Genomic DNA, 144,179 nt, shown 5'->3' with positions numbered 1-144,179 from the left:
ATCGACATTAGGCAGTGAGACGTTGAAATTGCTATTCCTACCTGAAGATGGGAATAGCGTCCTACCTCGATGTTCAACGTCAAAGTAGGGTGTGTGTAGATGATCTGCGTCCTGCTACATCGAAATAGTGAGGTCCTCCATGGTGGCCTTCAGCTGAGGGGTTGAGAGGCACTCTGTCCAGCCCCTGTGGGGCTCTATGGTCACTGCTTGCAGCAGCCCTTAGCCCAAGGCTTCTGGCTGCTGTTCCTGCTGCTGCTGCTGCTGCTACAGCTGGGGGTCCATGCTGCATGCAGGGGGTCTGCAACTGGTTGTCGGCTCTGTGGATCTCGTGCTGTGCAGGCCGAGTGTGTCTGGGAGGAGCCCTTTAAGGGAGAGGCTTGGGGCTTTGCTGGCCCCTTATTTCGACGGGGAGCACTTGTGTGTGTGGACGCTGCACATTTCCTTCTAGGGCGGCTCCTTTCGACGTTCCCCATCGCTGCTTCGACATTGCACGTCAACAGCACCAGCCCTGGAGGACATGCAGACCATACGCATCAAAGTAGCCTATTTCAGTGTTCTTATGTCGAAATAGGCTACTTTGATGTGGTGCGCTAGTGTAAATGTAGCCACAATGCTGGGAAATGGGTTCTACTGAGACATCTCAAATGAGAGGCTGCCACCTTCTGACTCATGAACACCACATCCTCAACTCAAAGTGACATGTACTGAGAGGAACAATGAGTAGTCTACCATTAAGGCCCCCACCCTCTTCCTGCTGATGAAATCTCTTTTTTAGCACATTCAGACAGAAGGCTGTCTGATGGCAGCCAAGTAGCAGCTCAAGTGCTTTTCTGCTTCTTACACATATCAGTTTTGCAGTCGATCCAGCCGCAGCAGAGAACTGACACCTGGATGAATAAGGAGTAGACCTCAGTTTTTACTAACTTAAACATGGGAGGGATGCAAGCCATCATTACACAGACCCTCATATACCAAGAATTTAAGTGGTTCCAGTGTGGGGGTTTAAGGTTGTTTACTATGTAATCCATAGCTCGCCCTATAGCCTACCCTCAGGACCCAGCTTGCTCTGAGTCCCACCACCACTTCCATTCACCAGACACAAAAAGGGGTTAGGATATCAGCCCATGAGGCTTACAGGGTCTGACCCTGGTCCATGAGCAATAGGTCAATCATGAGAACCCTTTGTCTTTTACTTCAGGGAGCTATTCATTTTACCCTTCTCACTGCACAGGAGACTAGCCACAGAAGATGCCAGAAACAAGAATGATCACACTCCCCTCCCACCCTGTCACACCATGCCTTTCAGACATATGCCATCCCCAGTTATCTGTTCAGATGTCAACGAACCTCAGTTTAAGGTTAGATCAGACAGACTACCCATTTGTAGAAAAGTCATCAGTTACCATTTGGATTTTTTAAAAAAATGGTTGAACTAATGCCATATACCTTTTTCAACAGGAGGGGGACAAATATACAGAGGACTGGAAGATTATATATGTTTCTTCCACTCCCAGGGACCTGAATTTGTCCCTTGGCTGAAACAATCAACAAAATAAAGATATTCAAATACAGTGCACGATAACTAGAGTAACAGGAAGCCTTGTAAAGGCAGCCTGAGAAGAGGTTAAAGTGGAGATGTGGTGTGTTGTCACCTTCCAGTGAGGCGCAAGACTGTCCCCACCCAGCGTCCCTGTGGTGGCGGCTTCAGCAGCAAGGTGGTGTCTCTGTGGGGGAGCTCGCCAGGGGTCGAACTGGCCTGTGTCCACACAGGTACTGCATCCCTGGCGTAGTGAACCCCAGGGCCTGCCAAGAGCAGCCTAATACCAGACCTGACACATTTTCCAGACAAGTATCCTAATTTACCGGCAGGCCTGCGCTTTGCGCGGGGCCTACAGACAAAGCATCACCGCTTCAGCCAGTAGCTAAGGGACCCTTACTGGGTGAGCAGGGCTGATCCCCCTGCTGTGTGCCTGCCTGGCAGGGCAGGTGCAGCACCCAGAGGACTGATCTTAGGCCAGGCCTTGCTGGCCTCTGGCTGAACTTTAGTCTAAAGAAGACATTTACTAAGACTGCTTATAATCTGGAACTGTTATTACTTTAATTAATCTGTTTTTCATAGATAGTTTCTTTTAATGTTAGTTAAATAGTTAAGTTGTTAGTAATAAGTAGGATTATTAGTAATAGATAAGATTGTTAAATTATTTTAGTAGTTAATTATAGATAATAATTGTTAGTTATTAATATCTAGTTAGAGAGAAGTTGTTAGCAACTTATTGGAGAATACATACCAAGGTGAGGGCGTGGCCTCCCTCTTTCCTTGTTCTCCTACTTGGCTCGATAGACAGGTAAACCCTCCATTGGCCTTTTGTAAAATTATTTGGATCAGAGTAGCAACCCGGTATGGGTATGAGGAGTAGTGCCCTCTCCTTCCTTTTAATTCAAAATACGCGTATATATACTTTCCTTTACTTTCCTTTAAACTGACCTCTGCACCCAACTTACCTGAGACCACGTCACACCCTAGTGTTAATATGATCATCTTTCTCTTAATTCAAGTGCGTACTGTTACTAGAATAAGAGCTTGCAGTAACATCCTCATTCCGTCCTTGTGTGTTAATAGTTTGTGTTTCATAAAATTCTGTTGTCTGCCTTGTTATTCTCCCCAACCCTAGTCTTCCCAAGGGGGTGCCGGCGTGGGTCCATATCTCCTGAAGGTGCACCCTGACAAAGGCCGCGGGGTGGGTTCCAGAATCTAAAAGGTGGTGAGGGGTTGCTTTTTAGCGTCTTCTCACTACCTGTTGGGGGCCCAGCATTGCTGTCAGTTTCTCGGCATTGCTGGAGAGTCCCTGAGCAGTTAGGAAAGAGGGAAGCACCTCTAGCCAGCAGACTGCGTTAGGGAAGCAGCTAGGGCAGCAATGCAGGGGGGAAGCACTTCAATCAAGTAATGGGAGCCTGCTGATCTGACTGCGGGTGTGCTGGCAAGGGTTTAAAAACCATCCCAGTGCAGCAAGCAGGGGAGGACAGAGTGAGATCGAAGAGCAGTTAAGAAGGAGATAAGGAGAATACTGGACAGATAGGCTGCATCTATATGGAGCCATGCTGCTTGCAGTGTGAGGCAAAGGAGGCCTCTCAAAAATGCAAATATCTCCTCATTTGCATATTTTGTGGCTAATTTGCATGCTCCCACAGGATCACCCTGCTGGCAGAGGCTGCTGTAGTCTGGCAGAGGCTGCTGGCAGAGGCTGCTGTAGTCTGAAAACACACCACTTAAACATGGTTCTGTTGGTGAAAACCCCCTTTGTCAGCAGCCCCTTATCCCTGGAAAAAAATCAGGGAAAAGGAGCTGCCAACAAAGGGGATTTTTGCTGCCAAAACCAGGTCTACATGGTGCGTTTTCTGATGACAACAGCCTCTGCAGGCAGGGCAGTCCCACAGGAGTATACAAATTAGCCATGCAACTTTGCAAATAAGCATCCATTTGTATTTTTGAGAGCCACTGTTTGCATCATGCTGCTGGCAGCATGGCTCCATGCAGATGTAGCTATAAGGGGTGCAGGGCGTCCTGATCACGACAGCCCGGGTGGGGAGAATGCCTTGGCTCCCATCCCCCAGCAAGGCTGACATCCCTGGCTGTGACTAGGAGAGGGAAAGAGGCTGGCTAGCCCGCCAGAACAAGAGATGTAGGGGCAACCTAAGCCACTCAGCCAAAGGGCAAGGCACAAGACCTGAGAAGGACAAGAGGGCACCTTGTTACTTTAGTTAATTGAGAAACTGTAGTACAATATGTCTTCAGGTCAAGACAGCATTTACCCAATCAAAATACATTATAAAATTGACAAACATAAGCAATCCATCCTGAAATAAAGAGAGACAGAGTCAAACCAGGCATAAGCACGCATAACACAACTGAAGCTAGTGGAATTTCACTAATTCACACTAGATTCTGATTTCGTACGTCCTTAAGGAAAGCCCTCTGGAAAATTACTAACACATTATTTGCCTTTACTAATGAAGGAAAAGTAAATTTTGGAAGTTAACAACCCTTTGGAGGGTTCAGTGATTTCATTACTGCAAAAAGCATGTGTCAGTATCTAGTTTACAGTCTTGGCAGGCAATATGGATGTGCGCATACTGATCAGACAAAAATACCTCCTGCCCAACCGTCTCTGGCTATTGGCTCCTACATATTCACCGTCCAGTTTCTTTCACCTCACTGTTTCATGCTTTTTTGTCGGAAGGTTCTTTTTACCCTTTAAGGCCTGCAGGGTATAGGGCAGGTAAGACTAAGTGGCCATCAGTGAGGGGCTGTGGTTTCTTTCCTAGAGCTGCACATCATAATTGGAGAGAAATAGCAGCATAGAATGGCCATCCAATGGTAGATGGTACCACAATCCAGTGACCAATAAAAAAAATGACAACTTTCAAATCTTTTGTTTCAGTGGGCTGTGATTGCCTGGAAGGAAAGCTGCATGGCAGGTGCTTCTTACTTTCATCTGTTAGCATCTCTTAGTAGTTAACTCCAGGGGCTGGATTCTGACCAAAGATTTGCCCGCATAGGCAATGGAAGTACAGCGTGTGGGAGGTGCTGCAGCATCCCCAGCTTTATGCTCAACATAGCCCCATACAAGACTCCGAGCCACAGCCACTGACCTCACTGATGTCAGCCATAGGGGCTTCACTGCCAGACCCAGAGCACCACCTCCTGGCTTCTGGGTTCTGCAGCTGCCTCAGCTCTGGCCCCAAGCTGAAGTGGTTAGGGGTGTGGAAGGGGTAAAGAGGACTGCAACTCAGTACCCTCACCCTAAACATTGTTACAGCACCACTTCTGTTATGGAAGAGCTAATTCTTTCTAAATGTACATTACAAGTTCAACTTTTCTAATCAAGTTACTTCAAATTTCCAGAGAACCAGAAGTTTACGCTGTGGCAGCTGGAATACTCTAAGTACACTTAATATTGGCATGTTCTTTCCTGTGCTATAGGACACATAGGGGGTGAAATTTTAACCACATGGAAGTGACAGGAGGTTAATTACTGACTTCAATGAAGCCAGGATTTCATTATCCATGGGGTGAGATTCTACAGCCCAGGAGGAACCATCTTTACTCCTTCCCCATCCTGAGAGAGATGCTGAAGCTGCCTGTGGTCCAACTTAGGCCTGGGGTCCTGTGTGCTTTGTGGCAGACTCCTGCGACAGTGGCTTTATCCAGAATCTCTGCATGCTACAGCCCCTTACCCCCCAAGCCCCTCCAATTACCCATACTAACCCCTATTACCAATCTTGCAATGGTTCGTAGAAAGACAGCCTTACAATTGTCTTCTACAGCATTTGAACCACTGGAATCCTCCCTTTACCAAACCCAGGAAATGAAATGCCCTCCAGTATGGCCTTTCTACCCAGTATAAAGACGGCTAAAATGAGTGTGAATGTCACCCATAAATCCTCCAGGTGATATCTATATCTATCAGCTAATCATACAATACATGACGCAAACTATATGTATTAGGTGTTATATAGTATGAACTAAAATTCATGCTCATATTAAGTGGTCAAATACATTTAAGAACATAGGCTTTTAAGCACTGAAATGAATTGCCTAGGGAGGTTGTGGAATCTCTATGACTGGTGATGTCTGAGAGTAGCTTAGATAACTGTCTGTCAGGGATGATCTCAATGGCACTAGGAGGTGCTGTGAGTTCATGGGACTGGACTCATTGATTTCTCGAGATCCCTTGCATTTGTGGTATTCTGTGATTCTGGTATTTTATAATTTTTTTATAACATCCTTAGTTACATTTAATAATATTTTAAAACATACCGTTTTATATAGTTCATATAAAAACCTTGGTTTTCTTACAAATGTAAAGTACAAAGGAAGACAACGTACAAAGACTGTTACTGAAACAGGCATATGCAGCATAGTTCACTAGTAATCCTATTAAGTAATTCTATTTGCTGAAGTCCTACAAAGCAAGGCAAGGACATAGTCTTTTTCAATACACATATCAAGCAGTTAAATAATAATTTCAATGCTGAGGTTTGGAATTGTTCTGTGACTAGCAAACAAAGTTCATTGTTTGATTCATTTTTATTGTGACATGATATATTAAGACATGCTCCATCAAACATTTTTAAAAAAATAATTGCAGAGATTATTCTGTGTTCAAAAAGACTGCCAGCATTGGAACATTCATGTGTCATAGAAAAGTAAATATAAAGAAAATTGCAGCTACTGCAAAATACCTCAAAAATATTCAGGTACTTCTGGATGTAGAAGTGGCTAATGACTGAGTGGTAAGATGCATGCTTTCCTTTCCCAGGGCTTGAGCCTGTTCCCATTGATGCAAATAGTATAGGAGCATGCCATTGGTCACCGCATCTTAGAAGATGTAGTTTCTCCAAGTTCTAGCTATGAGCAGTGAAGACCTATGTTGAATCATGAAGTCCAATGCTCTGAGTGAGTACAGTTTTGCTCTGACAGGGAGCATGCACTCAGATGGAAAATCCAACTTTATACAATTCAAGGTAAAGGTCGAATATAGCTTTCAACTGAGCATTATGCTACAATGTGTCAAATTGAGCCTGGAATGTGTCTGAGATATAACTCCTCTGAAGAGTGCTATCTTCAGAAGCCACTGCTTTGCCCTATAAGAGAATATGGCATGTGGGTCCCTATCCCTTACACTGGTTCAGCTTCTCCAGTGTTATTAGTAGGTTGTTCAGCTCGTGGTTTCTGAGTATCTTGGCTAGGGACAGAGATCTGCAGTTTATAACTGAGCACCAGGGCTATGACTGTGTCTGGGCCCCTGCAGATGGTTTTAATATGAGCAGATTCCTTAATTTCTCCCCACTCCCCACACTTACACAATTGATATTCAATCCTACTGCAAGTTATAAGTTGTAAAATCTTCTAGTAAGTCATAGACAGTATGGGATTTACTGTTTCCAAAGAATAATAAGATACATGCAAAAATAGTACCACCAATTGTAATCAATCACGTTGTAAAAGTTGGTAAGATCAGATATTTTATATTAAGCATATTCATTTTGCTATCCATGGAATTTTCTTGTTTGTAAAGAATGAAGCAAAGAGTTCTCAAAAAAACTCAAAAACTTAGCAGATTTAGCATCAAATGTATTCAATATATTTGTTTCACATAGTCACCTTACCTTCAATAGCTTTTCATTATTCTAGATTATGAATTTTTGTTCATGTGCATTTAAAGAACCATTTTCTTTTGTATAAAAGATGATACTTAGTTATAATAGAAACTTCAGCTTCAAAAAGCATATGCTGTAGCTGGGAGAGACAGGACTTTCTGAATGCTCCTGAATATCTTGCTGTTAAGTTAAAACAAAACAAAACAAAAACAAAACCACCCCTCAAAGAGAAAGGTGGAAGAGAGCTCAGGTACAGGTTGAGAAAAAAGGTTCCTTTGAATTTCAGTGAGCTCTTTCAGTGGGTTACTCTTGGATATTAATGATTAAGTATTCATGTTAGGGCTTGAACATCCATAAAAGGGATTTTGGAATCACAGGGACTAGGGGCTGAGCAGATAAAAATCTTCCCTTCCAAAAAGATACCCATTTTTCAAAATATTTCCATGTTTGTTTGTTTTTGAGCAATTGTAAAGCTCACACTAGTGATGTGATGAGGAGGGTCAATATGATTTCCATTTGTTGTTTCACCCCAGGTACAGCATGACACCCACTAAATGTTTAGAGAACCTGCAAATGGCATTTAAGAAAATGTACATGTTTACCATGTGCATGTGCAAATATACCATAAACAAAAGGTTTCCATTTTACATGCTTTTAAGTTTAACTTTAGTAAGTAAAATCTAAATGGGTTAATCAGAGATTGCTTTGAAATTTGGAGAGCCTCACGTGGAGTAGCAGTGTTAGTAATACAAATTTGGGATCTCCTAGCTGATGGGATTTCCTGGTTATGGGACTCCAAAATGTTTTCCCTAAGGGTAGCTTGTACTCTTAACCTTAGAGGTGCAGTGACTGGATGAACCAGATCTCAAACTTGAGGGCTGTGAAATCACCCTTTAATTACCATAACTAAGAAGAAGCTAATTATAAGGAATTTTTATTGAGACACGGAAGGTTGCTGCAGTTCAGTTTGAGAGTCATGAATAACAATTTTATTTTGGGATGAGGATGAAATAAAAATCTTTGTAAAAAGTAACCTTTTAATGCATCCTGACATGGGAAGACAGAGATATTAGGTGGTAGAGGAGTGGAGAAGGAGAAGAGGTGAATTAAGTGGAGAGAGGTGAGGGAGGCCTCAGATGAGGGAGGCCCAGTGTCTCCAGCTTTGTCAATACATCCTAACCTCCTATATTCCCAGTTCTACCCTCTTTCATCAATGCCTCAACATGGCCATTACTATAACTAATAGAGTGCAGCTGACAGATCTGTGGTGCTGGCTGGCTCCTTATGCAACTTGTGAAACATGATGGCCATGTCTACACTTAGGAAAAAATTCAAAATGGCCATGCTAATGAGATGCTGAACTGAATATGAATAAGAATAAGGGGATTTTGACATTTGTGGGGTCCTTTCAAAAAGGACCCCCGTGTAGACAACCATTTCAGCACCTCAGTAGTATTCTCCAATTTGGCCATTAGTATGGTTATTTCCAAGATTTTCCTAAGTGTAGGAGTAGCTGATATGTACCACTCCCTAAAAGACCACTAATTCCTCCCAACAACTTATCTTTTGTCTGTTAAAAAGCCCTAGAAAATGAAAGGCAAAAAGTTGTATTAACAAAGTTATGATTGCTTGGTGAGTGGTACCCCTTGCAGAATGCTAGTTGAAGACAGCTCAAGCTTCTGAAAACTAGAATTAAGATCGCCCATGCACCCTTAACTCTGACCTCTTTCAGTAATCCACCATTAAGATACATATGTGCATGCACATACACATACCTGTATTCTGCCAGCTCCACAGATACTGACATGTATAAGCTTTTTCAGCTCCTCTTAGAACTTACTCACTTACACTTAGCTCATTCACCAGAAAGAATGTACACAACATGTTTGTAATTAAAATCCATTTCACAGCCTTTACATCTCCCTTCTATTTCATCACCTCAAGCTGTGCTTTCATTTAATAATCATTAAAGCACAAGAATTCTTTCAGGTTTCACCTTACTGCAGACAGTATTTTTTGTAATACTATGTCATGCTCCCACATTACAGAAACAATTCTCCTGAGTAATAAAAGCACACATGCACCTCTTCCCTTTCTTACACAAAAGAGGTTTGAAGACATAGATATCCCTATTTCCTAATCACATTGCTGTCACATACATCAGAGTAATCTATCGGTCTTATACTTCTATGGAGCAGAACTAACTACTGCTTCCACCACTCAGCACCACCACTGACTGGAGTGCATGCAGACTGTAAATGCTTAGCTTTCTTTCCTGTCTCAGTTCATTGGTAACAATACCCATTGCAAGAAAACCTCTGTGCTTTCCTAATTACACAACACAGAATTCTGCAAATAGTGTGGAATGGCTCTGGACTGTATACATGGGCTGTGTCTACACTACAAAAACAATCCTACTTTGTTTGAAGTTAAACAAAGTTTGAAGTTAAACTTTGAAGTAGGGCAATACTCCGTTCCCGGGAATGGAGTAAGGACTCCGAAGTTGGGCTCCCTACTTCAAAGATAACTTTGAAGTAAGAGAAAAATGTGTGTAGACTCTGTGCTGGCTACTTCGATGTAGTGCTTAACATCAAAGTTAACTTCAAATATAGTTCCTAGAGTGGATGCACCCACATAGCTTAGACACATTAGAGTGCATAGGACAGATCTCCCCATTCATATCCTACCATTTTCATAGCTGTTACCCAGCTCAAAATAATCTCTCTCATTTCATGAATACATATTTACCAAGCAGGCCCAACTACTTTCCCCGTTATTTAGTGTAGGTCCAACTAACATCCAACACACTACACCTTTAGTGTATGCAAATAATTCCGAGAGACATCTACCACCTCCGTAGGAAGAGAGAGAAGTTGTGAGGGCAACTTTCCCTCCTTAGCCCCTCTTTTGTCCTCTGATGGTGATATAGGGAATGCTGTGGGTGAGAGTGAATGCGCAGTCAAAGCATGTGAAGATCTTGCTCTGTGGGGCTGACACAGTAAGGGTAGGTGGATTAAAGGGTGTAGTGCACCATTGCGGGGAGAAGGGCAAAGTAAAGGTTACATGGGCAAACTTAACTGCCTTTTCTGGTTTTCAAAACACAGAGTTTTGCTCAACTCAGTGGGGCTGACTTACATATGGGGATGACTTACTACCAAGCATTCTTAACCCTGTGTTAAGCTAGTTTTTGCCATTTAATTTACTGATATGCTTGATATTAGTTGGTGTGTTTCCAAATATCCAAATACTTAACAGAGCTTTATTCCCAAATAGCAAGAGGCTGAACAAAATAACAATTAAGTGGAATTATACTCATAGGAGCCATAAATAAAGACTGTCAACACAAAAATCTTAAAAATGAACATATCTAGAATGTAAATAGCTTTATATTTGTTTTTAAAGACCCAAGAGTCTGCTAGAAGAACAGAGCCACGATAGTGAGCATCACAAGCATAATACTCCCATAGCAAAGATAGAAGGAGAAACACCTCTATAATGAAGTATAAATTACAGAAATACATCAAAATATACACTTTGAAACCTTGGCATTCAATAGAATTTGCAGAAATTGGCCCAGAGTCTTGACTTTTCCCCACTTCAGGCAGAATAATTAATCTTATAATATAGAAATCCCACCATGCCAACAAAGATTATTTAGCACATTTTTGGACTATTTTTATTGCCATAATATTTTAAGATTAGCTGTCAAATTGAACACAGTGTTTTAGCGGGAGGCATATCATTTCACTATAAGTCATCCTTAAAGCCAAATAGGTCATGGCTAACAATAATTAAACATGGATCCATCATCCTAGTCACTGCATGATGTGGAAAGCTGTTTGGGAATCTGATTTACCTAGCAGTGTCAAATTTTGATGAGGATTGTAATTGTTTAATTTCTGCTGCACATTTTCTTCAAACTTTCAGTATTAATTGCAAAAGTGAACACATAACAACATATTGTTTTTTTTCTGCTGATAAACCAAATAAAGTGATTTCAATAAAGAGACAGAGTGTTCTCCCGCTCTGCATCCAGCAAAAATGATCTGTTCTGTATTGACAGAAAAAATTAATGGGTTGAGATAGACAGATATTCATGCCTTAGGACATGTTTGAAATAAGGCTAAATCAAAGCTTTTGTTCACAGGGAAATTTTAAAATATACAGCACAATTCCCAAAGAGACTATGTGGGACCTATTCTTTGTGACTTGCCTTCAGCACACAAGCAACTGTCATCTAGGCAGCAAGAGATTAAATTGGGGCAATGGAAGAGGTGAAAGTAAACTGGGGTGTTGCAGTGCACCATGGATAGGCAGGTTAAAGGAGCCTGCTCGCAGTACACTTTCCCACTCATCAGCTACGTCTACATGTGCACGCTACATCGAAATAGGCTATTTCGATGAATAACGTCTACACATCCTCCAAGGCTGGCAACGTCGACGTTCAACTTCGACGTTGGGCAGCACCACATCGAAATAGGAGCTGCGAGGGAACGTCTACACACCAGAGTAGCACACATCGAAATAAGGGTGCCAGGAACAGCTGCAGACAGGGTCACAGGGCGGACTCAACAGCAAGCCGCTCCCTTAAAGGGCCCCTCCCAGACACAGTTGCACTAAACAACGCAAGATCCACAGAGCCAACAACTGGTTGCAGACCCTGTGCATGCAGCATGGATCCCCAGCTGCCGCAGCAGCAGCCAGAAGCCCTGGGCTAAGGGCTTCTGCACACGGTGACCATAGAGCCCCGCAGGGGCTGGAGAGAGAACGTCTCTCAACCCCTCAGCTGATGGCCGCCATGGCGGACCCCGCTATTTCGATGTTGCGGGACGCGGATCGGCTACACGTGCCCTAGTTCGACGTTCAACTTTGAAGTAGGGCACTATTCCCATCTCCTTGTGGGGTTAGCAACTTCGACGTCTCGCCACCTAACGTCAATTTCAACTTCGAAATAGCACCCAACACGTGTAGCCGTGATGGGCGCTATTTCGAAGTTGGCGCCGCTACTGCGAAGTAGCGTGCACGTGTAGACGCGGCCATCCAGGACAGCCCCATCTCTTCCCCTCTTCCCCTGCCCCACGTGCCATTTAGGTAGGGGGTGAAGCTCCTTAACCTCTGAGATTCGTAGAAATGCTTGTTACTCTTCCTGAGCAAGAGGAGAAGTGAGAACAAAGCACAGAGCATGTGAGTGTTGAAACATATATACATATTTCATAAAACTGGAATGGACCTTGAGAGGCCATCAAGCCCAGTCCCCTGTACTCAAAGCAGGACTTATCACTGCCTCTCAGTTTTTATTTATTTATTTTTTTTTAAATCTAACCTGCCACAGACCCCTGAAAGGCATCCTCAGGAATTGAGCTCACAATGCTGGATTTAAAAAGCCAATGCTTTAATCACTGAGCTACACTGCCCCCCTCCAACCCAGCTGGTAAAGGGGAGGGAGAAGGAGGGGCAGAGGAATGAGTGACTCATGCTGTGTGCTTCCCTTTCACTCCCTGAGAGTGACAAAAGGGAACAGCAAGCAGCCTCTTAGTACAAATAGTGCCTCCCCCATCCCCCCTAAATAGTGACCTTATCCCAGCACTCTGCCCTGAGCCCGGTATTATCCCCTATACACACCCAGTCCCCTGCCTTGAGCTCCCATACGTCCCAACCCCCTTTCCTGGTCCCCCCACTTAAATTTCTTACAGGTACTGTCGTATCACAATCCCCCGCACCGAGGTCCCTGCCCTAAGCCCTCCTGCCCCTGCTCCACACACACCAGAGGGGTGTGATACAATAGTACCTGTACAAAATTTAAGTTACGTTCACATCTGGCAATAGAGAAGAAAATAGGCAAAATAGAAAGAAAACAGCTGGACCTTTTGTTGTGAACGAGTTTTCCCTCCTCCATTTGGCAAACTTGGGGACTGTTAGAGAAGGACAATCCTAGTCAGGTTCAGGGCAATTTACCGCTGTGTATAGAAGGGAGCGCCTCGCTCCAGGGAGCTAAGGATACTTCAGTAGACGTTTCTATTAGAAACTGTTTCAGTCTTATTACAATGCTGTTCTGATTCCCAGGAGAGAGTTTCTGGGCCTGTATATAACGTCCAACTCACCCCTTAGTTTAGAGTGCCTCAGGTGTCCAGTGTGGCAGCACTTCTATCATTTCTGTGTTTCTGCCAGTGACTGCAAAGACCGTCTTTGTTCAGTTTGGCAGGCACCACCCTCTCCATTGCAGTGATGTCAGTCAGCCATCACTACTCCAATTCCCCAATCCACCATCCTCCTGAAACCCCAGATTCATTCCCATTCTCAGGGCTGCCCAGTGAGGGTTGTCTGATCTTTGTCTCTCATACATTGTAAGCTCTTGGGGCAGGGACTGAATCTTTGTCTCAAGCTGAGCATTCTGTCAGCGCATAACAAATTACTTGTAGAAAGAAGAAAGGGTGCAGCGGCAACCATTCCCTTTTCAAACAGAATCATTACCATAGCACAGTGATCCTTCAGCTTCTAGCAGCTGTGAATGGAACAGAGAGATGTTAGTGTTCACATCCACCGATCTCATTATACAAACTACTCAGAGGAGCAGGGGAATACATTTGGAGAGCTTTCATGTTGTTAAAGAATCAGGGGAAATTCATTCTTTGATATTGCCTTGTTCAGACTAGCTGCCTCACTTTTGTGCCTGCCCCGGGAAAGGCAAGTCCATAAAAACACTATAGGACTGTTGAAAAGAGATCAAGAAAATGGGGGTGAGCCTTTAATTAAAAGAGATAAAAATACATTTGGAAAATGTTTCTCAGTGATTTTAATTTAAAACCAGACCACCTATCCAAACTCATCATTGAAAGTCTGGTTTCCTTTTCATACATACAGGTCAATACGGTGTTCTCCCCTCTGCTACTGCTAATGGATTGTGAAGCACTCAGAATGCAGCAATCACTAATATATCCCTACAGTGATGTCTCTCTCCCCACAGTGGGAAGTACCATGCCTGTTTCACAAACAGGAAACAGAATTTCTGAAATTAATCAACAGAGCTAGGTATTGACCTCAGACTGCACTTGGATGGAAAGTGCTGTTTGTGTCTAACTGGAAACATGGCTAACCTTCAGCAACGTAACACATGACTCAGTTTTACCCGGTTTCCAATAGTAATTGTAATTAACAGTGATTCAGTACTTCTCTGAATAAAGCGACACACTTCAAACCGCACATCTAGTAGCCCTTCCAAAAAAATCAAAAGAGTTTGGACGCTCGGGATATACCTATATTCATAGGAATAAAGGGATTTTGAAGTTGCCGGGGTCCTTTCGAAAAGGAGCCCCATCTGGATGAGCCACGCGGTGGCAAGCTGCAGCAGTTTCGAAGTGCCGCAGCTGCTGGCATGCTAATGAGGTGCTGAATATGTATTTCAGCGCTTCATTAGAAACTTCAAAATGGCCATTTGCATGGCCATTTCAAAGTTTTGGGCTAGTGTAGACACGGCCATTTATAGGCAAATATCAAGATAATCTGAGATTTATGTGGTTCTTTGTGCAGTTTCGGGTACCCGTTGGGAAGTTTAATGAAAGATTATACCTGGAGGCTACATCTACACTAGAAGCATCTGTCTACAGAAGTTACTGTTGGAAGAGATGTTCTGACAAAACTTCTGTCGACAGGTCGCATCTACACACAAAAGCAGATCGATCTTTTGATCCACTCTGTTGACAGAAGGCCCCCCAAGAGTCTATACAGCTTTTGTTGACAGTTTGTCATCAAAAGGAATTTTGTGTGAGGATGCTTCCTGAATTTTCTCAACAAAACCCCAGTTTTTTCAACAAAACTCTCTAGTATAGATGTAGCCAGAGTGTTAGTTCTTTAAGGAAAGGGTGATAATAAGAATTTTGATGTTTTTGTGTGTACATAAAGTGTACTTAAAAAAATCAACTAAATCAAAATGATAGCTATGAGCCACAATTGGTAGCACAAACACACTTGTTTGAAAATATTGCAATAAATATATAATGGGCAGTGTTATAGTCTTAATAAATGCAGAATGGACCTAAAGATTTATTTCAGAGAACAAAAGCACTTAAGCAGGAGTTTATATTACTGTTATGCTTCATTGATGGTAACAGAGGGACTTGCATAACCTGCATAACTACAATGATTAATTAAAGGCCTTGTTCAGGATGAGTGAACATCATTATTGTTCTTAAATAGGAAAGGCAGATAACCATTACTGATTATTCCTCAATTCCCAGTCTCACTTGTTAAAGACTAAAGAATACTAAAGTAGATTGTGTCATTTCCATGCAGCTATAAAAGGAGTCAAAATAATGCAATTAACATGCAAGGCACATAAATTAGAGGGTGAGAACTGAATTAGTTTAATCATTAAAGTTACAAAAATTATGACCTGCTGGCGGTAAAGACAACACTGGGCTCGTGTCAATAAGCAGATGAATTTTTGTTGGAATTTTAGACTGCTAACCCACATTTGAACAAAAGCTTATAATTGCAGAGAAATTTCTAATAATTCAGATATGCAACAAGCTTTTAAAGAATCTAAACGTCTTTGAATCATGGATAACTTATGTCAGTAAGAATATTGAGAAAGCCCATTCTAAAATATGATGATTTGATACAAAACATGCCTCCTCAGTAAATGACTTCCAGAAATGAGAAGGGTCTTGCACACTTAGGCTATGTGTACATGGCATAGCTTATTTTGAGTTTAGGCTGTCACATAGACGTAGGTGGCTTCGTCAAGTGCTGAGATAATAGCTATGGGCATATATTCATCCTCCTCAGCAATGGGCAAAATTGGAACTTTCTGTGAAGATGTGAACAAGAAGATGGTGGAGGGATCTATGGACTCCACAATATTTGTGTCAAAATGAAGTTTTCCATTCGCGCTGTCAGAAAGAAGGACTCTGACTATGTTGTGGGACCCAAGGATTGAGCTGCCCAAACCCCTTAATTTAATGGCAAGTCATATATCAGATTAACTTTCTTTCTCACTCTTACTACTGCTAAAAGTAAGGCTTCAGAGCCATGTTTCCATTAGTCAACCTTTTCAGAACCTCTCTCTTTCAAAGTTCTTAGCCATATGCCTAATTTTAAACAGGTTTATCAGTGGGGCACTTGGACTTGCTGAATAAGAATGTGAGCTTGTTATTTATACTTGATGCAGCTTTAGTTCAGGTTTGGTGCCAATCCAGGTGTGTCAGATAAATACATTGTCTTGTGAACAGCTTAAGGCATGCATGGTCTGGAAAGATGGAATCACAGTAGAGTGACTCTGTTGTGGGAATTGCCTGCAACATCAAAATCCTTGCTAACGTGTTTGTAAGCAAAATATCATCAATGGTGTTAACAGGGCTTTTTGGCCAAACTTTTATTTATTTTTTTTAAAGGTAGCAAATAAGGTAACCCATCTGGCTCACAACCAACTTTGCCTAGTAAAATATTCTATTTTCTACCCCTCAAACAGAAGAAGAAAACAGAGGATTCATCAGCTGAGTTGAACAATGTAACGTAAGAGTCCAAATACAAAAGACAATCAGAAATATATGAAAACAATGAGAAACAAGAAAAATAAGACAGAGATATAAATAAGCAAATGAATATAGAAGTATTCTTTTCTACCCTATAGGAATATTAGAGTGAAGAAAAGATGAAACACTGGAAAAAAGGCAGTTTGACTTTGCAGAGTAAGTCATTAAGGTTATGTCTACTCCACCAAGTTATCTCAAAATAACAGTAGTTACTTCGGAATAACTTTGTCAGTATCTAAATGACGCACATGCTATTTTGAAAGAAATTCAGAATAGAAGGTGTATTATTTCCAATTCATTTCCTGAGGAATAATGCCTAGTTTGAAAGAGGCCATAAGAGGCTCCAATGGCACTATTTCAAAATAGCTAAGTTGCTATTTTCAAATGTATTTTGTAATTGTGTTTGGTTTTGGTTACCTCGGTCAACACTAGCACCCCACTTTCATGTGTGGCTCGTCTACCTGGGGTCCTTTGCAACAGGACCCTGCAGACATTGAAATTCCCTTATTCCTATAACCCCATGTAGACAAGCTGCATGTGATCGAAAGCAGCACTTTTGAAGTGCTGTGGCCGCCATTACGCTAATAAAGCAGTGAATATTCATTGCAGCACTTCATTAGCATATATCAATGTGTCTTATTGGCGTCCCCCTTTCAAAAGGGGGGTGCTAGTGTAAATGTAGCCAATAAGATATTTCATTATAGGGCTGTTGTGTATAAATAGCTAAATCAGTCTCTATGTCCGTGTCTACACTTGCATTCCTCTTTCAAAAGAGGCATGCAAATGAGGGAAATTGAAAAGACAAATGAGGTGCAGATTTACATTCCAGGTACATTATTTGCATATGGAAATCTGCACTTCATTTGCATTTTCAATTTCCCTCATTTGCATGCCTCTCTCAAAAGAGGAATGTAAGTGTAGACACACCCTTTCTATAACAGATTTCAGTGAACTCAGCACTAACTAGCTCTCTTAGGCACCTAAGCATGTTCTGGGAGCTACAGACTTCAAAGAGTCTTGCCCCAAATGTGATTACAAATTGACATTTTGGAACCACTATTTTAGGAAGAGTTGTTTTCTTCAATGAGAAACTTGGGATAGCCCGCCACTGGAAAATGAATTCTGTATTCTGTAAAGATTATAGACTTGGTTAGAGACAGATAACGGAAGAAAAATAGAAATCCACAAAGTCAATAAATTGTTTACTTAAAATTACTTAGAAAAATTATATTTTTTCCTGTTTAACAGAAGAGTATTTGTGACTAGCTTTGGTCAGAAACTCAAAACCAGTTTTTTTGGTTTAATGCATAAGAAGTGAATTATAGACCACATAAACTGAAATTTTCCTGTTGGCTAGAAAATCCTGGCTGTGATAACTTGTCTCCATCCTTTGTTGAGTTAGTCTGAAAACAGCCTAACTGAGAATGGATAGGGAAAGCTGTTTGTAGGTGGGAAGCCAGCAGAGGATGTGTCTGTGAATATATGTATGGTACCCTGCAACACTACAGATCCACCAAATAGAACATGAGGTCTGGAAGAGTGGTTCAACTTTTTTTTTTTAATAGTCTTGGCAGGACGTGCCTTAAAGTAATCTGTTTTCATAACTTTTCTTCTAATGTAGATTTATCCTCATTTAGGTTCCTCAGATGCTCCTCCAAGACCTATTTTGAAGGGATATGTTTCTAGTGCTTTGCACAGGTTTACAATATCCTATTACTCTTTTATGTGGGGATGTGGGGAAGGATGTTCACAGGTATGTATAATGAGTGTTTCAAATTCACTGAAAACCTCCCCCCCACACCTCTGCAGACTTCAAGAGACATTGAATCAGGCCCTGTATTTCTGATGTCCATTTTTTACAAGTGACTTTTATATAGCCTGTGTATTCAGAAAACACTCTGTTGCAATAAATGAAAACGTAATTTGGAAGAGTTATTCTTTGTCATAGTGTATAGAAACGACCATCAAAGTTTTAGGAAACCACATATTGTTTCTTCCAGGATTTGTTCTGTACCCATTTATTTTTATTTTTTCACCTAATAAAATGTACTGGTTGCAACATTACCTTTCGTGTTATATCTTTATTATATTGTCCAATAAATGAAACCTACAACAGCACTGAACACTAATGTTTATGTGTGTTTACAGATTTCAGGAAATATTAAGAAAACAAAACCAGACAACTGAATATCTATTTTTATTCAAGCAAATCTTGAATCTGCACAATTTTATTTCAAGAAAATCCAGTTTTGTCAATAACAGTTTTGCATGAGTGAAGACAGAATGAGGACTTCAGGTTTTGGCTCTGCATCGAGGCAAGAGGTAGCCTGGCATGTCAGCTCATTACATTCTACACTGAAAAGGCTTTTTTTTTCCCTGCAGCACAAATAGGATTTTATTAGATAAATTACAAATGTAATCGGAGACCCATGTCCCAATATGAATGGTGAAAATCTGGTTACTCTTGCCAATTTCAGGTTGTTTACAACATTTTCTGTGTATGCCAAAGTGTGGCAGAAACTTCATTGGCATTGATTCTATGCCATGGCTTTATAAATGAGCTCACCATTTTCATAAGAAAGAATATTTCCTTTATTTGTACATATAGTAACTGGGGGCCTGATCCAAAAACCAATGACTTCAATAGGGGGTCTGTCCATTTGAAGTGATGAGTTTTGGATCAAGCCTGAGAAGCAAAATACCCTACATTTTATAGATGAACACAAACTGATATACAAGCCATTACATTATTTATCTTTCCAGCAGGTTTTAGAGCAGATTGCCTATCTGATTCTAGGATGCCATCTAGCATGCACTAATATAATTTTTATGATAACACCAGTATATCTACTGAGATTTTTTTCTCACCTATCTTCAAACCTTTTTACATTTTTGTATCAGATGATTACAACCTGCAGAAATTTTGTGGACATTTATTTTCTGATAATCAGTGCCATAACCAAGTATACATGGAATGGAATAAAGGAGATCAAATAGAAGTCCAGTTAATTTTTCTAATTCAGCTTTTTAAGGCACTGGTCACACACGTATATAAGCAAGGAGTACTCTGGGTTACTGAGTTAAAAGAAGAAAAAACTACAGGTAAAAGACAGCAAAGGGTATGATTCTATATGCCTTTATGCCAGTTTTACAATAGCTCAATCATAGCATAAGTTCAATTATTCCTGTTTACATCAGTATAAGTCAGAGGAAATCAGACTAATTATCATGAAGTATAGCTCAATGAAACATTTTCAGAACTATATCATAGCCAATTTTGATAACTTCATATACACAAAAAAGATTGTCATCCTATATAATTGCACATTTTGGCTAAAGAAACTGGTTAATATGGCAGCAGTACCATCTAGAGGTCTTATGAAGAATAGGTGCCTCCCAAAGAACTGAAGTGCTGCAGAAAAGAATTTAATTTAAATCCCCAGGGGCAGAAATTCATAAGATCAACAGTAATTTATCTTTGTTTAGCTCCTGTGAAAAAATTACCCTCACAAGATTTGGATGTACTGCTGTTACTACTGCCAAAACTTTAATATTTGGTCCCATATGAATTTTAATGCACTATTAGGTATGTTATATATGCAATATAATGCACTTATAAATAAAAACCTGTGTTTTCTTACAGAGGCAATAAATGTGTACACTTAGAGAGAGGGGTTACTTTTGAAAATGCATCCCTCAGTCAATTCTTCATTGTACTCCATTTCAAATAGTACGATTAACCTTCCAAATCCCCCTCGAGGAGGGGAAGGCTATCTAAATGAATTAATAAGCATGATGAAGTCACATGCACTGTTTACAATAATCTTAGGAGAGATTTGGAATATTATTTTTGGAGTAAAGAGATTCTTTATCACTTATGTATTTGGAAAAATACTATACTTAACTGAATATAATGATTTTTGTACTCAAGTTTTGGATGACAACTTAATTTTAAATTTTGTACCCAGTACTTTAGGTAACATTTAAATTATACCCTGGTCTCTTTGGTCCATGGTGAGAAATAGTTCACTGTCTCTTTCCACACCAACAAGGTTGTGTACACACTCCTAGACCCATCACTCTACACCCCACCCAAAACACTTTGGGATGAGTGGCACTAATGAAAACCTAAACCATCAACATTATAATCTATTGTATTGCCCCTATTGTCTATAAAGCCATGGGTTATTGTATTGCCCCTATTGTCTATAAAGCCATGGCTTATCAGTAAATAACACCAGTTACTCTTGCCAATTTCACTGTATGCAGCAGAAATGCTTAGAGTTCCCCAGAAGTTCTGTATATACAGGGGGACCTAGTCTCTGTGCCATATGTTTGTGACGTAATTTTTACCTGTGAAACTAACTGCAGTGTTACACTAAAGTGATTAAGGCCAAGTGGGGAACACAAACAGCAGCATGTAAGCTTAATATAGAAAATAATTTGTTTTTCACGTGGCCAGGTCTATGCTAGGGGACAGTGTCAAACTAAGGTATGCATCTCCACCTATGGTCAATAGCATAGCTGAAGGCAATGTTACCATAGCATCACCATGGGGAGATCAATGGGAGACACTGTCCTGTTGACTCCCCTTATGTTTCTCATTCTGGTGAAGCTCTGGAGCCTACAAGAGCATGATCAGTGATCAATTTAGCCTGTATTTACTAAACCCCACTATATAGACCTCCATGGGTTTGATCCCTATAGGGCTGATCTTTTGGTACTTGTAGACAAGGCCTGCTGTCCTCCTTGGCTATGTCTACACTAGAAGCATCTGTCCACAGAAGTTACTGTTGGAAGAGATGTTCTGACAAATCTTCTGTTGACAGATTGCAACTACACATAAAAGTGGATTAATCTTTTGGTCCACTCTGTGGACAAAAGGGCCCTGGTGCATCCACACGGCTTTTTTGTCGACAGTTTGTCGACAAAATACATTTTGTTTGGAGATGCTCCATGAGTTTTGTTGACAAAACCCCAGTGTTGTCTACAAAACTCTAGTGTTGATGTAGCCTGTGCATATGGGGGCAGGAAGTGGAGAGGGAAGACATGTCAGAAGTAGGTGGAACAAGATAGAGCAGGTGTATTTCAATTAGATTGGTCATTTTTTTCTGTGAGCCTTCATTTGCCATGTAAGGACACTGAGTCTGATTCGCTATTGCTGCTCAGTTCCCTGAGCAATGAAAGAGTGGATATTGGGAAAGGAACAAATAAACCACATGAGACAGATGCTCTGTTCTATGGATGTTTCGAAAACATACAGACCACACTGATGGTTGCACTATAAGAGTTTGAACAGCATTAGGTTTCTTGCTATGCATGGGCCAGGAGAAGCTTCTACAGAGATATACACCAGGGTAAGTTTTATGATGCCAGTGATTTCAAGAGAACTGTAGACTACTACAGAATACACTGCGAAGGAATCATGATGGACTGAGGTAGTTAATATTTCAGTTTAGAAAAAGAAATAGCTAAAATAAAATCAGGGCCCTATTTTGCTTTGTTTTGTTTTCAGAAGTAAAGGAAAAAAAAGCCAAAGATCTCCAAGCCAAAACATTCCGGCATACCACTTTGCAACATGACACCTAAAACAGGCACTCTAATTTTACAGCCTGCTGTTGTGCTTTGTGGATTGTTTCTCATATTTTGGAGTCAGCTGAGGTTCATGGAACAACACTCCTATGCCTACTCAGCCCACTTTGGCCCATACATGCCTATCTGTAGTAGAAATATTTGACACACAATACATCATAATGGTTACTTTGGAGGCTTAGTCAAACTGCAGAGCTGGCACTGATATAGTGCGCTGGAAGGCTATGCAGTTATTTGCAGTAATTATATATCTAGGTGTTTTGTTTTTCTCCCCAGTGTTTTCCGTTGCAGCATTTCATCTTTTACGTGATTTTACTGGTTATACTTAGCTAAGTAGCTAAGTGAATTTCTATTATTATTTTTATGCTCCCTGTGAGAAAAATCTCATTTCACTGAAGTCTTTAAAAAAAAATACACCATTGTCCCTTGACTTCTCAGGGCTTTTCAAGTTTCAGTCACACCAGAGTTTAAATGCTGATGCTAGAAATAGTTTGACCTGCCAGTCACCTTATTTGCTTTTCGATAATGCAAGTCACCTTTTGACTTCCACTTAGAATGCATCTTTGGAAAGCTCAGTGGTGGGGAGGTGCCTTAAACTTTTGTCCTTCACCCCTCAACTTCATCTTTCAGCATCAAATGTGTTTAATGTACTGGGAAAAATATGCTGGAGCACAGTGATTTTGTTTTTGTTTACAAGATTACAGTGACAGCAGGCCTCTAAGCTGTACAGATGCTGTATCTTCACTTGTGCTAGGTGCTCAGTGCGGCAGCTTAATCAACTAATGCTATTCTGGTTACAAATGGAGATCTCAGAGCTATCTGAAATTGCAGTTTTTGTTCACGTGGGACTGAGAAATTTTTCAGCTGTTGGAGCTCACATCCTTTGAGTTCCATTGTCTTTTTTTTATGCTGAACCATCTCTCAAATCACATGACCAGGAAGCAGGAGTGGATTTCCAGCCTGGACAAGAAGTCCAAAAATGTGACTATATCCCCACAGCTTTGTCTGTCTCCAAAAGAGATGTAGGCCCTGCAAGTATTATTAATACAGGAAATGTTTTTGCCAATTCGGTGGCAAGCAGATATAGAAATGACAATATTAAAACTTTTATTCAGCATTCCTATACCCAAGCCTCCCACTGAAAACCAGAATTTTGTGAAGCACAAGTCAGGCTTACCATTGTGCTTGTTCATTACCTTGCAGTGCTTTGGATCAAACCAACCCATTATTGGCTACTGATTGGGTGTTGATGCCCATTCTCTATCTTAGGGTTTTTTTGTTTTTTTTTTAAACACCCCCGGTGGGACTGTTGCAGTTTTACGCTCTTTGTAGTTGTTCAGACATTACTAGGTGGCGGGCTTTATACTGCAAGGGGTGAAGTTGCCCACACAGTTCCTTTGGTGGGACTGGCAACTTGCCTTTCCTGTTTCTTTGGACATGGAGCCAAAGAGTCTCCTTCATTCCTATTAACTCTCCCTCTACAGTACTCTGAAACTAGCACCTAGACTGAGCTTCTGTACATATAGCAGGTCGCATTTTCCAGTGAGCAATGAAAGCTGATTCATCAAGTGAATTTTTATACATTGTCAGCCCCTAAATATTTCTTCTGCTATTTTGTGCTTGGAGAACAAAATAATCCCCTAGTTCCTTAGTATATTAGCCAGCTACATACAACTACATTCATAAGCTAGTTCCTTAGTATATTAGCCAGCTACATTTTAAACCTGAGTGCAGGGGTCAGCAATCCTGGGCATTTGTGCCAAGATTTTCATTGGCAGACAAGGCAGGAGCTCAGCCCTGCCCTTATTCCCCCTCATGTAGCCAGGCCCTTGCTCAAAGCCATGCTGCCTGTGGAGTAACACAAGACAAGCTAATGCTACAAACCATCACCCACACAGAAAATCTCTGCATTTACATTCAGTTATTAATGAAGCTGCTGTAAGCAGGACAATTAGGCCACATCTGCACTAGCAAGTTCTTTCAGAAAGTCAGTCCCTTTTTCAAAAGAACAGGCAGAACATCCACGCACAAAATGTGCTCTTTTGATCAGATCAGGATCAGGAAGAGCACCTTCTTTTGAAAGCTTCTTTCAGAAAAAGAAGCATGTGTAGACACTTCATGGGCCCTTTTTTCAAAAGAGCTGTCCTAACGGTGGCAGATTTTTGATCCCTAGCACCTTTTTTTCATGTGGATGCTCTCTACTGAAAGAGCAGATTGACTTTTCAATTCACTTTTTTGTGAGTGGACGTGCTCTTTCAAAGGACTTTTTTCAGATGAGATCTTCCAGAAGAACTTCTTCCAAAAGACCGTTGTAGTGTAGACGTAGCCTCAGTGACTTTAAAAAGGGTCACTGGTACTCAGACCACACCTAGAGGTCAAAAGGTCAAATTTCAGCACGTCACCTTGGAAAGGTAGCTGACCCCTGCTTTAGAGAATGATGTCTCATACTGAACAGATGAAAGTAACAGCAAGAGAACACATTCCCATTTGCAACCAGAGTACATGTTTTTTGATATCTGTGTCAAGATTCAACAAATAAGTCATAAATGTACAGTAAAGATGCTTTAAAATATAAAACATAACACACTATCATTGTCAAGGTTCTTTCTGTTGGCACTCACAGTCTGTTTGGTGCTTTCCCAATTGAAGGGAAAGCATGGCCCCTGCTTATAGGCATTCAGTCTAAAGAGTGATAAAAAGAGCACAAGCATGAGAATAGTAAGAATGTAGGAAGTCAAAATGACAATTTTGTTAGCCTTCTAACATGAAGTTGTGGCCAATGTTACAGTTTTATTATTAGTGGAAAATATAAATTGTTCCCAGCTATTTCAACCGGTTAGTAAATGTCAGTGTCCTTTAGATATCATCATCGAAATGTGGAGTCTGCAGTCAGGAATTTAGTGCAAAAACACAGAAAGAGAGAGAGAAAGGGATGGTTTTACTTATCAACTTGGGAAGGGGGTCCCACAATCGCACACAGAGGTGTGAGTGAAAGGAGGTCAGGAACTGTCTCATAAAAGCAAAGATTGTTGCACTATGTTATCCACACAAAGTGTGGTGTGACATTTAGATATAGTTAAACATTTAAGCTTTGTCTATCCTACAGCTCCATTTAGAAAGGATGGCTTTCAAAGCTTAACATCAAAAGACGGTCTTTTGGAACAGAGCGCCCACACGTGCAAATGGGGAGTGAATGTTCAACTCACCTTTTGAATGGCCCCCATCAAACTTTCAAAACAGACTGTCTGTATGTCTCAGGGCACTCTTTCAAAAGAACAGGTAGAGGAAGTTCCATGGGCAGGGTCACATGGTGGATGAGATCTTCCGGGGTCGCCACCTGCCATCCCTTTAAAGGCCCCACCCCCACCCCAAGCCTTAGCCTGCACACGTCAAGGGCTAGCTACCTGTCCCCAGGCATGCAGGGAGAGTGAGTAAAAGAGGCATCCTGGGCCTCCATGGACCCCAAGCAGCTGCCCCACTCCCTCATCAAGGCTGTGGACAGTACACTGGCTGCAGTCCTTGCATCTGTGCACCGGTGGCTCCAGGTGGCCACCCTGCTAGTTATCCTCCTGGGGGGCTGTCTTCAGGGTGCAATGTCCCCACCCAGTCCTCCAGGTCATCCACCATTTGTGGGGCTTCCCTGGTGGGACTGGTGGGACTGGCAACTGGTAGAACTGGCTGATGCTGGAGGACTGGGGCGATTACTAGTTGTTTCAGAACTTCAAAATGACCAAGGGGAAATTGCTGGAGCTGTGCCACTGGCTCATCCTAGTCCGCCAGTATTGCCACACACATGAGGCCAGCACTTCCACTCCAGAAAAGGGTGGCCATTGCCCTCTGGCAACTGGCCACCCCGGAGAGTCACCAATCCATTGGCTTCCAGTTTGGGGTGGGCAGGGCCACCGTCGGGGTCATCCTCAATGAGGTGAGGCATGCCCATGTCACACCCACACCACATGCAGGGGCCAGGAGATACCCTGGCAAGGGGCACCATTGAGGACTGGGGGGCAGCACCTGCTTGGACAGGGTGGGAAAAAGAATGGGCAGGCATGCAGGGGGCAAGGGGTGGAGATGGGGATGAGAGGGCATGTCACACACCACCCCACATTCACTAGTGTGCCCCCCCACGCCCTGCAGGTCGTCCAGGCCATCAGTAAGGTGCTCTTGAGGCAGCTGATCAGTGTCTGGGACCTGAATGATGCCATCTGGGGCTTCGAGGATTTGGGCTTCCTGAACTGCTTCAAGGCCCTGGACAGCACACACATCACCATCTGGGCCTGGAGCACAGCTGCAGGGCCTATGTAAACTGCAAGAGCTACCACTCCATGGTCCTGCAGGTGCTGATAGTATAAAAGTGTAACTACATAGTTCCAATTCACACCCTTGCACACACAGAAACACATTTTTCTGTGTGGACAAAACCACTGGTAGAACACATAGTTGGAAGAATGAGGACGGGTAGACTAGAGGGCTACAGTTACACTGTGGTTTCTATTTAGGGATACATTTGTATCCCACAACAGAAGCCCCAAGGCTAAACAAAAGATATTTTGTTCACACTATCCATTGCCATGGGAGAGGTAGCAGGAGTCTGAAATAGGTACTTATTTTAAACTTTGGTTCCACTTGGACGGACTTAGCTTGAAATAAGTTACCTTGAAATAACTTAGTCAATTTGCACTATGCAAATTGACTAAGTTATTTCGAGATACAGACACAGTGCAGCCCTAGCTGAAGAGAAGGATAGGCCTGAACTAGACTCCAGACTGGACAGGGAGTTGTTGGAAGAATTCCAAAAGGGGTTCTCATAGGGATTCTGACTAGACTAGACTTCTCCTTTCAGAGGTGGCATGTTAATGAGGCAGTTTGGAATATGCTAATGAGGCACTGACGTGAATATGCAATACCTTATTAGCATAATGACAGCTATGAGAAATTCGAATTTGCTGGTTTTTGGAACACACGCTGCCCATGCAGATGGTGGCCTTGCGAAAGGACCCTCCTGACTTTGAAAGCCCCTTCTTCCTAAAACCAAATAGGCTGCAGCTACACTACAGTGATCTTTCAAAAGATGATCTCCCAGAAGATCTTCTTTCGAAAGAGCGCACACACACACACACACACACACACACACGCACAAAACAGAAAGAAAGATCGATTCTCTCTATTGATAGAGAGTGTCAACACAGCCCTCACTTTTCTCAAAGAAAAGGCCAGGGATTGAAAAGTCTGGTGCCATGAGGACTGCTATTTTGAAAAAAAAAAAGGCCCCACAGAGCATCTACACATACTTTCGTGTTTGAAAGAAACTTTTGAAAGGAGGTGCTCTTCCTGATCCGGTAGCAGAAGAGGGTTTCCAGAAGAAGAGCTCCATTCTTTCAATTTCAGATTGAAAGAGTACATTGAGTGTGGATGCACTGGGTGTTCTTTCAAATAAGGGCCTGATTTTCCAAAAAAACATGCTAGTGTAGATGTGTCCTTATTGAGGAAGCCAGTAAAGAGATGACTGTGAGGCCAGTAAGCAGATGACAGGTTCAAAGTTTCAGCTGTAGAGCACTATCACAGCCCTTATTCTGCAAAGTGTAAGTGAAACATTCTCCTTTGCTCCCAGTGTGATCCTTTTAATGGGGAAGAGGGCAAAGGCTACTAAATTGTTTTCATCATCTGTGAGCAAATAGAGGGATAGTGTCAGTAGCTGGGCACACAGAGGGTAGGTGAAGTAGTCACAGAAGGGGGCTTAAGTAGTTTACTGACTTTCCAGATCAAAGAAGGAACTATGACTCCATTACAATTTGTTTTCTGGTCTGTGACTGAGGTGGTGAGCTAGACACCATCCCTTAAACTGGAAAGACAATAGGGTTATCAACAGCCTTAGGGATTCTGATGAGGGTTGCCATAAAAAAAAAATCCAAGGCCACAAAATTAAGTAGTCAAGACTACAGCCTGTAACCAACCTAGAATAAACTTGTATAAATGAAACCAAGCTTCTGAACAACAAAAAGCACTCCTGAGGTATAGTGCAGTATAAATTGCATCATTAAGGTGCAGAAAGTATGCTATGCATAGTGACCCTGGAATAGCAAGTGCTCTGCAAAGATCCCTGGAGTGTTAAGTGGTGGATAAAGAACAGAAAAACAGTAGTCATTGAGAACAAAGACGACTGACAGAGATGGATAGCTGTTTCTAACTTGCCAATAGTAAACATTTTCACTTGGAGAAAAGTTCTTGTGAGGATGCTTAAAGGTGAATTGTAATTGCTGCTCAAAGTAGCAGATGTTGAAAATCAACTCTTTTTGAGACAAATTATGCATCAAAATTTAAACCTACATTTTCAAATATGACAGTCTGTAAATTCAAAATTATATGAACAATTAGATCAAAGTAAGAGTATGCTGCAGAGTCAATAATAATTATTTTCTCTGTGTAAAAAGGGTTGATTCCTGTTCATGTCCAGTTTCTTTAACTGTATTTTTTCAAGGAAAAAAGTGTGACTGATGCAATCTAGTGGGTTCTAAGAAACTTATCTTCAACTAAGTCACAGTGCAGATGTCTGATGGGGGAAGGGCAACCTTATCACATTCTGGGCACACAGACAAGTAGTTGTGCTTATACAGGGTTAGATTGCAACATGGTCACAGTTAATGTTGCTGCCCACAGGCAGACTCAAGTCTGAGACCTCTGGAGCTTAATGCAGGAGCTTCTACAGTTGGCTGTCAGCTAAGTCTGCAGAAGAGAGTCATTCTTTGTCTGTTTGTGGTCTAGGTGCCACTATATGGCACAGTGAACCACACCCATAGGTCAAAACAAAAAGCAGTCAAATAGCACTTTAAAGACTAGCAAAAAAATTTATTAGGTGAGCTTTCATGGGACAGACCCACTTCTTCAGACCATAGCCAGACCAGAACAGACTCAATATTTAAGGCACAGAGAACCAAAAACAGAAATCAAGGAGGACAAATCAGAAAAAAAATTATCAAAGAGATCAAATAAGAGAGTGCAGGGGTTGCAAGGGGAAGGTCAAGAATTAGATTAAGCCAAGTATGCAGACGAGCCCCTACAGTGACTCAGAAAATTCCCATCCCAGTTCAAACCACGTGTTAATGTGCCGAATTTGAATATAAAAGACAGCTCAGCTGCTTCTCTTGGAATATGGGGTGAGAATTTTTTTTCAGTAACACGCATACTCTTAAGTCATTAACAGAATGCCCCATTCCGTTAAAATGTTGACTAACTGGTTTGTGAGTCTGGACTGTTTTGATGTCTGTTTTGTGCCCATTAACCCTTTGTCTAAGGGAGTTAGAAGTCTGTCCAATATACAAAGCATCTGGGCATTGTTGGCACATGATAGTATATATAACGTTAGTAGAGGAGCATGAGAAAATGCCAGTGATTCTGTGAGTAACCTGGTCAGGTAAAGTGATGGTATTTCCAGAGAAGATATGTGGACAAAGCTGGCAGCGGGCTTTGTTGCAAGGAAAGTTTCCAGGACTGGTATTCCTGGGGTATAGACTGTGGCTGTTGGTGAGGATCCTCATGAGGTTGGGAGGTTGTCTGTAGGAGAGAACAGGCATGTCACCCAGGGCCTTCTCGAGTGTAGCATCCTGATTAAGGATAGGTTGTAGGTCTTTAATAATTCGTTGCAGTGATCTGATTGGGGGCTGTAGGTGATGACCAGTGGTGTTCTGTTCTTGGCTTTTTTTGGCCGATCTTGGAGTAGCTGGTCTCTGGGTATTCGTCTGGCTCTGTCGATTTGGTTTTTTACTTCTCCTGGGCTGTGTCTACACGTGCCCCAAACTTCGAAATGGCCATGCAAATGGCCATTTCGAAGTTTACTAATGAAGCGCTGAAATGTATATTCAGCGCTTCATTAGCATGCGGGCGGCAGCAGCAGCGGCGCTTCGAAATTGATGCTTCTTGCCGCCGCGCGGCGCGTCCCAACGGGGCTCCTTTTCGAAAGGACCCCACCTACTTCGAAGTCCCCTTATTCCCATCAGCTCATGGGAATTCCCATCAGCTCATGGGAATTCCCATCAGCTCATGGGAATAAGGGGACTTCGAAGTAGGCGGGGTCCTTTCGAAAAGGAGCCCCGTCGGGACGCACTGTGCGGCGGCAAGAAGCGTCAATTTCGAAGCGCCGCTGCCGCCCGCATGCTAATGAAGCGCTGAATATACATTTCCGCGCTTCATTAGTAAACTTCGAAATGGCCATTTGCATGGCCATTTCGAAGTTTGGGGCACGTGTAGACACGGCCCTGGTGGGTAATTCAGGTCTATGAATATTTGGTAAAGATCTTGTAGTTTTTGGTCTCTGACAGTTGGATCAGAGCAAATGTGATTGTATCTAAGAGGTTGACTGTAAACAACGGATCTAGTTATGTGTGCAGGATGGAAGCTAGAAGGGTGTAGGTAAGCATAGTGATCTGTAGGTTTTCAGTACAGTGTGGAACTGATCAGGCAATCCTTGATTAGAACTGTAGTGCCCAGGAAATGTATCTCTTGCATGGAGTAATCAAGGCATAAGTTGATGGTGGGGTGTAGATTGTTAAAATCTCTGTTACAACACACCGATAGGTGTGTGGATTACATAAAGACTGTCTAGACTTTGGATCTGGTGTGCAGGAGTGAGTGAATTTTGCATGCATTTACTACTTCCTTAGAGTTGAGAGGAAAAAAAATGGATACAAAGGGGCAGGGTATGAGTGGAATCTTTGTTTTACCTCTTCCCCCAAAATTAATGGCTAGAGGAACTGAGCATGTGGTGCTAATGATTTGCTGCTGGTATCAAACATCACAAAATTAATATCCTCCTGAATCAAAGAGAAAGCAAAAGAGGAATTGTCATTTGGCAAACTCCTCCTAGGGTGGTCCCATTTACTTACTACCCGCTGCCCAAGTCCACACCTAAAACCACAGTCTAGCTCATTCTATACAGATGCAAATATGTAAGGTATTTTTATTTGTGAAGTCACCCATATTGGATTAAGCATTATATTTTGTACAATCATGAGTAAATACAATTACTAGGAAAATACAGGGTTTTTTTTTTATTCTTGTGGCACTGCCATAACTGGACTAGACTTGAAGCTTAGTAAGCATTATAACATTTCTAGCAATAAGAACAAAGTCTGCCCTGGATAATTAATATTTATTTGCTGAGTTGTGTGTGGTTACTGTTTTCCATCCCCTCTGGGAAAAGGATCCAAATGAAATATAGATTCTCACCCTTGCATGTCTAACGTGTTTTATGAGGGCATAGCCACAATTGATTTATGGACTTCTTACACACACCATTCAAAAATGCAGGGATCATTGGCATTCTTGTAGGTTACCCCTCACAGAGTTTAAATTTTGTCATCATTTCTATCATAAAGCCTTCTTGGAAAGATAATTGCCATCATTACAATCGGTAGATCCAATGCTGACTCTCTCATGTGACATGATAACCTACAAGATATAGGTGCCTTTCCATTGACTTCTATAGACTTAGGTCAGGTGTGATAGTGCCAAACTCTCTTATTCTCAGAAACTGACTGTGCTATATTACCAAGTAGATGGTAGAACAGTCTACATGCTCATATAGCAGTATACTTAGAACATGTTTTTGTATGGATATGGGTTGATTCTTTTTGTTTTGTTCTGCACTAATCTACATACCTCCTTTAATGTAAATCGCAATCTAGCCATTAGCAACTCCAATACAGCCCAAGTAGTACAAAAAGCAGCTGAGTATTATGGAGACTTTAGGTCTCTCATGTTCTACATTACTAGAATAAAAAGGAATTGTACAAGCAACATCTAATGTGCACACCCATAAATATTCTATGGAGAGATTTTAAAAGGTCTGAGTAATCTAGTAATTTCATGTTTGTTTAATCAAAATATTGCAGAGATATTTTTGTAAAGCCTGATAAATTACACTGAAATCCAAAGTGACAACAGATATAAATGATACTCACCTAAATATTCAAATATTTTCATAAGAGGAAGTATATATGGGAAATATGTAGACTTGTTTACTTTTTAGAGTCATGAAAATGGCAGTTTAATGCAAATAAGATGTGCAAAGTTCCCAAATGCAAAAATAAAACATTTTATTATTTGGAATATACATTTTTAATCAGGGGAAGGAAATGCTCACACTATACTCTTGTCAGTTAATTTTGTGAGGCTATGGAAGATAGAAAAATGCATTATTCCCTGGAAATGCAACCTCCATGTGTATGAATTAATTTACAATGAATGCCAGTGATTTAGAAGTCTTAATACATAGCCCCTCCTGGTAATACACAGACTTGGCAATATTTGCAGAAGAATTAGCTTGAAGCTGCACCCTGACCTCCAGAATCATAGAATCATAGAACACTAGGACTGGAAGGGACCTCAAGAGGCCATCAAGTCCAGCCCCCTGCCCCAATGGCAGGACCAAGTACTATCTAAACCATCCCTGATAGACATCTATGTAACCTGTTCTTAAATATCTCCAGCGATGGAGATTCCACAACCTCCCTTGGCAATTTATTCCACTGTTTGACCGCCCTGACAGTTAGGAACTTTTTCCTAATGTCCAACCTAAACCTCCCTTGTTGCAGTTTAAGCCCGTCGCCTCTTGTTCTATCCTCAGAGGCCAATAAGGACAAGCTTTCTCCTTCCTCCTTATGACTCCCTTTTAGATACCTGAAGACTGCTACCATGTCTCCCCTCAGTCTTCTCTTTTCCAAACTAAGCAAGCCCAATTCTTTCAGCCTTTCTTAATAGGTCACATTCTCTAGACCTTTAATCACTTTTGTCGCTCTTCTCTGGACCCTCTTTAGTTTCTCCACATCTTTTTTGAACTGCGGTGACCAGAACTGGACACAATACTCCAGCTGAGGCCTAACCAGCGCAGAGTAGAGCGGAAGAATGACTTCTCATGCCTTGTTCACAACACACCTGTTAATGCATCCCAGAATCATGTTTGCTTTTTTTGCAACAGCATCACACTGTTGACTCATATTTAGCTTGTGGTCCACTGTAATCCCTAGATCCCTTTCTGCTGTAGTCGTTCCTAGACAGTCTCTCCCCATTCTGTATGTGTGAAACTGATTGTTCCTTCCTAAGTGGAGCACTTTGCATTTGTCGTTATTAAACTTCATCCTGTTTACCTCAGACCATTTCTTCAATTTATCCAGATCATTTTGAATTATGACCCTATCCTCCAAAGTAGTCGCAACCCCTCCCAACTTGGTATCGTCTGCAAACTTACAAAGTACGCTTATTATGCCAATATCTAAATCATTGATGAAGACATTGAACAGAACCAGTCCTAACACAGACCCCTGTGGAACCCCACTTTTTATACTTTTCCATCACGATTGAGAACCATTAAGAACAACTCTCTGGGTACGGTTATTCAGCCAGTTATGCACCCACCTTATAGTAGCCTCATCTAAATTGTATTTGCCTGGTTTTTTGATAAGAATATCATGAGAGACCATACCAAATGCTTTACTAAAGTCTAGGTAGACCACATCTACCGCTTCTCCCCTATCCACAAGACTCGTTATCCTATCAAAGAAAGCTATCAGATTAGTTTGACAAGATTTATTCTTTACAAATCCATGCTGGCTGTTTCCTATTATCTTACCACCTTCCAAGTGCTTGCAGATGATTTCTTTAATTACCTGATCCATTATCTTTCCTGGCACTGAAGTTAAGCTGACTGGCCTGTAGTTTCCTGGGTTATTCTTATTTCCCTTTTTATAGATGGGCACTATATCTGCCCTTTTCCAGTCTTCTGGAATCTCTCCTGTCTCCCATGATTTTCCAAAGATGATAGCTAAAGGCTCAGATACCTCCTCTATCAGCTCCTTGAGTACTCTAGGGTGCATTTCATCAGTCCCTGGTGACTTGCAGACATCTAATTTTCCTAAGTGATTTTTAACTTGTTCTTTTTTTTATTTCAACTTCTAACCCCACCCCTTTCCCACTAGCATTCACTATGTTGGGCATTCTTTCATCAGACTTCTCAGTGAAGACCGAAACAAAGAAGTCATTGAGCATCTCTGCCATTTCCAAGTTTCCTGTTACTGTTTCTCCCTCCTCACTGAGCAATGGCCCTACGCTGTCCCTGGTCTTCCTCTTGTTTCTAATATATTTATAAAAAGCCTTCTTATTTCTCTTTATGCCTGTAGCTAGTTTGAGCTCATTTTGTGCCTTAGCCTTTCTAATCTTTCTCCTGCATTCTTGTGTTGTTTGCCTATATTCATTCTTTGTAATTTTTCCTTGTTTCCATTTTTTATACAATTCCTTTTTTATTTTGAGATCATGCAAGATCTCCTGGTTAAGCCAAGGCGGTCTTTTTCCATATTTTCTATCTTTCCTACACAGCGGGATAGCTTGCTTTTGGGACCTTAATAATGTCCCTTTGAAAAACTGCCAACTCTCCTCAGCTGTTTTTCCCCTCAGCTTTGCTTCCCGTGGGACCTTACCTACCAGCTCTCTGAGTTTACCAAAATCTGCCCTCCTGAAATCCACTATCTCTATTTTACTGTTTTCTGTTCTACCTTTCCTTAGGATTGTGAACTCTATGATTTTGTGATCACTTTCACCCAAGCTGCCTTCCACCTTCAAGTTCTCTACCAATTCCTCCCTATTTGTTAAAATCAAATCTAAAACAGCTTCCCCCGGTAGCTTTTTCAACCTTTTGGAATAAAAAATTGTCTCCAGTACAATCCAAGAACTTACTGGATAGTCTGTGCCCCGCTGTATTAGTTTCCAAACATATATCTGGATAGTTGAAGTCCCCCATCACCACCAAATCTGGGGCCCTGCTTGACTTTGTTAGTTGTTTAAAAAAAGTCTCATCCACCTCTTCCACCTGGCTAGGCGGCCTGTCGTAGATGCCTATCGGGACATCACCCTTGTTTTTTACCCCTCTTAGTCTAACCCAGAGACTCTCAACACGTCCATCTCCTACATCAGTCTCCACCTCAGTAGAAGTGTATACATTTTTAATATATAAGGCAACACCTCCCCCCTTTCTTCCCTGTCTATCCTTCTTAAGCAGGCTGTACCCTTCAATACCAACATTTCAATCATGTGTATTATCTCACCAAGTTTCTGTGATGCCAACGATGTCATAGTTATGTTTATTTACTAGCACTTCCAGTTCTTCCTGCTTATTACCCATACTTCTTGCATTTGTATACAGGCATCTAAGATATTGATTTGATCTTGCCTCCCTGTTTCGCCCTGACTCTCTTTTTATTCTGACATTGTTGCCCATGCCACCTCCCATTTCTGACCCATCACCCAGGTTTCCATGTTCTCCACTTACCTGTGGACTTGGCTCCCCTGCCCCCATCAAACCTAGTTTAAAGCGCTCCTCAGTAGGTTAGCCAGTCTGTGTCCAAATACGGTCTTTCCCCTCCTCGAAAGGTGGACACCATCCCTATCCATTAGTCCTTCCTGGAATAGAATCCCGTGGTCAAGGAAGCGAACGCCTTCCTGACGACACCATCTTTGAAGCCAGGCATTCACCTCTAGGATGCACCTGTCTGTGCCTGGGCCCCTACCACTGAATGTTCCTGATAATCTTACCACACCTAGGACAAATGTATCAAGGCCCCCACTAAAAACTGTATTTAAAATCACTACATTTCTCACCATGACTAGATCTATACTAGGTTAGAAAGTTGATTTCTGATACTTAATTCTAGCTATGCCACTAGCATAGGTAGAATCAGCATATCAGAATTGACTTTCTTACCTAGTGTAGTCCAGGGCTCTTTAGGCTTATGTTGATGTTGACAGACAGACCCAGAGAGGTCAATTTTGCTGTGTCTTAACACACATGGCAAAATCAAACTCTGGAAAGTTGATTTTCCCGCTTAAGTATAGATTAGCCCTATGCCAGTTCATGAAGTTTAGCTAACTTCTAAATTCAAGACCTGACATCCATATTATTTTTAAACACTAAACAATTATCTTCTAGAAGTCTCAGTAGATATGAGAAATGCACTAGGCTCCTTAGATTCACATTTGCCAGAGGCTACCTCCAAGGTCTAGCAAAGTGACACTCAGTTCTTTAGTCTGTTTCTCCTCTATACATGCTCATTCCTATTACTGTCAACAGAGGTTATCAGGCACACTGACATGAGAAAAGACCAACAGGCAGCTTTCAGTGTTATATTTATTATAAATGGAGCTGCATGAATAAATCTTAAGACATTTTTGAGAATCCCAGGGGAACAAAAATCGACACTCCAGGACAAGATTCTTAACTTAGTTTCCTAAATAGAGGTCACACCAATGGATAAGTAAAGGAGAATGTGTCTCTAAATGAATGCATAATAGGTAACTGTGTATGTGTGTATCTGCAAGCAGAATTTAGGCATTTGTGTTTAAAAATTTGATCCTTTAAAATTATGTTTGAATGTAATCAAAATACATAATTTAAGTAATGTATTTGTCTATGGTTAAAGAACAAATTAGTGTTTTCATGGTTTACCTTTGTAGATGTTTTACGTAAGTATGGCTGAACCGGTTGAGATAAAATAAACAGTTCAAATCCTAGATCTGAACACTAATCCATTTCAAAAATTCAGGCGATGCACCAGTGCTGAGAAATGCTGCTGAGGCATTTCTGTGGGAAAAATCAGGTTATAGACTATTTTCTAATATTGCATGTGCTCATGACATTTCCAGCTCAGTTTTTAGAACTTAGGTGGGAAGGAAGGAGACGGCCACATGCAGACAGACTTCTCTGATTTCCAGTACTTCCTTTTTCTATAAAGGGTAGAAGTAAGCAGCAAAATCAATTATTCTTAACTAAAACCACATTTCAGAATCTTTTGAATATGGATGAGCCCCAATCAAAGCTTAAAAGCTAAAGTCTGTACCCAGATACTGGTTTGGAGTCAATTCACTTATCAAACCTTCCTACGCTGAAATGAATTGGAACACTGAATCCATTCTGTTCCAAACGCTGAGGCCTACAAGTTGGGGAGTGCTTGGAGTGTTTAATCCCAGATCTTGGACCCCTTCCTTTTTTTCTTAGAAAAGGAAAATTGACTATAATGCTGCTTTATTCAGGATGTAAGTCATGTACACAGTGTAGGAAGTAACATCCTTTATGCAAAATATAGTCTAGTTAGGGGACAGGTACTGCTGTCCCTGATTCTTAGTTACCATAGTAACCAAAAGATGCTAAGAGTATGAGAAAGCTGAATTATGAATAGGAGTACATAAATTTATCAAGTGCATTAAGGAAATAAGTCTGTGAAGAAGCTCTGTATCCACATGGTATGCTACTGAACACTTACTCATCAACCCTCAAGGGCGCAGCCTTTAAGGAACCAATTTTGTTAAGCATCCAACAATCATTACACTCCCACATACAATTTCGTTGGATGTGTTCTTCTTCACTGTATCTCTAGAACAGTGACTCCCTACAGGTCTCCTTTTCTTCCAATGGGAATAGTTATAAAGTAAGGTACTACTCCAAATGAGAAAGGGTGGCAGCATTTATTGTTTAAGTGTTTAAGAATAGGGGCGTTGTTTTCTGACTATCAAACAAGAAGTTGCCTCCTATGTGCCCAGACCTGTCACTGATCTACATACCCCATTATGTATTCTACTCCCTGCATCTCTGACTTTGCAGGATATAATGCAATTACAGTAAAAGCTCGGGTATCGAGCACCCAGATATCCAGCACATTCCGTTAACTGGCATTTTGTGGATCAGCTGCCACGGGGCCTGCTGTCTGGCTGGAGGGGGGAGAGTGGGGGCAAGGGCTATGCCCAGCTTGAATATCTGGCACATTATTATCCAGCATCCCTGGTTCTCTGGGAATGCTGGATAATAAAAAGTTTTTTATTGTACACATATTTGGACACTACTGATATCCTTTATTTCAGAAATGATACCCCTTGTTAGGAGTTAAAAATGAAGCTAAATTGTGACTTAGAATGGGGCAGGGTTGCCTTCTAAAGTCAGTGGTAGTGCTCTGGCACTGCTTCCCACTGGAGCTCCCCAAAAGCAGTATAGCTCTCAATTAGGCTGGGTTTGCTAAAAAACAAAACACAGGTACCCCCAATTAAAGAATAGCCACTTGCCCTGCCCCTGAAGCAGACCAGAAACTGAGACACAGTCACAATTCAAGCCCTATTCTCCTCTTTGCTCCATGTCAGGGAGGAGAGTAACCAGCTACTGCCCTTTGCCAGGTGCAGATTAATGTAGTTCCCCACTCACTGGCCAGGGAGGGGAGGGTATAATCTGATTACTTGCAAAGGGAAACAGTAGCCTCATAGGTGCCATTTTCCTCCAGCCACCCTGGGAATTACAAGATAGGTAACCCACACAAAGGAAGTGATGATCTGACATGCATGCTTGTGAAGCCAGATAGGCAATCTACAATCCTGCCCCAACATGCCAAATACTGGGGAGGGGGTGAGGGAGGGTGTTCTGTTTTATAACTAAAGCTCTAACTTACACCAACTTTCAGTTAGATCCAAAGACTGATTTATGAATACACAAACATTCATTTAGAATCCTACTACAAAATTCCCTTTGCATTTATATTTAGTGATGCAGAGTAAAGTGAAGAAGCTAGCGGATTGATCATTAATTAGGAATTAAATGAGCTTGAAGGGTAAGAATAAAAATCCATATTTTCTTGTGATCCTTAGCACATCTTGACCAAGGAGCTTCTGCCCATCAAATCTAACCAGAACTTGTGGCAGGGGCATCTGGTGGTCCTAATTTATCAATGTTCACCTTACAGCACTCAGAGGAATCGGTTCCAGAACCCATCTTCATCCTTCCCCCACAATAATTAACTCTGTCTGCCCTTGTGTCTTGCTATACTCTAACCTGCTACTGCTCATCTAAGCGCTTGCTTTATGCCAAATGGTATAAGTTAGTGAACCGAGATAAAAATGGTCCTGAACACAGTAAGTCACTCTCTTCTGAGAAACCATCTGACAGGAGGCTTCTAAGACATTTTTAGAAACTATGGTAACTAGTGAAGAAAGAGGACCACTCCATTTAGTATCCTGTTGAGAAAAGGCAGTGCAGAGAGGGCAAAATTTCGTGTTCCACAGTTTACAACCCCAAGGATAAATATGTTCAGCTTATAGCAGTGTAACTACTGCATACTGAACTATTGTTAGGGAAGCAGGCTAGCTAGTGTATAGTTTCAACATAGGTGGCTCAACAGATGCTGGGAGGAATCTTCCCCACAGAAAGGTGTGGAATAAATTTATTTCTCCCCTGCCTCCAGAATAAAGGATGAATTATGATTCAGTTCTAATATAATGTTGCCCCAACCTGTCTTAGACTTATATTGGAAGCACAATATGCAAGTGTTTTAAAAACAATTGAGAAATAGCAGTATTGGGCAGACTCGGAAAAGTTCTAGTTGGCATTCTTCAGAGGTAGAGATAGTGAAGATGGGCATTCTGTGGCCATCAGAGAAATAAGGATTAGAAAATGTTCCAGACTCCTAAAAGTAGAAGCTAGAAGTTGCCAATTGGTATTAGGTCTTCAACACAGAATATGCAGAAGATAAATATGAGGATCCAGCTGGGCCAAGAGACTTGAGTCTTTATATTACACACCCATGGATGGTGGCTTATCCCAACCTTAAGAAAAGCAAGTTAACTCATAAAAATTGTCCTAATGTCAGAGGAAGGCAAAAGTTCCTTGCTGGGATTCAATACTTTAATTTTTCCGTACTTAGATTCTGCAAGTGAGAAGACAACTCACACAACTTAAAATGAAAGATAACCTATGTAGAAAGTCTCAGAGTTGAGGGGGAGGGAGAGTAGAGATGGAGTGTATCCCTGTAAAAAATGGCAGTAAGTGTTTGAGTCATGAATAACTAGGGGAAAATATATCTTAAACACTTATGGATCAGTTCCCTAACAGACTGACTCAGTGGTAGGTATCTCAGCACCTTAACTGGCATCCTAGGGGTCCCAACCCATCACAATGAGACACCAGTGCAAGACTGGTTGGCTGTTTCTACACAGGCAAGATCTTCCGGAAGAACTGTGGAGCTTCTACACATGTAAGACGCTCTTTCGGATTTCTTCCGGAAGAAGGTGCCCCCTCTTTTGGATTCTATATTCCGTTCCAGAATCAGGAAGAGGACCTTCTTCCGGAAGATTCTTCTGGAAGAAGTCATGTGTAGAAGTTATCGGACTGCTTCTTCCAGAAGAAGCAGTCCTTCATGGCGGCAGCCTGCTGGAGAGCAGGGCCAATCTAGACACCCCCAGCGAGCCTCTGTGGTCCCCAGGTCCTTGCAGCCTTTAAAGCTGCAAGGACCGAGAAACCCCATGGCAGGAAGCAGAGAGTGTGAGACAGGCAGCATGTGCAAAGCTGCCTGCCACACTTCCCCTGAGGCTCCACAGCACCCAGCAAGCCCTGACCGGCAGGGATGGCTAGCCACCCGGTACCCCATACTGCCCAGGGAAGCCCCAGAAACCCAGACGAGGGAAGCCAGGACCCCGAACGGGCTCCAAAATTAAGGGCCCCCTCCTAGACTGAACCAGAACTTCAGGACCTCCTGGGGCTCTGGTGCGATGAGGATGTCCTCTGGGACACCAGTGGGCACTGGAGGAACGCCCCAGCCTTTGCTTGTCTGGCCCAGGGCTTGGCTGCCCAAGGCCACCCCTCCTGGACACCAGAACAAGGGCGGTGCAAAGTGAAGGAGTTATGGCAGGGGTACATGCGGGCCCAGGACAGTTTCCACAGATCTGGCCATGCCTCTGCCAGCTGCCCCTTCTACCGGGAGCTGCAGGACCTCCTGGCTGCATATGACGCCTCTCCACCCTGCATTACTGTGGAGACAGCTGCAACTGAGCTCCCTGCCGCACTGGAGAAGGGGCACAAGGGATCTGCCACTGTGGATGTCCCATCTGATAGGGAGTCCACAGATGGGTCCCTAGTCATTGTGGTGCCCTCGACTGCCAGCAGCCAGGTCCCTTCCAGTTGGGCATCACCCGACATATATGAGGCCACCTTGGGTAAGTGTGCACAGTGGAAAAGCACAGTGGGGGGAGAGGGAAACCTGGAACTCAGACCCGGGCCCTGAAGCCCTAAAGCCCATCCCCGGTCAGGGCCCAGCACACACCCATGCCTGCGAGCAGCACCTGTCTCACTCTCCCATGAAGCGCTCCCTGAGCGTGCTGAGGCCCCCTCCAGGCAGCAGAGCTGCTTTCGGAACCCCCCACAGCTGAGCACCCCTCAGCCCACAAGTCCATTGCTCGGGTGGGCCACTGTGGATAGCACCCCACCTCTGGCATCATGCCCCAGTGGCCACTGTGGTGAATGCACACAAGCCCACATGGCGGCTCCCCTGGCACATGCCCATCGCATGGGTCTGTGGACTGGGTAACCAGCTGGGGAGACTGGGGTCATGCCACCCAGGTCCCAGATATGGTACTGACTTCCCCCTCTACCCCCACCCTCTCTCTCTCTCTCAACAGCAGTACCATCTGAGGGCCAGGGCAGCCGGAAGAGGAGCCCGGGGCCCACCAGCCCCATCCAGGCCGGAGGACCCAGGAGCCCACCAGCTGGGCCCACACCAGCCCCCGCTACACGGTGGCCACCAGTGCGCTGGATCTGCCGCAGCCGCTGCGAGGAAGAGGTCGCAGCCTACACAGCAGCCCTCCGCCAGCAGAACGCCCTTGCCAAAAGACGGTTCGCCCTCAATGAGACTGAGTTCCAGTGGAGGTGGGACACTTGGGGGGAGGTGGTGGGAATGCTCCGCACAGTGTGCAGGGCCCTAGCAGGGCAGCCCCCTCAGCTGCCCCCCCACAGTCCCCCCAGAGGCCCCCACCAAGCCCAGCCGGCTGTCCCCCACATTGTACCCCCTGAGATCCCCCGCCTGCCCCCCCATAGTGCCCCCCCAAGGCCCCCTTGGCTGTCCCTCCTGTAGTGCTCCCTGAGGCCCCTGCTATTGCCCCCCCAAGCCCCTCCCTGCTGCCCCACCAGCTGACCCCCCTGCATTCCCCCCGGCCCCCCTGCTGGCCCCTCAGCTGCTGCCATGCCCCCAGTCCATGACCCAGAGGCCCTGACCGCCCTATTGCCCCCGGGCCTGCCTGATGCTGCACTGAGGGACCTCACAGCATGGATTGTGGCCACGGTGGGCCCTGTGGAGGGTCACCTGAGCCACAACCCCCGGCCCTGGCCCCTTCGCTGAGGCTGGGCAGGATGCCGACCGGCCCTACTGCCAGCGCTTCCAGCCCAATCAGTGCCCCACAGGCGACCACACACCCAGGGTGGGAGAGGCACCCGTGGGCACTGGGGCTTGCAGCCTTCCACCCCATCCCTTGATTAGGGACCCCAATATTCCTGCCCCAGTCTCCATCCAGGTGTAGGTGCCCCTGCCCCCTTACCCCCATGTATATAGTTCACTCCCTATCAGGTTTTAGTTGTTACTTTTATTATTCACTATTTACTATTTACATTTTTCACATTGGGAATAGTTCAGGGTTAAATATATGGTAGCATTCAGCACCCCCTGTGTCCCTGATTACTGTGAGTGAGGGTGGAGGGGTTGAGGGGCGGGGGTTGTTCACATGGGGGTGTGTGAAGGGGGTGCCTGTGGGGAGGGGTGCAGGGATTAGTAGTCCCCTTGAATGAATGCCTCCCAAAGCACCTTCCAGATCCGGAGCCCATCAGGCTCAAGCCACCAGTCGGTGGCTGCAGCGGGCTGCTGGTAGTGGGGGGGGGCCAGCTCCACCATCCAGCCCTGGGACAGGGTCCCCTCATGTGCCTCAATAAGGTTGTGGAATGTGCAACAGGAGGCCACGACCTGCGGGACATTCTCTACCCCCACATCGAGGCATGTGAGGAGACACCTGAACCGAGCCTTCAGACGGCCAAAAGCGCACTCGACAGGATACCAGGCCCATGTGAGTGGAGCATTAAACAGCTCCTGGGAGGGTGTGGGGTGTCCAGTATATGGGCGCATCAACTAGGGCTGGAGTGGGTAGGCCAGGTCGCCCATGAGGCAAAGAGGTATCATGACGTCCCCAGTGGCACGCTTCCACCAGCCCACGAATGTCCCAGCCTCCATCCTGTGGAACAGGGCAGAATTCTGCAGGATCCCCGCATCATGTGCCCTGCCCGGCCAGTCGACATAAATGTGGTTGAACTTGCCACAGGCGTCCACCACAGCGTGGAGAACAATGGAGTTGTACCCCTTGCAATTGATGTATTGGCTGCCACTGTGGTCCAGGGCCCTGATCGGAATATTCATCCCGCTGATTGCCCCAAAGCACTGGGGGAACCCCAGTGGGGCAAAGCCTGCAACAACTGCGTCCAGGTCACTGATGCTCACCAGCTGGTTGATGGCCCTCACGACCTGCAGGGGAATGGGCACACTCGTGGGCATACGCAGAGGGGTCCCTGTCCCCCACCCCTTCCACGCCCTCTTTCCCTTCTGGGCCCCCCTCCCTTCTGAGGGACTCCTCCAGCAGTGGCCATGTGGTATCCCTTCTGGGCTAGGCCTGCCTGCCCACCTCCCACCCAAGCCCTGCTCCCTCCCAATTGGTGCCTGAGGTTCCCTGAGCCTGCCGGCCCCCTCCTTCCCTCCCTCCCACCGGTGGGGCAGGGTCTGGGGCAGGGCTTACCTGGAGGACGACAGCCCTGACAGTGGATGTGCCCACCCCAAACTGCTGCCCGGGGTGGCCAATTTCCAGATGGCGATGGGTATGCACTTCTCTGGGGAGAGGACTGGCCTCATCCAGGTATCCTGGTATCATAGCATGGGGGCAAGGCAGCTGCAGATCTTGAGGAAGGTCTCTTTCTTCATCTGCAGGTTCTGCAGCCAGTGGTTGTTGTCCCACTCCCCCATGATGACCCTGTCTCACCAGTCAGTGCTGGTGGAATGGGTCTAGACATGCTGGACTGGTCGGAGGGGGCCCGGCAGGGGTGGTGGGGGTGTAGGACCCACAGGCCTGGGCCCCTGCCTCCACAGAAGGCTGAGGACGGTGGCCAAGAAGATGGCTAGTGTGCGGGTGAGGGCAAGCCTGCTGTCCTGCGGCTGCTGGGGATCCATGCATGCTGGTCTGCAGGCTGTGGACAAGGATTTGGGTCTGGCTGGCTGGGGACAGAGTTGGCTGGCTTCAGCGGCATTTGCAGGGAGGGGCTGTTTGGGTGGAGCCCTTTAAGGGGCTGTGTGGCCGGTGGACCTGGAAGGGCTCCCTGGCTGCGTGCCTCCTTGTGTGCTGTTCCCTGCCCTGTTCTTCCAGAAGAGTGCCATGGCATGTGTAGATGCACTCTTCCAAAAGAAGGAGTGGTTCTTTTGAAGTCCTATTTGATGTGTAGAAGCACTCTTCCAGAAGATCTTCTTCCGGAAAAAGTGCCACGTGTAGAAATGGCCAAAAAGTGTTTCAAACGCATGATACCCACAGAAGTACTAAGACTCTTAACATCTATTTTCTGCTTCTCAAATATGTGAAGTTTTCTATTGCATTATTTGTTTGTACAAAGCTTATTCATTTTGGATTATAGGCCTCATGACTTGTACTAACTTGCTAAAGCTGATGTTTTACTGGATACAGGCCTGTAGATTACTTGTATTAGTGCTGAAATCAGCATATGCAAAGCACAATGTAGCAGTGAATATAATGTAGCAGTGAATATAACAAAGGCAAAATAAACTCCTGGATTAGAGGGTTAATTTGATCCTAGGGTACATAAATAAAGAATTTTAAGAATAAGTAGAGAGCTTATTTGTCTCTCTACTTATCATTGTCGTGTCTGCGGATGGAATACTGTGTCCAGTTGTCATATGCATAATTCAAGGAGGTTGTTGATAGTTCGGAGAAGAACTGTGAGAATGATTAAAGGCTTATAAAATGTGCCTTATAATGATAAAGTAATTAAACTGAGCTATTTGAGCCTACCAAAGCAAAAGTGAAAGGATAGTGTGATTGCAGTCTGTAAGTACCTACCTGAAGAACAAATATTTGATAATGGATTTTTCAATATAAAAATGTAATGATATAAATAGTGAAAGCTGAAGCTATTCAAATTCAGACTGGAATTAAGGTGTTCTTTTTAAAACAGTGAAAATAATTAACCCTTGTAACAATTTACCAAGGGTCCTTGTGTATTGTCTGTCACTGAGCATTTTTATACCAAGGTTGATGACTGTTTTTTTTTTTCCTAACAGATCTGCTCTAGAAATTATTTGAGGGAAGTTTATGGCCTCTATTATGCAGAGGCCACACTACCTGATCACTGTGGTCACCTTTGGCCTTTTATTCTATGAAAACTGATCATCAAATGTCATCTTAATTCTTTTCCTCCATCCTGTGTACTAGTGGTGGCAACGGTTAACAGTATAGGGGAGTTGACACCATCCATGAACAGCACTACAGATATAAAAGAGCAATACATGAAAGAGCTACGATTATGCATGGCATTGCCACTAATGTCTGCTAAAAGCCAACTGAAACTGCCTGAAAAGATGGCCTTTGAAAATAAATTGTGCTACAATCATGCAGCTGCAGACGCTTTTAGTAAAAACATTGCTGAGCTGATATGTGGGTTGATGATGTTTCCATTGGCTGCGGTTTGCAAACCTCCTATTAATTTCCCAGCTGAGGCTCATGGCCATTCATCTTCAGAAAAGCTATTTTGCAGATTTATGAAAGCATAATGTGAGAATAAGACTAATGTATTCTCTCAAAAAGAAAAGGGCATTCACGTCCGTATTATCCACAGTGTAAATCAGGGGTCAAAAGGACACTTCCATTGTGCTGTGTGAGATTCCAACATCTCTCCTATTCCTATGTTCAAACAACTCAGCACCCAGCACTATGAACTTGTATAAATATGCAGCTTTTACATGTAGCCCAATCCAGGTAGCTATGTGTGGCTAGGACCCAAGACCGTGCCATTGAATTTAGACAGCACCCAGAGGTGTAAACTAGGACAGAAAATGAAGACAGGCAAGAAAACTAGAAAGAATTAGTGGTGAAACTGAATAAATATTGTACCCTCTGTATTATTTTAAAATTTCTTTGGCCTAAGTGCTGAGCTACATTCTGGGGAGTTCCATGAAGGGCCAGCGTTTTTTCTTTCATCCACGACAACAGCACCAGAGAGCTCTTCTGAAGCAGCTGCTAGATCCTAAAAGTGCTCTGTGCCCCCTTGCACCGCCTTTACTGGAAAAAAGTGAAGACAAACAAGCAATGACAGAGTTCTTTTAGTAGCAGTAATTGGCTCCCATGCACCTTCCCCCTACAGCTGATCTGATACTATTTTTAGCCTTGAAGAAGGAAATTTGTAAAATTCACCCCCAAAATGTTAGTAAGGTTCAGAGGTGACAGAAATGCCACTTTAGTCATCACTAAAATGCGGTTAACTCTGAAGTAGAAGTTGCATTGTTTGAAGAGTACATAGCAATACGAGAAAATCGTTTAGGACAGAAGGTTACAAGCAGCACGTAAAACAAACTGCAGTGGGAGGAGGGCAGCATGTTCCAATGAATAGGAGATCACACAAGGTAAGTCATTTATCTTCCCCTGCCTCAGTTTCCTCATCTGTAAAAAACAAGTGTAATGTTTATCCACCTTGGCAAAATGCTTTCAGATCCACGGTAACAAGCACTAAGGATTTTTATTAAAGTATAATACACACAGTGAAGTTACCCATGGTACCAGGGTCAATACTGTTACCTCAAAGACCTGTCAAAGTTTTTATGGCCAAATAGCCAGAATTTCTTCTCAACTCTAGTCCATGCTGCCCAATATTTCCCCAGCATCCTGCAGAGGCATTATTTTAGTTCTGATGAGGACGGAAGAATACAAAGATGCCTTTTTCTAAGAGGTTTCTTACATTACTATTAAATACCCTTTCATCTAATTTTGTTAGCTCTCACAAGCTACGTCTACACGGGTATGCTACATGGAAATAGCTTATTTCGATGTAGTGAAATCGAAATAACCTATTTCGATGAATAGCGTCTACACTTCCTCCAGGGCTGGTGCCGTCGACGTTCAATGTCGATGTTGGGCAGCACTACATCGAAGTAGGCGCTGCAGGGGAGCGTCTACACACCACAGCGGCCCACATCGAAATAAGGGTGCCAGGAACAGCTGCAGACATGGTCACAGGGCGGACTGGCACTTCCGGGGCAACAGCTAGCCACTCCCTTAAAGGGCCCCTCCCAGACACACTCAGCCTGCACAGCACGTGGTCTGCAGAGCCACAGGCACGTACACCCCGTGAAAGCAGTATGGACCCCCAGCAGCAGCAACCAGAGGTCCACACACCCGCCCCTGCAGGAGCAGTGCTTGCCCTGCTCAGTGCCATGCAGGTGGCAGCTGATCATCTTTAATTTTTGGAAGAGGAGCTGCCCCCAGGGGACAAGGAAGCAGCCCCAGACCTTTCTGCCCTCTGATCCCCCCCCCCCGTCGCACACGCTGCTGGCTGTGGAGCTACCCCACGAGCACGGACTGGTGGGAGTGGCTGGTGCTCGGTGAGTGGGATGATGACCGCTGGCTCCAGAATTTCTGCATGAGCCAGCAGACATTCCTGGAGCTCTGCCAGTGGCTCACCCCTGCCTTACGGCACCAGGACACCTCCATGCAACGTGCCCTCACCATCGAGAAACGGGTCGGCATCGCTGTCTGGAAGCTGGCCACTCCAGACAGCTACCGATCCGTGGGGCAGCAGTTCGGCATGGGCAAGGCCACCATCAGGGCTGTCCTCATGGAGGTAAGAGGACCTGGGGGGGGGGACACCAGGGGGGGAACCCTTGGGGGAGCCCGGGGGTGGAGGGCCAGACACACCCTGCACACCCCTCACTGGTGCTCTCTCATGTCCTTCCCCTGCAGGTCGCCCGTGCAATCAATGTCCTGCTCCTCCACAGGCTCGTGCAGCTTGGGGACCCGGCTGCTGTCATTGCGGGGTTTGCCAGCCTGGGCGTCCCAAATTGCTTTAGGGCTGTGGATGGGACCCATATCCCCATCCGTGCCCCAGAGCACAGCAGAGGACGCTTCCTCAATAGGAAGGGATACCACTCCGTGGTCCTCCAGGCCTTGGTGGACAGCTGGGGCCACTTCCTGGACATTTATGTCAGCTGGCCTGGTAGCACCCATGATGCCCGGGTGTTCAGAAATTTGGGCCTGTGCCGCCGGCTGGAAGCGGGGACCTACAGCCCCCAGTGGGAGATCCCTGTGGGGGACACCACCATGCCCCTCTGCATCGTCGCAGACATGGCATACCCCGTCTGGACCTGGCTCATGCACCCTTACACGGGCCATCTCACAGCTAGCCAGGAGTGGTTCAACACACTCTTGAACCATGCGCGCCAGGTGGTTGAGCGCACTTTTGGCCGCCTCAAAGGGTGCTGGAGGTGTCTACTCACCCGTCTGGATGCAGGCCTCCCCAACATCCCCCAGGTTGTGGGCACGTGCAGCGCACTCCGCAACCTGGTGGAGAGCAAGGGACAGGCCTTCTTCCAGGGCTGGGCTGTGGAGGCTGGCAGGGCCGACGTCCAGCCACCCACTGCCCCCAGTCGCCAGGTCGACCCTGAGGAGAGCCAGGTCCGGGAGGCCCTGCGGGCCCATTTTGACCAGGCTGCGGGGTGAACTCTGGCAGGGCCAGCTGCGGGCGAGCCACCCACTGCACCCCCCCATCCTCCACAACACTCCCTGCCCCCACGCCCACACCACAGAGCACCCCCACCCGCCACTTTTCTTTGAAATAAATGGAAATGTTGTTTGAAACCAAACAGTGCAACCTCTTATTAATAACTTAAAAAAAAAGGGGGGGAACTATTTACATGGGGTGGCAGCTAATAAAACAGGGGTCCAACAAAAACTATATACAAACAGGGGATATGTACAAAGGAGGGGGGGGCCATGTCCTTGGCCCCGCACCCTATTGTCCAGCGCCCAGTGTGGGAGGGCGTGACCCTCGCCTCGGCCGGAGCCCTGGGCGAGGCTGGGTGGGGGTTGGGAGAACCAGCAAATACGACCGGGCAGCAGTGTCCCCAGGCACCTGGTCCCCCTCAGCGGCAGGCCCCAGGGTGGCTGACAGTGGAGGGACAGTAGGCAGAGCAGCAGGTGGAGCAGCAGGTGGCACAGCGGGCAGAGCGGCAGGCAGCGTGGCGGGGTGGGCCAGGTGTTGCGCTATGCGCTCAAAGGTGCACATGAAGGCCCCCCAAGCCTCCTGGCGCCAGGCCAGCGCTCACTCTTGGAGCTCCAGCTGCCGCTCCTCCACCCGCAGGTGCTGCTCCAACACCTCCAGCTGATGCCGGAGGGTCGCGAGCAGCTGGGGGTCTGTGGCTGTCCTGGGGTGGCTCCGCCATCGGCCTCGTCCTGGGTCTGGTCGGTGCTCCGCCGAGGGGCTGGCCTGCTGGGATGGTCCCGGTGGTCTCTCTGGGACAACGGACACCTTGCCGCCGCTCCCCGGGCCCTCTGATGGTGCAGCTGCGGAACACGGGGGGAAGAAGAGTGGAGACAGCCATTAGTGTGGGCCCTGACCCATGGCCCTTGTCCCCCCACCCCTTTGCTGCTGGTTCCCCATCTCCGTCCCTGGGAGATGCTGCTGCTGCTGATGGGTGCCCCCCCCGGGGGACCCTAGGTTCCGCTCCCACCATCCCCAGGGATGGGACATGGTGCTGTCCTGCTGGGGGACAGGGGCTGATGCACTCTTCTGAGGGACATGCCACTGCTGTCCTTGGGGCCATGGTCATCTAGGCATGTGGAGGGCCCTGGTCATGTCTCCTGTCCCCGCCCCTTAACCCTGGGGGTGTGCACCAGGGGGGTACATACCTGATAGTCCGCTCCCATGTTCAGGGGACACCCACTGGGCGGACGCCCTGCTGGAGCTCCAGGACGGGAGGGCGATGCACAGCCCCCCGTCGCTGGAGGAGTTCCCTTCCTCCTCCTCTGGCATCCCAGGGGTGGGCTCCTGGAGGGGCCCCTGGGGTGCAGGGCTTGCCTCTGGGGCGGAGTCCGTCTCTGGGGCCTGCTGGGGCTTGTCTGCCGAGGTGTCAAGAGTGGCCGGGGGGGAGGAGGTGTACTGGGGGCCCAGGATGGCCCTGAGCTCCCTGTAAAAGGGGCAAGTGGCAGGGGCAGCCCCAGATCGGCTGGCTGCATCCCGGGCCTCGGCATAACCCTGCCGCAGCTCCTTAACCTTACTCCTGATGTGGTCAGGAGTGTGGGCAGGATGACCCCGAGCAGCCAGGCCCTCGTCCAGCCGAGCGAACACATCCGCGTTCTGCCTCTTGCTCCCCATTACCTGGAGCACTTCCTCCACGCCCCAGAGCCCCAGCAGGTCCCAGATCTTGGCCTCCATCCAGGAGGGGCCCCGCTGCCTCTTCCCCAGCTGGCTACCAGCCTGGGAGCCCTGGCTGCCCTTGGGGGGGGTGCCCTGGGGGCGCTTGGGGGGCTGGCTGGCTGCCATTGATGCAGGGGTGTTGGGCTGCAGCTGCTGCTGGCGTGCAGGCTGGCCGCGTGGCAGTGCTGCCGCCTGCACGCGCTCTCAGCTTCCTGCACAGGAACGCAGGGGGCGGGGAGCTTTAAGGGGCTGCTGCATGTGGCGACCATAGAGCTCAGGGGCTGGAGAGAGCGTCTCTCAACCCCTTAGCTGATGGCCGCCATGGCAGACCCCACTTTTTTGATGTTGTGGGATGCGGATCGTCTACACGTGCCCTACTTCGACGTTCAACGTCGAAGTAGAGCGCTATTCCCATCCCCTGATGGGGATAGCAACTTCGACGTCTCGCCGCCTTACGTCGGTTTCAACTTTGAAATAGCGCTCGCCACGTGTAGACATGGCGGGAGCTATTTCAAAGTTGGCACAGCTACTTCAAAGTAGCCGGCTCATGTAGACGCGGCTACAAATACATAACCACATTAGTTCTGGCTGTGGAACTTACCAGTCTTGACAATGTTTGTCAATGAACACAATACCCTCACCATTTAATTCTGTATAGGATCATAATATTCAGACAAGTTATAAGAGATGTAAAATTTTCACTGAAAATTCTAGAATATGGAAGGAAATATGTGTGAACTATACCCCTAAAAAGACCTGAAATTATTAGATTGCCAAACAGACAAACAAATGGCCATGACTTCCTCAGAACTGCATCTTCTTAAATACAGCAACACCTTAAAAATACTACTTAGGTGCTCAGTTAAAGCAGAACAAAGTTTTAGCCAAACTCATCCCCCTCACCATCTTTGGGAATACCTTTCTCCATGTTTTCAAGACTGTTTAACATCCACGTAAAATGCAAGGCCTCCTAGGTCTACACAGAAGTATCCCAAAATAGGTGCCCCGCATCCCTAATTTTGAAATATTTTTCTAATCAGCATGCACCGTTTCAATACCCCTATACACCTCATTGCAGGAGGAGTAAGGGATGTTTCTAAAGAGTGCTTTATTTCGACATGGGGTACTGTTTAGACAGCACCATATGCTGAAATAGCTTATTTTGAACTTGACTCCAAATAAGCTACACAATTTGTGTAATGCAAATTGAATTGCTTATTCCGAGGTTCGGCTGTCATGTAGGTTCCCAATCTTTTCAGTAACATGGAACAATTCAATGAGAAACAATTCCACAGTAAACCCACTTTTTCAGCTGAATTGATTGCTCTTAAACATCATATTTACTTGCATTTACTATGTTTACAGTCCTACTAGAGAGGTTTGCAACATAGTAGTGCATACAACAAACTGAACAAGGATCAAGTGAATTAATGTTTCAAATTCACCACAGAATACACTGTCTCAGACAGTGAGCACAGACACATTTCACCTCCCAGCTACAACAGTCTCCTGCCCTCCCTCCCGCTTCCAACTTGTTCGGGCTAGGAAACAGCATGTCAGATGTCTCCTTGTGCAAATGGGGCCCTGCGGTGTCAGCATTTCCTGCATGGTGGCTCTGCAGAAAGCCACAGTGAGGGTAAATTGACAAAATTGCATGGTGCATTTAGATAGTTCTCATGGCACACTGGTGTGCCATGGCACATTGGTTGAAAACCACTGGTGCAGGCATAAACTCATAGAGTTACTGAATTCCCATTGCCATTCCTGTAAGTAGACATCCTAGGAATAGCTGGATAGACTAGATTTGTGGTATGTCTAGTCTAGATTAATAGAAAGTTGCAAGAAACCCTGCAGTAGGTGATTATGCAAGCATGAAAAACTTCCTTCTAACTTTCCAGTGTTTAGAGAGAAGCCTTGGACTGGGAACATTCTTTCTTCTTCAGTCAGTGGGAGTTAAATCTGCATGGAGTTATGATAATAGTTAGCCTGTAGGGTTTCAGCCAGAGTAATGTGTTTGCCAGAAGAATATTTCTAGCAGTGAACAATTTTTTTACATTCACATTAGTTCTGTCTGAGCATGTGACAAATAAAGTCTGTAGCTCTCTGATTTGCAGAGTCTGCCAAGGGAGGTTATGGAACTGTAACACCTCATGAGACGATACTGCTTTTCCATTCCATGTTGGAATGACATGTTGAACTTTCACATTTATGAAAATGAAAAGGTAGCATGGTATTTATATAATTTCACTTTTACCATATTGGTGATGAAATATATATATCAAAAGTCTGCCAGTACAGAGCACAGGAAGAGCTCCTGAATCCTACGTGTGAACATGCCCAAAAACTAATGGTTCTAGATCTAGGGATTGGTTTCAGGGCCCTTCCTGAGTAACTAGTCCATAATCTAGAAAAGACTGTGTGTTTATATGGAAACACTCTCCCATATGTCCATTCATCAAGGCTTGAACCTCAGACCTTGAGGTTTAAAGAATATTAAAGCCTTCATGACTTCACCTAAAGCAATTCCTCCATAGGTGATGATGACTGTACATTTGTATTCTCTTAAGGGGAGCAACCACGAGGGGCAGACAAAAGCCGCGGTTTCCTGTAGTGTGGGTTGCACAGAGTTAAGTGTTAAGTGTGCTTTAAAACCAAAGCACTGTATACTATTATATCTTTCCAGTTCTTGTCTTTCTTAAATAAGATAGTCTGTGGTGTAACAGCAAGTAACAGTCAGAGGTAGGATTGCCAGTTTTGACTGAAGCTATTCTGGAAGACTTTTTGATGTAATGAGGTAACATCATTCTCTTAAAAGAATAGCCTACTACAATCTTCAGGATTGCTTACAACAGTCACTGGGAGATTGATGCTGATCATGGAAAACTCCAGGCCAGTCCTGAAAAATTGGCAACCTTAATTCTGGATGACCTGATTTTGAACACAGCCAGGGAATATAAACTCATAGGTAGCAGAAGACAGATGCTTTGCAGAAGAGACAAATTCTGTTTCCTGGAAAATGTTGCTAACTGTATTGTTCCAAATGGAGCCCCTTATCTGCCCTTCCAAACGCTGTAATCATTACAGCAGCCAAGAGGGACCTTGAAGAGATCAGGTAAAGAGTTCACTGGAATAAAATCTAACCTCTTCATAAGTTTGTGAATAAAGAAACGTACTGTGATTCATGCAGTACTGACAGAGGGAGTAAGTCATATAGTTACAATGTTACATTCAAAAGTACAAAGATAATGTTCCTAAATGATTAGCTGCTAGCTGCAGTGTTAACCCTTGGTATGTGGGCATCATGCTATCTGTTATGCAGAATAGCAAATAAAAGGATAAATATGCTGTTCTACAGCTTTATGCACATCAACAGACAGTTCTTAACCACTCAACATTTTCAAAACTATGTAATAGAACAATTATGCACTAAAATGAATGTAGACATTTGTCTTATGTGCAGGAGGGTGAATGATGAATTCAACAGTTAGATATGGGCTACAGAATGACACAGAGAAGGAGACTTGGTGCTATGTGTTGTGTAAGCTCATCAAACCCCTTATTTTTTACACTTTGGAAATGCTTATGTTAATTTGATCATGATACAGATGTTTCTCTCTTTGCCTTTCAGTATGAAGATACTTCATGACAAGCCAGATTTCTAGATACCAAGATGTACACAAAATATCTCAATGAAATTTAATTTCTCTGACTTGTCCATCAGAAGCAATAACAATGAACCTAGGGATGAAGAAACCAACTCTTCAAACACCTAGCCCATTCAAAAGATATCATTTAAGTGTGTGACTCACTTAGATTAGAAAATGTATGCTACACTTGAGCCTGGAAAAAATGTGAGACTAAAAGTGAGTGACTGAGACCAGAGAAAAACCAATGGGAAAGAAGGGCAACATGGAGGGGAGGTAAGCAATGAGGAAAATAATATAATTGGAACTTTAAGGGCTTGTCTCCACTAGCCCCTCCTTCAAAGGGGCATGCAAACAAGCTGGATAGGTGAAGAGCAAAATGTTTTGGGAGTAAGGGAACTTCGAATTTGTGCAGGTACTTTGAAGTGCCTGTGGCTACACTGATTGAAGTTGCTAACTTTCGCACGCTGGCAAAGTTCATGTGGCAAGAATTATGCTAATGAGGTGTTGCATACACAGCACAGCATCTCATTGCTATTCACTAATCTGGCTCATTTATATGCCCCCTTGAAAGGAGGGGGCTAGTGTAGACAAGCCCTAAGAGACTTAATAGTTTCAGAACAAGAAGCAACTACCAAGATCACCTAGTTCTACCTCCTGTACAGCAGAGGACAAAGAACTTCTCCAAAATAATTCCTAGCATATATATATTTTAAGAAAAAGTAGCCAGTCTTGATTTTCAAAGTTGTCAGTGAGGGACTGCCATGATACATGGTAATTTATTCCAATAGTTAATTATTTTCACTGTAAAAATGTACACTTTATTTCCAGTTTAAATTTGTCTTGCTTCAACTTCCAGCCTATGGATTCTACTGCCTGATGGAGGATGTCACTATTAATTCCTCCATGTAGGTAATTATCACCTGTAATCAAGTCACCTTGTAACCTTATCTTTGTTACATTAAGTAAATTGATATATTTTCTAATTCTAGATTGTCTATGAACTTTGCCCCATTCAGTAGTATCCTTCTTGAATAGTGTGCACCAAACTTCACACAGCATTCCAGTAGCGGTTATACTAGTGCTAAACAGAGAGTTAGCCTTTCTATTCTTCGTTAAGATTTCCTTTTTTGCATATCCAAGAATAAGATTAGCCTTTCTCATCGCTTATCTCTGAAATCTCTTCTCTTTTTGCTATATATTCACTTTGAGATGGTGTTGTGGGTGTGGATGTATCACTGGCATTATAACACTGACATAAAATATTGCCAACATTATTTTCCATTCCATTATTTAGAACGACTAATGTTGTTTGCTCTTCTGTGACCACTGCATTTTGGCCACACCATTGCACAGGTTACTCATGCTCAGCTGAGTTGACTCATTGCATCACAGGTCAATGTCACCCATTATGTAGGTATGGCTTACATTTTTTATTCCTAGGTGTCCACGTTAAGCATTTGAATATGGCTAGTTATTTGCTTGTGTCCTGCTTACAAGCAGTTCAGATAGCTCTCTTTCAGTGACCTGTTTCTTTTTTTAAAATCGACACGCCCACTGTGTCATGTCCAGACTTTATTGGTGATGATTTTAGGTTGTCTTCAAGGGTATAGATTAAAAAAAAAATGTTAAATAGCTTAGAACCAATCTCCAAGCCTTGCACAATCCCACCTGAAACACCCATTGAAGAGGATTTCCTGTTTGCGAGTAAATTGCGTCCTCTCAGTTCACTGGGTTTTGATCTAGTGAATGTGGCAGGTAAATTTTGTATTGTTCTAAATGAAAGTTTCATGCTGTACCAAGTCAAGTGCCAGAAGCTTGAGTCTATTTCATGAAAGCTATTAGCTTTATCAGCAAACCTTGTAGTCCAATATAAAAAAAATAAAAACCCACACAGACCATGTGGAGACTTCTGAGGTGCTATATCAATGTGAATCAATTTGATCTCATATGTATACTGGCAAAAAAAATTCGGAAAGCCTACTTGACTAGTATTTCAAAATTGAGACATGACCACATTTTCTCTCTTTAAGTTATATGGCCAGGACAGCACAAAGACAATGCATTTAGGATATCTTTTTTTCAGCCAGGAAAGCCTTTAGGGATAAGAGGTGTGGTTCTGTATATTGTCGTAAAAAGTCCAATCTCCTAAAAGCAAAAGCAAAGTTGCTAGAAAGGATCAGTTAGTTCTGCTGGGGAATGATGGGCACCAAGTTTAATGGGCCATAGCAATGAGGGACAAGTTGGGAAAGATGACAACAAATGGAGATCCACTGAGATAGGAACAGGAAATAGTCACTGTGCACCTAAGAGAGTGCTATGCTAAGAAGCTGATTCTAGATAATTGCTTTAGTCGTAAGCTGAGTTGCATGCCAAGGGGAAAAGCAAGCAGCAGGCTGACAGTCTTCACAGTATTGAAGTCTATTTCTATTTTTTTCTGTAGTGATTTTTACTGAAAGTTATACATTCCACAGAACATTCCAGCGAATATGCTGAGTAACGCAAATTGTTCTTTTAAGATCTGTTGCTGAGAATTCCAACCTGGAGTGGTGGTGGGGGAGAAGGGGGAATACAGAGGCATCATCTCTTATTGAATTCAGGCAGAATGCTTGCTTGATTGAAGTGACTCACCTGCTTAAGTGTCTGCAGAAACCGAGTCTAAATTACTTGGTTAAAGCTGAGACGTTAAGTGCTACTACAAAACACGATTAAATGAAATACAAATAGGTTGTGTCATAGTGTTGCTTATAGCATTTTTGTGGTGGCAACCACTTTTCTATTCTATTTGCTGTATACGCCTGGATTTTTGAGATAGACTAAGATGTTAAAGAAAATAGGTCCAGCCTAATAAATCATGTCACCCAGCTAATGCCAATACATTAAGAGATTTAAAGTCAGACACAAAAGTTTTATCTTCAGTCTGTCTCTTCAAAAATATGCAGTTATTCGGTAAGACAAACATGACTGCGAATAGCTTTTAGCTGGAAGAAACAGTTTGTTTCCTAATATATTCTGCCTTAGGCTCATTTTTCTGTTTTTCTAACAAGCTGTGTGACAAGATTTGCCAAATTTGTGCTCCCTGGGATCTAATTAATGTCATGTGAGAGTGCAAACAAGCACCATCAAGGTGTTCTTAATCAAACCAAAATGAAGAGGACTAATTAGAAAGACTGATGGTCTTCACTGAAATTCGTAGAGGTAGCAATCTGTGTAGCTTAATTTTCCTGGATGGTCAAGATATATAACTTTCAACAACAGGTGTACACTTTAAAAAGAAATCTTTTAGTCCTTGTATAAACTTCATAATTGCATTTCTGTTTTCAACAAGGTACTTACGCTGTGGAGTAATCATTTTTATTCTAGGCATATCATTTAGAAATAATTCAATGCTATTTTAATAATCATGACCCTTTGGAGAAAATAATTACAATATAATGGTTTCTACAGAAGACAATTTACATTTTGATCAAAGGTTATTGAGGTCAAACATGATGTCTCCTATCAGTGATTTTCTGACATGCTCCATCTGTGAAGATTTCTTACTCCCTTTCTCCTTTCCTTTAATTTCTGATAACACATCAGTGTAAGACCCAGGCAATTAGAATTAAGAGCTATACAACTGAGCCTACTTACGTCTGTTGTTGAGGGTATTTTTTTTTTTTTTTTGGTTTGGTTTGGTTAACTCTAAGGCTGGGTCTACACTTGCCCCCAACTTCAAAGGGGGCATGTTAATCAGGGCGATGGGAAATTACTAATGAAGAACTGCTGTGAATACGCAGCACTGCATTACACTAATTCTCCCATGGCAACTCTGAAGCATCAAACTTCAAAGCGCTGGCATGCGTGTAGCTGTGGGCACTTCGAAGTGTCTGCGCTACTGAGAAGTACCCACAGATACACTCATGCCGGCACTTGGAAGTTTGACACTTTGAAGTTGCCGCGGAGGAGAATTAGCCTAATGAAGAGCTGCATATTCACTGCAGCACTTCATTAATAATCTCCCGTTGCCCTGATTAACAGGCACCCTTTGACGCTAAGGGCAAGTGTAGACAAGACCTAAGGGTGGGAAATACATTTTTCTAGATGCCCTGGGATTTTCATGCAAAAATATTATAAAACAGTTCTCTACAAATATCTAAACTAACTGGTCAGATAAGGGGCTTTGTTGTTATTGTTGTCATTCTTACCAGTGAAATGAAGTGAACTGTGAGTTAATAGAAAGTTTACAAGAGAAAACAAAGCAGAGTGAAAACAAAATGTTTTTACAGCTGCATGTCTGATCTGGACCTTGCATTCATGTGGAGCCCCATTTAAAAGTGTAGTATAGCGGAGCTATAAAGCTGATGCCTCGAATAAGCTTGCATACACTTTTTTTAATGATCTGCAGTCACATGCACATGCTAACTACGTTTTCAGGTATTTAGGAGTTTTCCCACTTACTCTGATTATTTTTAGTTTGCTATGCATTCAGTATATGGTCATTTTAAAGCAAGGTAACATTCTGGAAAATGAAGGCAATCCTCATACAGTCTTCCTCTCTCTGTCAGCGGAACCATACTATCTCTGTCAATTGAGTGTTTGGGGTTTGCTAATAAATAAAGTATCATAACTAGGGTTCCCATATTTGAACTTTCATAAACGAGGACACCCCTGAGCAGGAGTGTATCTGTATCAGTATCTACCAACTCAGGTTGCATTAACAGGGATGTCCTCTTTTTTGAAAGGTCAACTATGGGAACCATAATCATGTCAGTGTTACAATATATGCTGTGCTCTACTAACTTCCTAAAAGAATACCTGACATCTTACAATTTGTTTTGCCAGCCTCCAGTACATTTACTGATTCAGAAAAAAACTCAAAAAGAATTTCATCCCAGTAAAAAGGCCAAATAGTTTGTCCATGTCTTACTCAGCAAACCCCACTAAAATTTATTTAAGATGGTAATCTTAACGATGGAGTATTTTTTAAATATGTATTCTGGATATAATTTAAAACATCTGACATCTCAGACATACAGTGTCGGCATGTACCACCAGACAATAGACAGTTGAATTAATTAAAACTCCAAAGGGCTGATGTGCTAAAAGCAAACTGGATAAAGATTAAGCCCTGATCTACATTGGAAGACTAGGTTTCCAAAATGAAAAGCAGGACAGCATGGGACTGGCTGGAGTACTCTTCTACTAACCCCCAACTCCAGCATTGGGGCTGGAGTTGAGCAACATGCCCAGGGGTCAGCAAACAAGATAGCAAGAAGAAACCGCCCCCCCTTTTTTTTTAATTTAGTATAAAATTCTGTAATTCAAGAGCCACAATGAGTACCAATATGAGCTGATCCTTAATAAATAAAGTCAACCCATACTTTTTGTAACCCCTATTTTAAGAACAGTGCACACACAATGATTTGTAACGCAATCTACATTTACTTCAGGGTGTTCACAAACATTTTACATATTCTATTTCCTTGCATTTTTTGCCTGTGTTTGTATCACTGTCTTCCTGACTTTCACTCTTGAACCCACTTTAATTATGTCATTTTACTACATGTTTAATTTCAGTTTTCTGTCTGAAAATGCATGTTGCCCTTCACAACAAGAATGAAACAAGCTTCCTTTTCAAAATCAAGACTATTAGCAACACAATCAAAACACAGATACAGCATCATATCCCACAATGCACTACACATATTAAAGGGGGACTTATTCAACGTTTTGAGATCACATATCTTGTGCTATTTAAATTAGAGTTTTTCATTGTTGGACTTTTTGATATTCACCATTTATTGAAAATAATTAGGAGGATTTTTTTTTTAATTGTGCAACTATAGCATTTGGAGCCACAAAAATTACTTACACAGCTGCCTGATGCTCCAGAGCACAGGTTGAAGACCCTGGCACATGCCCAAGCCCTCCTCCTCTTCCTACATCCCATCTGTGTGGGGCTTGCCTGATCCCAGCCTGTCCCCTGCATGAGGTTGATATGTCTGCTCATTCCAGCCTTGCCTTCTCCCCCCCCAACCCTGTCTCGCCCCAAGTGAGGCTAGCATAGCCGCTACCTCTCCCCCACCATCTTGCATACCCCACGTTGGAACACTGCTGTTTTGTAAAGGTGGGGACGTCAGAGACAGAATGTACACTAAAGTATTCAGACCACTTTCCGAAGACAGATGGGTAAGAATGCTCAGTGCACTATATGCTAGGGAACAAGCCACCACTGACAGGCTGGTGCAGAGGGAATATCTGAAGAAGTTGTGAGCCTTTCCAAACTTCCAGGGGATGAAAGGGATGTCTATATAGGCTGTTAAAATCTTTTGCCTGAAGTGTTTTGTTTTAAACAAACCATAGTTGGCTGTCTGGTCACTAGTACCCCAGATCTAAGCTCCCACAGAAGCAGAAGTCCTGGCAATGATCCTAACTCAGGCCTCCTGAGGTAATAACATTTAGTTCCAGAGGACTTCAGCATGAAACCTTGTCAGACCTTGACCAGAATCATGTGATCCCACCCTGAGAGAAGTGACTTCCCAAGAGGGTGACAGGGAATGCACTCAGAGAACAACAGGGACATTTAGCTCAGTAACTGTCTATCCACGTAATCTTAATATTTATTAGTTTTCCTGAAACAAGAAATCCCTCAGGAGTTATTTTGAATTTTTTACTCCTTGAAACACCAGAAAGTTCTTTTTTTTGCCCTGTTTATAGACAGAATCTCATGACTAAGAGGATTTGCACTTGAATAGTCTCCACCCACTTAGATTACAAATTAATTTCTATGTGTGTCACGTACATTTAATATTATAAGCAATCTCATTATGCTAGTACAAGAGTTTCTGAAAAAGCCTGTAATCTATCCAGCTGATTTGTCCTCATCCTCTGTTTAGAATTTTTGTTTTGTGAAGAGTTTTTTCTATTTGATTGACTATGTCAAAGGAGAACTGATTCACAAACATAGGGACACTCTAAATCTTTCCTAATTAAAGCAAAATATGTTTACACCAAGAATTCTGAACAGAATAGTAGAACTGACTGTGGTTTGACATTATACAAATTAAATGTTTATTTCCTTAACAGTACTGGCCACATAATCAGTAAACTATTTCAAAGTACAGGTTAAACCTCTCTAGTCTGGCTATCTCATCTGGCAACTTCTGTGATACCACATGATTTTAGTTATCCAGATGAACACTTATCATGGGTGCAGCTAAATTTCCTATAGTCCCATAAAGTTTGCTTACAATCACCAGTTCTGGCTCTCAGTGTTCTGTGCTGTCATTTAGCTTTTGTTTACCCCCTACATGTCTTCTAAGAGCCCAGTAAGCAGTGGAAGTATTAGTAATGCTGCTAGACAATATGGGCATCCTGTGGGCCACCAAATTCTCTTATTGATCACCAGTCAAGTCCCAATGGTTGAAAGGTCCAACCTGTAGTACAGGGTCCCTAAAATAAACAAGTTATATTCGTATTTCAGTGGTAATGTATCTTCTTCCGTGACATAAATAAGTTCCTGTTCCACAACACCCAAGCATATTCTTCTCAAGAAATTCAAAGTGTCAGCATCTTTAAAACAAATTAAACCTTTTTTTGCACTTATCACCATCTTTATGCAGAAATACTTACTCAAGAGAAACCATGCACTTTCTTGCTTTATCGTTTATTTTGTTCTTATTTCTCCTGGGTCCCCTCAGTGCTGTTAGTGCCCCCTCCTGGCCATCCTGGAGAGTTGCTCTGCCAGGCATTGAACCCACCTTTATCTTTTGGTCCTTCCTGGTGGCTTCTCTCACTCCAGGAACTGCAGCCTTTTCTTCATGACTCAGTTCTCTGGCCAGGTCATCATACACATTCTCTGATTCCAGGATATCAAATGGGCTTGGTCAATTACCTCCATTTCCTCGATGGCCAGCAGGAAACCTGGGACCTTTACTCCAGGTTCCAGTTTAGAGACACTCCATCCCGCAGTTCTAGGCATTAAGATTCCTGGCCTCACTGCTCCTTCCCGGGATTGTGCCCTAATCTCTCTTTCCCACGTTTCTTTGGATATACAGCACCAGCTCCTGCCTCTCTTTGCCCATGGAATAACTGCTGTCTCCTCCAGCAACCTCTTTGTTGCCAGCCTCCCAGGTTTTGCAGAAGCCTGACCTGTCACTTCATAGCTACTGTCTAATTAGCCTCGATCGAATTAGCTGCTTCCAAACTAAAGCTCCCCTTTTTGCAACCTAATTAGCAGATTGGGCACACTTTGCCCAACTCATCTCTTGCCTGTCTAATATGGAGAGCACATAAAGGAAACAAAACACAATCTGAAGACAAAAAATGTATTAGTATATTGTTCCCTGGTCTGAAAACCTGACCCCCAACATGCAAATATGGATGTGGATAGACATCATGTTGGCAATACCCCACTTTTGATCAGTGGTGGAAAAACTCAGAGTTGGAAAGTAAGTAGGAATACTTAGACTATTCAAGTATGGTTTCCCAATATTTGTACTTAAGTAATTTTTTTTATACTTGGATGTCTACTAAAACCAGTTTTAAAGAAAATATTGTACTTTTTACTCCATTACCATGTCCAGAAGCACTTAGTTACGTATTGCTTTCATCATCCCACAGACACTTGCAGAAGCCAGCATTCTGACTGGCTAAAGCATAAAGCATCCAATTGTCATGAAGTGATGATATTTTTTTTTAAAAATAGCCCAATCAGTAAGCTCAATGACCCTGCTACGGAAGAAGCTTTTTAAAAGCTACATCAACACCTTTTCATTCAAAAACTGTATCTACTCCTGGGTGGGGGCTCCTGGGCCTTGTGGGCTTGATTCGGTGTTTGGGGAAGAAGCAGTGTGGCACTGTGCACTGCTGTCAATTGTCCTCTGGCTGGGGGAACAGGATGCTGGAAATTGTTTGTAAGAGGATTTCCCCACTACTACTATTGGGCAGATTTTGGCTAATAGGAACAGCAGAGGGTGGTACCTGGGAGTGGTGGGACGCATAGAGCTAGGTAAGCGTCTCCCCACTCCCAGCCTGGACAGCCACCACATCCCCATCCCTCTCCTGTGTCCCCTCCCTACTGGAAAGGGATGCTCCAGCAGAGCAGAGCAGCACCAGTACCCAGCATGTCGCAAGCAGAGGCACCGCAGGTATCCACCCATTTAATGTAGTGTTTAACTTGGGCTATGTCTACACTAGACCCCACCTTTCGAAAGGGGGATGCTAACGAGACATTTCAGGATATGCTAATGATGTTCTTCCATGACCGTGCAGTGCCTCATTAGCGTAATTTGCAGCCGCAGCAATTCAAAAATGCCGCTTTCGAATCATGTGCCACCCACATAGACGGAGGCCTTTGGAAAGGAGCCCTCCAGTCTTTGAAAGCCCCTTATTCTTAAAAACCAAAGAGGAAGAAGGGGCTTTTGAAGACTGGGGGGTCCTTTTGAAAGGCCCCCATCTACATGGGCGGCATGCAATTCAAACGTGGCACTTTTGAACTGCTGCAGCCACCATTATGCTAATGAGACACTGCATATTCATGACAGCACCTCATTAGCATAGCCCAAAGTGTCTCATTAGCATCCCCCTTTCGAAAGGTCGGGGCTAGTGTAGACATAGCCTTGGTGTTTAACCAGTTAAATGGGATTTTACATCCCTAGTCTGGCTGGGAGGTGAGGGGCTGGAGCAAGCTGGAAGGAGCTGCAAGAACTGGCCGAGTGTGGGGTGTCTGGAAAAGTGGGAAGGTGCACGAGTGAGCTGGGGGCAGGGTGTCTGGCTGTGGGAGGGTGGAGCAGCAAGGAAGACTACAAGACTGTACTTGGAGTGGGAGAGCTGGTAGGAATGGATGCAGGAGCTGACTCAGTTGAGATCTGCCCCGTCGTAGAAGTGGGGAAACCAACCTATGAGCGGTTTCCAGCACTGCATTCCCCCAGAAAGGGGGAAAATTAGCAGCAGTGCGCACTGCCACACTTCTTATTCCCCGCACGCCAGATCCAGCCCACGAAGCTCAGGGCCCTCCCAACCATGTGCAGATACTGTTTTTGAATGAAAAGGTGTTGGTGTAGCATTTAAAAGGCTTCTTCATTGGCAGGATCATTGTGCTTATTGATGAGCTATTTAAAAAATAAAATCACTGCATGACAATTGGATGCTGCACATATGGGGCTGTGCTTTGGCCAAACAGCATGCTGGCTTCTGCAACAGTAAGTCCTTTAGCACGTTAGGGACTAACAAATTTATTAGGTCATGACCTTTTGTGGGTAAAACCTGCTTCAGATAAGCTGGAGTGGAAATTACAGAATCCAGGGTACAAAGCACAAAAAAGTTACCTGCCATTAGTAGGACCAGTTAAAGAAGCAAATTAAGCTGGATGTGTCTCCTTCCTGGCATGTGACATAGATATGCAAATATCAAAGGCAGGGATATTGCCCTTGTAATGCATTATCTATTGGCACTGTTACCCTATTGATCTAACTGAAATCTACATCTTCACCCCTTCCCCCCCACACCACCTAAATGGAAGCAAACAGACCTACAGCTAACAATACATATTGGTCATTAAGGGTAGACAATTAGACACCCATGGCTGGTCCATATCAGCTGACTCTGTTGGGTCTGTCTATTTGCAGTATAGATATTCTGGATCATGTTGCTGTCCAAAATCCAGGACCCTCCCATTCCATAGGCTCCCAGAGCCCACACCCAGATAGCTACACTGTAATTAGACAGCCCATAGCCTGAGTCCAGGCCTGTTGATGAGGCAGTGAGAAGGGAGGGGTGCAAAGAGGGCAGGTGCCCCAAGGCCCAGCAGTTCAAAAGCACACGGAGCTTCCAGACACCACCACTGCTACTGCAGCAGCAGTGGCACGTAGCGCCCTGGACCCTTTATGTTGCCAAAGGAGCACTGAGTGGTTTATTCCAAGTAGTGCTGTTCAGGGGGCTAGAGCATGCTCTGGGCTGGCTGCTCCATCTCACCCCTTACATCTGAGGCCCCACCCCTTCTGGGAGCACAGGACTGCCCTCACTCATCCACCCAGGCTGTCAGCTCCCCTGATGATGTCAGCTGCCCTGAGCCACCCATGCTGTCTAATCTCAGTGTTGTCTTACCCAATGGAGCTAATAGCCTCTTCTGTGAATGTCATTATTCTGATCCACTTCAGTCAGATAAATTATTCTAACGGTGACTTTATATCAGCTTTGTATTCAGCAGGGAATCTGAGGCTACTTCAGTGTCTGTGCTTCAAAACACACACACACACCCCTCTTGTTTATAACGGTTATTACAGACATTCAATACATGATGTATAATTGTAAGTTCATTTATTTAAAAAAAAACCCTACTTCTGGTTTTAATTGCATTTTTCGGTATTAAGGTTTTTTTTTTTTCTATCTCTGTTTAAGCACCAAGACCTTAATGCTCTCTATCCAGTGGACTTTTTGCCTAGTTATTGGCATAAAGCAGTCATTGTGCAACTTCAGTGTCGATACAAATTCAAAATTTCTTCACTTCTTTAGGATACTATATTTCTTTCTATTTTAGTTCCTTTTCATCAAGTGATTTTTTTCCTTTGGCTGTAGTAATGATGGAACTACAGGTTGAACCTCTCTAACCTAGAATTTTCTCAGCCAGCAAACTATGTAATCTGGCATGATTTTAGTTAATGGGATGACCACTTTTCATGGATGTGGCCAAGTTTCCTATGGACGCCTAAAGTTTGTTTGCAGACACCAGTCCTGGCTGTCAGTGTTCTGTTAGTCTTTAATGCTCTACATTACTGCTTTTTGGTGCTTATAGTGTTCTGTGCTGTTATTTAGCTGTAATTTACTCCTAAAGATCTTCTTAGAGCCCAGTAAATAATGAAAGCGTGGGTAATGTGCTAGGAAATATTGACCTTCCATCATCTGGCATATTCTCTCGTCCGACACTGGTCAGGTCCTGAGGATGCTGAATGATAGAGGTTCAACTTGTAGTGGCAAATAAAATATACCCAAGGTATAAACAAATATTTGGCTGGACAACAGATCTGTAATGGATGAAAAGGAAAAACAAAGAGTTTTGTATTTATGGTGAGCTGAAGCAGAGGTTTAACTTTAGATGAAGAGTGAATCTAACATCCTTTCAGGCCAAATTCCTGTCTAATTCTTTAACATGGGAGATCTGTTTATGTGTTCTGCCTCACTTTTTGACATAAGGCTCCACAACTTACTAATCATTTACATAACTACACTTCAGCTATGTCTACACTTGCCCCTTCTTCAAAGGGGGCATGGCAATCAGGCGAATGGGAGATTATTAATGAAGTGCCGTATTGCACATGCAGCACTTCATTAGGCAAATTCTCCCCCACGGCAACTTCAAAATGTCAGACTTTGAAGTCCCAGCATGTGTGTAGCCGTGCGCACTTCAAAGTGCCCGTGCTACTTCCAAGTGTCTTTACTCTTGAAAATTTTGGGGAGTAAAGGCACTTCAAAGTTCCTGTGGCTACACGAATGCCAGCACTTCAAAGTTTGACACTTTGAAGATGCTGTGGGGGAGAATTTGCTTAATGAAGTGCTGCATATACATTGCAGCACTTTATTAGTAATCTCCCATCACCCTGATTACTATGCCCCCTTCAACGAAGAGGGCAAGTGTAGACGTAGTCAGCATCTAAATTAACCTTCTTTCATTATGCTTTTTCCCCCACTGTTTCCTAGTTCTGTTCTTTAACATCTTTCAAATTATGCTATCCTGCTTTCAATTTGCACTTAAGATGTGTCCCTTAAATCCAGCTTTACTCCAGTGCAGAGTACAACTTTTACCAGACAGTACACAGGGCTTTGTTTTATGGAAGGTTATTTTTAATTTTTATCACTTGTCCAGCAGTCATCCCACCTAGATCTTTCTGGATTTGATAGTTTCCTTCCTCACATTTGATGATCCAGTTACATTACAGCACATCTACATAATTCGCAGGTGCTAAATATTTGCTTGCAATTAAAGTACTCCTACATTTCAGCACTGTACAAACACTGATGAATTAACTGGCAGGGTTGTTGTTTATATCTGCCTCTGAGTCATCTCAATAGTATTAGAGGGTGCCATGCCAAATAGTGATCACTTCTCTCATTTCCTTCTAGCCCTTAAAGATCAGCCATTATATTACCTCCTATTCCCAGCCATTCAAAAATTATGCTTCCAGTGTTAACATTAATAATTTTAGTAATGTACTATTAATTTGCACGTGCACTATTGAGCTGGTGGGAGTGGTGTTTGTATCTGTATAGCTCTGAGGGGAGTGTTAACAGTCAGAGATGCATTCCTAATGGAGTATGCTGAGACATGGCAATGGTCTTCTTTGCACTGGCAATTAAGACACGGAAATGCCTTCTCCATGTTTTTTAGAGATCTAGAGAGTAACGGCTCATGTCACTCCAATGTCAGCTCCCAGGCACTGGGAATGAGACACACCTCATTATGGAGAATGAAAAGTAGCTCCACTAGAGACATCTTGCAAAACCTGTGGGCTATCTGATGATGACTGCTTGGCCACTACAAATATACCCAGTTCCCTGCCAGCCCCAGCACTCCACTAGCCTGAAAAGCATTTGGCTTGTTATGCACTAGACTACAGAGCAACAGAAGTGACTTCTCCATAATAACACAGATCACTGAAAATAACAAGAGAAGAACAAAAATAACTACAGGTTGCCCCTCCCTGGTCCAGCACCCTTGGGACTTCAGTGGACCAGACCAGGGATTTTGTACACAAGAGGAGGCTCTGCTCCCACTGTGGGCCTGCTCCGAGCCCCCAGCCATTTACCAGTCACATACTGCTTGCTGCTCGCTCCCTGGCCAATACCAGGCTGCTGCTCCCCAGCCCTGGCAGCAGCCATGGCTCCCTCATTTGTGCTGGGCTGCAGCTCCCTGGCTATTGCTTCTTGGACATAGCCACAGCTCCTTCAACACTGCAGCCATAGTTCCAGCCAACTCACAGCTAGCCCCCACTCTGGGCCACTGAGCTGTCTAGTTCAGCAACATCCATGGTCCTGCTGCAGCAGACAGTACTAGGTTTTGGAGGTGATCTGTATGAAGTACCTTGTGTTCCTCATTCTTTCCAGCATGCAGACTATCCCTGGCCCACCATTCTAACTGTGACTGATGTAAGCTATCAGCATCATTAATGGAGATGGTTCTCCCTTCTCTGTAACCATTTCCATTTCACTGCAGGAATGTTTCCCTTTATAGCCCTTTCCCATTTCTTAATGAAGGCAGTTTTTTCTGTAACAAATACCATTTATACAAGCTAATACAGGCAGATTTCCAGATAGCCTCTTATCTGAAGCAATACATTTTTCTCCTACTGAACACCTCTGTGCAAAGGCTAGCTTATTTATTTATTTATTTTGGCCTCAGGCAGAGTATTCTTTGATATGTAGATATTGTGAATAATGAAAAACTTGGGAGTTGTATTTTTTAATAAAACGTTCTAAAGTTAATACTGCAGTTTTTTTCCATTTTAAAAATTCCATTTCTGAAGAATTCATAGTAGGGTACAGAGCACACCCTGGACAAATAATCTATGCATCAAGGAGGGCAGCATACACTGGTCCCAAATGAATTTACAACCATGTGGAACTCTTCCACGATTCCCACTGTGGCTCTGGAAGCAACTTCTTTAGACAGGAATCAGCTATCAATTCATAAAGTAAACATATCCACTTAACATCATCTGCATCCTGCCTCAAAACATACCTTCCACATCTGTATTGAAAGAGCTCCAATAAATCTGAGTTCTGTTGAACACAAAAAATATGAATCACCTCTGTTGTTTTAACATCCTCCCTTTTCATTGCAAATTAGAACAGGAAGAGCTCCATAATGGAAAAAAAAACCCCAAAACCTTTGTTCCCACAGAAGAAAGATAGATTTCTTCCATGCCATGTAAAAGACTGGCTGTTTCCCCATTGGCAGATTTCAGAAGGTGGATTCAGGAGTACATCCTTTGCCTAGTAAATCAGAATTGTTTCTATGTTTAGAGGACAGGAAAGGTTGCCAACACCCATCTTATTTATTAACTCCGCAGCTAATCCAGTTACCTCTAGAAAAATTAGCTCTTATAACAGGAGATTATCAGCCCCAAGTCTCAGCTACTAGACTCCTCCAAGTTTTTATCTACAATCCTTTAAGAGTATCCTCCTCAAAGCCTTCCACAAACCAACATATGCTCTCCCACACCAGACCTAAATGGAAGCTTATGTAGTTTTGTTATGTTTACTTTCAGTCACACAATCTAGGACAGGAGCAAGCAAACTTATTCAGGCCTCACTTCTTGTCCCTGCAACTAGCATACCCTGACCCACCTGTCTAGTAGTAGTAGTACTAGTAGGCATCCTTCAGTCTGCATGGACTATGGATCACGTCCTTTAAAGTTTCAATTGAGGACTTCATTTACAGCATCTATTGTGACTATGGAGACCCACACGAGAGTGACAGTCCTTGCTGCATCTCTTGCAGATGTAGTGGATGTCTGGCAAGTCCTTATTGTGCTTTCTGTGCGCTCGCTTCTCCTTTGCTAGCTGTCTGATCTTCATCTCGCCCTTCTGAAGGCCCTTGTGTAACCCCTGCCTCCATCTGTTGCGGTCATATGCTAGTTCTTCCCAGTTGTCCAGCTCGATGTCTACCTCTCTGAGGTCTTTCTTGCAGACATCTTTGTAGCGCAACTGGGGGAGTCCAGGAGGTCTTTTGCCAGAGGCTAGCTCACCATACAGGATGTCTTTTGGAATCCTTCCGTCTTTCATCCTGTGGACGTGGCCAAGCCAGCGGAGTCAACGCTGCCTGAGGAGGGTGTGCATGGTTGGGATTCCAGCTTGCTCGAGGACGGCGGTGTTGGTCACTCTGTCCTTCCATGATATTCCAAGGATGTGCCTGAGGCAGCGCAAGTGGAAGACGTAACCTAATCCAAACCAATGGAAATGTTGCTTACATTCATGTGGAAACAAACTTTTCAGCACATGTAAGGAAATAAGTCTGTAGAATGAAAAAACTTTTAAAATTGGTATATAAATGTAAATACACATCCATAAAAACAGTAGCATACTTCAAACATTTTGAATGAGAGGGTTAAGCTTGAGATCCACCAGCTGATAGTGCTGTGCCCCCTTAGAAAATTTCACTTTTCCTCCTAAGAGGCCTGCCCCCTCCTCCCCACTTTGCACACCCCCAATCTAAGAGGAAACCTAAGCAAAAGTGGGGGTTGGACATAAGCCCTCTAAAAGTTAAGTTCATCTTGTAACAGTTCATCAGGCAGTTCTGTTTTGTTTTGTTTCTGTTTATTAGTCAAATGTATTAGATTGACTGACAGAGCAAACTTTGAGTTCACAAGATTTTTGTATACAGAAGAAGGGAAAAAAAGAAAGCAGCAACATTTTGAAATGCCAATTAATTGCTGGCCTATATTTATAGTAGCATACCTATGTGCTTACTAAGCAACCCAGGTCTTAGAGAAAAAATTGAACAACTGATACATATGTTGCTTCAGTGTGATTTTTCAAAACAAAATGACTTACATTAATATAGATCAAACTTACTGTGGCACCAAGATAGAAGTTTGGAAAGCTCAAGGAATAGGCGTTGCATTTGTGGACCGTTTCCATTTTGTTTAATAAGGTCACCAATCTGAATACTGCCAATGGTCTTAGCAACAAAAGTATGTTACCCTCTGGAGAGGAAAAAAAACAAACAAACAAAACTACATTTTGGGAGTCTCTTTACTCCCTAGTTGGGGAATATTCACATTGCAAACTAACAGACACTGATGTTAGCTGTGTCAGCAAGTAAAAAAGCCACCATAACATTGCCAGTACCACCACCACCGATTGTTCAGGGTAAGGGACTTACTATATTCTCAAGGAAAGATTTTACCTGGTGTAAATCATCATTGTATCATGAGAAGTTAATTTATACAAGCCGACAATCTGGCTCTCTCCCTTGTACAAAACTGACTCTCCACAATAGCCTTGAATTATACTGGCAGAGAAGTATGGAGGAACCTGCATGCCCATAATGCACCAGCTATTTGACTCAATAGTAGACTTTATGATCCAGGGTTCTTAGTTGTAAGCCATTTGAAAATAATTAATTTACTTTTTATTAGAGAAGCAAGAGTTTTGTCTTGTATTATATTAAATGTAAGAGCATTTCTCTGCTGGACTCAAACTCTTACAGGTTCTTTTTTTTTTTTTCTTGGTGTGAACAAGTGGGCAATTCAAAAGTAGGAAATTAATGACTGAAATACTGATAATGCTGTGCCTAGTTTTTGTATTTGTAAGGCATTTACCACTGACCTATCTAAGCAGCTTAAAAATAACATGGCACAAGAGTGATATAATAATACAGATACTGAAAGAGCTCTTACATTTGACCTTCTTCTGTTTGACACATCTCACTCACTGACAGGTAATGGTGATTTCCTTTCAGCCTGGGCAGTAGTAGTTCTAAAGCATTCTACACACGCATCCATTTATATGTCTCAAATGCGAGATTGGAGGTGCCACTGTCAATTTGAGATGGTAATTCACTGTCCATGACCATTACGTTACTAGTCTGTTTGACGAGACTGCAGATAGAAGAGTAAATTGATAATCTGGTGGTGATTTGGCAACTAAGACTTGGGCTGAGTCTATCACTTCAATTTATATAACTCCTCAAAGAATCGGTCACTGTAGTCATGGTCTATATGTGAATAAATGCTCTAAAGGTGAATGTTTTTATCTGCTCCATACCTTAGACTTCGTACGAAGCTGTCTGCAGGGGATTTGACCTTGCAGTTATCCTACAGTCAGTTTCCAATACAGGTCCACTTTCTTTTCTTATTAAAATGCAAATCAGTTCCCTTTACAAAATGTACAGTAAGTCCCTAAAAACACAATAGCTAGCAAGATGGATGCAAATATAAAAAAATCATATGCTAAAATCTAAATTCATAGACTTCTGTTAGGATTTATATACAGGCATAAACTATTAATGTTACCCTACCAAGAGCTGTTCCATAAATATCTTGAAAAATAAATTACAATTAATTTTAAAAAAAGCTGATCTTGCTACATGCCATAGACAAAGAAAATGAACTAGAAGTCAGGAATCGCTTTAATAGGTAAAAAAAAATGACAACTGTTAATTATTTATTGATTCATGTTCAGTTTGATATATAAATTTATAAACACAATATGGACTAGACAGTAAAAGCCAGTAGTTAGTTTTGTTTTTAAGGACTAAAATATGTGCATCTGAATCAGGGAAATAAATAACCACTCATACAGGCAGAATCCTTAGATACTCTCATTAACTTAAACAGAACTGCCTAATGAGATACCAGTGAGTGTCAGTAAAAGATCTGACCCTCAGAATAATGACTGTACTGTATACCTCAGTCTTGTAAATTCCCATGATGAAATAGTAATTATACACTAACTTCTATAGGTTATTTCACTTCTTCCTGGATAGGTATAGCCTTGGAAACAGGACAGTGCCAAATGCACCAGTAAGCATTATACATTTGAAGCTTAAGCATGCTCCCCTATGCATAGCCAGCCAGGTACATTGGCTAAAGCACTGCCAGAACAGGACCATAACCCCAGTTCCTTCCCACTCCATTTCGATGTCTCTTTCCCAAAAAGGCATGGGCTGATCACAGAAGGTAGGGTACCTGCAGTTGTGGCAAGCTCCAGGCAGTATTTGTGGAGATTATGACAAAGAGAAGGCTCCTCGCAACTTTGTCCCCCATTTCCTGTATACTGGTCAACCACATTCTTGTCCATCATGGTCTCTTATCTGTTTTGTCCTGTTCAGAACCTGAATATAGATAGCTTCTGGATATTTAATTTGTTTTCTGGTTTTTGTGTGTTTGTTTGTGTGTGTGTGTGTTGGGGGGGTAGGATTGATATCATTATTTGCTTTTCAAAGCCTCCTATTAAAAATAAAAATAAATTCTAGCTGAATTAATATTATATGCATAAAAGGAGAAAACAGGAATGTATCAGCTCATCTGCTTTCTAATAAGTGCATGTTGAAGTTCAGCTATGAAATGGGACCATAGTTGAGTGATGGTAGGTTGGACAATGGAAATCCTACAGAGTGACCTACATTTAAACAGATCTGCTGAACATATTTATATGTTGTCTACTGAGCAAAAAAACCTTAAAACAATGTTAACCTCATTGCAGGTGTACTATCCCATTTTCAATGGAAGTACATCAGGAAATGATCTAGAATGGTATTTTAAAAGAATAATGTAACAAGACAGAATGAAAGTATTAGCCTCCAACATACTTGACTGTCTCAGGATTTTAAGACTGACTCAGTGCTCTCTTTTATGTCCAGGTTGTAATTGAGGGATTTCAGAAATGGGAATCTTTAGTACTCTCTATCATCCATTGTGGACACATTCAAAGATATAACTGGGAAACTAGGTATTTAGCTATCCAAACTGAGTAAACTGAAGTTAGATCTAACTAATTCCAAATAGAAATAGAGAGTTTCAAATCAACCAAGTTTTAATAAGGCCAGATGGGATAAGGTATAAGTAATAGGTAGGGCTGTCTAACCACAGTTAGTTCATTTGATTAACTCAAACTAATTATTAAAGTCATAAATTTTAGCCACATTTTTAAAATAAACATTTAAATTAAATATTTTGGATGCGCCTCTACATTTTCTTATGTATTGTATCTGTGTTGGGGTTGAATATTTATAGTAAATATTTGTACTGTAAAATAAACAAAAATAGTATTTTCAGTTCACCTTTATCTCACAAATGTAGACTTTTTTCTGTTACATAATTGCACTCAAAAACAAAGTAATGTAAAACCTCAGAGCCTGCACGTCCACTCAGTCATACTACTTATTCAGAGACTCACTAAGACCAAACAAGTTTACTTACATTTACAAGAGATAATACTGTTTCCTCTGATTTCTGATGTCAAAATAGTTAGGACAGGCAGTTGCTCGGCACTTTTGCAGTTGGCGTTGCAAGGTATTTATGTGCCAGTTATGCTGAAAATTCATATGCCCCTTCAGCAAGGAATCCAGTCCTTTAGAATGGTGGCCAAAACATGGTGGTGCTTGTTAAAAAGTTTTAATTAAATTTGTAACTGAGTTCCTCGGGAGAGAATTTTAAGTCCCCTGCTCTGTTTTAGTTATGCTACGCCATATATTTCATGTAACAGAAGCCTAAGATGATGACCCAGTGGATGTTGTTCATGTTAGGAACACTTTCACTGCTTAATTCACAAAGAACAAGAAAGGCACCAAGGTGAGATTGCTGAAGATTGCTAGTGCACTCAACCCAAGGTTTAAGAATCTGAATTGCCTTCCAAAATCTGAGAAAGATAAGGAGTTGAGCATGCTTCCAGAATTTTTTAAAAAGCAGCACTCTGGTGTGCAAATATTTACAGAAATTGAACGATGAAAAAGAAAATTAAACTGTTCCTGGCATTTAAAAATGAACAGGTGTCAGTCCTCACTGATTTGACTGGTGGTGGGTTGTTTGTTTTGTTTTTGTGGTGAGAGGATGATTTTCATGAGTGTAGCTCTATGTTGCCTGGAATGGTGGCAAAAGCATGAAGGAACAAGGAGTCTTTACCACATGTGGCTTGCAAATATCTTGTGATGCTAGCTACAACAGTGCCATAAGAACACCAGTTCTCACCTTCAACAAGAAGTGGACAGTATTATTTCCTTCAAAAGCAAATAAATTTGTTTAGTTAATTGCTCAGACAGACAAGAAGTAGGACTAGGGGCCTTACTGCTCTAAACATTGTACATGTTATTTTTGAATGCTTATTTTTGTACATAATTCCACATTTGCAAATTCAAAAGTACTTATAGAAGGTGAATTGAAATATACTATTTTTAATAGTGTAAATATAGTGCAAGCTTGACCATTCAGCATCCATGTGGACTGGGGGTGGCCGGATAATCAAATATTCAGGTTAGTTGAGATAGGTCTACTGGTCCTGGCATGGCATCTAGCCCCACTCCCACCCTGTGGCCAGCCCTGCAGCCACCAGCCAATTCTGGCTAACCAAACTTGCCAGTTACCCAAATGCCATATAAAATGGCTTTTACTGTACTTGTATTGTAATAAAATATGAAGTGACCATTGTACTCTTTCATTCTGTGTTGTAATTGAAAATCAATATATTTGAAAACTTAGAATATATCCAAATTATTTTAACAGTATTCTATTATGAGTGTGATTAATGAAGATTAATTTTAATTGCTTGAGAGCCCTAGTAGTAATTTTCTGCTTGTCTCATGTATCTTGTTAACAGTTTAATCATTAAGATCTTAAATATCTTGATAATTGCGTGAGATGGACAAGTTGTTTGAGACTGATTAAATTATTAGGCTTCCCAAAAGGAAGTAAAACCAATAAGTTATTGTAAAGCAATTAACATGGTTGGTCCCAACTGAGTTCCAGCTAGTATCCTTGATTTCAGAACAGCATCAACAGATGCTAACTCAGGCTTTTCTTTCGTAAAAGAGTTTCTGTACAAAGTGATATATCACTGTCTCCTATATTATGACCATGTCATCATATTGTTGGTCTAACTAAGAGGGAAAGAGGAGAGGGGAGGACGGATAAAGAAGTTTAAGGGAGAAAAGGGGATGCTTTAGGATCTTTAACTTGCTGAATAGTTGCAATCCTAGTTTAATGACAGCAGAGCAGAGCTAAAGGAAATCTGGATAACCAGCAAGGGAGAAGACAGGAGAGCATTATTCTAAATTCTCAGGACGCTCTCTCTGTTACTGTGCACATTAACTATACTTGGTGCTTACTGCTGAGTATTCCCACCCTGTGGTGAAATCTTGGATCCAGTAAAGTGTATAGCAAAGTTCCCATTTACTTTAAAGGGGCTAAAATGTCACATCTGCTATTTTTGATGGAAGATGAGGTAAAAGACAATAGTGCACAAAAAAATCAACACTAAGTATATTTGATTTATTTCTGCTAGTAATGATCAAGCACAGATCAAGAAAGAAAATGGGTGACTTCCCATTGCCCTGGTGGCCTTATTGAAAATCCCACTGGACAATATCTTTTCTTCCTCTCCTAACAAAGTAGTTTCTTCAGATTCTTAGGCAGGTTTCAGAAAGAGCAAACTTTCTGCTTTTTTGTTGCTCTCCATTTCTTATTCCCATTCTTCAGTTTCTGAGTTTGGCAGGCTTTTAAGAAAAGGTCAGCTGGCTTGCAAAAAGCATTCCTTCTGTTCAAATTATCAGACTATTAGCTGAATTTTGTTACCATCCCCAAAACATGACTGGTGTGTTTAAAATCATATTTTATTGTTCCATGGCATTACTCTATCTCTTTCTTTAAGCACCTGTTTCTCATCCAATGATCTGCCTATTGCAGCTTTCCATGAATGTCACACTCAAAACTTCCAAAATTAAAATATTTAATACAAAATCGAACTGACAGGAATCTGCTGTATTCTCATATTTGTTAAGTTGTTGCTACTTTGCTTTCTCCACTCTGCTAACCATCTTGCTTACCATCAATGATGAAAGTATACCCCTTACATTTAATCCTAAATGCAAATGTTAACCCCATTTCCCTCCCCGTTATCTAGCTGATATTTTAATCAAGTGAGCATATCCTGTTTACCCTCAGACTCTAAGATCTAACTTTTAAGAAAGAGGTTCGAAATTTCAAATCTCTAACATTGTCTGTGATCAAAACAAAAAAATCAGTTAAGTAGCACTTTAAAGACTAACAAAATAATCTATTATGTGAGCTCTCGTGGGACAGACCCACTTCTTCAGACCATAACCAGACCAGAACAGACTCAATATTTAAGCCCTTAAAAAGTGCTACTTGACTGATTTTTTGTTTCGATAGTATATAGACTAGCATGGCTTTCTCTCTGTTGCTATTGTCTGTAATGTTTCATGTCCTGTAGAATATTTATTGTGTATATGGCTCCTTGTTTATTTAAGGTCAGATTTACCCTTAGATCTTGTGCAGCATATGGTGGGAAGTGCCCTAAGAAATTTCTCTGTCATTCCTGCCCTGCAGAATTACAACAGACATTCACATTCCCTGTTCTTGGGACTGCTCTACCCAAATGCATGTTGCCCCAAAGGGGATGGGGAGATGAGACAGTTACCCACAGAGTAGGCTAAGCATACTCCACAGTTCTGTATTCTGTTCTATATAAAACTCTGGCACTAGACCTAGTTGCTATTATTACTTTGGTATAATTGTGTTGAAAGATTTCTCAGATTTTACTGGAAGGGATTTTAAGTAATTTCACAGAATTGTTAGGCAATGTCTACACTAGACAGTTTTGCAGTGTTTTGTTGACAAAACCACAGAACGTACACTTTCCAAAGGTGTTCTTTCAACAGTAAATCAATGGAAAGCAGCTCTTCTGTTGACAGTGTTTTGATGCTCCCCATGAGGCAGAATGCCTCTGTCAACAGAATGCCAATGTAGATGTACCAGGAAGCCCTCTGTCGACAGACACCTGGACACTGAGCAGCCCTGTCTGCTGTGCTTCCAGTTGGCCATTTTGTCAAGGGTGTCTGGGCAGTCCGGCCACTCTGTCAACAGAGTATATTGTTCTTTCAACCCACTTGGCAATCTGGCCATTCTCTGTTGACAGATATTTTGTTGGTCCAACAAACCTCTAAAGACAGATCGCTCTAATGTAGACATAGCCATAGGGTGTTGAAGACACGATTGTCTGCAACCTGTTCCTGGTTGCCTCTTCTTTGGGGTAATAGGCAGGCTCTGTAAAAGTTCAGTAAAAGTGTCTGACTCTAGGTTTATCGGAGATCCCTGGGGGTGTTGATGAGAGCTTATCTGCAAGTTTCACCAGTCAAATAAAGAGTTTGAAAGTTGCATAGGCTAGAAGCTAGGACTGAAATCATGCATTTGGAAATCTGGTATATTCAGAAGGTAAACTAGGAAGCAGAAAAAAGCTGTAAAAAAAAAGTGTCGCCCGCCCGGCTTAAAGGTAATTTGATGATACAAATGCTCTAAACTTTTCTGTTAGTCTATAAGGTGCCACAGGACCCTTCGTTGCTGCTACTTGATGATACAAATGATTTAGATATTTGAGTATCACCTTGTTAAGTCTGATTCTCAAAGTCCTAGAGAGGATTTTGGAGAAAAGGCAGAAGATAATATAGAAGAGAATCAGTGAGTTCTAGGAAGGGAAGAAGTACTACAGATGCCATATTTGCAGTGAGACAGAAGTTTGAGAGAGTGATAAATGGAGGGTGCAGCTGCTGTGTAGCATTTATTATTCCTAAGAATGCATATGAGTGAGTTTTGTGGAAAGTAGTGTTTGGAGGATTGATATGGCAGGATGACTTTGAGAAGTGGAATTGATATACCATCCATATGATGATCACTAGCTAAGGTGGTAGCAAATCATAGAAATTCTGAGAGTTTTGAAATAATCGTGGGATTGAAACAATGCAATGAGCTGAATCCACTTCTCTTTTCATCCTGCTTATGAAGTCAATAAAAGAACCAAGTGCACAGAGAAAAACTAATGTATGCTGATGATCTAACCCTTTTGGCTGAAGAAAAGACGGATTGGCAAAATATATTGCAGTATATATGCACCTGCGTTTGAAGACCATAATCTGAAGGTAAATTCACTCCGTCACTCCGAAGTTACAGAAAGTAGGCCCAAGTAAAAAAAAGATGCGGACTGAAGATTCAGGAGACATATAAACATAAGATCATGATCAGGGAAAGGCGGGAGTTTCCCAGAATTCCAAAAGATGTAAAGAAATCCTGAAATACAAGTCAACAAATGATGGCAAGGCCTAGCCTCTTATCAGTTTTCAGAAGAGGGTTAATATTTATTTGCCTGAGTATTTCTAAGCTTTTTCTACTAAATGTAAACAGAGAAAAACAAGCAGGGGATCAACTGGAAGTACCAGGCTTGTTACTTAATACCTGTATTAATTTAGAAGAGTAAGCCTCTCCAGCCTCCCACATACAGACCCCCGCCCAAGTCAATAGAAGCAGCAGAGAGAAGAGGCTCTATCACCATTTTTGCCTGAAATTAGTTACCTGAATAATCATCCTCACTCACCTTTGCTTAGATAAGGACTGAACATTGATGGATAATACACTACTACACTTGACAGTTCTCTTCCATAAGCTGTGTCTACACGTGCACGCTACTTCGAAGTAGCGGCACCAACTTCGAAATAGCGCCCGTCGCGGCTACACGCGTCGGGCGCTATTTCGAAGTTAACTTCGACGTTAGGCGGCGAGACGTCGAAGTCGCTAACCTCATGAGGGGATCGGAATAGTGCCCTACTTCGACGTTCAACGTGTAGACGATCTGCGTCCCGCAACGTCGAAATTGCTGGGTCCTCCATGGAGGCCATCAGCTGGGGGGTTGAGAGATGCTCTCTCTCCAGCCCCTGCGGGGCTGTATGGTCACTGTGGGCAGCAGCCCTTAGCCCTGGGCTTCTGGCTGCTTCTGCGGCAGCTGGGGATCTATGCTGCAGGCACAGGGTCTGCAACCAGTTGTCAGCTCTGTGTATCTTGTGTTGTTTAGTGCAACTGTGTCTGGGAGGGGCCCTTTAAGGGAGCGGCTTGCTGTTGAGTCCGCCCTGTGACCCTGTCTGCAGCTGTGCCTGGCACCCTTATTTCGATGTGTGCTACTTTGGCATGTAGACGTACCCTCGCAGCGCCTATTTCGATGTGGTGCCGCGCAACATCGAAGTTGAACATCGACGTTGCCAGCCCTGGAGGACGTGTAGACGTTATTCATCGAAATAAGCTATTTCGATGTTGGCTTCACGTGTAGACGTAGCCATAGAGTGTCAAACATTTTTCCACATAAGCGAAAGCAAACAATTCTGACTTTCCGGAGAATATATTGATTGTATATTCATTACATATTAATGACCTGTATCATCAACTTCAGTATCATGGAGTACTTAGGAATCAGATGTGGCCAAAAGTAATATTTCTACAATACATGCCACCAACTCTATTTAACATAATATTTCCTACAGCATGTTGGTTGCATGATAAAAATACTGTCAAAATGTGGAGAGGTTGGCTATGAAAGTCTAAAAACTTCAAGAAATCACTTCTGATTATGGCAAAGGCAGAACATGACAAACCTTATTTTTAAATGATTGCTTATGGAATATATAGCAGAGTTTTCAAAAGACGTTGTCAGGGTATTATCACCATACTCTAGATTACCAATTTAGAAGGCTGGCTAGTTTTTCCAAAAGGTGAAGGTTAGCTTTATTTTCAGAAATTTTACTTAGAATTGCAACTACAGACCAAAACTTTTGTGGATGTTGGCTAGCCAGGTACAAATAGCATGAGTAAAGTGGAGAGTCAGTCTGCCAGTCAGAAGAGTTATGCGATGATTGCAGCCTATGGCCAATAATGAGATGAACAGATATTCCTGTGGGAAACAGTTCTGTTTCCAAACAAAAATTCAGTTTTGAGGAACTTTCTGAAAAAAGATCAAGAATATTTTTAATGTTATGCTAATGATAACTGCATAGTAAGCTATGATATTCCAAAGTAGAGCTGAATGGAAGTCCTGCAGGTTGGTATAATGAGAACTATTGTTGTCATTTAGAAGATCGAACTGTTTCATTTAAGCAATTCTGAATGCCAAAATGCTCAAAGTAAAATATCAGAAGATGTTAACTGTAACAATTTTTAAATCAGGATCATTAACCAGAAGGATTACTGCAGAAACTGGGGATAAAAGCTCTAACAATAGCACATTAGTTTGGTGCTTATTGCAGATAAAACAAAGAATGTGACCATTAGAGTCAACAATTTATGCTAAAAAGCACTGACTTCTAACTCATATTTTTACATAAAATGCAAGTTCCAAGTAACATTCTACACATGGTCAATGATACATCTTTGCATACCTATATGTATGAGAGTATCTGGAAAGGTGTGAGCTGTAGGCACGAGTGGAGAGGGAAGTCAGTTGTAGGTTATCCAATGGTAAAGAAAATTACATGAGCACATGGTTCTACCTCAGAATTTCACACTGGAGTTTACAGGAGTCAGTTGGGAGAAAAATGGTTGTGGTATTCTTCCAGGCCATGTCTACACTTATGAAGAAATTCAAAATGGCCATGCTAATCGAAGAACACTAATAAGGCACTGAAATGAGTAGGAATAAGGGGATTTCAATGTTGGCAGGGTTCTTTTGAAAAGGACCCATGTAGATGAGTCACGGGTGAGTGAACAGTGGCACTTTCAAAGTGCCGCAGCTCGCGACACGCTAATGAGGTGCTGAATATTCATTTCAGAGCCTAATTAGTATTCTTCAATTTGGCCATTAGCGTGGCCATTTTGAAGGTTTTTGTAAGTGTAGGCATAGCCCCAGATTCCACCAAAAAGTAAGCACCACCCATGAAGTTACAGATGTGAAATGCTGCATTCAGATTGTGCAGATCTTAAATATATACAGTCTTCCCCTTCCTTAGCAGGGTAATTCGTTCCTGAAAAACTCCTTTTAGGGCAAATTCTTGTAAGTTGAAAATGTAATTACCATTAATTTCAATGGGAAAAATTTATGGGTTCCTGAGCCCCAAAATTTACACCCCTTTACACTAAAACAACATCAAATCCCATTAAAATGAACACAATTACTTCAATAGTTAACATTAGTTATCTTAACACAACCTAAAAAGGCATTTTCCCTTCATTAATTATTCTATAATATGGCTGTTTACCTGCTCTCTTTAAGGTCTTTCGTAGCTATTACACACACTTAAGACTAGTAGGTAGTATGGTCTGGGGAGCAGAACCCGGGGCCAGGGGGCTGTTGCAGGTGCAGAGACAGGGGAACAGAAATTGAAGAGCACCTGCGGGGGAGGGGCACGAAGCCGGGTAGCTGCCTGCGGCTGCAGAAGTGGGGCCGGTGCAAGGGGAAGGGCAGGGAACAGGGAGGCAGCCCAGCCTGAGCTCAGCTTGGGTTTAGTGGGGAGGGGGAGGGAACGGGGCTAGCCACGTGGGGAGTTATGCAGGCAAAGGGGGCCCCCGGTTGGTGAGGGGTGATGCCTCACTTGTGCAGGGCTGTGTGGCAGAGAGGCCCCGCCAGCAGTGGCTGAGGCGTTAAATGCAAAGGAACGTCGCAGGTGGCAAGCGGCACCGGAGGCACAGCTGCACAGGGTGGGTGGCGGCGGCCCCCTAGCTGCCCAGGGGTGAGCAGCAGGGGCGGGGCTGGGATGGGCTGCGCTCCAAGCAGCCACGTCTTGCGGGAGCGCCTGGGAGCCCGCAGCCGCCAGCTGGGCCAGGGCGCGCCACTGCTGCAGTGTCAGGGCAGAGACCCAGACCAGCCACAGGTAAAGGCTGGGCCAGGGGCTCCGGGAAACTGCTGCTGGGCACTGCGGAGAGATGCGTCAGTCCTCATAAATTTGAGGAAATACCTTGTAAAATGAAGTAGAGGTTTTAAATCAAACTCCTCGTAAGTCTGAATTCTTGTAACCCAAAGGGGCTTATCTCAGGGTATGACTGCAATGAGTTTGTAATTTGGCTCCACAGCTTGGTCCCCTTAGTGGGACTTGAATATGCTCAGGGTTTGACTTCCTGATGGTGGGAAGGGGAGAATAGTGGTCTGTCCAAAGTGCCACCTACTTGTTGCACCATTGCATAGAACTGTGACACCCCACACCTGGCCCCTTTCATATAGCTAGGAGTTTAAATAATTAACACTGCAACTAGGCATTTATTTAACACCTCACTGAGAAAAGTGGAACTGTTTGTACCATGGATACCTCAGACCACTATAGATCTCTTATTAGTTGTATTCCATTCATGTTTCTGAGAGTCTCTGCAATTATAACACATAGGCCATGTCTACAGTAGCCCCAAACTTCAAAATGGCCACACAAATGGCCATTTCAAAGTTTACTAATGAAGAGCTGAAATGCATATTCAGCGCTTCATTAGCATGTGGGCGGCTGCGGCACTTCGAAATTGACGCGCTTCGCCGCTGCGCGGCTCTTCCCGACGGGGCTCCTTTTCGAAAGGAACCTGCCTACTTCGAAGTCCCCTTATTCCCATGAGCTGATGGGAATAAGGAGACTTCAAAGTAGGCGGGGTCCTTTCGAAAAGGAGCCCCGTCGGGACAAGCAGCGCGGCGGCGAGGTGTGTCAATTTCGAAGTGCCGCAGCTGCCCACATGCTAATGAAGCGCTGAATATGCATTTCAGCTCTTCATTAGTAAACTTCGAAATGGCCATTTGCGTGGCCATTTCGAAGTTTGGGGCTAGTGTAGACGTAGCCATAGACACTTACTCCCGTTTCTAATGGGATTTGAGATTCTAAAGAATAAGATCCGGGCCTCTCTTGTCAAGCAATATCCATATTCTAGCAAGATTTTAGTTAAATGGATGATCACTTATCATAGGTGTGTCCAAGTTTCCTGTGGTCCCATAACATTTGTTTACAGCTGCAAGTAATGGCCCACAGTGTTCTGTTCTGTTACTTAGCTGTAATTTACCCCAAATATGTTTTAAGAACCCAGTAAGAAGTGGAAGTGTTGGTAATGCTGCTAGACAGTGTTGACCTCCTATGGTCTGGCAAATTCTTTCGTTCATCACCAGTCAGGTCCTGAAGGTGCCAGATTACAGATGTAAAACTTATATCTTCAGAAGGGTTTTGTTGTAGCATATGGACACTTACTGGCTGCATCTGAGCTATAGACCCACGTAACGCATATTGTGGGGAGAAACAGACTGTATCATTCATCAGAAGAAAGCAGACAGCACTCTTGGTCGCACAGAGCTTTCAGTTTCAGTAAGTGGCCATGGGAGTCACCCTCAAACTCATAGGAACAGTGAAAAAGTCAATAAATATTCATTATGTAAGCACTAGACTGAATATTAGGGGCTCAGGAACAGATTCAGGTTTGGAAACACTGGTGTCCAGCTTTACATCATTTAACAAAAAACACATTGTCCTCTATGTTTCACTAACATTCATGTTGCTCATATTTTGGCAGAAGTACCTGGCAACATTTTGACATAACCTGAGAGGAGTTTCAGAAACAAACTGCCTGTTTTGAACAACAAAGTTCTTACTTCTTCCTCCAGCAGAGGATGAGGAAGTCAGGTCCCACAATGTAGCAGAGCACATATCTAAGTTTCTCCAGTTTAGCTAATGCAGAGATGTAGGTTGCAATCAGGTGACTCCACAGCTTCCTTGAGTAAGATGTGTGTGTGGCGGGGGGGGGTGTCTCTGTGTACCAGGAAGGGGCTCTGTTCAGGAAGAAGGAGCAGAGCCCAGGACAGCCAGCTAGCCAGAAGCACACCACATAACACACTACACAAGCCCCCAGGCAGTCCCTAGCACTGTCCAGAGTGTGGTACACCCTGCCCCGCAACCATTAACACTGCCTGGAGCATATAGTGCAAAGCTCTGGCAGTGATTTAAGGGGCCATGGGCGCCTTTGAATTGCTGGACCACAGGGCAACTATCTGCTTTATCCCCTGCCTCAAACAACAAGCCTGTTTGTGAAGTATTTTAGGACATGGGAATTTGCTTATAGAGAGGTATACAACAGTGTACCTTCCTAGCAACCAGTTTAGTGATTAGCATACCACAGGCCCTAAAGTTCTTTGCAGTTCTTTCCTAGAGTACCTGACCATCATCCCACGTACTCTGTCTACAGCCTCTCATAGTTTTGGCGCAGCACTACATTCCTCTTAATAGCTTAAACTTCTAAGCAACTTCCTTAGAGCAAAGCTTCATGTCTCACCCCCTTTAGCAGTAGTATCAAAGCCTCCTTCCAAACTGTTGTAGATAGTCCACAAATAGGCTACCTCTGTCATGCCAATAAGAAGGAAAAACCTCTGCACTAAGACCACAACCCTATCTTGCAGGGTTATATTTGTCCAGCCCTTACTGCTCCTTCCCTGAACTACACCCTACTTATACTCTCTTCCCAGTCCTCATCTCAAGCATATAATTACTACCTTCATTAATACAGTCTTTTCCCTTCCCTGTAAGTCACTTCCTTGCTTTAAAACTCCTCCTTTTATGCCAAGGTGAGGTGTCCCAAGGGAAGCCTTATTAACAACTAATACCCTTCCAGGTGCAGACTAGGACCAATTGGCCCTTCCTGCCTATATTAACCCTCAGGGGAGGTAGCATGGGCGATTACTTCATTACATGGTGATCGTGGGAAAATTAGGGTGTGGAAGGGAAGACAGAACAAGAAATAATAGAAAGGACTATTTTAGATGACTGTAAAAAGTGGATGTATGGAGAATTAAATTGAAATTATGCTTGTGGGCAGAAGGTTGAAAGGCATAAATAGATGGTCTGGTAATAGTCTGTATATGATTTAGGCTTTTTATGGTTTGTTTGGGTTTCTTTTTTGTCCAGTGATATCACTTAGGATCTACTAAGTACTCTTAAATGTAGAACGCAAACTATGATTGTTGACCCACAGAACCTCCAATCTAGATAAATAACCATGAGCCACACCTATAGAAACAATGAGAAAAGCCAATCTATCAATTACTTTATGCATACTTTAGACATAATAAGCAATAGAGTTAAAAGAACATATGGTGTTCTCTGTAAGTGTTCTGGCATAAAAATTTATTCTGGGCTCTTTACCATTTACTTCTAAAGAATTATGCAGATGTATGTAAGAAATTACTGAATGCACATAGAATCCCCAAACAAACATAAGCACTTTTTCAAGAGGTTTCAATTTTCCTTCTCATTCTATCCCTCTATATGGAAGGAACACAATTTGAGGCATATAAGAAAACCAAGAGAAGGTTTGGCACAATATGGAGCAAATATGTTTCTTCTTTCATAAAGGAATCAAATATTGTCAATGTCTTTTGTAGTTTTAATTCAGTTTTATGTTTACCTGAGAAAATTAAACAAATTACAGATTTCTTTTTAAATCCAAAATTAAATAAAGTGCTATAGTATCACCAAAATTGAATTCTAATGCAATGTTATCATGAATTGAACCATAAATACAATAGATTTCTTCTTTTCTTGCATCTTAATACTCAAGAGAGAAGTCATTAGACAAAATGTTTCCTGCAGAATAAGTTTCTTTTCATAATGTACATATTATACACTAACTATAGCAATTTTACTCCTCAGTTTCAAAGTATATTGCAGAGAAGCAATTGTTTCATGGGTTATAGATACATAATTTTTACATTGTGATTTTCTGTGTAGATATGTAAGTACAGGTCTGAATGAGCTTTCTCTTGTCATCTATTGGTAAACAGAAGAAAGAGCACTCAGGAGGGACTGTATTTGCTTTTTGGCCTTAGATGATCAGCAGACAGATCTGTTTTCCCGAGCGGTCAGTTTTTGCTCTTTTCAGTTAAAATTCACTTTAGTCTTGAATCCAAAGGTAACGAAGTTTTTATTGTGTGAATAAAGGGCAACAGCACTGTGCTTAATGTGGATGAACACAAGTGGAGTGCAGAACTTTAACTTAACTCACCAAAAGTGGGTAGCAATCCCAAATATAAGCAAAGGTCAGAGGTGCTGGGGATAGGTTTTTCTTTGTTTAAAGAGTGCTAGATAGCATTTTCCATTCCCTCTTCAGTGACTGAAAAGAGAGCTGATCCCACTCAGAGTCCTTGTTTCTGCTCAGAGATTCTTTCTTTTAATATTACTAAAAAGCTGGTCTCAGCTGCTAAATCATTGACCTGGTGTGGAGACAGTGCAGCAGTGAGGTTCTCAGCAGCAGGTGAAATTGCTAAGAGCTGACACTACTCAGAAGTGGGTGAAGCAGTGAAACCTTAGCAAACAACAATATAACTAGAGGCAGAAGGGACAGCATGCAGCAGTAAAGGTGGCAGTAGCTGCTGTGAACAGCTGCAGTAAAGAGCTGTAGCAAACACAACAGTGAAAGGAAAGCTGCAGCGGTGACAGTGTTCTGTGTCGAAGAGACTGTGGCTGGGTCTATGCAGAGCAGCTCTCTTGGCAGCTCCATTCTAATGAGCAACCATAAGGGGCTGGTGATGGGCTTTTTGCCTGCAGGGGTACGTCCACACAGCCTCTTTACTGCCGGTACCCCCACTCTGCCGAGACCGAGATCTCACATGGATATGCTAATGAGCCACAGGACCATGCTAATGATCAGCAATTTGCAATTACATAGCTGCTCATTAGCATGGAACAGTTGACCTATGAGCAAGTCTTTTACTTTACTGTCTTATTTCTCTGTTTTGCTTGTCACAGTTTTGCTGCTTTATTTTCTTTGATAATTGCTGCAAATCTTTTCTAGCCCAACAGCTAATGTTACTTTAAATTCAGTAACCTCTATTGTCCTTTTTTCAAGGCAAAGAAGGAAGAACACCTTTTCTTTTGCAAAGGTTTTTTTGTCACTGTGCATGTGTGGCATTTCAAGAAATATTCTCAAAAATAGAGAGCCATACCCCGCCCCCAACAAGAAACTACTTTTGCAGCAGAACCAAAGGTTGCACTTAATAATTTCAAGATCTACTTGATAGTTTTGAAATATTTAAAGTTAAACATTGATGCATATACAGGATGGTTAGGTATAGGGTGACCACATTGCCCTATGACAAATATGGGACACTCATCTACAGAGGTGCTCTCCCACATCAGGCTCTGCAGCAACGGAGGTTGCTGCTCCATGGTGAGGCGCTGGGGATGGGGGCTCAATAGCCTTCTGATGGGGGAAAGCATAGGATTTGAGATGAGTGACTCCTTGGCAGGGGCAGGATGTGCTGGGAATAAGGGTTTCACAGTGTCCTAGCAGGGAACAGGGCAGCCACCCCATGGAGGAGCTTCCCCACAGCAGGAGATGCCTCAGTGAGGCACAGAGTGCCAGGGAAGGAGGTAGCTGGCCCATGGTAGAGCTTGCTGGTGTAATCCATGCACCTAATAGGAATCTATCTCTTTAAAAGACCCCTGTGTGTGTGTGGTGGGGGGTTAGTTTTTCTGTTGCTGGGCAGATTTACCCAGCCATGGCCATTTCGAAGTTTGGGGCTAGTGTAGACATAGCCATAGAGCTGGAAGGGACCTCAGGAGGTCATGTAGTCTAGACCCTTGCCCTCTTGGCAGGACCAAGCACTATGTTTTTCTAAAATCTATTTTCCAAGATGTCTGAATGGCCCCCTCAAGGGCTGAATTCACAACCCTGGGATTAGCAGGCCAATGCTCAAACCACTGAGCTAACCCTCCCTATATTTCCAAACCTATTAGATACATGGGTTACACCAGCGAGCTCTGCCATGGGCCAACTGCCTTATTCCCTGGCACCCTGTGCCTCAGTGAGGCATTTTCTGCTGTGGGGAAGTGGGAGGAAAGTTGAGTGGGGTTTTTTTTTCTTTTTTTTAGGCACTGGAGAAGGGCAATGAAGCCTAGCCCACCCAAGGTTATGTTGGCAGCAGGGGCTGACACCATGGAGTGCCAGGGAATGTGGCAGCTTCCCCATGGAAGAGCTCCCCTGCAGCAGGATCTGCTGCCCCAAGGCACAGGGCACCAGGTAACAGGGCAGCCTCACCCCACAGAGGAGCTCCCTGACTGTGGGGGTGCTGCCCCAAGGCACAGGGTGCCAGGAAACTGGGCCTATGATCTGCAGTGGAGCTCTCTGGTGCAGAGGATGCTACCCTGAGACACTGGATGCCGGGGAGCAGAGTCCCACAAAATATGGGATAGTTTTCCCATTTTCTTAAAGTCTGGAGAACTGTGGGACATCTTACATAAGGAACAGTCTCAGGAAAAACAGGTCAGGTGGTCATAATAGGTCTTGTCTACATTACCTCACTACTACAAAGGGAGGATGGTAAGTAAGGTGTTGCGAGTTTATTAATGAAGTGCTAACAGGGAAGGGAGTTTGCCTCTGGGCAAAGTGTCCTAGAGGAGCTTGGGTGAGTGTGGGATTTGGGGGGCTGTGTGATGAGCTGGTGGGTGAATGTCTGTCTGTCTGCAGCTTGATCAGCTGCCTAGGTGCCTGAGCTTGTGCTGTGCAGAGAAGAGCGGTTTGCAAGGTGTGAATTGGGGGAGTTCCCTGCCAGGTGAGCCTTCAAGAGCTGATTATACTGGAGGCAAGGCTTTGAGCCAGGCCTGACCAGCTAGAAGCTCTCTCTATAAGAAGAGGGTGAGCAGCGAACAGGGGGCAGCAGCTAACAGGGAAGGGAGTTTGCGTCTGGGAGTTTGCCGAGGGAGGAGCCCCGTGTTTGTTGTCCTTTTCGGGTATGGTGTTCCACCTGTGCCCTGCAAGGCAGCACTATCAGGAAAAGGAGTCTCTGAAGAGAAGAGCCTGAAGAGCGATGGGGGAAGGTGGACCTGGGGGCACTGAGAGCAGCTGGGGGGAGAGGGGCCAGTGCAGTGAGGAGGGTGGACATAGAAGCAGATGGGGGTAGTGGGTTGGGGAGGGTCCTGTGGTGATGGTAGCTGGGGGGAGGGGTGGTGAAAGGTGGGGAGGAGGATCCTGGGGATATGAGGTCATTGCTCTGCAGGGATCTATGGTGACTCGCAGTGACAGAGAGGTATGAAGTAGCGGGATCCTTAACCACATTCTCCACACCCCACTGCCTTGTGGGTTATCCTGGGAAGGGGAAAGGCTAAGGGAGTAAACCCTGACAGAAAATCCAGAGTGGAGTCCAAAGGTGGTTCGGTGTCAACTTCTGGCACTGTCCCGGCAACTCCTGCAGCTGAGCTGGTACCAGACGTGGAGGTTATCCTCTCCTTTGGACTATATCAGTAAAGCCAAGAGGGGGACACTGGTGTCTGGGCATCCCAGAGTCTCCATAATAAGTGCCCAGGCTCACACCTGGAGAGGTACTCCGGCATCGCTGAACAGCGTTGCATCAACACGGGAGGCAACAGATACCAGTTATAAGCTCTTGCTCGACTGGCATAGAGAACGAGCGCCAGGGGTTGCCTTCAACGGTGGGAGAGATCCTCGCATCTCACTGGACAGTCACCGCCAGCCTCAAGCTGGGCAGCCCCCAGCCAACAGGGTACTGTCCCACCAGAGTTCACCTGCCTCGCTGGGTGCGTGAGGCTTAAGGTTCCTGAACCTGACAAGTGACTGAAATTTGGGCACCAGGCAAACCAATAAGAAAATCAACAAGAAATGAGAAACATCAACAATTTAAGCTTGCTTGCTGGAATGTGCGGACCATGCTGACCGGCTTGACTGAAGATCTTCAGGCCATCAGTGACATCCGCAAGACCGCTGTCATCAACGAGGAACTGAAGAGGCTCCGAGTTGATATCGCTGCACTGCAAGAGACTCGACTCGCAGATTCGGGATCTCTAAAGGAAAAGGACTACACCTTTTTCTGGCAGGGTAAAGCCCAAGAAGAACCCAGAGAGCATGGTGTTGGCTTTGCTGTAAGAGACACCCTTCTACAAATGGTGAATGTAGTCATGGGCAGATCAGAAAGACTTCTTCGGATCATGCTTCAAACTTGCGCCGGTCCCGCCCACCTGATCAGCGCTTATGCTCCAACCCTGTACGCCACACCAGAAACATAAAACACAAGTTCTATGACATGCTTAGTGCTGCTGTAGTGCAAATACCTGCTCGTGAACAACTGTACATCTTGGGTGACTTCAATGCAAGAGTTGGAGCTGATTGGGCCTCATGGCCTTCCTGCTTAGGACACTTTGGTGTGGGAAAAATGAATGACAATGGACAGCATCTCCTTGAACTGTGCACGTACCACAATCTGTGCATCACAAACACATTCTTCCAAACGAAGCCCCAGCACAGAGTGTCGTGGAGACACCCACACTCGAAGCACTGGCATCAACTAGATGTGGTCTTCATTAGGCATAAGAACCTCAAAAACGTCCTTCTGACATGCAGCTATCATAATGCTGACTGTGATACAGATCACTCGCTAGTTTGCTCCAAGCTCAAGCTGAGACCCAAGAAGCTGTACCACTCTAAACCTGCTGGAAGGCTCTGCATTGACGCCAGAAAGACGGCAAACTCGGAGAAAGCTGAAAAATTCAGAGATACCCTCCAGGAAAATCTGCGCAGCGGCCCTGGGGGTGCTGATGCGACATCCAAATGGCAACATCTGAGGGATACAGTTTACAACACGGCCTTGTCGGTGTTTGGAAGAAGAGCTAGAAACATGAACAACTGGTTCGAAGCTAACTCCGATGAGATGATTCCAGTCATTGAAAAGAAGCACACTGCACTCCTGGCGTACAAACGCTCACTGAGCCAGAGTACCCAGCAAGCACTTAGAGAAGCCAGAAGAACAGTACAGCAGACAGCCAGGCGCTGTGCCAACAACCACTGGCTCCAGCTATGCAGCAACATCCAGACCTGTGCCGACTTTGGTAATCTCAGAGGAATGTACGAGGGTATGAAGAAGGCATTAGGACCCACCCAGAACAAGATGGGCACCTCTGGAATCCAAATCTGGTGAAGTCATCACTGACAAAGCCAAACAGATGGAGCGCTGGGTTGAGCACTACTCTGAGCTGTACTCACACGAGAATGTTGTGGTTGACACAGCCCTCGATGCCGTCGAGCTCCTACCAGTAATGGATGAACTGGATCAAGAACTGACTGTGGATGAACTGAAGAGAGCCATCGACAGCATTGCAGCAGGAAAGGCCCCTGGTCAGGATGGGATACCACCAGAGGTAATCAAATGTGCCACGGACACACTCCTGGAACCCCTACGTGAGCTACTGTGCCTGTGCTGGAAAGAGGGTGAGGTTCCACAGGATATGCGCAATGCTAACATTGTAACGTTGTATAAGAACAAAGGAGACAAAAGCGACTGCAACAACTACCATGGAATCTCCCTCCTAAGCGTCACTGGTAAACTGTTCACTCGCGTCATCCTTGGCAGACTCCAGAAGATTGCTGAGAGGGTGTACCCCGAATCGCAGTGCGGATTCCGCGCAGAGAGGTCTACCGTTGACATGGTCTTCTTTTAAGGCAGCAGCAGGAGAAGTGCAGGGAGCAGAGGAAGCCACTCTACATAGCCTTCATTGACCTGACCAAGGCGTTTGAATTGGTCAGCAGGGACGGTCTGTTCAAACTGCTCCACAAGATCGGCTGTCCTCCATGGTTACTCAAGATGATCCAGTCGTTCCACAAAGACATGAGAGAAACCATCCAATATGACAGCGCATTATCGGATGCTTTCAGAATCAGGAGCAGCGTCAAACAAGGATGCGTGCTTGCTCCAACATTGTTCGGGATCTTCTTTGTACTCCTCCTGAAGCATGCTTTTGGATCTTCAACAGAGGGCATCTTGCTGCACACAAGATCCGATGGGAAACTGTTTAACCTTGCAAGGCTGAAAGCTAAGTCTAAGGTGCGAGAAGTCCTCATCAGAGACATGCTGTTCACAGATGATGCTGCTGTAGTGTCTCACACAGAAGACCAGCTTCAAAAACTGCTGGATCAGTTCTCCAAAGCGTGCAAGGACTTTGGGCTTACCATCAGCCTAAAGAAGACAAACGTACTCAGTCAGGATGTTGCTGAATCCCCATCAATCAGCATTGAGAACTATATGTTAGAGGTTGTCCACGAGTTCGTTTACCTCGGGTCCACCATCACTGACACCCTGTCATTGGACACTGAGCTAAACAGGAGGATCGGAAAAACAGCCACAACTCTGTCCAGACTCAGCAAGAGAGTGTGGAATAACAACAAGCTGTACACTCACACCAAAATGCAAGTCTACAGAGCCTGCATCCTCAGCACCCTCCTTTATGGCAGCGAGACTTGGACCCTGTATGCCCGCCAGGCAAAGAGGCTGAACGTCTTCCACTTGCGCTGCCTCAGGCGCATCCTTGGAATATCATGGAAGGACAGAGTGACCAACACCGTCGTCCTCGAGCAAGCTGGAATCCCAGCCATGCACACCCTCCTCAGGCAGCGTCGACTCCGCTGGCTTGGCCATGTCCACAGGATGAATGATGGAAGGATTCCAAAAGACATCCTGTATGTTGAACTAGCCTCTGGCAAAAGACCTCCTGGACTCCCCCAGTTGCGCTACAAAGATGTCTGCAAGAGAGACCTCAGAGAGGTAGACAACTGGGAAGAACTAGCAGACGACCGCAGCAGATGGAGGCAGGGGTTACACAAGGGCCTTCAGAAGGGCGAGATGAAGATCAGACAGCTAGCAGAGGAGAAGCGAGCGCACAGAAAGCACAATAAGGACTTGCCAGACACCCACTACACCTGCAAGAGATGCAGCAAGGACTGTCACTCTCGTGTGGGTCTTCATAGTCACAATAGATGCTGTAAATGAAGTCCTCAATTGAAACTTTAAAGGGCGAGATCCATAGTCTATGCAGACTGAAGGATGCCTACTGCTACTGCTGTGGTGCATATGCATCACTTCATTAAGCAAATTCCCCCACCCCATGGCAACTTCAAAATGTTTAACTTCGAAGTGCCGGCTAGCATCTCGCTGTGGCTCACCTGTTGGTACTTTGAAGTGGATTTTGAGGAGTAAAGGGACTTCGAAGTACTGGCGGGTGAGCTGCAGTGAGACGTGAGCCGGCACTTCAAGGTTTAACACTTTGAAGTTGCTGCGGGGTGGGGGAATTTGCTTTATGAAGTGTTGCACATGCACCGCAGTACTTTATTAATAACTTCCAACACCCTACTTGCCATCCTCCCTTCGAAGTAGGGAGGTAGTGTAGACAAGCCCTTAGTTTAGTAACATGATTGTTTTACAGGTAGAATTTCTGGATTATAACCTTCATATTCTCACTGGTAGAAACATCTCCCTTTCTTTAAGGACACAGTATCAAACAGGGTTTTCAGCTGTTTGTTTTCCCTTATGCCATATGTTCTAAACTGAAGCTGGTTCAGCTGTACTCCAGGCAACATATGGTCATGTGATGTGCCTCAGGACAGGGGCTTCTGGCTCACAGCTTAGTCTCTCCCCTCCTGCTCCTGTCCAATTCCACTGCCTTCTCCCTTCCCTTCCTTGCAAAAGAGGCCTGCAAGGAGTGAGAAGGGGTGAATACAGACTCAGAGGAGACCTCCATTATGGAGGATATATGTATAAGAAGGGAGAGAAATGAAGCTGATACCATTTCAGTTGCTGTGTTCTTTCTGTTGGATGCACCTCTCTTTCCTTTGGTAAAAAGTAACTCCGCAGCACACCTATTGTTACTCATCTATACAGTGTGAATATGTACCTGAGATCTATAAACTGGTGTGACATAACAAATCAGAAGAGTTCCACATTAGTCGTTTGCCACACCTTTCCATAGCCTGAGTCACACAGTGGCAGGTGTGAAGGGTAAGAAGTATCCTTTAACTATATGACCCACACTAACAGCTTCCCTTGCTTTTGACTTCAAAACTCTCAAACAAGTAAAGCCTCCCAGAACAGTGTATCCTGAGCTAACTCCCAGTCCTGGAACGATAATATCACAAAGCAGTATAGACAAGCTAAACTATCATTCCAAAATTAAAACAATAGACAAGCCATACAGTCGGTCAGATTAACAGGTCAGGAGAGCATGGAACACAAACAAATTCTCCAAATGGCTGTGAGAGCTTGAATTTATTTGCTTTTGTTACTCCCACTGGTTATCTGCACTATAGTTACATGCCCAAGGCCATTTAAATAAAACAAATTGGTCCCTTTGATATTTGAGTTGTTAGTACCTGATTCTCTTCATAGTTAAAAACAGACTAACTTGTAATTAATAGAAAAAGTTGATTATAAAAATGAAACAAGCATGCCTTTTAATTTTTATATGTAACTTTTATGATGTAGATACAGATTAAAATGTGTGGCTCCTGCTGGATTGGTTGAGTGGCATACATAGTTTACATATGTACTTGAGCTGTAATGTATAAAAGTGACAATATCCTCCCATTATGTTTCATAATAAATAGACTAAAATTTAAACAAGGTGAAAATATTAAACTGACAACCAACTTGTGGGTGAAGTTCTGAGAGCTCTTCCTGACTGAAAGGCAATAAATCATTCCCAACAGATCAATTTTAGTATTGTCACTACATGCTTTTCATATGTAAATGGAATATTCCTGTTTTCCTGAACATATCTTCACACCTTCTTTCAGTATATTGTCATACAGCTAAAATATGTTATATGTTACTAAATAAAAATACAGATGTAGTTTAATTCTAGCAGTGATGAATTGCTGGAGTGAATTAAGGCAAACAGGAAAATTGAAATTAAATTCATCCCACTAAAGGAAACCACTTCCTACTCATGTAAATTGGAAGCTTTTCTGCTAAAATCAATTTGTTTTGGTAAATTATGCACAAATTCTCAAAGGGTTAGGCAGGTAATTTATTATACTTGTGGCTGTTTCATAATGTTAGAAAATGAAATTTATTCACGCAATATTAGATGAGTGTTTTAGTGACAATTTATTACAATTCATCTAAGTTGTCTATGTTGGCAGAACACCCAAAATATGTAGGATATAATCTTTTTTGTGAGGTGCTTAGTAACAAACTGTACACAAACGTTCTCTCTATAAGATCAATTATTTCCACATTCTATGGCAGTTTGATTATTTCAGTAATACATATTGAAGGTCAGTGTTTTCAGGAAACATTGTTAGAAGGCCTGAGAAGGTGTCTAATAAAGTTACTCACAGGTATTTGTAGCTGGACATGCGCTGCTCCCCCCCTTTTTTTTTTCTTCTCAAAGTGTGGTCTAAGCAGTTTCCGGCTGAGCTGAGCAGTGGAAAGTCCCAAATGATGTTAGATGTCTGTTTAAAGTTAGTATTGCCCTATATATCTAGAAATTCAATTCTATTCATGTTTATAAATAGGTAATAAATGTATGCAACCAGCTGCACATGAACAGTATATAATACTGACTGTGTGCATGTGTGATATGTGTGAGCAACCGCGAATCATAAGTATATATCGCCTTTTCTGGATATAAGGAAGAAGCTTGCAAAATAGTATAAATTAAAGAAGCAGGCAGTCAGGTGCAAGTTCTGCAATGAAATATAACAGCATGAAAGTCTCAGGACCATATCAGAAGTAGCAGAGTCCTCCTGCGACCCATCAGGGCTTTGGGGACTCTGGTCATCTTGCACTCAATCTCTAGGAAATTAAGTTGGCCAGTGTCAGCCCCTTGTGAAATCAAAAAGCAATCTATGCCACTCCTGCAGCCTACCTCCAAATTGCCACATAAATGTAAGGTGTGAATATTACCGTACCATTAAGAACCACAATGCTGCTCTATTTCACCCTTTGTCTGGGCTCATTCCTTGGCTGGTTCTAAGGACAGGCAACAGTATCTTGTTCAGCACTTCAAGGCCCTGATCTACAGCTCATTGACTTGAACAGGACCTTGGCTATGTCCGTGCAGTTCTGCTGTGGCATCATTCTCCAGTTATGCTCTCTGGAAATGGGAAAATCTCAAAGTACAATAACTGGAATCCTTTAGTACACCCTGGACATCCGAACCATTCTTTCACTGGAGTATTTATTTGTTAGTTCCAGCACGGCAAGGAAAATACTCCAAGAACAGCCCTTTTTGCAGAAACTACTCTAGAATAACCCCATTTGTGGCCATTCATATTCTAGAAGAAAAAAGACTGTATTTTGGAATAACTACTCCACTCAGAAAAGTTTCATTCCACAATGGTGTCATGGGGATATTGTTCCAGAAAAGCTAAAATGGACTACAAGTTCTACAGTGTGGACGAGGCCCTACAATAATATTCTTTTTTGTTGAATTTTACCTTACTTTTTTTGCCAAATGTTCATGAGCAGACTATGAACATTTTCAACTCCTTCATTATTCAGAAATCATTGGTATACCTCCAGATTTCTTTTTCCCTATAAAAATACATCCCATTTTCATGGAAATATATGAAGTTTCATGTCTGAAAAATCACATTATGGTGTTTACTGATAAGTCACACAACAGAGGTATTATTCCTCACTTGAGCTTTTTTGTAACTAACAAATAGCATAAATTTTGAACATTACAGTAAACCATTTGCTTTCGGAGACTGTCCATGGATTTGAGTTAATTAAAAGTATTTGTATGAGTAAAGTGTGACCACTTGAGTATTCACAAAAACAAATGTGAAAGATTTGTGAACACAAAATAAAGTTGTGGCTGCTGATTTAACTTTTAATATTCCTGTGTTGGGAAGAACACCGCAGCGGTCAAACACTCTGGCATTTAATTTCAAAAAGGGGAATTACACTAAAATGAGGAAGCTAGTTAAACAGAAACTAAAAGGTAGAGTAATTAAACTAAAATCCCTGGAAGCTGCATGGAAACTGTTTAAAGACACCATACTAGAGGCCCAACTTAAATGTATACCCCAAATAAAAAAACACAGTAAGAGACCTAACAAAGAACCACCATGGCTAAACAGCCATGTTAAAAAGGCAGTGAGAGAGAAAAGGGCAGCTTTTAAAAAGTGGAAGTCAAATCCTAGTGAGGAAAATAGAAAGGAACATAAACACTCCCAAATTAAGTGTCATAATGTAGTAAGAAAAGCCAAAAAAGAGTTTGAGGAACAGCTAGCCAAAAATTCAAAAAACGATAGTAAAATGTTTTTTAAATACATTAGAAGCAGGAAGCCTGCTAAAAAAGCAGTGGGGCCCTTGGATGATAAAGATATAAAAGGAGTGATCAAGGAAGACAGTGCCATTGCGGAGCGATTAAATGATTTCTTTGCTTCAGTCTTCACGGCTGAAGATGTTACAGAGGTTCCTAAATCTGAGCCAGCCTTTTTAGGTGACAAATCTGAGGAACTCACTCAGATTGAAGTGACATTAGAGGAGGTTTTGGAATTAATTGATAAGCTGAATAGTAACAAGTCTCCAGGACCAGACGGCATTCACCCAAGGGTTCTGAAAGAACTCAAATGTGAAATTGCGGAGTTATTAACAGTGGTTTGTAACCTATCCTTTAAATCCACTTTGGTACCAAATGACTGGAAGACGGCCAATATAACACCAATATTTAAAAAAGGCTCTAGAGGAGATCCTGGCAATTATAGACCGATAAGTTTAACATCAGTACCAGGCAAATTAGTAGAAACACTAGTAAAGAGTAAAATTGCAAGGCACATAGAAGAGCACGAATTGTTGGGCAAAAGTCAGCATGGTTTCTGCAGAGGGAAGTCGTGTCTAACTAATCTATTAGAATTCTTTGAAGGGGTTAATAAACATGCGGACAAGGGGCACCCAGTGGACATAATATACCTAGATTTCCAGAAAGCCTTTGACATGGTCCCACACCAAAGGCTTTTATGTAAATTAGGTGGTCATGGGATAGGAGGAAAGATCCTTTCATGGATCGGGAATTGGTTAAAAGACAGAAAACAAAGGGTGGGAATAAATGGTAAATTTTCACAATGGAGGAGGGTAACTAGTGGTGTTCCCCAGGGGTCAGTCCTGGGACCGATCCTGTTCAACTTGTTCATCAATGATCTAGAAAATGAGATAAGCAGTGAGGTGGCAAAGTTTGCAGATGACACCAAGTTGTTCAGGACAGTCAAAAGCAAAAGGGATTGTGAAGAACTACAAAAAGATCTCAGCGAACTGAGTGATTGGGCAGCAAAATGGCAAATGAAATTTAATGTGGGTAAGTGTAAGGTAATGCATGTTGGAAAAAATAACCCAAATTACACGTACTACATGATGGGGTCAAATTTAGCTACGACAGATCAGGAAAGGGATCTTGGAGTTATAGTGGATAGTTCTCTGAAGACATCCACGCAGTGTGCAGCGGCAGTTAGTAAGGCAAATAGGATGTTAGGAATTATTAAAAAAGGGATCGATAATAAGACAAAAGATATCATACTTCCCCTATATAAAACTATGGTACGCCCACATCTCGAGTACTGCGTGCAGATGTGGTCTCCTCACCTCAAAAAAGATATATTGGCATTAGAAAAGGTTCAGAAAAGGGCGACTAAGATGATTAGGGGCTTGGAAAGGGTCCCATATGGGGAGAGGCTAGAGAGACTGGGACTTTTCAGTTTGGAAAAAAGGCGATTGAGGGGCGATATGATAGAGATATATAAAATCATGAATGGTGTGGAGAAAGTGAATATAGAAAAATTATTTACCTTTTCCCATAATACAAGAACTAGGGGACACCAAATGAAATTGATGGGTAGTAGGTTCAAAACTAATAAAAGGAAATTTTTCTTCACACAGCGCACAGTCAACCTGTGGAACTCCTTGCCCGAGGAGGCTGTGAAGGCCAGGACTCTATTAGGGTTTAAAAAAGAGCTTGATAAATTTTTGCAGGTTAGGTCCATAAATGGCTATTAGCCAGGGATAAAGTATGGTTCCCTTGCCTTCAGAACAAGGGCAGGAGATGGATGGCAGGAGATAAATCACTTGATCATTGTCTTCTGTTCTCCTTCTCAGGGGCACATGGCATTGGCCACCGTCGGCAGATGGGATGCTGGGCTCGATGGACCTTTGGTCTGACCCAGTATGGCCATTCTTATGTTCTTATGTTCTTATGTTCTGAATATTTACACATGCATTTGTTGCATTCTTTGCAAAATACACAAATCAATATTGAGAATGGTCTTTCTAATACATTTTATTCTGTACCTAGAGCTTTCAAAAACACAAAAGCATAGGAAATTTATCTCAAAGTATAAGAGAAAAATGCACATCTTTCTAACAGAGGGCACTTCCTGCATTATTTCAATACTTTCTTTTCTGGCAAAAACATGAACCGGGAAGAACAAGGGTATATGTTTAATGGTCGCAGAGCTGAAAATTGTGGTTCCTAGCTGTGGCACTGTCCAGGGTACAATCTGGACCTATGAGCAGCTGTGTTCCTTCTTTATGCTGGCTCACTGTGAGAACTACCACTCCTGGCTTCAGTACAGCCTCCAATATATAACTTGCTACCAGTTATACTATGAGTGCTACAGCCAGCTATCTTTGAATTACACTGCAGAACAAAACCAGCAAAGTCACAGACAATCACCATATAGATCATTGTTGCTATCACTTTTAGACATTTACACCAGATCTTATGCAAAGTGTGCCATGTAAGGTATCAATGGTAATATGATTTCTTTAATGTGAGTATCCTAATTTTATTCACATGCCATTTTTGTATCTGAAGTTATGAATATTAACTGTATTTCATATATATTTTCCCCTATGATAATTCACATATAGTCTGATAATCACATTCTGAATGAAATATTCAAGCTCATGGCTCATCAGCAAACACAATGGGTCATGAAAGAAACTTACGTATGCCTGTAGGACCTTTCTGAAATGTCCTAGCTAGAATATGGATATGGTTCCTGCTAAAATTCGGTGAAGCATGCTAGGTCACGTGACTTTCTCATACTACTCCAAAACCCCTTCTTGTTACCTGCATTTTTCTACAAATTGAACTTAAGACTTTGTTTGAAACAGTTTTTCCTGACATATTGCAGAAGCTATAAAAACAATGGCATCATCTCCATTGTGCCTCTTTCCTCTTCTAATCTTCGGGCTAAAGGCTTGTACTAATGGGAACACTCAACCAAGATACTCAGGAGCTTCCAAATGATTTATTTATTAATGACATATTGTCCATGACTCCGAACCATACAGCAGGATATTCAGGACAACTAACTGATAAACTGCTACCTTGATATGGAGTTTAACAACATGGACGTTCCATAAGTATTTGGTCAATTTTCCAAAGGCAGCACTGGCTTTGGCTAATCGAGCAGAATCATGATCCATGTTTATGCTAGAGGACAGCACACTTTCAAAGTAACAGAACTTGTCAACAGCCTTAAGGACTGCACTAGCAGCAGTGATCACTGGAGTGCTGGGCTCTTTCCAAACAGGCTGATTCATAACTTCTGTCTTTTTGAAGCTCACTGAGGGTCCAAAGTGGTGAGCAGTAGTAACGAAGTGATCAAAAGCTCTTGTGCATCCCTCGCTGACTGAGCCAACAATGCACAGTCATCAGAAAACAGAAGGTAATGGATAGCTGTAATAATCTCTTTAGTGTAAGCCTGAAATCTCTGGAGACTGAAAATACTGCCATCTGTTTGCAGTTAAACAGGTATGCGCAAAGGGGAGTCCTTAAAAGCCACTAAGAGCATCACTGATAAGTAGGTGTTGAACAGGAGAGGAGCAAGGACACACACTTGCTTTGTACCACTCGATATTTCAAAAACCGCTGTCTCTCCATTGTTCAGCACACCCTCATGAAAGGAGTGAACAGTGTTGATAAATTTTTCAGGACCATCAATTCACCCAAGTATTTTCCAGAGCCCTTTTCTGTTGATCGTGTTGAACACCGTGGTCAATTCGATGAAGACCACATAGAGGTCCTGATATTGCTCTCTACATTTCTCTTGTATCTGTCTGGCTTCAAATATCATATTGGTAGTGCCCTGACCAGCACGAAATCCTCACTGGTTTTCATGAATTATGCCATTTTTGAACACACGTAGTGAAAGCCAGTTGTAGAGGATGTGGGCCAGAGCAGAGAGGGAGCAGAGATGCCCCAATGGACATCACAACGTGCAGTCACATTACCTTTGTATATATGTACAGCCAAGGCATCTTTAAGTACTGAGGGACTATCTTCTTCTCCCAAATGGCGCTAAATAAATGGGTGAGATGGTACATTAACTGGCCACCAGCAGCTTTATAAGGTGTCATTGTATCACCATAGTGTTCACACTTCCTACTTTAATATAAGGACATTTTTCCATTGATATATGTTCTTTTAGAGGGTGTCAGGCTGACAGAAGAATTATTCTATTTACTTAGCTGCTCCTGGAGGTTAGGACACCTTAACAACTGTGTTATGTGATGTAGAGAGGTCAAGAAAATTTTTAGGGGTAGACTAAAGCTTAGTTTTGATGCCATATGCTCTGCTCATTTCATAATATTTCTTAATTTAGTGACTTAAAATCCAGTGGATGCAATGATGTTTTCAAAACATAAAACACATAAAAACAACCCTTTGTTAAAAAGTAACAAGGAGGTAGCCATGTTAGTCTGTATATTAATTAAACAAACCAGCAGTCATGTATCACTCTAAAGACTAACAAAATAATTTATTAGGTGATTATTTTATTAATCTTTAAAGTGCTACATGACTGTTGGTTTATTTTCCCATGTTAAAAAGAAAGTTATGTGTTTTCCAAAGACAAACATTAGGAAATGAAGAAATGGCAGAGACATGCAGTTGCCTGTATGAATTTAACAGCTTTATGTGTATGACCTGTTTATGAATACGACAGTGGTCCTGTAGAAAAAATTAGTATGTGAGCATATTAGAATTAGAACTGTGTCTTAATACATACAGTAAGGGGAGTGGAATTAATCTAGGATGGGCACTCAAATCTGGCATGTCCTTATGAGTGCTTGACTTTACTATCTAAATATTTTTCTCTTAGAGCACATTTTAATGCAATTTCCTAAAGTTCCATCCCACAAGGAAAAATATTAAACAAAAATTATATTATGTACATCAGTAACCTACTTCCCTCTCACTCTGCCCTCAAGATACAGGATTAATTCTATGGTTTGGCATCTGGAGAAGGGGACACTTCCCAGGACCACACCTACCTCACCAGAGACCCACAGTACTGATGTGGGGTTTTTTTTGTTTGTTTGCATGTCTCCTCCGGATGTTGGTTTGAATGCAGTCTTTATTCCATTAACTGAAACCAAAGACAGCCCTGAAAAGCAAAAGGCAATTTTCTTAAACCATCACAGTGCCTCATCTGCACCGATTACCACCACTTCCTAGCAAGACAAGCATTGAACTCTGGAGCACAGCAACAAACATCAGTGGATTTCTGCTTCAAACTGCTGCCTCAGGGCAACCCAGATCCTTATGGCCCTTTACTGCACCTCTCTAGTAGCCCTGGTCTCTGTCTGTTCAAATTCAACTGCCAAGTGCTGAGCCTCAGCAGTCCAGCTACTGAGTGAAGCTTTCACCCTACCCGTCACAAATATTATGGTGCATACAGCACATAGCTATAACCACAGAAATTTTGTCATTGGCTGGATCCAACCTCACATATATGCAGCATCAGGGGGTCTTTATATGTCCAAAAACATACTCAACAGCCATTCAGCATCTGCACAGCCTACAGTCTTACTAATAAGAACATAAGAACATAAGAATGGCCATACTGGGTCAGACCAAAGGTCCATCCAGCCCAGCATCCCATCTGCCAACGGTGGCCAATGCCAGGTGCCCCAGAGAAGGAGAACAGAAGACAATGATCAAGTGATTTATCTCCTGCCATCCATCTCCTGCCCTTGTTCTGAAGGTTAGGGCACCATACTTTGTCCCTGGCTAATAGCCATTTATGGACCTAACCTGCAAAAATTTATCAAGCTCTTTTTTAAACCCTAATAGAGTCCTGGCCTTCACAGCCTCCTCAGGCAAGGAGTTCCACAGGTTGACTGTGCGCTGTGTGAAGAAAAATTTCCTTTTATTAGTTTTGAACCTACTACCCATCAATTTCATTTGGTGTCCCCTAGTTCTTGTATTATGGGAAAAGGTAAATAATTTTTCTATATTCACTTTCTCCACACCATTCATGATTTTATATATCTCTATCATATCGCCCCTCAATCGCCTTTTTTCCAAACTGAAAAGTCCCAGTCTCTCTAGCCTCTCCCCATATGGGACCCGTTCCAAGCCCCTAATCATCTTAGTCGCCCTTTTCTGAACCTTTTCTAATGCCAATATATAATTTTTGAGGTGAGGACACCACATCTGCACGCAGTACTCAAGATGTGGGCGTACCATAGTTTTATATAGGGGAAGTATGATATCTTTTGTCTTATTATCGATCCCTTTTTTAATAATTCCTAACATCCTATTTGCCTTACTAACTGCCGCTGCACACTGCGTGGATGTCTTCAGAGAACTATCCACTATAACTCCAAGATCCCTTTCCTGATCTGTCGTAGCTAAATTTGACCCCATCATGTAGTACGTGTAATTTGGGTTATTTTTTCCAACATGCATTACCTTACACTTACCCACATTAAATTTCATTTGCCATTTTGCTGCCCAATCACTCAGTTTGTCAAGATTCCCTGTATATAGTTTCATATACCATGGCAGGGAGATGTTTGCGAGGTCTCCCAGGATCTCAGTGGGCATTTCAACAGCCCTTATGGTAACTTGCTCATTTGGAAAGAATGGTCTGTTCAGGAAGCTGGAAGCAGGGACTGAGTTCCAAAGAGTGGGTATATCATGCACCTTTCCAGATCAGCCTGTGTTACTGTCTGTGAAACATCCATACTGCTACAAAATCACCTGGAGAACTATGGAGAAATTAATGTAATTTCCAATTTATGTACTCAGAGGTTAGTTCGTCTGGTGCCAGAATTGGAATATGCATGCCATCTATTGCCCTTCCATAGGAAACTTCATTTGTACAAAGCCATCCACAATGTCACGTATGTTGCCTAGTCATGGTCTTTTGCATAAGGACACAATTAATGGCCCTGCACACTTCCATGAACACAAGTCCAATGTTAGACTTTCCCCAACTAAAATGGTTAGTGGTCAATCAGGGGAATAGCAGCTACCACAGTACAATCACCACACACTTCTCCACCAACAGGACCATTTTTTCTCTTGCTCCTGTGCCACACATTTCTGTGACAGTGGCTTTGCTGGTCTCACACATGCTGATTATGTGATCCCCCATTTAATGCTTGTTGCCTGAGCCCAAAGGCAACATTCAACTGTGGTCAGCGCCTCCATGAATACCACAATAAAGTCTGTGTCATAAATAGTGCATGTGGAAAGACCAATGTTGAACACCTCTTGCCTTTGCAGTTTAAGGAATTACTCTAATTCCATTCACGATGTTTCAGTAAGAGGGAGGAGTGTACTGGTCAGCAGCATGTGACCGACTCCAGAAGACTGATTGAAGCAGAGTGCCCAATGAACAAACCATTGAAATTCCCAAATGCATATGAAAGCATCAGGATTGCTGGAGTGGGAAGTAATGCATCATGAAGCATGGAGATAGGATGCTCCAGGACCATCTCCTTTTCCCATAGTACTTAGTGACATGAGAGAGAGAGAGAGAGAGAGAGAGACTCTGTAGAAAAGCTGTCCAAACTGGACTACACTGAATGTTGTTGTACAAGCAGCTGGCAGCGCACGCATACAACAGCATTTTCCCCATAGCACTATCTAAGTGGTGATGTAAATTTCCGTGCTGAATTTTGCGTGTGTAGCCAAAAGAGTATGTCTATACTGCCAATATCAAAGTGCAACTGTAGCAGCACTGTAACACGGGCAGCATAATTGCTCTTTATTCCTGAAGGAAGCTCTGCTGGTCACTTAAAAAAAATCCAGTCTACACGAGTAGTGGTAGTTTTACACCTAGGAACAAAGTACTGTCTATACAGGTGCTTTTTAGCACTAAAACTTATATCACTCTGGGGTGTTTTGTCACTCCCATGCATAACTGAAGTTTTAGTGCTGAAAGTGGTAGTGTATTCAGCCTTGGTACAATTTTGAACTACATCTATTAGCAGCAGTGATTTGTTCAAATGTCAGTTGTCAGTGGGACTATTTCCCTCAACTCCAGTGGGTTTTTATCAGTCACAATTTCCTTGAAAGTGTTTTTCTCACTTTTTGCTTTATCTACGTATTTCACAAACCATAGCAGACTTCTCATCTATGTGTTTATTTAAGTTCAGAGCTGGATGGATTGCATGGAGCAAATCATAGTAACTGTCTGATATTTCTCCTTTGTTGCTGATTATCTGAATTTATTCAAGCCAACTCAATGAACAACAACAACAAACAATTGAGTTTATAATGGGACTGTTTTGAGTTTCTTTGTAAAATTTAAACGGAAATGTCAGAACTTTTGTTCTCCTGAGTCCCTGTGCTGCTTTGACTCAACCGCATCATAGTTGGAGTATGTTAAAAGGAAGGGCCACGGAATTCTAATCCAATTTAGATGGAAAATTTGTTTCCCTGAAGTCAAAATACTGCTGTTGTACTAACAGCAAGGCCCAGTTCCGCTAGGAGTTTCAGTAATGCAGTCCAAAAGGACACAAGTCCTGTAAGCCAAAACTTGCCTCCAGATTCATATTGAGATTTGGCCATGGGGGAAAAATGTTTTTATTGGAATGTGAACCCTTTTCCTGGTTCAGGGCCTGTGAACTGACTGTCACATACATTTGCAAGCTCTTTTTGAACACAGCTTGAAACAGCTTGCAAAGCTCTCTACAAGCAGCCCTGGGGGAATTCACATCAAGGCCATATTGAAAATTAACTTTAAGAAGCAGGAAAGTCTCAAGCTTCTCAGGAAGCAATATGGAGACATAATGCTAGAATATTTCCTGCCACATTAAAACTCCTCTCTGGAGGAGCAGAAATTGGAAGGTGTTTGGTTAAATATGTATAAGCAGAAAATTCGTTCAGTTTAACAAAATGACAAGACATGGCCTGTCAGGGTCACTCTGTATCATGGTAACATCTTGTCACATTGAGAAATCTAATGATTATGCTACTGAATAAGGATTTTTCTTAACAAGAAGTTCACTGTTGTAATGACTATTATTACTGTCTCTGAGATTTATTTGATTAAGATTTTGTCAATCAGCTAAAACTAATTTTAATATTTTTAAAGGTATTTGTTTCCCCTCAGGAAACGTATGTCAACTTTAACTGAAGCTGGACAACAGGAGTTTATTGCTCAGATGGGGACTTCTTAGAGTATCTTCTGTGCATTGCTTGAAGTGTTGACTTGATGCAGGATAGGGGCACTCCCTTGCACCTGCAGCAATAGCGGAAACAGCTGTAACATGTCAGCTGCTTGAATCAGCAGCAGCCAGCTCAGCCCCAGCCTCAGAAAGGGCTCAAACCTTTCAGGATGGAGCTCATTCCTTCATGTTTATAGTGTGATGTGCGGTCAGAGGGCCAGGGCTGGATTGTGAAAGGGGCTTTAGGAGCTGCAGCCCAAGGCACCAGGCAAAGGGGGGCAGGAAGGGGGGCTTCACCTGGGGCTGTGGCTGCAGCCACTAAAGTCCCTGAAAGCTGTGGTGGAGGCAGCAATGTGTGCTGCAATTTGCCCTCTCCAGCCATGTCCCTACCCCCCAATTGCTGGACCTGCATGTGTCATTGCTAGCACATGACTTCAGGCTCCACCCACCACTCCAATTGGCCAGGAAGCAGTCAGTGTTCACCATGCAGAGTATCTGTTCACCTCTCTTCCCCAGTAGCTGCACCATGTAAGTGCCCCCATCCTCTGCACATCATCCCTCCCACACAGGCCATATACCACCAGACTGGTCCCGCACCTTCCCTCCTGCCTAGACCCCACAACCTCAGACCCCTCCCAGCCCCTGAACCCCTGCCCCAAACCCCTCCTACCCAATCTCTGTGTGACCTTGGGTAGACTAGACTTCACTTCATTACTTTTCTCCAGTGTCTTGAAAAAATCCCATAGAAAAGTAGCTGGAGACCCAGAGTTCAGTCTCTAAGGATGGTCAGCAAGGATTGCACAGGGTCAGTCTTCCCCACATTCAAGACCTAAAAGGAACTAAAGAAATGAACACAATCAAATGACTTTATAAGATAATATGACAAAGAAACAAAAAATAGTCTAAATTTTACAACACGATGCTTTTATAACCCACAGCAATATCTTCACAGTTACAATAACTATGAACAAAGAAAAAAAAGAATGGCTCATTCCACATAAAACACCGTGGCCGTGTCTACACTGAGCCCTAGTGCCAAAGTTTGATGCAAATACGCAGTCTCGAAAATGCAAAATGGCTCATTTGCACATGCCTATATCTAAAATTCATATTCATACAGCTAATTCGCATATTTGAGGCATAACTCAAGCTGTGTAGACGTGGTTCTGTGGCAAAAATGCTCCTGAAAAAAAAATCAGGCATAAGGGGCTGCCAATAAATGGGGGTTTTGCCAGTAGAACCACATCTACACAAATTGAGTTGTGCTGTCAATATGCAAATTACCCATATGAATACTCACATTAGCCACATGACTATGCAAATAAGCCATCATTTTGCATTTTCAAAATGGCTTATTTGCATCAAACTGTCAGCACTAGGGCTCAGTGTAGACACAGCCAGTAAAAAAAAAGCGGAGAGATCCCTAAAGGTTTGTTTTAGTTCACTTAAGTCTCAGTGGCCGTGTCTACACGAGCCCCAAACTTTGAAATGGCCACGCAAATGGCCATTTCAAAGTTTACTAACGAAGCGCTGAAATACATATTCAGCGCTTCATTAGCATGTGGGCGGCCACGGCACTTCGAAATTGACGCGCTTTGCCGCTGCGTGGCTCGTCCCGACGGGGCTCCTTTTCGAAAGGACCCTGTCTACTTCGAAGTCCCCTTATTCCCATGAGCTGATATCTCTCCTTATTAGGTACATGGGTTACATCTGCACCTCAGCCTGCTCCCTCATTCCCATACACTGATAACCTCATTTTTCCCCACTCTGTAACCTAGGGGATCCTGAAAAATCTGCTAGCCCTGGGCCCCCAGAAGGGAGAATGTGGACTTGCTGCGGGACAGAAAGGGAGGAGATATCTTCATTTCTTCCCCCAAGACTCCAAAACAGAACTGATCTTTGTCTACCATGATTGTACTGAATACACAGGACTGGCCTGAGGTTATGAAGACCTTTAGAGAGAGGATGCTTTCAACAAAGCCAATCTCCGTTGATGCCTTTCACATGAAAAGAATATATGTGTGGCTTGGACCTTTATGAGTTCTCCTCCCACCACATTGGGGGAGTTGAATGATCCATTTTAATGATCCATTCAGGACAGTTTATACTGTTAGTTCTATAGATACCACACAACATTTGAAATCAGAAATTTGCCTTGATGGGCACAAGTTTTGACATTTTATACAAGGGCCACAGAGATCTCTGAAAGCCTTTTTCCACCCTCCTATGGTTGAAATATTTTTTGTGATTTTGGATGTTCTTGTAAGTTAATATTCATGACTCATCCACATTCTTGTTGTTCACTCAGCCCAGAGTTACCAACAAAATTTCTTCTTTGTCTAACAGAACTGTTTTTATGATAGCCCATTTCCCTCCTGACAGCTTTCTACCTCAGATACAGTACGAATATACCACAATTTTTATTCTGTCTCAGTGCTTCACTATGGCACATTCATTCTCATAACACCCCAGTGTGAGAGGGAGGTGCTGCTATGGGAAATGGGGGCGCAGAAAGGTTAAATGATATGTATCCTTTGTCCCACCAGAAGCCTGTGATAGACTAGGGAATTGAGTGCCACTCTCTCAAATCCCAGGCTAGGTTCTTTACCAATGGACCATCTTCTCCTGGCAGCCTTAAATTTCTAATGACAAGATAAAAATATATATAATATCCAAATACAATGTAAAGCAGCATAGATTATTTTCATAATGATGCTATGGCTAGTAACACGTCTGATCATCTTGCATGCAAAAAGTTGAAACAACTTCATTTTTAACCAATTAATTTAAAATAAAAGGGCAGAATAAAATTGCAATAGAAAAACCCAATTCTCTAAGAAAGAAAATGTTTGGAACATTATACATTGGAGATTGGGAAATGTGATGTTAGCAGGTTTTCTGTCATCCCCACCCAGTGCAACAGCAAAGAGATGAGCAACTTTGTGCTACATGTCATCCACAAGATGGCAATAGTGGAATAATTTTGAAAAAGTGAAAGTAGTTATTAACCTTTTCTCCTTGGTTTGATGGGGTTAGTTGGTAATGACATTTGTGTCTGAGGCTGTAGGATAAAATTCTGAAGTAGGCCATGATATTTGCTACTGTTTACCACTGTTCCAAAATGGAGTCTGGTAAGCCCCCGCACCCTAGCCAGATGGGCAGGGCACCCCAGCTGATGTAAATAACTCCCAGGCAGCCACATTCCAGGAAGGGACCATGTGGTAAGGGAAATTGGACTATATTTAAAGGGCAATTGACATGAATCTTTCACTAACTTCTGCTTTGATTCTGCATTGCCCTCTTGCCTTGATTCTGTAGCGATAACATGGTCCTGTCCATGCAAAGATTACATCAGGATGCCAGATGAGACATCACCGCTTTACATATCAGTGTATTACAGAAGAGATATCACAGCTTACACATTGGTGCTGACGACTGCACTCTTCAAAGGACTTGTCGTTTATAGATAAAATGTTCTGTAAACTGCACACGGAAACTCTCTGTAACTCTCAGATTGTTCATTAATTCATCTGGATTGCTCATTGATTGTTCATTGATTATATTCATTTCCTTACTGTCTGCTCCAATTCTTTCCTTTGCCTATTAGGTCTCCATATAACCAATCACAACCTGATGCCTGTCAGTGCATTCTGAAACTCAGCCAAGTTCAGAATCACTCCATCAGCTGGTTGTAATAAACTTTTGTTGCTTAACATACAGTACCCAGACTTTATTCCAACAATAAGGGCACATCTACACTTCTGGGAAAATCAATAGTGCCACAGAATAGAGAGAGCACAGAAGCTCAAATTAAGGTACATCGACTCTAGCTTAGGGATGTTAAAGGTTAACCAGTTAACCTCATTCTAAGTAGATGAGGCTTACCGGTAAACTTTAACTGGTACAGGCTACAGTAGGGCCACCACAGAGAGGGACTGCTCAGGCTGTGCTGGAATTTCAACCACCTGCAGCAGAGCCATGGGCAGGGATGCTCCAGCCAGGCTGAAGCATACCCTGTCTGCACCAACAGTGCTGCTGCAACCCAACTGGGCTGGAGCGGCCTCCCAGTCACCCCCAATCCATTTAATTGGTTAACTGGTTAAACCTGGCATTTAAACAGTTAAGTGGCGTTTTACAGCCCTACTCCACATATGTAACTACCATGGCTGGACTTGCACACCTTATTTTGACCTTCTGCTGTAGTGCAGAGTTTCCCTTAGAGACAATGAGGAGGCTGCGAGGAAAACAAAGAGAGCAAGAATATTGTTTTATCATTTTTCCATTGATGAGAAAGGAATTTAATTTCACCCAAAAGCATAATGGCTATTTTCAAAAAATAATATTCTCTAATTTCCATTAATGTGTCAGAACTTATAGGATTTACATCATATTTTATAAATCAAACATTTTATTTCCTCTTTGAGAGTTCTGATGGCTGGTTTTTTTCTTGCTATACACTTATTTTTTAATGAAAAAACCAAGCCGTAAAAGTTGCTAAGCACTTGCTAAGCACTATTAATGGGACATGCCCGCATTTCCAAATTGCTTTGCTTAAATTTAGGAACCTAATAGATGCCTAATAGAAATGTTGAACAGTTCCCACTGACATGAATGGAAAAAGACCACAGTCAGAGTTTGCACAGGTAAAAATTGAAGGCCAGATTTTCAAAGGTATATAAATGCCTAAAGATGCAGATGGGCCCAGGGATGATGATAACTGATCATTCAATCTACTTTCAGCTCCTCAGAGAATGAGGTGAAAAATAGATTGAGAATAGACAATCTCCATTTAGTTTGAGAATGCCCTAAGCTAAGATTGGATCTACACTACAGATTTATATCAGTGTCAGTGTATTTTTCAGGGGCCACATTATGTAGTTATACCAACAGTGTATTTTCAAGAGTATCACATTATGTCGTTATACTGACCTTAACTTCTTGTGTAGAACGTGTTATGTAAACAGAAGCTTCTCATGCCCACATAACTACCAATTCTCAGGAAAGTTGATTAAATAAAATGATGGGAAAACTTTCTTCATTTACAGCACTTTCATTTAAGAATTACAGCAGTGCAGATGCACAAGTGCAGCCTTTTAAGCAAGGCATGCCCTAAATTAATTGTTTTGTTCTGCCTCCGGAATCAGTCTCTTTCTCTATAACTGTAAAAGGGTAGGCCACATCCACACAGCCCTGATCATCAGCTCTGCTGCTGACATAGCTATGCTAAGCAGGGTTCTGGAAATTGCTAATGGCTTCCCATTTGCATAAGCGCACAGCTGATAAGCATAGCCATGTGAGATTTTGCTCTCAGCAGAGGGGTCTGCCGGCAGCAAAGAAGCTGTGTAGATGAGCCTCTGCTGGCTAAACCCCATTCCGTCACCATTCCCTTATACTGGCAACAGAGCGGGGTTTAGCCGGCAGAGACATGTCTACACAGCTTCTTTCCTGCCGGCAGCCACTGAGTGCAAAATCTTGCATGGCTATGATTATTAGCTGCATGAGTATGCAAATTGGAAGCCATTTGAAATTTCCAGGGACCTTCTTAGCATAGCTCTGCCAGCAGCAGAGCTGACAACCTGGGCTCTGTAGACATATCCATAGTATTCCCAACCTGCTCTGGATAAACTTTGCATATACAGGATTGTTCAACAGAAGAGCATTATCTTCCCTTTATGGGGTTATATATCTATCAGACTGGAAGCCTAAATCTGAATGGCTTCACAGTCTGAGAAAATCTGGATCTTAATACATGAACTTCCTGGCTTCTTTCTTTGAGAGACAGAGGCTGTGTCTACACTATCCAAAAACTTCGAAACGGCCATGCAAATGGCCATTTCGAAGTTTACTAATGAAGAGCTGAAATGCATATTCAGCACCTCATTAGCATGCAGGCGGTCGCGGCACTTCGAAATTGATGCAGCTCACAGCTGCTCGGCTCGTCCAGACAGGGGTCCTTTTCGAAAGGACCCCGCCTACTTCGAAGTCCCCTTATTCCCATCTGCTCACAGGAATAAGGGGACTTCAAAGTAGGCAAGGTCCTTTCAAAAAGCAGCCCCATCTGGACGAGCCGCATGGTGGCAAGCCATGTCAATTTTGAATTGCCGCGGCCGCTCGTATGCTAATGAGGTGCTGAATATGTATTTCAGCGCTTCATTAGTAAACTTCGAAATGGCCATTTGCATGGTCATTTCGAAGTTTTTGGCTAGTGTAGACATAGCCATACAGGTTTATTTTTAAATGATGAGGAAAACCCTGTCCTGTCACATTATCTCTAGCATGATATTGGCCTAGCTGCTTTGACCCACACTGAGGATCTATCAATAGTTCCAATTTCTTACATGCTTGGGAATGGGCTTTATGGTTCAGTGTGTCTCTGTAACTGATCAATTAAATATTAGGACATAGAGAAAACATAAAATAGAAGCTAACTTGTCGTGGCCAGCTCATGCAATTTGACAAATTTCAATGCAAGAATTCACAATGAAATAAATATATTGTTCTTACTCCCATTTCAGGGCTTTTGTACAGACTGTTATGGTGACTATTTCTATAAATGTTGTGCTCTTTGGTAACTAAAATTGTCCTGTCATTTGTTTCAATATAGGATAGATGCAGCTTGATATCTTTATTCCAATCAACACCTCATTATTAACTAACACTTAGTCTCTTCTTGATGTATGCACTGCTGTCATTAACTTGAAATGTTTGTGTTAAGTACAAATATCAAGGGTAAGATATATCCTTTTTATACAGTGCAAAGCTCTTCCTGAATTTATCCTTGATTGAAGTCAGTACCAAAACGTGTTTATGCCCAGGATTAAACTCATATTTTTAGCCACATAAATATATCTTAACTGTATATATCATTTTTGGGAAACTGTCATATGATGAGGACAAACAGATATACTGGCATCAGCAGACTGAAAAAATTAATTGCTTTGCTCTTTCTACTTCCAATGTGATTTGACATTGCTGTGTGAATGATGCTCAGAATTATGACACACCAAGTCATTTTTCATCAGTAAGCACTGGAAGTCTTCCATCCATCCACAAAACCTTGAGTGAAGGAATTTATTGATCTAGGATGTTGTTTTGGACAAATACTCTGCATGATGTGACGATTTTGAGACTTTATGTACAATTTAAGCATTTTTTTATTGTAAACTTTCTGTCGGCCTAAGTCCTTGTGATTACCTGCATTGTACTCTGGCTGGTACTAAAAAGTGTGGGTTTCCCATTTCTGTGCCTTTCTATGAATATAGGTTGTTAAAGACTATCAGCACCTGAACAGAACTGTACCCTAGATGGAAACAGTTCAGGTTACTTTGTTTGTTTGTTTTATTTTTGTTTTTGTTTTATTTCTGACTTCTCTTTGGCAAGGGAGTTGCACTGCAGTTTGAAGGAATGGAATTGTGCCACAAATAGGAAACTAAAGCCATGTGTAAGTGCTAAGGGTTACAAAAACAAACAAACACAAACAAACCTTCCCTTTTCCAGAGACAAAGGAAACTAGGGCAGATGAGAACAAAGGGACAATCATTTGTAACAGAGGGGGGTCTGTTTTGACTGAGGCAGGTAGGTCAATTGCAGGTACACAATTCTAGCTATGGCAATTGCGTAGCTAGACTCAACTCATCTGCAATCAACTTACCTGGCCATTCTCACTGAGGAAGGGGGATGATAAAGTTTCTCCCATCAATTTCCCTTACTCTTCACAATTGAGGAATACAGATGTCGACTGATTAACCCAGGTAGTTTGATTTTGCGTTTCCCTAACAAGTGCTTGAAATTGAACCTTGAAAGATCAACCCTGAGCACGTCAATCTTCTGTGTAATGCAGACATGGCCTAAAAGACTAGCTAAGGAAGAAGGGAGCAAGTCTGGAAGAGAAGATATGTGAAGGAGGAGAATCCTCAAACTGCTCAAAGGACACTGACTCAAATCTCAATGAGCACTCGAGTTGTGAGGAAACTGAGGCAAGGTATGATATCCAGGTGTTTTATTAATCTTTACATATGTCGGTCTATCTCTTGCACTGAGTGAAGTAAAGCATAATTGTGTCAGAAACCTTTGCAAAACACATGTATATTTTCTTAAATGATCACATGTTCCCAAAGAGGTAAATTGAAAACTAGAGTTTGCTCCTGGTCAGACTTGTGGGAACAGGGGAGCTTAAGCAGCTGCAAAGTTTGTGGAGACTACAGGACCCAGCAGTTAGCATTGCTGTGCAGACATATCCTTACAGTCTATTTTGAAATAAGCTCTTTTGGAGGTATTTTCCAGAATAGTTTATTTCAAAATAATGCTGCTACACACAAAATGCATTGTGAAATAACTCAGAGCTATGTTGAAATTGAACGTCTGACACAGTAGAGCACTCGTTCCCAACCTTTTCAGTAACAAGGCATGCTTCAAAGAGACATACAATTCCACAGCACACCCATTTTTTTTCAGCTGAATCGCTTGCCCAAGAATGCTACATTTACTTACATTTGCTATGATTACAGTCTTACTATAGAGGTTTGCAACATAGTAGGGCATACAACAAGCTAAACAAGGGTCAAATACACTTATATTTCAACTCAAATCAACCACAGAATACACCATCTTAGCCAGGTGGCACAGTCACATTTTCAAAATCTGTTCAATGCCATGCTCAGGATGTCAAGTAAACAAGTAACCAGCGAAAGCAGCTCCCTTCCCAGCTCAGCCTGTTGCAGCCAGGACGAAGCATTTAAATGCATATAAACTGTGTCCCAGCTCCAGCAGACTCCCTCCCCTCCCCGCTTGCTACAGCAGGAGATGGGGAGGGCTCCCTGCCAGCTCATTTAGGTTGGAAGCAGCATGTCAGCTACCTCCCAGTGTGAACAGAGCCCTGAGGGGGTGGCATTTCCACTTATGGTGGCTGTGCAAAGAGCCACCATGAAGAGGGTGGGGAATTGACAAGCCCTGCTCCAGCTGGGACTCAACTAGTTTTGCTGCTTCAGACCCAGCTGGTGTGGGGTCATCAGTTCCCCCACCCTAACACTTAGCCCTGCAGTCACTCTGCAAAGAGCCACAGAGAAGTAAAATTGACAAAACTTCACAGCACACTTGGACACTTCTCATGGCACACTACCATGCCGTGGAAAACTGGTTGAAAATCACTGCAATGGAACCTATTTCAAAATAGAGGCATTGGACGCACTATGACTTATTTTGAAGTAGTCTCTATTCCTTGTCTACAGAGTCCCTATTTTGAAATAAGCACTGTTTCTCTTACAATGAGGTTTGCCTTTTCAAAATTATTTCAAAATAGTGGTTTGCATCATGTAGATGCTAACGAAGTTATTTTGAAATAACAGCTGTTTTTCTTTAGTAACAAAGAGGTCACTGTGTTAGTCTTTATTCTATCAAAACAAAAAAGCAGTCATGTAGCACTTCTAATAAATTATTATTTAGGAATAACTTTTCTTTGTAGACATACCATGAGATTTTAGGCATAGGTCTTAGAAAGAGAATCTGTTCCCTCCAGGTTTGTGCATGGAAACCCAAAGCCAGAGACAGTGACTGCCCTGTGCTGAAGCTGGAAGCAGAAGGTTGAGACCAAACACAGAATTAGGATGAGTGGCCAGATGGGGGTGCTCAGCTAGGGCTCTGCCACACATAAATTGGTATCTCCTGGATTAGTAATAGAAAGGGCTAGAAATATGTAAGAGACTAGTCTTAGCCTTGCATCAGATTCAGCAGTGCCTCATTAAAAACTCCTTCAAACAGGCAAAATAGCAAGATCTGGCAGATCATAGCTCAGGATTCAGATTTTATTGAATACCAGTGAAGTAATGCCTACATATTTTGTATAAATAATATTTACTTGAGGGAGGTAACAATCTTTTACTGTGGCTGAGAGCACTAGGATGAGAGTTATTAATGGGTTAACTCAGGAAGTTATCCTCCGTCTATTAAAACCCTTCACTGAAACCTCCCCTGTAGTCCCTGAGGGATAAAAAAATGAGAAACCAGCTTCAGGTTAAAAAAAAACCATGGTGCTGATTTCTCTATTTCTCCTCCACTTGTACAACAAAGGAGACCAGATCTTACCTGTAAGGAACATTTTTATCATTTTGGATCCAGAGCAAGACAGCAGTAGTTGTTGCTGAATATCCTCCAACGTCATGTGCATGGAATATGGTTTGGTGCTCAATTAGTCTCTTAGTACTGCGTGGAGGCAACAATACAACATATCACTCTGAAGTTAACAGTAATACTGTAAACTTGATTAGTTTTTGTTCTAGGGTGGATTGATTTAAATCAAGGTGATTTGAATCATTTACTTAACTCACCATTTAAATCCCGAAGAAAAAGAATCATTGATTTAAATCAAGTTTCCCTTGGATACTACTTCACCTATTTCTAAACAATGGTACAAATCTGACCACTAAAACATGTCAATATACAACTCAGTACAGCATTTTACAACATGTAAGCAGTATACTTTGTGTATCCTTAAATAACTTGTTTTATTAATTTAAGAAATAGTGCATAATGCTCATTACCTGTCTCAAGCTGAAGATGCAGCAGCAGTACATTAGGACTACAGTTATATTACAGTGATCTGTTGGCAGAAGTCACTTGTAGGGAAATCTCGTCCATCAAACTTCTGTTGACAGTGTGCAGCCACACATAGAAGCCAATTGGAAGAGTACTAAGTTCTGTTGCCAGAGTAACAACCTAGGCTGCAATGATCATGAGATGGTGGATTTCAGGATCATGACAAAAGGAAGGAAGGTGACCAGAAAAATATAGTCCCTTGATTTCAGAAGAGCAGACTTAAATTCCCTCAGAAAACTGATGGACAGGATCCCCTGGGAAGCTAATATGAAGGGGAAAGTGTTCAGAAGGACTGGCAGTATTTTAAAGAAGCCTTATTGAAGGCACCAGAACAAACCATCCTAATGAACAGTAAGAAAAGCAAATATGGTAGGCAACCAGCTTGGCTTACCAGGGAGATCCTTGGTGAGCTTAAACTCAAAAAGGATGCATATAAGAAGTGGAAAGTTGGATAGATAACTAAGCAGAAGTACAAATATATTGTGGAGAATTCAGGGGATAATCAGGAAGGTGAAAGCACAGTTGAAACTGAAGCAAGTAAGAGATGTGAAGGGTAACAAGAAGAATTTCCACAGACATATTAACAATAAGATGGTGATCAGGGAGGATGTGGGGCCACTACTGGATGTGAGAAGTAACCTGATGACAGAGGATGTGGTAAAAGCTGAAGTATACAATGTTTTTTTTTTTTTTGCTTCTGTCTTCATGGACAAGGTCAGCTCCCAGACTACTGCATTAGGCAACACAGTATGGGAAGGAGCTGGACAGCCCTCAGTGGGGAACGAACAAGTTGAGGGCTATTTAGAAAAGTTGGACATACACAAATCCATGGGTCCAGATTTAATGCATCCAGTGGTACTGAGGGAATTGGAAAATATCATTGAGAGACTTTAGCCATTATCTTTAAAAAATCATGCAGACCAGCAGAGGTCCTGGATGACTGAAAACAGGCAAATATAGTACCCATCATTAAGAAAGTAAAAAAAAAGACAATCCAGGGAGCTATAGACCAGTCAGCCTTAACTCAGTCCCTGAAAAAATCATGGAGGGGATCCTCAATGAATCCATTTTGAGGCACTCAGAAGAGGGGAAAGTGATCAAGAGTAGTGAACATGGATTCACCAAGGGCAAGTCATGCCTGACAAATCTAATTAGCTTCTATGATGAGGTAGTAAGCTCTGTGGACATAGAGAAGTTGATGGATGTGTTGTACCTTCACTTTAGCAAAGTTTTTGATATAGTTTCCCACAAAATTCTTGCAGCAAGTTAAGGAAGTGTGGATTGGATAAATGAACTGTAAGGTGGATTGAAAGCTGGCTAGGTGGTTGGGCTCAACTGTTAGCAATCAATGGCTCAATGTCTGCTTGGTGGTCGGTTTCAGGTGGAGTACCCAAGGATTGTTTATAGGGCTGGAATTGTTCAACATCTTCATTAGTGAGTTGGAGGAGGGGATGGATTGTATCCTCAGCAAATTTTGTGGATGGCACTAAGCTAGGGGAACAGGTTGATACTTTGGAGGGTAGGGATCGTGTCCAGAGTGACCTAGAGAAATTGGAGGATTGGGCCAAAAGTAATCTGATGAGGTTCAACACTCTGATGAGGCACCCAGAAGCACAGCGGACAGGCCTGCCCATTGTTTTGGATACTCTGTCTGTTGAGAAAAGCCCCCCAAGAGTGGCTGCACAGCCTTTTTATCAACAGAATCAGTAAACAGTAGCATTATATCTCAGGGCTGAGAGGCAGAAGACTGCTGACAAAGTGCTCAGTTTTGTGGACAAACTGTTGACAAAACACGTTTTGTGTGTGGACGTTCAACTAGTTTTATCAAAAAACTTTTTTTTCAAATTTTATTAAATCTAACAGACAAGTTCTCAGAACACTAACTGTACATTATCCTTGAAATTTCTACAACTAACTCTTTTGTAATGTTTCTTTCTTGCAAGTAGGCCCTGTATCATTATGTTGCATTGCTTACATGAATTTTTGTAAAGCCAGTTAAGCCAAGTTGATTTTCAATGAAAAAGTACCATTATAAATATGTTCTTCCAAACTCATGTTAGCTTGTATTCTCTAATAAATGGCTGCCATAAATCAAAATAAAAGGGTTGCAGACATAGAATTGGTCCCAGTCATTGTAGGAACAGAAATGTGAGTTATATCTTTTGAAGATGGTGTCCTTAAAAGAAAATCCATATTTTCAGTATTGTGCATGCCTTATTTATGTGTTCATTTTCCATTAATAACTAGAACATAAGGTATGTGTTCATAATGTCTTGCTACCTCCATTCAATAATGGAAACCTGAAAAGTGACATGATTCCAATGCATTGAACTGTGATCTTCTTTTCTAAATCACTATTTTGGCTTAGAATCTGGAAACAATAGATTCCCAAGTGCCTAAGAACAATTAACTATTAACTGAATCTCAAGTGAATTCTGATTTGATACTAATTATGTTGCTAGAATTGATTAATAATATGTAATTTGGCTTGTGGATATAATTCTTTTTCATTCTTTTCCAGACCTGCTGCAAATTCTTTTATAATGTGGTATATAGAAAAACTACACATGATTCAGCAACAGGTTTAAAATCTTGGGACCATAGTTTAATGGAAAATGATTTCGATAAGAAAAACAAAAAAAAAAGAAGAAGAAGCAGCACACACGAGCATTCAAAAGGCTGAAAAGGCAAATAGATTGGTTGCCATTCTCCTCAGCTTTCACTTTCTGCACTGAAGTCAAACAATAAAAAATATTAAATTAATTCACTAATTATAACTTTCACTTTTTAGCAGGAGAGAGCAAGCAGACATGCTGTGACCTCTAATTTCTTTACAACTTTTATTTACTCATGGGTTAAGTCCCACAGTTTCCAGAAGGTGGTAAGCATTCTAATTTTACATTCAAGTAAATGGAGGCATGTAGCAGTTAAGAGTAAATTATAATAAGGGTCTCTGATTTAGAGTGCCTAACTTTAACCTTCTTCAGACTGATTTTTAGAGGGTCTGAACACCCAAAATTCCAAATGGCTTAGCTGGATTTTCAACAGTTTGTCAATCTGGAAACCCAAAATCAGTGTCCACTTTTAACATGTTTACTTTGTGTGATATGTCCAAGGTTACGCAGAAAGCTCATAGCAGAACTTGGAAGAGAGTCCACATTTCTTCACTCCCAGTCCGGTGTATTAAAGCAAAAGACCAATGTTCAGTGTAAATGGCTACCCTTGCATTATATCTGAGGATCTTTTCTTCGGAATTGCCTCCAGTGTGTTATGCAGCTGTGTACATATGGGGAGGGGAGTACACGTGTGTATTAAATTATGAAGGTTATTTCATGGAGAAATTGGGTGCCCTGGATCTGATAGTCTGGGGGAAAACATTGGGCAATGCCTCCTGTTTGACCAAGGAGATATTGGGAGTTCTACCTGGTGCCATCACAGCAGAAGATGGGAGAAGCTGGCTCAGCAGGAAGAGGTGGTGGAGTGCTCCATCAGTGAAGTAAGCAGGCTCAGTGGTATTTTCAGCACAATAAGCAACAGTCTCAAGTGAATCTCTGTAACTGAACCAGTCACCATTATATTAAAACTAGCAGATGTCCCCAGCATTGTATGGGTCTTTGTGGGAGATCCAGGCAGGCAGTGGGCTGCAGAGGCCAGGGCTGGGTGTAGGGTGGGTGGGGTGACTCAGAGTCGGGGTTGGAGGGTGATGATGTGAGGGAAGAGGGCGCAGGGCTCAGGTTGGAGGGTTTGGAGTAGGGAAGGGCTCAAGGCAGGTGTTTGAGTATGGGGATGGTCTCTGGCCAAGGGATCAGCACAAGGGGTGGATGGTAGTGGAGTGACAACAGGGTATGGTAACTCAGGGCAGAAAATATGGTGTGTACAGAGGTTGGAAGGTGCAGCGTGGGTGGTTGGATATGGGGAGGCTCTGGCCAGGGGGTGGGGATGTTAGGAGTGAGTGCAGGGGACTGAAATAGTTGGGGGAATCAGGGCAGAGGGTGGAGCATGTTGGAGGGAGAGTAGAGGGCAGAGGATTGGTGGCTGAGGCCAGCATGTGTGTGAGGTGGGGGGTGCTCAGCTCTGGTGGTAGAGAGTGGATGGGTCAGGGCAGGGTATGGAGAGCTTAAGGTAGGAGGTGAAGCATGCAGGAATTAGGACATGGAGTGTGGGACTCAGGGTATGGGGCTCAGGGAAGGAGGCTGGGAGGTTTCAGGGGGCTTACCAGAGCTGCCCCTGTGGGCAAAGATAGCAGTGATCCAGGGACGAGGGCTGCACTGCCCAAATCTGGTGTCTCCTGGTGTCCCCAAACTGCAGTTCCTGAACTTCTGCTTCCTGGCCTTTGCATTTTAGGATTTTTGGCTGGGGTGAGGGTAAAAACTGCAGTTCTTGGTTTCAGTCTGTCCTTGGGTGGAGGCAGGGAAGGCCAGGAGGCATTTTGTGGCCCTGGCCTGAGCTATAGGAGTAGGAAGTCGGAGTCCTGGATGCGCTTCAAGGTCCTGACCTGAGCTCTGGGGAGATTGGGGCCAGGATGGGGCCAGGGTGGCACATTCTAAACATTGGAGAGGATATTAAAAAATAGACATTTAAACAGCTGCTCCATTTGCTCACCTAATCAGTGGAAGTATTGAAAGGGACATGGTAAAAGCTGACAGTCAACAAGTTATATTCTCCACAAATGAACTTTCCAACAGCCTTCAAAAATATGAGACAGTTAAAAATCTAAACACTCCATCTGGGTGAAACACAGTTTAAGAAATTAAGATTAAATGAGACTGGATCCAATTCAAAAAATCCCTGCTTCCCCAATGAGAAATTGATGTGTTCATGACATGTCTAGCGCTCTGCTACTTTCTGGTTCACACAGTCTACACCTGAACTCTCTGAAGATAGACCTTTTCCCAGGGATGCTTGGTTATAAACTGTGCCTCTGAGACACAAGAAACCAGATCAGTGGAATTATTTATCCATCCTCGACCTGCCCCTCAGTCTGTTGACATTCCCTTAAGGCATGTGTAGTATGTAACTATGCCATTGAAAAGAGAAACCATATTGGGGAAAAAAGGTTTTTAGATTTGAAAACTCTGTAGAAGAGAAGATTCCCAGTGGTACAGGTAACAAATTGTTCCTTGATTCCTTAACCATCCATTAATATCTGGTTTGGACATCTATTTTATGGGTCTCTATGGTAATACACTATCCATGTGTGCATATGGGAAAGACAGATTGCTGCATCACTCTTAAGTGACCTGTTACCTAGCAAATACAAAGTATAGATCACTGAATCTGAAATGAAATTCCTCTGCTGATGCCCATTTGGTAAACAGGCTCAGAGGCCAGTGCTGAATGTGAGAACACATCTCCATTTCTTAACGCCTGAAATTATACAGAACTGGCCTGGAGAAATATATTTGTGCCGGCCATAGACTTTCCTCCATATATTACTTGATTCCCAGATATACATGTCAAGTAATAAACTCACATTCACAGAGAGCTCAGTGGGTGAGACTAGTGTGGAAGCACAGGAGGTCTGTGAAAGCCAGATGACAAATAAAAGCACAGATTGAGTTAGTGAGGCAGAACAGCTATCAGAGGAGGAGGGAATGCCAGTCATTTTGATAAAGTTTATATCTTATTCCTTGGCCTGTAAAAGAGAACTCTAAAGTAAAGGCGTGCAACAGCATGGAAGGATGGTGAATTCAACCTTGTTTGTATAAAATATTCTTCAAACTTCATATTTGTACTTGTTCACACTATCAAAGTCAAGAGCAAGTTGATAGGGTTTTGGTTAATGAGCCAATTACATTCAGACAAGATAACAATCACGCAGTGTTGTGGTTAGCTAAATTGCTACTTTAATAGCTTGTAGTTTTCCCTGCCCCGTGTGTGGCTGACACAATACCGTGAAGAATGCATCACTTGTCAGCTTCAATTTGTGAACTTTCTCTTCTGCCTTTAACTCTCACAATGTTTCTTTTTTCACCTGTAATGGAAAAAAAAAAAATACCAGTGCTGAAGTGCAGCCCATTCCTCTGCTTCTGATTTTGGGATTATTCGGTTAGCGGGAATGTAACAAAGAGATCAAATGGGATTTAGAAGCTTGAGAAACAATTGGTTTCTGTGAGAGCTCAGCCCTTTCAGGGATACTGGAGAACAACGATTTAGAAAAAAAGAGTGTCTTTCAAACCAAAACGCTGTTCCCTGTTCTGATGAGAGCAGCGTTTCCTGGATCCACTCTCATCGCTGTCTCTGTGAGAGAGTATCGGAGGGGTAGCTGTGTTAGTGAGTCTGTGCTCACGAAAGCTCATGCTCAAAACTTTTCTGTTAGTCTAGAAGGTGCCACAGGAGCCTTCGTTTCTGTGAGAGAGAACACAGTCCAGTGACTATCCTACACCATCAGTAGCCCATCAGAGAACAGCAGATGTGAATCCAAGCTGCCCCCGAGTATGGCTCACCCGTTTTATATGAAGAAAGCTGTCTATGGCAGTGTAGTATTGTTTTTGGCACTGAGACCACTGACAAGGGCAAGTGAAGTCTGTGCTACAACCTGAGCTGACAGCTTGCTAGCTTTTTAGCTCATGCTCTCGAGCAAATGGCTTTAGCCCCTAATGTTGCAGGTTCATTCCCTCCTGCCAAAAACCAGGTCTGTCAGCCTTACACATACAAATCATGGAGGCCCACATTGGCCTTTCCAGCAGCACCAGGCTGATCTTTATTGGGTTACGCAGATCAGGACACTGAGGTTTAGGAAGGCGTGCCCATGTGTGGCAGACTGTCTGGTTGGTCACTCAGTCTCAGGTGGCAGGAGGACCATTTAGTCACTGTTGTTCATTGAGTCGAGTACATCTTTGTAGGCAGAGGGAATAACCTTGCTGCTTTGTGGCCGGAATCTCTAATAGTCTTGCCGTCAGCATGCTCTCATCCCTATGTCCCAGATTCCACGCCTGATTATTAAAGAGTATAAGATCAATGACAGCAACATTTTTTTTTCCTTTTGAAGTACATACATCTGGAGCTTAATGCAATATAACAAAGATATTAATACAACCTTAAACACAGTAAACATGATTTGTAGTATCTACTCATTTTATAACACATAGACTTTCTGAAAGGAGATTTTTTTTTGAAAATATTTTATGATACAAAACAAAGTCAGGGTTATAAGAAAGGGCAACATGAAACCATGCTATCAAGTCTCTTTTATGTTTTCTAGAAGGAAAAGGCACTCCTAGCAAACAAGAACTGACAGAAAGAAAATTGACAACGAAATGGAAAAGATACTTTAGTGGAAAATATGATAAATAGATGGTGTTGTTTCATCTGCTGTTTGTGAGTTATATTGTGATTATGCTAGGGCTGGTAAAAATCAATCAAAATTATACAAGGTATAGAACAGGGAAAATGCTATTCTTTCATCATTAGATATTTTCATGTCCTTTAACTGTCAGTATGTTATAGTTTATATTGTGAACATGTTATTTGTATTCTAATGCTTCTGGTAACTTTGTTTAGCCAATTACGGATTTCTTTAACCCTGGAATTTTGAAAAGCTTGAGAAATGAAGCACATTTCAGTATCACATAATTTACTGTGTGAAGTGTCAACCCATACACACTCAATACACACTCATGGTTTTCATAACCCAAAAGCAATTTAACATAGGGCAGCAGATGACATTTAAATAAATCATTAAAGACTTACTATAAATCGTACTGCATTTTCATCTCTTCCAAAGCAGCTCTCTGAAGGTGACATCTTCCCATGCTTTACTGTTTCTTTCACTTTACTTATGATGGTTCTTATACTGAGAAATGCAGTAGCAGCAACAAAAATACAGCAGTGGTTCACAGTAACAATACCATTCAAAATATAGCAGGCTAAACTGGCACATTCAAAGTGAACCAAACAATACATTTTGACTCAATATGGGCTGATTCTGGAAGATACTCAGCAGAATCTGCAAGGTACTTGCAACCAACTGAGATAGAATATCAGCTGCTGGAAAATGACATAATTGGAAAAACATTGGTTTGCATTACCCAAAGATTTGATCCAGTGTTACTCGAGGGAATATCCTCTGCACTTCACAGAACGAAAAAGTCTCATAGGAAGAAAAAGTTATAATGAAAGGAAGTTAAACTGTTGTTAAGGGGCCAAAGATGTAAGCAAAGGGAAGGGATCACTCCTAGCAAACTAGTGTGGAACCATTTAATATTTGCAGGCATCTGTGTTGCATTATCCAGAGGCACAGGAACAGCAGAATGGACATCAGAATATATTTATATTTCAGGTTTGCCTTTTCACCTCCCACTTCCCCAAAATCCAGTTCTTTCTCCCTATGAAATGTAAAATAAACAACAGCAAATAATTACAAATCTCCTTTCCCTCCCCGACGCCACCCGGTGATATCAACCTACATTTAATTTTGAATTCCACTGTTCTCTTCTTCTCTGAACTCGGGGTTGCATCTTCTCACTCCCAGAAATCCACATGCTTGGCCTAGGAAAGACTCATCCACTTGTCAGCCTTCTTACAGTTGGTCCCTGAGGGTCTGTACTGCTCTCTAGTCAATGCCTTCATGTTTCTCCTGTTGCGTGGCACAGGGACTTCTGGTGGGCAGCTGGAAATAGGTGTTGGCACTCTAGGACTGGGTGGAGCTACTGCATTTTGCAGAAGTGGTCTCAGTGAGGTGCTGTTTAGCAGCATTTTATCAGTCACAGACTGAAAACTAGACCAGAAAATGGGATTTTTTTTCCCGTAGACATTTGACATTTTGGCAATCTATTTTATTTTTCTTTCCAAAAGCTGAAATAGTTTGATTCAGAAAAGTCCTGTTTGGTACTTCATGGGAGTTGTCATTTGTATGCCTCATGCTGCCATTTTCCTTTGCAGGCTCAGATCCCTGGTTGGACTATGTCTCCCATTATGTCATGTGGTCCTGATGAGAAGAAGCAGTGACTCATGGAGATTAATTTCAGGTAAGGAGCCCATGAAAATTGCCAGATGATATGACTGAACTATAAATCCAAGAGCTACCTCAAGTGGTATATATAAAAATAAATATTCAGATTATGGCCTATATTTTCCTGTTTTCTACCATAAAGCTAAAGCTTTCAGGGATTGAGATCTACAGATTTGCAAGAACTGAAGAAAAATAGAAGGCAGAAACTTTTTGGGAAAATATCATTTAGCTTTCCACTGAAACAGTGGAAGGAAGGAAAAAGTCCAACAGTTTTATCAAAAGCAGTGGTTAGAAGCACTTGGGTCTTGGAATGCATCAGTTTGCAAATGGAATTGGCCTAAACAACAAATGGCCCATGTCCTAACCTGGAATTAAAGCTATTACAATTTTACCTAGCATTTGGAACTACTTAGTATTAAGCAATATGGAATTTCACGTGTGTGGGTGAGTACAAACATTCACATTTGTTGAAGAAGAAGAACTGAAAAGTGAATGAGTCCTTTTCTCTTACTTAAACAATAGTTCAGATTAAATAATACAGATATTTCCTCTTCACTAGCACCAAATAAGGTGTGTTTCCCTCCCTCCTCTATTTTAGACATCTGGAAAACATGAATCAACCGTAGTCAAGGAATATTGTTCTGACAGCTTCAGGAATAAAGCTAAGCTTTGATTTTCCTGCTGTGACATAACAAATACCTGTGGACATGTAAATATAGAGATGCTTAATTATTTACAGTTCAAGTTAATTTTCAAACCAAACCTCATTAGTTTTTGTAAAGCTCGAACTCAACATGTCATTGCAGCAGAGATATTAAATTAAAATATCAGATTTGGGTAATTATATGTGATTCTCAGGAGGCAGCTGGAGTGTAACTAAATATTGTTATTTACTTTGGAAAATCATAATTATACCTATTACAGTTATGATCTCAAGATGTGATTAGAGAAAACTCTTTAACCTCTGGAGTTCTACCAACAGGGCACCAGGGCATCTTTCAGGGAGGTAAGAGCAAATTAAATATATAAGAGAAATTGACTGCAAACCTCCGTCTAAAAAAAATTAAGATTATTACTGAACTGACATAAGTGAGGAATATCGAAGGAAAGAGCTGAAAATGTTTTTAACTCACTATCAGTAAATCCCCTTATGAATCCTCTTTAAAATATTGTGTATGAGTAAAATAGATCACAAAAGGCACCTGGTTGATAGCGTTCAATGTTAAGAACATAAGAACATAAGAACATAAGAATGGCCATACTGGGTCAGACCAAAGGTCCATCCAGCCCAGCATCCCATCTGCCGACGGTGGCCAATGCCAGGTGCCCCAGAGAAGGAGAACAGAAGACAATGATCAAGTGATTTATCTCCTGCCATCCATCTCTTGCCCTTGTTCTGAAGACTAGGGGCACCATACTTTATCCCTGGCTAATAGCCATTTATGGACCTAACCTGCAAAAATTTATCAAGCTCTTTTTTAAACCCTAATAGAGTCCTGGCCTTCACAGCCTCCTCAGGCAAGGAGTTCCACAGGTTGACTGTGCGCTGTGTGAAGAAAAATTTCCTTTTATTAGTTTTGAACCTACTACCCATCAATTTCATTTGGTGTCCCCTAGTTCTTGTATTATGGGAAAAGGTAAATAATTTTTCTATATTCACTTTCTCCACACCATTCATGATTTTATATACCTCTATCATATCGCCCCTCAATCGCCTCTTTTCCAAACTGAAAAGTCCCAGTCTCTCTAGCCTCTCCCCATATGGGACCCGTTCCAAGCCCCTAATCATCTTAGTTGCCCTTTTCTGAACCTTTTCTAATGCCAATATATCTTTTTTGAGGTGAGGAGACCACATCTGCACGCAGTACTCAAGATGCGGGCGTACCATAGTTTTATATAGGGGAAGTATGATATCTTTTGTCTTATCATCGATCCCTTTTTTAATAATTCCTAACATCCTATTTGCCTTACTAACTGCCGCTGCACACTGCGTGGATGTCTTCAGAGAACTATCCACTATAACTCCAAGATCCCTTTCCTGATCTGTCGTAGCTAAATTTGACCCCATCATGTAGTACGTGTAATTTGGGTTATTTTTTCCAACATGCATTACCTTACACTTACCCACATTAAATTTCATTTGCCATTTTGCTGCCCAATCACTCAGTTTGCTGAGATCTTTTTGTAGTTCTTCACAATCCCTTTTGGTTTTGACTGTCCTGAACAACTTGGTGTCATCTGCAAACTTGGCCACCTCACTGCTTACCTCATTTTCTAGATCATTGATGAACAAGTTGAACAGGATCGGTCCCAGGACTGACCCCTGGGGAACACCACTAGTTACCCTCCTCCATTGTGAAAATTTACCATTTATTCCCACCCTTTGTTTTCTGTCTTTTAACCAATTCCCGATCCATGAAAGGATCTTTCCTCCTATCCCATGACCACCTAATTTACATAAAAGCCTTTGGTGTGGGACCGTGTCAAAGGCTTTCTGGAAATCTAGGTATATTATGTCCACTGGGTGCCCCTTGTCCGCATGTTTATTAACCCCTTCAAAGAATTCTAGTAGATTAGTTAGACACGACTTCCCTCTGCAGAAACCATGCTGACTTTTGCCCAACAATTCGTGCTCTTCTACGTGCCTTGCAATTTTATTCTTTACTAGTGTTTCTACTAATTTGCCTGGGACTGATGTTAAACTTATCGGTTTATGCTAAGCTTCTCTTTCTATCCATGGAGCAGGTACAGCGTACATAGAAGCAGTATGAACTTCCCCTCACTGCCTCCTATGCTGTCCTGACTTGGAGTGGGTATTTGTAGGGCAGAGGGCATAATTTAAATTTCATATTCGGTTAGTCATTTGGTTTTGTCAAAGAATTTGCAGCCTTGCCATTCTGCTGGACCTTTGTCTCCCCTGAGATTTTAAGCAGATGTAGCTAAGAAGGTTCTTTTTTAATTCAGGTTATATATTTGTTTTTTTGTTTTTGTATTTAATGACTATATAACAAGGAAATTATGACCTTTTCTCAGAATGTGTGCCTTGCTCTAATTATCCATCATATTGTCACTTTGAGGTCTGGACTTCTCTTATATTCTCTTTGGGCCTACATGAGTTTGTCTTGCATAAATTACAGGTTAGGTAAAGGTTAGGTCAGATATGGAGTTGTTCCTTGAAGTTAGCAGGGGTTTTTTTTTGTTTTGTTTTCTGTGGTGTCATCCTATTTGGAAATACAGTTTTAGACTATTGAAAATTGTTTATAATGTAAATAGTAAATGCATATTCACATTATTATTTTAAATGATGCAAATTCAAAAATTCCAAATTATCACTGGGTACCAGGAAGAGCTTCACTGTTTTGCTGTCAATTTACATCACCAGCATAGTGTTACTTAGATACCTGAGGGCTGGTTCTTATTAAATTTACAACAATGTGAGTGAAGAAAATCCCCCTGCCCCACAATAATAATAAAAAAAAAAGACAGTTTATAATGTCCTAGGTCTTGAACCCTGGTCTGGGAATCCCTAAACTCCATCAAATGGCTACTGAAGTCTGAGAAACTAGTAGGGCTATTACCTCAACTAAGATGGCCCTACTTGGAGGATCACTCAGGCCCACTGATTGGTCCAAATACACTACTTAAGCTAGAATGAGACACAGGAAATTTGTCTGTGATTTCCTGTTGTAGTTGCATTGTGCCTTCACTGAGCCCGTTTTCTTATTCCTGGCTCCTTCCCCACCCTTGTCTTTATTCCTCTTCCACCTGTGTTCCTGCTCTGTGCTTGAGCCTTGCCTCTCTTACAGCTCCTGAACCTATGCCTGACTTCCAAATATCAATCTCCAGGGATAGATCTGATCCCTGGCTCTTGCTTGACCCTTGGCTCTAGCAATTATTCGACTTTGGTTCTGGACCCTCAGCTTTGATTTCTTGACTCTGGTGCTGACTCTTGGCTTCCTTCTCCAACCTGGGTGCTTGCTGGGCCCACTGCTCTGACTCTAGGCCAGACTGTCTACATCCCAGTCCATAAGACTGAATTAGTCTCATTTATATAAAGCTCATGCTTAGCACAACTACAACCTAGATTAAAGGTCATCGTAACCCATCCTTAAGCCTTTCTTGCTCATAAATACACCCTGGACACAATGCATTAAAGGAGCCAGTCTGTCTATGCTTGCCTCCCCCAGGATTGTTCTGTCCATCAATTTAAGATGTCTTGAGTCTGTTGGACCCTTTCCATGCCCCTCCCTGTCCTACAATTCCCTGTACCTCCAAAGGAACAGGTAAGCATGTAAATCAGCAGCTGAATTATTGTCTTTGAGATATTTGAATAAGAGAGAGGGGAAAAACTTAGGAACTGTGTCAAAAGAATGATGTGGTTGTGAGCAGATCAGAAACGGAATGGCAGTGTGCCAGGATATAGATTTGTTGGGCTGACATATCCAGAAGCATTTCTTTCACAGCTATGATCAGTGGGTGAGAAATAGGACTGAATACATGTGTTCAGCATCTTTTCTTTTTTAAAACTGTGGTAGAAACAAATGCTGGGTCTTAAAGGTGAAATGTTGTGAAATGCCCTTAAGATGAAATTTTGAACATAATACATCAGTAGGATATAGTTTTCCCATTGTTATCAACCCAAGACATTTTTTATCCACTCTGCAATCTTCTGAGAAACAGTAAAAGCTAATTCAGAAGAAATGCATTTCTTGGGTGGGTTTTGGTGTTGTTATTATGTGAAGCTTTCTAAATGCCTCAAAATCTCCTGTTGTGTTCTCACATCTCTAGACTAGCATTTTTTGCTAGAGGGTTTTTTTTTTCTTTCTGCTTTAGATTTCTTTCTGCATGGCAGATTTTTCTTTCACTTTATCCCTGTCATCACCACATGGCAATCTGCTGGAAATCGATTTTTTTTTCTTTTACAAGGGATCACTTGCTCCCCAAATCCCTTGAAGACACCCTACTTAGATATCTCACAAGAGGTTTGCTGCTCCAAATTGTATTACCCACAAAGGGAGAGCTGCAATGAAATACAAAAGATAGTGCTAGCCTTGTTCCATGTGAGAGCAAGACAGTCTGATTAATTTTATTGATGGTCAACACAATCACATACTCCTGCTACAGTGGACAGGCAGCAGAAGCAGAATCCTGTATCTTGGCAAGTATGAAAATGTGAACATTGAACAGAAGTATATGGGTAATGGACACATTAATACTGATGCACTGAATCACAAGATAGCACGTATGATGAGAACTGAAACACCTCAGATCTAAACTTTATATTACAGGTGGAAGAAAAATGGAATGAGAAAAAAAGATTCACAAAAATTAATGGGGGGTGGAATTCATCACATTTGCAATTAAAATTCAAAATGTCCTGCTCAACTTTCTGTTTATAGAAATAACAATAATAGTAATTTTAATTCTGGGCATAGTAAAACTCGAAAGTGTTTGTTGCCAGTTTTGATTACATGTGTATGACAGCCGTGTCTACACGAGCCCCAAACTTTGAAATGGCCACGCAAATGGCCATTTCGAAGTTTACTAATGAAGCGCTGAAATGCATATTCAGCACTTCATTAGCATGTGGGCGGCCGCGGCACTTTGAAATTGACGTGCCTTGCCGCCGCGTGGCTCGTCCCGATGGGGCTCCTTTTTGAAAGGACCCCGCCTACTTCGAAGTCCCCTTATTCCCATGAGCTGATGAGAATAAGGGGAATTCGAAGTAGGCAGGGTCTTTTCAAAAAGGAGCCCCGTGTGGATGAGCCGTGCGGCGGCGAGGCGCGTCAATTTCGAAGTGCTGTGGCCGCCCGCATGCTAATGAAGCGCTGAATATGCATTTCAGCGCTTCATTAGTAAACTTTGAAATGGCCATTTGCGTGGCCATTTCGAAGTTTGGGGCTAGTGTAGACATGGCCTATACGTGCAACTTTCACGGGGAGTGGTTATTTTAATTGGCCAGATTCTCAGCTGCTGTAAACCAGCATATCTCTTTTGACCTCAATGGAATTACATCAAGGCACACTTTTTTTGTGATGTAGCCCAGTACTGGTTGCTTAGGCATTGAATATTTGCAGATGGTAGAAGGAAATACTCTGTACCAAACCTCATTACTTGAACCAACCAAACTTGAAACCAAAGAGTGCATCACAGTATTTTCAAATCTACCTGATAAAAAGAGAGGATATATTTTCAGAGGACGCTAAAACTAAAACTTCTGTTTGACGCAGATTCTAGATCATAGGTTCCCAAACTGGAGGCATGAACAAATTCCAGGGCAGAGAGTAAGACAACCCAGCCACACTCCCCATTAATCCTCCCCACCCCAAGAAAGAGCCTCCACTGCCGTTGATTCCTGCCAAAATGGAGGTAGCATCGGTTTCCTTCACCATGAGGGGGAAATCACACAGGTGCATGCCAGAGCTAGTGTCTCAGGAAATGTGTGTGCTGCCTCCCCTCTGCCTGCTGCCTTTCTGCATGGGAGGGCAAGGGTGGAAGGAGCCCTGGGGCCATGCCAACTGTTCCTCGCTCCTCATGGCAGCAGCGTGCTGCCTGAGCAGTTGAAGCTGATGCCCACTCACTGACAGACCTGTCCCACACACTGGATCCCTCATTTTGGCCCCACCTCAGAATGTAGAGGGGCCCAAAAATTCCATTTACCCTGGAATCCCAGAAAAATTAATCTGTGCTCAGTCCTACCTACTCTCCCCACATGGGGCTCCGATGCCAGGGGAGGGAGGTGTCTCATTTGGGGCCACATCAGTGGGGCTTTCAGGGGCTTGGAGGTTTTGTTTTTTGTTTTTTTTTTGGTATCTCACTTGTGTGGTTTCTGACATATTTTTCTGTGGGTCAGTGACCCCAACCCAAAACAGGTTCCCCGCCCTCCCATAACTAAAGGCAATGCTGAAATGTTTGTGTTGTACATATTTTATTTAAAAATGCGGCCTAGCCAATAAGCCCCCAACTGGGGCCAAACTCCCATCTGGCCATACCATCATAACACCCTGTACCATGGCCACACACCTCAAGCCTGAATCTGTCATATAACCACTGTCCTGACCTTCTCACATTCCCAGTCTTCTTCCACGACACTACTGCACAATCTACACACTGCCGATCTGTGTCCTCAGCCCCTCATACTCCCAACCCCTTTGCCCTGAGCCCCTCATACACCCCACCCTGAACTCCTGCACCCGCACATCCACAAGTCTGCGGTTTGCTCAGCACCACAGCACTCCACCTGACCCCAACACTCTCCAGCTTGGAGCTCCATCCTTGAGTCAGCAGCCTCTTCTCCACCCCTTCCGGCACCCAAATTCACACCCAAATCCCTCATTCCCACCCCAGACCCCATACCTCCTGTCTCAACCCAGTGAGGTTAGTAAGGGCTGGGTCAGCAAATGATGGAGAGGAGGGTAGTGGAGAGGCTGGGGCCTCAAGAAAGAGATGGGGTCTTGGGGCTTGCTGTGTTTTTTAAAACGTGTCTTGGGTATAAAAAGATTGGAGACCACTGCTGTAAAAAATCTTTAAATTTCAAACCACAAAATGTGATTTTTTTTCCTTTTTGACATGTAGGGGTACAAATTGAAATTTTTATTAAAAGGAGGGTTGGATGATTGTAAAAAGGAGGAGGGGGCAGGAGGGTTTCTCAAAAATCAAAAATGGGGCATGATGCTGAAAAGTTTGGGAAACACTGTTCTAGATGATATATTATGATCTGCTAAAGTTTTTCTTCTCTGTAACTAATGCTTGCAAAGGGAATGAATTGACAGCTATGAAGAATTAATTGAAAAGCTGTAGAGAATTTAAGAGGGTGATAACTTTTCAACTAGTTTATTTTGATCTTCCTAAGTAGTTGAAAATGATATCTCTTCTATAGAATGCTGCAAAGCCCCTAAATAACACTGTAATATTCTGCAGTGGTGGTTTTTATTCAGAGTAATAGCTATAAAACTTACTATATTTCCATAGTTTTATTCCAAAATATAAAATATGTCTCTTTACAGGCTATATATGCCTACCCTGGACATTGTTCTTTTTTCCACATACATTAATGTATATCAGGAGTTTTAGTCAAATGACTTCATCTGTGTGAAGCTGCTGTGAGTGTTCCTGGAACCAGGGATGTTATATATAAGATCCATGAGTGAAGACAATGCATCTCCTTCTTTGAAGGTAATTGTGCATCTAATCTCCAGCTCTGTAATGGGGAATTTCTGTATCATCTCCTCTTGGCAGTCTATTATTACATTATCGGTAACCGTCTCTAACCTATTAGAGTGCGAGTGTCACTTGTGGTCGTAATTACTTGTCGTTTCAAGGGCAATGTCACATGTGGTTAGTGTCTTTATCTTTGGTGGCATTTTCATCTGGCAAAGCTAAATGGTTTCTTACTCCTGGGGATAACAAACTGCAATCTCAGTCTCCCTTGCTGACTGACTTCTCCCATGTTCGTAAATGAGAACAATGACAAGGAGCAGTAAAATCAACCTTAAGTGTGGTGAGTGAAGAGACAGAAAAATTAAAGCACAATAGCATGTGAAAAAACTGTGCCACTAGAAAAGCTTTAAATGGAGTCTATCCTAAAAACACCAAGGAGTTAAAAGTATAACTTATTTAGTTGGTTTCCAAAGCTTTTTAAAGCAAGGTGTGTCTGTCAGAATTTGGTCAGAATTTCCTAAATATTTGAAGAGTCAATACCTCTAAGATGTTTAAAGTAGGCCAACCAGTTAGGCTATGTCTAGACTATGGTTGATGTTTTGAGATACAAATGTAACCAGAAATAGCAACCTCAGGGCTACATGCCACATTTGAAATAGCAGCACTATTTTGAGCACAGTGTTCCATTTCTGCTACCCCTTATTGTGAGATGGGTAGTGGAAACCTCGAAATAGCTCCTTATTTTGAACCCAGGTGCCATTTGGACAGTACAGAACTTGAAATAAGTTAGCTTGGAATAGTTTACACAATTTGCTTTGAGAAAATTTTATAAATAATTTTGTGCTATGGATGCTGTCTAGAGGTAGCCTTAGAGACTAAGAGCCAAAATAGCTGTGGATAGAGCACAAAAAGCCACTTACAGATATAATATATAAAAACAATATATGATATCTATATCTATACGATTTACTACTATTTAAACCCTTGTACTCCAAGAACAGCATAGGTCATCTACAAGTCTCCTCCACTGCACTGTCTTGGGACCAAACTTCTAGCTGACTCCAGGATTAACCCAGTTTTTGTCCTTCAGTCTCAGTACATCTTCTCCACATTGTCTGAGGTCTTCCTCTTTTACAATTTCCTTGCTGGTTCCATTTGAGAGCTTGACGGACTATGCCTGATGATGGTTTTCTGGGAGTGTGGCCTAGCCATCCTCACTTTCTTCTCTTGATATGAATGTCAAGTGGTTCCTGTCCTGCTGTGTTCCAACACTCCTCACTTGTGGGAAAGTCTTGCCTTTGATGTGAAGTATGTACTTCAGGCATCTGTTTGTGAATGTCTGTATCTTGTGATTTGGAGACTTTTTAGTACACCAGGTCTTGCATCCACACAAGAGCACACTTCACATGTGTGTTGAAGACGTGCAGTTTTGTCTTCACAGATATTATTTGTGAACGCCTTATGGGATGAAGAATCTTGAACACAACTATTGCTTTTTTCTATCCTGACATTAATATGCTTATCTGTTCCTCCATCTCTGCCCATAATACTTCCCAAGTAGGTGAACTGCTCCACATCTTCCTGGTCATTCCCTCACAGTGTAATGGTGCAGTTGTTGGACTGGTTTATCCTCATTGACTTGGTCTTTCCTTTGTTAATGCTCAGTCCAGTCTTTGAGGCATTTGTCTAGTGTTGTGACCTTTTCTTCCATGCTTTCCTGCTGGTGTGAAAAGACAGTGACATCATGAGCAAAATCAATGTCATCTAGCTGTTTGAAAAGTGTCCTCTGAATGCCCCATTGATGGTCATCTGTTGTCCTGTTCATAGTCCAGTCCATTGTGATCATGAATAGGAAAGGTGACAAGAGGCACCCTTGTTGCACTCCTGAGACTATGCTGAAGGATTCTGTCAAGACAACATTATGAACAGCTTGGCATTTTGAGGGTTTGTATGTTGAATGGATCAGGTTAATAATTTTGTCTGGGATGTCGTAGTGTTGCAGCAGTTTTCACAAAGCTCCTATCAATGCTGTTGAAGGCATTTTTGAAGTTTATGAAGGTTATGGATGGGAGGAGTTCCACTCAAGCATCATTCTGTGATCATTCTGAGAGTTCCTGTTTGGTCCATACAGGATATCTTGCTTTGGAAGCCAGCCTGCTCTTCCCTGACCTATGTATGAATTTCTGTCTTCATTGTCTCCAAGAGATTTCTTGAATAGATAGTAGAGTGATCCCCTCCAATTCTTGCATTCCTTTGGGTTGTCTTTCTTCAGAAGCTTGATAAGGTAGCCATGTTTCCAGTTTTGTGAGATACCTTATGTGTCTCAAATTTTCATCCCTTGATGACATAAGTTACATCAACTTAAGTCATTGTTCAGACAAGCCTCCATTCTGTAGTGGCCCCAAAGAAACAGCAGCAAGGTCATGCCATATTCACAAAATTCAACATTTGCAAGGGTTCTCAAGAGCACACCCTCATGAATGTTGTGACCCTACTGTATACATGAGCTTAGATAGGTATGTGTTTTAAGTGTCTTGTTGAATTGGGTCCTTAAAGGACAAAATCTGGTGGAGGGGTGGGGGAATTTATGTAACCATGACAAAGTATTGGAAATTTAATATATACCTTCCATCAATAGATGATTCTGCTTAAAAGCAGAAGGCATTATATAACCCTTTGATTGAGATAATTTGAATATCGACAAAATAGTGACCACTATGGAATCTTTACGTGAGTGGTCTGGGTGAAGTTTTGCTTCTGTTGTGCAACCAATCAAGTAATTGCATAAACTGTCTTTTTATTTTTAATGGAGAATGTTATCAGACTGTACCGTATACCAAGTAACTGCATTATGCAAATATTGAAGGATGCAGCTTGCATAATCAGAGCCTACTCAATCCAATGTCAGACACTGGAGGTTATTTTTCTGCTCCACTTGGCACAGTCTGGGGTATGGTAGTTTAACAAAGAGATGGACTACAAGTAATTGTCTTAGTTTGTGGAAGGAAAGATATAGGTTGCTTATTAGGAAAAAATCTTTCTAGCTTTAAGGATATCTAAGTAATGGAAGAGGTAACTTGAAAGTTCTAGAAAGGATGTTTTTAAGGACAAACTGGACTGTCCTCTATCAGCAATGCTATAGGTTTGCTTAATCATCACTGCAGCGTATAGTCTACAAATAACCTCTTAAGGTCCCTTTCAGTTCTCCAGCCCAGAATGCACCAAAAAAAAAAAAAAGAAAAGAAAAGAAAAGAAAAGAAAAAAGTCTTCACTGTAATGAAAGCTCATATTACAAAGAGACCAACAAGAAAATGAAAACAGACATCTTTGTAACAGCTGAAGCTCGATTTGTGTGCTACAACAGTCTCAAAAGCAATCAAGTCTTAATACTGCAACAAATGTGTCTTGAGCAGAATTAGGCATGCAAACTCCATCCAGACTGCTACAGTACTTGCCCAAGCTGGAGATTGACAATAAATTTAGAATATTTTATTCAAAAGGAAATCTTTGCTCTGAAATAGCCACATACATTAAGGCAGACACTTGCTTTAGAATCCAAGGGTTCTTTGTTTTATATGAGCAAAATATAGTATTTTTTCATTTGTTCAAATCAAGCAGGCAGTTTTTTCTTTTGGGGAAAAGAAAAACAAAATATTTATCAGATCAAGTGGAATGAGTGCAAAATTTCTGTGGTGATGTGATTCTCTAGTATCCTGAAAAGAGGACTTGTAATATAACAAGAGAAGTAGACCACATTTGAAAACAAATTCCTCAGTGTCTAAGACTATTGGGCAAGCTAAGAGGAAACACCAATTTTTACTCTGCAAAGACAGATGCTTTTATAAATGTTCTTTTGTTTCCTTCTCTATGGTTTAAAAGAAAACCAAAATCTTATCCTGCAAAAATCTCATCCACGACATGAAAGTGGATCATAATGTAAATTTGCCCTTTGTCACAATTTCCCTTACTCCTTCCAAAAAATAAAACCTTACTCAGCTCTAGAAGCAAATGAAAGATGTTCCTCTTCCAAATATATTTTTTTTTAAAAATAAACCATAAAATAATGAAAAATGTTTACTTTTACATAAATCCATGGTGGTGAACAAAACGATTTCCTTCCGTAGGGTGGTGGTGATTTTTCTCCACTCACAGCTTTCATTGTATTTTTTCCTGATTGTCAAGGATAAAGATTGTGAAGAGTTTTTTTCCTGCTTGAGAGGCATTGATTTCATGGGGCATAAGGGAAAGTTAATGCACATATTGGCCATTTCTACACTTGCCATTTTCTCCAAAATGGCATGCTAATAAACGGCCCAAAATATGCAATGGGGCGTGGAAATAAATTCCTGGTGCCTCATTAGCATAGGGTCACATAATTTGGAGTCCAGAAGAAGCTCTTCCAGACTCCAAAACAGCATGTAGAAGTACAGACCCGAGGGATCTTCTGGAAGGAAGTCCCCCTTCCGGAGGCCCCTTCTTCCCAAAAATTTTCAGGAAGGAGGAGTTCCCTCCAGAAGATCCACCAGGGTCCACGCTTCTACATGCTGTTTTGGAGTCTGGAGGAGCTTCTTCCAGAGTCCAAACTGTGTGACCCTATGCTAATGAGGTGCCAGGAATTTACATCCATGCCTCATTAGCATATTTTGGGCCATTTATTAGCATGCCACTTTCAAAGAAGGTGGCATTTGTAGAAACAGCCATTCTCTCACCCATCTCCTAGGCATAGTCTTCTCGGTTGGGTCTACACAGAGCTCTGCTCTGCACCTCTGCCAGCATAGCTATGCAAAGTGAGCTTCTTGGGATTTCAAATGGCTTCTTATTTGCATACTCCCAAAGCTCATTACCATAGCCATGTGAGAGTTCAGTGCTGGCAGAAGGGGGTGCTGGCACTGCAGGGGCCATGTGGATGTGCCTCTACTGGCTAAACCCCCCTCTCTCACCAGTCTCTTATGCCTGAAATGTTTCTAATTAGTGGATTAAAATGGGATGAGGGGAATTAATAAGCAAATTGATCTCGTAGCATAGAATATATATAAGAGAAAGAAAGTCAGGCTAGCAGAACCTAATCAAGCAAGGTTCTCTATGTTTGGAGATCTCTTCATCTTGGCAGAGAACAGGAGAAAAGCTAAAACTGCACATAATAGCCGTGTCTACACGTGCACGCTACTTCGAAGTAGCGGCACTAACTTCAAAATAGCGCCCGGCGCGTGTAGCCGTGACGGGCGCTATTTCGAAGTTAACTTCGACGTTAGGCGGCGAGACGTCGAAGTCGCTAACCCCATGAGGGGATAGGAATAGCACCCTACTTCGACGTTCAACGTCGAAGTAGGGACCGTGTAGTCATTGCACGTCCCGCAACTTCGAAATAGCGGGGTCCGCCATGGTGGCCATCAGCTGAGGGGTTGAGAGATGCTCTCTCTCCAGCCCCTGCGGGGCTCTATGGTCACCGTGGGCAGCAGCCCTTAGCCCAGGGCTTCTGGCTGCTGCTGCGGCAGCTGGGGATCCATGCTGCAGGCACAGGGTCTGCAACCACTTGTAGGCTCTGTGGATCTTGTGTTGTTTAGTGCAACTGTGTCTGGGAGGGGCCCTTTAAGGGAGCGGCTTGCTGTTGAGTCCGCCCTGTGACCCTGTCTGCAGCTGTGCCTGGCACCCTTATTTCAATGTGTGCTACTTTAGCGTGTAGACGTTCCCTCGCCTATTTCGATGTGGTGCCGCGCAACGTCGAAGTTGAACATCGACGTTGCCAGCCCTGGAGGACGTGTAGACGTTATTCATCGAAATAGCCTATTTCGATGTTGGCTTCACGTGTAGACGTAGCCAATATGTCCTACAGGTCAATTAGTTGGTGAGAAGAACAAATGTAAACAAACTTCCCAGGGGTGTTTTACAACTGACGTTACCAAAATCTCTGTGGACAGAGAAGAAGACAGAAGTGGGATGTCACCTGTTTCAGACATCGATATGCTCATAGAAAACTAGGGTAATATGCGGAAACATGCTGTCCATCTATATATTTTACAATGTGTCTGTCTGTCCCTGAGTCTTTGTTTCTGTGAGTCCATTTGTTCAGGAACCCCTAAACTGTAAGAGATAGGACCATCAAATTTGGGATACAGCTTCCTCTTATTATAACTTGAAGGTCAGGATATATAGATATATAGCAGTAGAAGTCTCCTGCCCCAAGAACATCTCTGAGGTGGGTTCAAATACTAATTTTCTTGAACTGTAAGTTATAAAAAGAGGGTACTCATGAGTAGGAGTAAAGAGGTTATGTTACCCTTTTATCTGGCACTGCTGCGACTGCTCCTGGAATACTATCTGGTTCTGCTGTCCACAGTTCTAGAAGGAAGTTGATAAATTGGAGAGGATTCAGAGAAGGGCCAAGGGAATAATTAAAGGGTTAGAAAACTTGCCTCTTGGTTCTAAGCTGAACAGACTGAGCTCCTTCTTTCTAACAACAGGAAGGGCAAGGCGGAGATTTTATTACTCCATTAGGACATACATGGGGAACAAACATTTAATAATGAGCTCTTCAGTCTAGCAGAGGAAGGTATAAATCCACTGGATGGAAGCTGAGGTTGGTGAAATTCAGACTTGACATAACTATATGTTTTTACTCACTGAGCATAATTAACCACTGGAACAATGTACCAAGAGTTGTGATGAATATTCCATCTCTAACAATTTTAAAATCAAGATTGGAAAGGGGGGCAGTTATTCTGCAAACTATGCTCTAGGAATTATGTTGGGGAAGTTTGCTAGTCAGAGGCTTGGGGTTATGTTGGGGAAGCTCAGACTACAGTTTTTTCCCTTCTGGCCTTGGAATCTGTGAATGTACTTAGGTCAAACCTGGTTGCCTAGCAGTGTTTCTTTAAGTACAGAAACCTTACATAATTGCTTTTCCATAACTGTCAAATACATTACCAGAAATCTGATTGTGTAGAATGAATAATCAGCATTTCCAAAACTCTTTTTCCCTCCCTCTCTGGTAAAATGAGTTTATTTTTCATGGCCTATGAAACAGATGTTGCTCCTTCTCTAAGGAATTTTCAGCTTTTCCCAATCACTCTGGCTTGGTGAGTAGCCAGATGTTCAGTTTCTCTTGCAGCATTTCATAAAAGTGCCAGGGTTATGAGAGACCTTGTCTAACATATGAGAGCATAAAAAAGTTTTTGCTGAGCATGAGAATTTTGCTGAGAATGACTGTGGCTTCAAACAGGAAAACATGAAAAGACATACAGGACAAGAATTCAATGTACATAGACTGACACAAACACATTCCTCTCAGAGAGCCAAAATTACATGGTACAGTACCAAGTCTCATAGGTTTCTAGACTTATCCTGTCAAGAGTTTAGGAACTCAGATCAACTGTTTGGAAATAGAAATAACTCAATAAGACTGTGTCTACACTAGCCCAAATCTTCGAAATGGCCATGCAAATGGTCATTTTGAAGATTACTAATGAGGAGCAGAAATGCATATTCAGTGCCTCATTAGCATGCTGCCAGCTGTGGAGCTTCAAAATTGCCGCGTTTCACTGCCACACGGCTCGTCCAGACAGGGCTCCTTTTCAAAAGGACCCTGGGAACTTCAAAATCCCCTTATTCCTATCTGCTGATAAATAGGAATAAGGGGATTTCGAAGTTTCCGGGGTCCTTTCGAAAAGGAGCCCTGCCTGGACGAGCCGCACAGCAGCAAAATGCGGCAGTTTTGAAGAGCCACGGCCGGCAGCATGATAATGAGGTACTGAATATGCATTTCAGCACCACATTAGGAATCTTTGAAATGGTCATTTGCATACCCATTTCGAAGATTTGGGCTAGTGTAGACATGGCCTAAATGAACTGATTGCACTTAGATTAATGACAGACCCATTAGTATTCAGAAATCAATGTCATTCATAGGGAAAAAAGAGAAGAAATAGAAGGAGAAAAATACAGGTATTATCATTTTGAAAGATCAAGTATCATTATCTCAATTTTAGTTAATTCTCCAAAACATCTAGTTTGCCATGAGCTATTTATAACTGTTTCACTAAAGAATGTTATGGGTTATGGGTAAGCTATGAAAACAACACGTGTTTATTAAGTGTGAAGAAACCTCTCAAATAACACAAGCTTTTAATCATTAGAGCTATGGTGTGCAAATAAATTCATTCAGTTGTGTCATGATTGCCTCAGTTATGAGGTTATAATCCTGCATGTTGTCTTGAAATCCAGAAATTAAAAGAGTGAAATAGAAAAAACACACGGAAATGCTATCCTAAAAGTAATATTATGGTTTGTACAGCAGTGTTCAGCATCTATGATTGGTGTCAAAAGTAAAAATAAGGTCTTATTTTGTCTTTTAATTTACAGTGGTCAGTTTTAGATCAACAAGAGATTTGGCTTTTGATGAGAGTCATAATTATTGACTATAAAATAGATGTGATTTAAAATAAGGAGAAGACCTCCTGAAATTGGTGGAGTTTATAAAAAATTAAATTGCTCTTAACTTCCTTCTTTCTTAAAATATCATACATATCATTCCCATAAATCCCAGTATTACTCTGTTTATGGGTGGACTAGTGTTCATCCAATAAGATTTGCAGACTTACTTATGATAGTAAAGGTTGTGGAATGAGTCAGGGAGAGAGGGACCAGAATCCTAACTCTCAATACTGAGCTCTGATCACTCAAACATGCTACTTTGTTATTATAATAACTCATCCCTGTTACAGATTATTGTACAATAAATTGCAGTTTGACCGATGCATGTGCAGGGAGCAATTGAAAAACAAAGCCCATAAAATTGTGAATGTCTCTAACATTGGAGACGCTTCCTCCTTAATTACAATATCAGACATAGACCTTTCAAGTATTATATAACTGACCCAGCAAAATTTTCATAACTGTTTTGCAGGTCTTTTTAAAAATTGAAATATTTATCAGTACTACAATATTAGGCAATCATTGCATTTTGGATTGGAGGCAAAAGTGGATATATTCAAGAAAAATTGTCAAATGTTATCATTAAAAAAATACAGTATTGAGATTGTTTCAATAGGGTATGTATTGAGACAGGGTTTGTGCTCCCAAAGTGAATTTTAAACTTCAGAAATCCCATAGTATACTTATAAAGCATAATAATGGGACAATTTCCCTCTTTGCTCTCAGTATTTCTGGAATTCCTTCCCCATTTTTTAATCCACGACATATTGTTCAATATCAGATGGTAAAATAGTTTATAAACACATTTTTTAATAAAAGTCATGTGTTGGGATAGTGCCAAATTGGTGTAATTATACTAAACAGTTGTGAATGTAACTTGACATGATTTAAACCTGGCTGGGTAACAGAGAACGTGGGGAGCAGGGTCTCTCCAAACACAGATGAACCGAAGTAAACTTGATTATTCAAGCTGGGAAGCATTGTGAATTGGACTGAATGTACAATCAACACTTGATTTTGGTTATTAAATGTAGGACTGTGCAAATGAAATATCATATGAAAAACGTTCCAGTGTGAAAACCACCCTGAGCGGGTCCCATAACCTAACAACAGGCATGTCACACAGAAGTCAGAGTGAATGATTGACGTACATGTGGACATGG

Source organism: Carettochelys insculpta, chromosome 14, assembly GCF_033958435.1.
Source record: "Carettochelys insculpta isolate YL-2023 chromosome 14, ASM3395843v1, whole genome shotgun sequence".
Taxonomy (NCBI): domain Eukaryota; kingdom Metazoa; phylum Chordata; order Testudines; family Carettochelyidae; genus Carettochelys; species Carettochelys insculpta.
The sequence above is the reverse complement of the archived record's forward strand: the minus strand, read 5'-3'. Positions refer to the sequence as shown.